This window comes from Lynx canadensis, chromosome E1 (genome assembly GCF_007474595.2).
Source record: "Lynx canadensis isolate LIC74 chromosome E1, mLynCan4.pri.v2, whole genome shotgun sequence".
NCBI lineage: Eukaryota > Metazoa > Chordata > Mammalia > Carnivora > Felidae > Lynx > Lynx canadensis.
Window position 1 is genome coordinate 58,322,233 of NC_044316.2, and position 121,896 is coordinate 58,444,128.

The 121,896-nt window shown below is 57.2% G+C and overlaps 2 protein-coding genes across 4 annotated transcripts; both read left to right on the plus strand.

Annotated features, from left to right (window-relative positions):
- Positions 1 to 867: 867 nt before the first annotated feature.
- Positions 868 to 106,055, plus strand: RNF213 (ring finger protein 213). The gene is given in 79 exon segments (XM_030297021.2): positions 868 to 906; positions 2,628 to 2,769; positions 8,320 to 8,372; positions 8,374 to 8,520; positions 12,254 to 12,341; positions 12,344 to 12,396; positions 16,452 to 16,458; positions 21,678 to 21,755; positions 21,758 to 21,811; positions 21,814 to 21,858; positions 21,861 to 21,959; positions 21,962 to 21,988; positions 21,991 to 22,142; positions 22,144 to 22,173; positions 22,401 to 22,523; positions 23,170 to 23,215; positions 23,218 to 23,344; positions 23,872 to 24,030; positions 24,365 to 24,567; positions 26,935 to 27,218; positions 28,125 to 28,381; positions 30,456 to 30,653; positions 32,788 to 33,010; positions 33,817 to 33,872; positions 34,617 to 34,770; positions 37,610 to 37,783; positions 40,185 to 40,274; positions 41,653 to 41,775; positions 44,196 to 44,376; positions 45,931 to 46,104; positions 46,709 to 46,858; positions 48,790 to 49,379; positions 50,268 to 50,433; positions 51,431 to 51,648; positions 53,513 to 53,653; positions 53,772 to 53,936; positions 54,573 to 55,728; positions 55,996 to 56,189; positions 56,367 to 56,522; positions 57,568 to 61,188; positions 62,839 to 62,975; positions 63,394 to 63,489; positions 64,630 to 64,748; positions 66,030 to 66,149; positions 66,590 to 66,729; positions 66,950 to 67,094; positions 67,298 to 67,436; positions 70,038 to 70,229; positions 71,286 to 71,431; positions 72,832 to 72,986; positions 74,978 to 75,196; positions 75,556 to 75,737; positions 76,292 to 76,412; positions 80,387 to 80,487; positions 80,579 to 80,761; positions 81,725 to 81,894; positions 82,000 to 82,099; positions 83,212 to 83,323; positions 84,384 to 84,594; positions 84,833 to 85,023; positions 85,721 to 85,843; positions 86,598 to 86,708; positions 87,251 to 87,493; positions 87,779 to 87,860; positions 89,183 to 89,217; positions 90,310 to 90,404; positions 92,213 to 92,372; positions 93,930 to 94,110; positions 94,769 to 94,860; positions 95,470 to 95,727; positions 96,767 to 96,899; positions 97,205 to 97,288; positions 97,618 to 97,798; positions 98,004 to 98,205; positions 99,227 to 99,304; positions 99,843 to 100,037; positions 100,755 to 100,844; positions 100,932 to 101,110; positions 104,085 to 106,055. Coding segments are annotated over 78 exon segments (15,714 nt in total). The 5' UTR covers positions 868 to 906; positions 2,628 to 2,672; the 3' UTR covers positions 104,239 to 106,055.
- A 3,139-nt stretch (positions 106,056 to 109,194) lies between these two features.
- Positions 109,195 to 121,577, plus strand: ENDOV (endonuclease V). Of its 3 annotated transcripts, none has more exons than XM_030297016.1 (9): positions 109,195 to 109,289; positions 109,598 to 109,769; positions 114,311 to 114,445; positions 114,682 to 114,721; positions 115,606 to 115,718; positions 116,831 to 116,899; positions 117,175 to 117,303; positions 119,849 to 119,922; positions 120,559 to 121,577. In XM_030297016.1, the coding sequence occupies exons 1-9, from the start codon at positions 109,234 to 109,236 to the stop codon at positions 120,710 to 120,712; spliced, it is 942 nt and encodes a 313-aa protein (XP_030152876.1). In that variant the 5' UTR covers positions 109,195 to 109,233; the 3' UTR covers positions 120,713 to 121,577. The 3 variants fall into 3 exon arrangements, with proteins under 3 accessions (XP_030152876.1, XP_030152877.1, XP_030152878.1); XM_030297017.1 differs by lacking the exon at positions 120,559 to 121,577 and adding an exon at positions 120,237 to 120,550; XM_030297018.1 differs by lacking the exon at positions 120,559 to 121,577 and adding an exon at positions 120,240 to 120,550.
- The last annotated feature ends 319 nt before the right edge of the window (positions 121,578 to 121,896 follow it).

Below are 121,896 nucleotides of genomic sequence, written 5' to 3' on the forward strand. Positions count from 1 at the left end.
TTCCAGCACACGTGAGACCGCCTTCGGCAACCTGTGCCCAGCACCCCCTGAGCACTGCCTGAGCTCGGACGGTGATGCTGGGATCCAGTGCAGAAGCCAGCCCTGCAAGGGGGAAGGGGGCGCATCGCAGGAGGGGGACCCCAAGACCTGAGCTTGTGGTCCCAGTCGAGAGGAAAGGACGGTGTGACTGGAGAGTGTGGAAAGGAGAGGGCTGGAGACCCGGGCAGGGCGGCAACCCAGGCCTTTTGAATTTGATAATCAGCCTAAGCGGAGATTGTAGCGGCACAGGTTCCGGGGAGGGGACAGTGAGGAATCAGTAATACTCCTGGAACGCCAGCGTTTACTGTATTATTACCGTCAATAAGGGATTCTCCAACAGTTCTAGGATGCCAGACTCCGAACTCACAGAGGAGGAAACGGGGTTGGAGGCGTTCGCGTGCAGACGCAGGTTGGGGGGCCCTCTCGGTTATCAAGTGACCATCGAAGGGCTGGGCGCCGGCTGCGATGTCTCTACTGCCATCTGTGGTCACTTAATCGGCCCAAGGCCCCGATGCCCCTTGCACCGAGTGACCCGCCTGGCGTCCTCTGTGCCCCCCCCGGGGACCGCCGCTGGCTCCACGGGGAGGTGGGCACTGTCCAGGGTGCTGTGCGCCGGGGCTGGAGGCTGCTGGGGGAGACCCGGGTGCGGACCCCTGCGGGGCTACACCCGGGGCTCGGCGAGCCCCGCCCCGCGTGCAGCGGCAGGCGGCGCCTTCCCCTTGGCCGGGCGCCGGGTCCACTGGGGGGCGCCATAGGAGGGGGCATTCGGGCCGCACCCTCTGGCGGGCGGACGCGGCGGGGGGGGGTGGGGCCCGGACGTCAGAACGGGACCCGGCGGCGGTGGCCTGGGCGCGGGGGGCGCTGTAGGTGCGAGCGGGCGCGGGGATGCGGGGCGCGGGGCCGACGAAAGTGCGGGGATGCGGGGCGCGGGGCCGTGGGTCTGGGTCGCGGCGCCTGCGTGCTGCGCGCCGTCGCCTCCGGGCTGCCTCTTCCTGCGGCGCCGGGTTTCGGTTTTCGCCTCCGGCTCCGGGGTGCGGACCCCGCCCCCGAGCCGCGCCTCCCCCGGAGCGGAATCCTTGGCTTTCTCCGGTGGCCGCCACGGAGCGGTGTTGTTACCAAAGGGTGTCCCTACGTGGTCTCCACAGTCACTTTTAGGAGAACGGCGTCCCCGTCCCCGTAACCGCCGCGGCCCAGAGCGCAGCGTCCTTCCGGGTTTCTAGGACTGCCGCCGCCAGGGTCCCCGGGCCAGGATGGGCACCTCGGCCGTGACGGCCTCCAGGGTCGCCAGGTGGCCGCGGGGAGGCCAGAGGAGGAGGGAGCGCAGAGATGGGAGGCCAGCCGCCCCTGCCCTGCTCCTGCCCTGCCCTGCCCCCACGACCCCACCCTACCCCCCTACCCCCGCCGCCCCTGCCCCCCAAACCCCGCCGCCAGGCTTTGTTTAGTGGCGGTTGCGGGGGATGGGCTTTGAGTTTGGCGCAGTTCTGAAGTTGGGGAAGAGGAAGGGGAAGGACGGAAGCTCTAGGAGAGTGGCGTCCGGGGCCTGGGTTCTCATTTCTGCCCTCAGGCCCTTGGTGCCGGCGGCAAACAATAGGACGCTTCAGGGTGGGTTTCAGTGCCCTACTGTGACATTCCTGGCCTGTGGGGAGGCAGAGCCTGGCCGAGGAGGACGACTCTGGGTAGAGGCCAGCGCCATGGGGAGTCACTGAAAGTCTTGGAGTGAGAGCCCAGACCAGGAGGGTGGTCGCTTCCGGGCCACGTAGGGGTCAGGGGCCAGGTGGGGGCAGGGCCCGGCTGTGGCAGGCTGGGCCCGGCTGTGAACCTGCCTCACATGGGTCCTAGCCCTGCCTTCCCCCGGAGAGCTCACTAGGGAGTGGAGAGCAGGCCAAGTCTGGGGGAGGCAGGGGCGGGCAGCAGGGTCAGGGCCCGGAGGACACAGCCTGCCCACCTGCCTGTTGTTAGGCATCCTGACGGCTACCCGGGTCAGCCCGGGGCTGCCCGTGCAGGCTGGTCGCTTGGTGGGTTCTGACTCAGCCGGTGTCGGCTGGCGTTTCTTCAGTGCCGTTTGCCTCACCTAACTCTCACGTCACCTGTGAGTCAGGTGCTTTTGTCCCCGAGCCCCTTGTCCCGAGCACACCGTGGGCATCCTCAGAGTCTTATTTCTGGGTTTTGCACGTGCTGTGTCCCTGCCTGGAACCATCCCCCCTCTGCCCACACCCAGTTCTCAGATGTCCCAGCCCCATCTCAGCCGGGGTCGGGGGTGGGGGGGGCGCACAGTTCTCGACTCACTGAGCGATGGAGAGCCCAGGAGGGGTGAGCCTGGCTGGGGCGGTAGAAAGGGAACGGAGTGCCGCGCCAATGGTGGGGGAGGGGGTGAGACCCTCGGGGCTGGAGGGTGTGGGGGGAGGGAGTGGGGAGGGCTTAGTGGGGAATCAGGCTAAGGATGGGTTTCGATTGAGCTCATTGAGCCGAGGAACTTCTGGGTGCTTTAATTTCCCTTTCCCTGAAAATGAAACCGAAGCAGGGCTGGTCACATGACGGGTGGCTCAATATATAGTCAGCTGCCTTGGGACCCTTCCTTTTCCTTCCAGACCTGCCTGAGCTTGCCGGCCTGGAGAAGACCCGTCCCGGGAGGAATGGAGTGTCTTTCGTGCGGGCATGTCTCCAAAGAGGATGCCCCCAAGTTCTGCAGCGAGTGTGGACACAGGCTGCTCCCTGCAGCCCCCGTGGCAGGTAAGGGCCAAGCAGGGGCGGTGGGCTGGCCCAGGCTCCGTCCCCCGTCCCCCGGCTGACGTGGAAACCGCGCCGGCAGGCAGCAGCTCAGGCGGGCAGCAGGGGGTCTTCTGTGGCCAAAGAACTCTTAGCGGAAGAAGCACAGTTGTGAAAAGAGCAGTTTCATCTGCTCCTTTGCTGGAAGCTTCTGTTGCTCTTAAAACTTTCAATTTCATTCTTGGAGAGGAGAACTCGAGGGTTCTCCGCCCCCTCGCGAATGGGAAGTGTCGGGGGCTGAGCTGAGGGGTCGTAGCGGATTTCAGGGGATGCTGTGGAAGCGGTGTCCCGGGTGCTGGGGTGGGGTGAGGGGTCCCCGCAGCCTGGGCAGGCAGTCTCCTTCCCGGGGAGGGGTGGCGGGTCGGTGCATGAAAGGGGACCCGTGTCTGGTGGCCCTCACTCACCCATGGTCAGGTTGGTCATTAACTGTCTTGGCGTCCGGGACTTCCGAATGACTCCCCTTCCCTTCTTAGGCATTCTGGGACCACAGGACTTTTGCACTCTCTGTTCCCTCCGCTTGGAACATACCTGTTCTCCGAGGACAGCACCATGACCCCCCTCACCTCCCTTCAGTCTTTGCTCCTCTGTCCCTCTGTCTCCTACCTGGAAGCCACTCTGGCCGCCCAGGGAAAAACGGCCCCTCCCCCTCCCCCACAGCCGAATTACCCTTTCTTCATCCGGCCTGCTTGCCCTCCTAGCATTTGGACCACGGCAGCCGGCGGCTCCGGAGGGGACCTTTGTTCTCTGTTAGCTGCTTTTCTCCAAGTCCCTTGCACACAGTAGGTGCTGAATTAATACTTCGGGGGCCAAAGAAAGTTCTCTAGAAGACCATGTGTGTTTTCTTTCTTTTTTTAAAAAAAGTTTTATTTATTTAAGTGATCTCTGCACCCAGCGTGGGGCTTGAACTCACAACCCCAAGATTAAGAGTCTGGGTGCTGTACCGACAGAAACCAGCCAGGCACACCAGCCTTGTGTGTTTTCTAAATACGAGGGTTGTGTGTGTGTGTGTGTGTGTGTGTGTGTGTCCGTAAATGCTATCAATACCAGCCTTCTTGCTCTCCGACCTTTGGTAACCTGCCAAAGTGCGCTGTGTGTAGGGGTGAGGCGATTTCTTCCCTGAAACAACAGCCTTGGTACAAAGTGCTCACGTCACAGATGCTTTTATTGGACCGTAAGAGGGTCAAAGATGGCTGCTGCCATTGCTGTCAATTTCTGTTTGATTTTCTGTGCTGCAGCCCTGGAGGGAGGAAGTCTGGCACCAGGGGTCTGTCTTTGCCTGTGGAACCCACGGGGCTTGACTCATGCATTCGGGCCTCAGTGTCCTCTCTCGTTATTGATCCCTGGCTGTCCGGGTGTGGAACGGCCAGCATAGCTGAGCTCCTGGTGTCTGGCTGGAATTCCCACCTGCCAGGGCTCCCCATCCCTGGCCATTAGTAACGCACCTGGATGGAGACCTTGTGTGTGTGTGTGTGGGGGGGGGGGTGTCTTTGGGACCCCAGAGATTTAAAAAACCCCAAAAACCAAAATCAGAGCTTTTGGTTAAATTCAGGGAGCCTGGCGCTGTGCCAAGTGTTGAGGGCGCAGCTATCATAAATTCCATCTTACAGACGCCAAGAGTGAAGCCGAGGGAGGTCAAGTATCTTGCCTACAGTCCCACGGCTAGCAACTAGCAGAGACGGGGTGGGATGGGGTCCCGGATTTGGATCCAGGCCGGGCGGCTCCGGAGCTCGTGCCCTGGAGGAGGAGGGCAGGTGGTGGGCGGGGGGGGGGGGGGGGGGGGCTGTGTCTCGCTCTGCTGTCATCCCAGCCAGGCTGGGCACATGTGCAGCCCGGGGCCCGGCTGGTGTTCGTTTCTCAACGCCCGGGGTTCCTTTTCTTTCCGCCTTAGAAGAGTGGAGAGGTGGACCCAAAATGCGCAGCTTATTAGGGTAAAACTAGTAGGAGAGCTCTCTTTATTGAGAGGGAACATTGGGAAGAGAACGCCCGCTAACCACGGGCCAGGAAGGGTCTTTGTGTTATAAGGTCCTGATCGCCCCGCTTCCCTTCCCCTGGGGTCCTTCTCAGGTTCTACCCCCCTTGGCGGATAGCTCCAGGGGGTGTCCCTTCCTGATTGGCTCCTTTCCGTTGTGTGAGGGGTGGCCTATGGTATCCGGTATCCGTTCTTGTAGGAAGTACATTTTATGGTCTACTTGAGGTCAAGTCTTTTGTCAAATTCCTAAGGGGACCCTGAGGGGGAGTAGGTGGGGGGGTTTGCTGTGGTCCCGATGCTCCCAGCATTCTTCTACAATATGTTGTTTTTCTCCACCCAGGGGCCTCGGGTCCTAACCTTTCCCTCTTTGCCTCTTTTCTTCTATCTTTTCCCATCGTACAGGCACTGGCCGTAATGGGGTCAGGGGTCAGGGGTCAGGGTGAGGCAGGGGTTGAGTGTGGGCCTCAGGCTTCAAATGAGTTACTGAACCGGTTAAGGCAGGGGAATTCCCTGACGGACAGGCAAAGAGAAGGAGTCACAGGTGCCTCCTGGTGACCCACCGCTTAGGGAAAACGCGCTTTGCGCCTCTCGGGGTCTCCATGGAAGCCAACTGTACCTCTGCCGCATCTCGTTTTGCGTGAGGGGCTTCAGAGTGCTGCCCAGGGCATCCGACGTGACTGCCAACAGAGCAGGGGAAACGGAAGTTCTGGGTGAGAACCTGGGTGTGCAGCCTTTTTACAGAATGCCGTGAAGTCCGCCTGTGGTCACCAGGCAGGGCCCTGCCATCCCGGCCGGCAGGGAGAGCAGTGCAAAGCCCCCAGCCTCCGAAATGCTGGCACTGCTGGCGGTTCCGCTGGCCGGTCTGTGAACCATGGTGCCGGTCACATGGGTGGCCCTCCCTGCTGCTGGCGGGGAGCGGGGCCGGGCCCTGGTCACTCAGGAGGGACACACAGGAGGATGGGACTCTGCCCACCGGGTCCCCAAGGGCCTGGGGTCTGAGGAGCAACACCCTCCCACCCGCCCCAAGCACATCGCTTCCTGCTTCCTGCTTCCCGGCCCTCTCTTGCTCCCTCACACACTGGCTGTGCCTCTCTATTTACAGGAAAACAAAACTGAAACCAAGATGCAGAGGGCTTGGCTGGAGCTCCGGAGGGACATCTTCTCCATTCAGCCGCTCATGGGCCCTCCAGCCTGCCCAGCCCTTGAGCTCGGGGCACTCCAGACCTGGGGCTTGGGGACCCCGGGGGGCTGCGACAGGGCCGGTCCCTCGGGAGCCCGATCGCAGCCTGGAGAGGTGGTGTGGCTGTTCAGAGGTGCTGAGTATAATTTGCTATGGGGTTCGAGAGCAAACCATCAAAGAAAGAATTCTCGAGACCTTTTTTGGTATGAAAAGGTGGTTTTATTGAGGGCACGGGACAGGACCCCCTGGGCAGAAAGAGCTGCATTGGGGTAGTGCAGAGCCATTGAGTATATACTTAACGCGGAGGAGTAGAGACAAAGGAAGTTCCCAAAGGGACTTTCATATGTTAAAGAGGTCTCTGGATCCTGGAGGCCTGGCTGTTGTCAAGCTAAGGCGGTTTTTTCCCTGTAGCAGAACTTTAACATTAAGACAGTTGGGAGTTCCTGGAGGAAGGTCAGACTTGGCTGGTCTCAAATATTTGTCAACGGGCCGCAGATTATAGGGAAATTTAATTTTGTCTACATTTCTTTTGCCTTTGTTCCCCACATCACTGCACACCTGGGTCCTGGGGGAGACGGGCCGGGGGCGGGGGTGGGGCGGGGCGGGGCGGGGGCACATGCAGAAGTATGGATGGGGAGAGAGTCCCAGCCCATCCTGGGCAGAGGGTGGCCACCTTTGCCAGGGGTAATGTTGGGCCAGTCCGAGGGTGGGGGGGGAGGGCCAAGTGTACCCAGGGGACCCAGGTGGGACTTCTTCCTGGCACCCACCCATCCTACTTTCCGTCTCTGCGAATGGGACCCCCCCCCCCGCCCCCGATTCCCCCCTCCCCGCCCCGAACCTCATGCCTTACTGCTTTAGCCTTCGGGGCAAGGAGACCGCTGCAGCCACTGTTTTCAGGCTGAGGCAGGGGCCGGGGTTGCTGGGGGTCCCGGGCCAGCGGCTGGCCAGCCCAGGGTTGCACGCGCTGCACCCCCAGACCTGTTTCTGGGGCACTCGCTAGGAGCCAGCGTGGGTGATTGATTCAGGTTGAGCTAATTTTGCAACATTTTGTTGGGGCAGTGACTGGGGGCTGCCCGCCCGCCAGGCCCCTGCTTTCTTCCCCCTGTTCATGTGCTAATCGGCCATTGACCTGCTGTGGGGATCTGAAGGGGAGTTCAGACCCACTTAGCTCTCTGGATCCTAGAAGGTTTTCTTACCGGCAGGCTTGCCTTTTGTAGGGGCGCCAGGGGCCCCGCGGGGTGGGCGGGAGGCCATGCTGCCCAGCACGCAAGCAGGCTGCAGGGGTGGGGGATGGGAATTTGGGCTCATTGAGCTAAAATGTCCTGCAGGCGAGGACCCTGGCCCCAGTGCCAGCCCCCGGGCCTGTCCCAGCTTCTGTGGGGTTCAAACCCTGCATTCCCATTTGCCACCTGCGGTGGGGGGGGGGGGGGGCCCAGCTCTGTGCTTCCATTTTTTGCATCCAGCTAGGAAAAGCACATGCCCGGCATGGTGGCTGTGAGCACATCACGGCTTGGCCCCACCAAGTGCCAGTTAAGGTGTCCCCTTACTGAATCCGGCTCCTTTTTATCGTGACGGTAGAGATAACAGGTGCCGGTGTGCAAGACCTTCGGAGTGAAGGAGGGGGTGACATCTTGAAGCCCCTTACCTTCCCCCAGTCTTTTTTTTTTTAATTTTTTTTTTAACATTTATTTATTTATTTTGAGACAGAGAGAGACAGAGCATGAACAGGGGAGGGGCATAGAGAGAGGGAGACACAGAATCTGAAACAGGCTCCGGGCTCTGAGCTGTCAGCACAGAGCCTGACGCGGGGCTCGAACTCACGGACCGTGAGATCATGACCTGAGCTGAAGTTGGACACTTAACCGACCGAGCCACCCAGGCGCCCCCCCCCCCAGTCTTTTTTTTAAAAAATTTTTTAATGTTTATTTCTGAGAGAGAGAGAGAGAGAGACAGACTGCGAGTGGGGGAGGGGCAGAAAGAGGGGGACACAGAACCGGAAGGGGAGGTGTTGGGAGACCCTGGGTCCGGCCGGGGAGCGGGGCTGGGAATGGGGCACTTGCCCCTGAGAAGGGGGGGGGGGGAGTGGCACATTCTGACTTAGAAACAGGAGGACCAGGCCACCCTGCCCGTGCTGACATCTGGAAAAGCTGGGCGCTCAGAATGCGTCGCTGCTTCCTTGGGGCTGGGGCTGGGGCCGGGGTCCTGGGTCCCTCGTGCCCACCGAGAGCAGAAAAGGTGCCCAGGGAAAGCGTACGATGGGGGAGAGGGATGATGTGTCCACAGTGTCCGGGGAAGATTCCGAGTTTCCCTCCGTGACTTCCCTTGCTTTCCCCGAGATTTGACCCGTGTGCGTGTCCCTTTGTAGATCCCAAGAACAGCAGCCTCCAGGCGACGCCGGCCCGAGAGGGAGAAATGGCCCCAGAGGGAGAAACCCCCAGAGGGAGAAACGGAGTACGGACAGGAGCTGAGGGAGGACGGCGGCCCTTTCTTGTCCCCGGGCTCAAATCACGTGCAGCAGGAAAATCTAGACGAGCCCCCTTCCGACGTCTCCGGGACCGTGCCAAGAGTGAGTGTGCCCCGTCCCCGGTTGGGTGGGCGTGGGAGGGCCGCTTCCCACCGCCTGGCCTGGAAGCCGCTCGCTGCTGTGGCTGCCTCGGTGGCCGAACGAGGGCCCCTGTCCTTACCCGTACTGCTGTGCGGCGGCCCCCACAGGGTCCTCCCCCGCCCGCCCGCTGGTGGCCGCCCTCCTCTGGGCCTTCTGCACGGTCTCTGGGTCCCCGTCCCTCCGGGGTCGCCACCTGCCTTCTCCTCCCGCCAGACCCGGCCGCCGTGTCTGCCAGCGGAGACGGGGTCTGGGCGCCTGAGCCCCTGCCCCGTGGCTGTCCGGCTCCTCCCGGGGCCTCTTCCCGGTGATGGTGCGGGTTTGGAGGTGTCTCAGAGCCACGGGGACAGGCGGGCACTCAGGAGGGACACTCCTCCCCACCCAGGTGGGGGCTGCTGCCGGGTGTCCTTCCGTCTCCCCTGCAGGGGTCAGGCCCCAAGAGTGTCTTGCGACAGGTTCAGGGAGAGTGACGGGAGAGAGCTCCCCGTGTTGGAGTCCACACCCCGCGGGCCCGGGGATTCCTGCCGGCCTCTGAGAGAGGGGGGCTGTCTTTCTGTGTCTGGGTCGGGGCTGGGCTCCTGCCTGTTCCTCGGTTATTCCTCGTAGTGGTCAGGCCAGGGCGGCAGTGTGTGTGTGTGTGTGTGTGTGTGTGTGTGTGTGGCTGGTGTGTATCATGTGATGTGTGTGTGTGACAGCGTGTGTCCTTCCCTTTGGCAAGCTGTGGTCCGGAGTAGGATGTGGGACGTTGGAGGTTCGGCACCGAGGAGCGCACGTGCAGCTCTGTGAGTGAAAACGGTGCCGAGTCCAGAAGGACTGTTTTGTTTTTCTTTTAATTTTTAAATTTATGTTTGAGAGAAAGTGTGAGCAGGGGAGGGGCAGAGAGAGAAAGACATAGCCTCTGAAGCAGGCTCCAGGCTCCGAGCCGTCAGCACAGAGCCCGACGTGGGGCTCGAACCCACGAACTGGGAGATCATGACCTGAGCCGAAGTCGGACGTTCAACCGACTGAGCCACCCGGGCGCCCCTGGGTTTTCTTTTTTAACAGAGTGAGCTTAAGGCTGTTTTGGGAACAAAAATGGGCGAGAATAACCAAGAATACTGTGAAAAAGAAAAGTCCTGAGTGGGACTTACTGTACTAAATCAAACTAAATCAAACAACTAAATCAAACTAAATTCAGCAAAACGGAATTCAGGGGGGTGATCTCTGTGACAGAAGAGGCAGCTCTGAGTCAGAACCTGGTACCGGTGAGAGCAGTTGGGGAAGAGATACATAAACAGTGATCTGATCTCTGAAGACGGAAAGGTTTTCCAGTAATTAAAGCAAGAGAAAAGTGTACAAACAAAAGATGGGTATCTTTGACTCCAGAAAGGTCTCCAAAGAACTAAAAACCTCATAGGAGTGGTAAGCACAAAGGGCAAACAACCTAGGAAAAAATAGAGATATTTGTATTTACATAAAATATTTTTAGCGAAGGATGAGTTGCCTCAATATGTCAAAAGCTCTCAGAAATGAAGAAGAAAACAGTAAACAACCCAATAGAAAGGAGTGGGCCAACAAGAGATTCTAGTCCAGAACTGAGAAGATCCTAAATACATAAACGTCCGACCTCTGAACTCCAACGCTGAGAATGAAAAGAACTGCAGGCTTTTATATGAAACTTATCCAAGTCAAGAATTGGTTTAAAGTGGGCGTTTGCAGAGATGGGACAGAGTTCTCCCTGCACCTGAGGTAACGGGGTGGGACCACCCAGCAACACAGGGTCCTTCGACCTCCTCTTCTTCTCTGACTTCATCATAAGAAAAGAACCCCAGAAAGCCACCTGAAGGGTCAGGATAGGGTTTGATCACAGCCCGAGTCTCGAATGGCCCAAATCCCGGAACCCGCCTGAATATCCCACCATGGGAGGCCATTTGTCTCGTCCTTACGGCGGAATGGACCGCGGCCTCCCAACTGCTACTTTCCCGAAGATTAAAGATGTGGGGAAACTCTCGCAATCACATTAGATAACTAACTAACCCAATAGAAAGATCGGTACCGGCAAGAATGGCAGAGAAGGGGACTCCCGTGGGCCTGTCCCTCCAGAGAAACACCAACAAAAATTGAGCAGAAGTGTAAGAATAAGCTTGATTGGACCTTTGGAAGGTCTCAGTAACGGTGGTGCCTTCGCCCCGGAGACAGCTTTGTTTGCGGGCTTGGAACTCAGCCTTGACCTCCCCGGTCCCCGCATAGGGTGCCTGATGGCATCCCCACGTGGGGTGTCCGATGGTGGGGGCCTGTGTCCTGACAGAGGGTGGGGGTTCCCGAGGAATCAGGTCTGTGTTGACCTCTGGGGTGCCCTGAAGGCACCTGGGATATGTAGGGCTGTTCCTGGACCACCTTCAGGTGAATGTGGGAGCTCCCTGCTGGGGGGTGGGGGGCCCTGCGGAGGGGAGGGGGGGAGGCACTGCTCGGAGAGCATGAGGTTCCTTTCGGGGGAGGTGAAAATGCCCAGGACGAGATAGTGGGGTGCTCGCACCTCGAGCACTAAAAGCCACCGGACGGTGCACCTGAAAATGATCCATTGCATGCTACGTGACCTTCACCTGAGCGTAAAGCTCTGTATGGTATTGTTGCAGGAGGGGATTAAAAAAGCCTAAATGCGCAAGTTCCCCCGCCGCGAAGGGAAGCCAGAGTGAAGCGAGCAGGCAGACGCTGGCGGGGTTGTCTGGCGATTCACTCACCGGGCTTCGTGCTCGTACCCGCCCTGTGGCGACCCTACGTAACCCCACGGTCGGGAAGCGGCGTGCGTGTGGTGGAGAACAGGCCTGTGTGTGCAGCCGGGTGTGCTCACGGGGGGGGGGGGGGGGAGACTCCGCCCGGGGACCAAGGGACAAGCCCCCAGCTAGACAGGAGCCCCCTGGCCGGCCTCAGCCCAGCCACCGAGGGAGTGAGTCCTTCACGCAGCCGCCACGGGGTGGGCGTGCGGGCTGGGGGGGTGTTGCGGTTAATGGGGACGGTGTGGGGCTCCCACCACACTGTCAGCTGGGGTGACCGTCTCAGCCTGGCCTTTCCTTTGGTGGCCCTTTGTTGCAGACTAACTGGGGGCTTTTGCTGGTTCTCCCTTCATTCCTAGAGGTTGTTGGATGGTTCTCTCCCTGGGGTAGCTTCCCCTGGCTAGGAGAGGAGGAGGAGGGAGAGGGAGGGGGGGCGGAGGGGGGAGGAGGAGGGGTTATCAGAGCCAGGCTGAGTTGGGTTGAAGGTGCCTCCCTCCCACAGCTTCCTGCTGTGAGGTGATGGAGGCCTCCTGGACTTTTGGAGCTGCCCGAAGTGGGCTTTGGTCCCCAGGGGCCATCTGCGTGCTCCGATCCGTCTCCCCTGTGGGTCCCGTTCCAGGTACCCCTTGCGGAAATAGCCCTGCTTTTCCACACGATCCCCTGCCTTCCCCAGCCCTTGGTCCAGAAGCTCTTGGCCCAGAAGCTCTTGGCCTTGTTCCCTCGTCCCTCCTCCTGCGTGTGGTGCCCGGCAGCCCCAGGCCCCCTGTGCCCTGGGCAGGGCTGAGGCCAGGCTGTCTTCCTGGGGAGAAGGAGGGGGCTGGGGGGAGGGGAGACGGGCGCTCTCTGGTCAGTGCCAGCTGGCTGGCCCTCACCAGAGGGCGGCCCCGCCTAGGCCCGAGCCTGTGGTCTTCCTGCCCTGTCTGAAGGGGGTCGTGTCTCAACAGGGAGTTGCCTCAGAGGTTTGTGTAGATGCGGCCGGCAGCACATCCGATGAGCGGGAGGCTGTTAATCACCCTCCCAGCAAAAGAAGAAAAAGGACGCCACCCTGCGTGGGGTCGCTGACACGTTCTCTGCAGACCCCGAGCAGGTACAGGCATGCTTCGTTTCTTACAAATGCCGGGTTTGTGGCGACCCTGTGCCGAGCAGGCCCGTCGGCGTCCTTGTTCCATAGCGTTTGTTCGCTCGGTGTCTCTGGGTCACGTTTTGGTGATTCTCGAACGGGTTCAGACCTTGCCGTTATTCTGATTGTTACAGTGACCTGTGGATCAGTGACTGTGACTCGCTGAGGCTCAGGTGATGGTTAGCATTCTTTAGCAATAGAGTATTTTAAACGAATGCACGCACGTTGACTTTTTGGACATGATGCCGTTGCACACTCAGAAGCCGGCGTAGCGTGCGTATAGATGTTTCAGGCACTGGGAAACCAGAAAAATCTGTCCGGCTCGCTTTATGGAGGTACTTGATTTATCCTGGGAGTCCGGAGCCAGACTCGGACTATCGTCGAGTCTATGCAGTAGGTCCACGCAATAGCGATGCCTTTCGGTTTTGGCTCTTGTGGCTGAGGACGTTTGGCGGACATTCAAGTTTTAGCTTCCTCGTGTGCCCCCCACCCCTCCAGTTCTTCCGTCCGCCGTCTTATTTCTTGTGAAACCAACCATCTGCTTGCACGTGGGGGACACTCACCTGGCGAAACCTCCGTAAGCCATACGAGATTCTTTTCATGGGAAAGAGCGGGAGGGCGGGAGGGCCCGGGCCCGGGCCCGGGGGTGGGGGTGGGGGGTGGTCTAGGCCCAGCTGCCGCCGACGCCTGAGGTTATAGGCTCACGCTCGGAACCCCAGGGGTCAAGTGGAGGCCCTGCTGAATTAGTTTCTGGATCCTGGGAGTTAAAATCCCGCCTTTGTTCATTTTCTACAGCATTTTGGGAGTCTTGCAGGATTGTCTAATGTGAAAAGGGAAACTAGCTGATGTATGCAACGAAAGCATTTTTGCTTACGAGGAAAAGCAGCGAGGATTCATACGCTGAAGAGTGACGTTTGTGGGGTTTATTTTAGGTATTACTTCTTTGCAGAGAGCGTTAACTCTTTTCCTGAGTGAGATGACCACTGTCGGGGAGGAAGAGTTTTCCTCTGCCCTTCTACGTTCCTTGGCTGGGCTGCGGATCAAATTGGCATGAGACGGGTTAAGGGGAGAAGGTCGGAGAGAATTTGCACAGCACAGATACCTCCTGCGTACACGGGAGAGACCTGGGAAAATGGGGTGACAACCCACAGTGGCCAAAGCCATCACCTCGAATGCCCCCCGCGGGAGATGTTGGGGTGGGAGGGTCAGTTGTGGGAGTTCATCAGGAAAAGCGCCGTGAATAAGTTGAGGGTGTTGTGCAGATTTAAAGCCAGCCTTCTCCACTGACGAGTTTCTAGGGAATTGAGTCACTCCCCTGTTCCTGGTGATGAGGGAGACACCCTTACTCGGGAACTTTCCTTTTACGTGGAAACAGCTCTCACAAAAGGGTCATTTCTCCTCGGTTTTCACGGCTTCTCCCAGCTTCGTAAAAATAACCAGCTTAAAGTATAATCAATATGCCAAAGAGGCATATTTGCAGGTGGCAAAATTCGCTCGCCTACGTCATTGATGAATTTAACAAAACTTTATTGCCCAGTAGATACTAGGTACCAGGTGTCGGTGGAAGGCTTGCAAAGCAGGCGTGGTCTTTGCCTGGAAGGTTTAGGTCTGTGAAGTCACTGCTGAAACACTTTCTAAAGACAGTGACTTCAAGGGGCGCCTGGCTGGCTCAGTCGGTAGAGTACCCAACTCTTGATCTTGGGGTTGTGAGTTCGAGCCCCACGTTGGGAGTAGCGGTTACTTAAAAATAAAATCTTGAGGGGAGGCTGGGTGGCTCAGTCGGTTAAGCATCTGACTCTTGATTTCGGCTCGAGATTGAGCCCCGAGTCGGATTCTGCACTGAGAACACAGAGCCTGTTTGGGAGTCTCTCTCTCTCTCTCTCTCTCTCTCAAAAATAAATAAACTTAAAAAAATATAAAATCTTTAAATACAGTGACATCGATACAGGGCCTGGAGAGTTGCCTAGACGGAAAATAACAGCAGAGGGAGAGCTCGCTTGTGATAGCCACAAAATCAGGAAAACCCGCAAAATAACATTTCCTTGAGAGGGAAAGCAATAGTTTTAAGATCATAAAGATGTCCTCAGATCTAGCCACTGCATTAACCAATTAACGTGCAAAACTAGTGTTTTTCAGTCCATCTGGAGTATAAATCGGTGAGAAGATCTATAAAGAATATAGAAAAAGAGAACAATAATGGGAGATTTGACCTAATGTCTCTCAAGCTATAAAACCTTCTAATGGAGTGACTGAGACCCGTCAGCGATGACGGACACACGTGTGTGTGTGTGTGTGTGTGTGTGTGTGTGTGTGTGTAACAGCTCAGCACGTGATCAGAGCACCATGATAAATGAGAGAGTTACAGTAGGTGTGTTTGAACCACGGGCTGTTTGGAAACCAGATCCCCCGGTCATATTACACATTAAAATATACCAGTCGGGGCGCCTGGGTGGCTCAGTCGGTTGAGCACTGATTGGACTCTTGATTTCGGCTCAGGTCATGATCTCACGGTTGTGAGATTGAGCCCCGACTCCAGCTGAGCACGGAGCCTGCCTGAGATTCTCTCTCTCCCTCCCTGTGCCCACCTCCCCTCCAGAAAACAATATATCAGAGCAACTCCGTGTTTTAATGGAAAACGACACCCTAAACGTTCTAGAAAATATAGGTTAACTACTAGTAAAATTATACAAATGTTTCTCAGCCTCGTTAAAAAAACCCACAGATGCTAATATGGCAGTAAAAATGTTCATAGATTCTGAGTCAGAGAAGACCATCCATCTATTAAATGTAAAAGCCATGGGGCGCCTGGGTGGCGCAGTCGGTTAAGTGTCCGACTTCAGCCAGGTCACGATCTCGCGGTCCGGGAGTTCGAGCCCCGCGTCGGGCTCTGGGCTGATGGCTCAGAGCCTGGAGCCTGTTTCCGATTCTGTGTCTCCCTCTCTCTCTGCCCCTCCCCCGTTCATGCTCTGTCTCTCTCTGTCCCAAAATAAATAAAAACGTTGAAAAAAAAAATTAAAAAAAAAATAAATGTAAAAGCCAACGGCCAGAAAGCTTTGTGGCCTCTGATGAAGGGTCGACCGCTGGGGCACCTGACCAACTTCCAGGAAATGAGAGGACAGCAGCGAACAACCGGCAGGTGAAGGACTTAAAAGGCAGTTTACGAGAGGCAGGCGATCTAAGCCCGGGAAGATGCTCAGCCTGAGGAGAGTACAGGGCGGGGGCTGCAACCCTGCCCGCCCTCGCCCCCCCACCCCCACCCCCACACAACTGTGCCCTCCAGGCCCTTCCGGCTCTGCAGGACCATCTGCCTTCGCTGTGGCCATGCTTCCTTATGAAATATGTTAAGCTTCAGGACTTCAGCTGCCTAAGTGTAAAGATCAAATGGGCTTTGTCCAGTGACTCATGAATCAGGCAGTTTCCCATCCAACAGGAAGGAGCTCCAAAGGGCCGTACAGAGAGGAAGGTTTTTAAAGGCAGGGACGGGTAGAAACGTGGAAGGTTTTCCAAAGGCAGGAACGGGGTGGAAAAGAAAATTATTAGTGAAGAGCGAGTTGTTTCGAGGCACAGCTGCCCTCCTACTGGGAACAGAAGGGTCCGCTGGGCAGATCACGTCGCTAGGGCTGACCAGGTGATTCCAGGTTGAGTGGTTGGTGAAAGGTTACCTTCCTGGAGGCTAAAACTGCGGTTAGCGGGCGCCTGGCTGGCCTCGTCGGTTCGAGCATGCGACTCAACCTCTGCATCTTGAGTTCGAGTTCCACGTCGGGCATACAGCCTACTTTTAAAAAAGCTGCAATCAGGTTGGGTTTGCTGATGGGGAACTTAGCACAAGGGACTCCATTTTAGGCTTGTGGTTTCTTTTCTAATACTTCCTTGCTGACAGCACCCCTCCTTCTAGAAGGCAGGCCTGATTCGGGTGCCCTGGGGACCCTTCCCATGGAAGGTCAGATGTCTCCTGCCACCTTCTATGATGCCCGGAGGGTTGGCCGCCTGCCACAGTGGGGTCCTCCTGTCCCGTGCCACAGCGCAGCAGTCTGGAGCCCTGAGGATTCTGTGGCCTGAGTGTTCGCAGGAGAGCCTGACCGCTTACGGGACAAAGGCTGCTAGAACATTGATTACCTGGACCGACTTTAGGCTTTTGTAAGACAGAAACAACCAAATTCAACGTTTGATTATTTTAACTATTAGAAGTCTTTTGGTTGCAGATAACTGGACACCCAGCTCGGGTGAATTACCACGATAAGAGGAATTTGTCACTAACACAACTGGGAAACCCTCAGGTCGGTCTGCAGGCAAGGCTTGATCCAGGCACCTTGGTGTTCCTCTCCAGGTCCAGGTGTCGCCTTCCTGATGTCAGTTTCCTCCTTAGCGTCTCAGCAGCTGCCGCTAGCCCTCTAGACCTTTCTACTGTGTCGTGGCTTCCACAGTCATCCACCTACGATACAGTGTGCAGGGGTGAGAGGACGCCTCCTTTAGTGGCCTCTACAGAAGCGGGAGGAAGTGTCCCCGTCCCAGGGGAGACTTTCATCAAACCTCACCGGCTCCGGTGGGGTTAGGCGCCCATCGCTGTGGCCAGGGTGATGGGTTGGCCCCGGGAGCTGGAGTCGAGGCGATTCCTATTTGCGCCCGATGGCTGAGAACGGGGAGATTCAGGGACTATTTCCCAGAGGAGGAGGAGGAGTGGGAGAAGGCAGCTGGCCACACACAGGGTTGCCACGGTGGCCCCAGCCTCTGCTGTGTGTGTGGAAAGAGCCACGGTCACTGCAGCACTGGGGGGGGACCTTGCACGTGCTGGCCACCTCTCTGCGATTCTTGACCTGCTTTGTCCCATCCGGGCCTCACAGTGACCCTGTGATGTAGGGGTGCCTGTCCCCTGCGTTTTACAGATGGGGAAACTGAGGCACACCATGGCTGAGTAACCCACACGGGGTCACCTGGCCAGCCCGGTGTGTGTGGTGAGCTGTGTGGGAACTGAGGCGGCCCCCACCCACCCACCGCATCCCCGTCGTGGCCCCCCAGGAGGCACCAGGCAGCTTGAGGGGGAGGGATGGTTCGATCGTGTCCCCGTGGGTTCAGAACAGATCCAGTCAGACTTCCTCAGCAAATCCAGGCGGCCCGTGGTTCCTGCGGGGAGAGGTCGTGCCACCCGTGCCCGTCGCCCGACACCTCTGTGTCCCCCTCGGTGGTCCCTGAGAAGGTCCCTTTGGCAGTCGGCCAGCTTGTAGTTGAGAGGCTGGTGCTTTGTCCCCACGGCACCATTGGCTGGGGGTGGGTTGGGCTTTGGTTCAGCCTGACCTTTCTGGTCCCCGTCCCAGACCCTGTCCTCCTCTTGTAGAGGCGCCCCCCTCCCTGCCCACCGGCACGTATGCCTCAGTTTAGAAGGTCTGTGTCCTCACCCTGCTGGAGCTGGCAGGAGACGGCGGGACGGGCTCCTGCAGAAAACAGCCCTGGCAGGGCCGGCTTCTGAGAAGGAAGTGTGAGGCCAGCGGGGAAAGGGGACGCTGTTGTCTGAATTCCTAATTCCTCCCCGAGTCAGCCCAGGCTGGGGCTGGACTCCAACATCTCAGCCTTCTATCCGATTAGTGGGGCTCATCCCGGGTCCCCACTGCACTGCCCCCACCTGTCGCCCCCACACCCCACCGTGGTGCCTCTCCAGGGTCCCCAGCAGCAACCCCCCACCCCGTGTAACCTTGATCCAGCATTTGGGTGAGTGGACAGGGGCCGGGGTCCCCGCAGACCCTGCCCCCCTCTGTGCTGTGTGTCTGGGAGGTTTGTGGTTTGTTTGTTGGAGAAATAAATGGGTGCGGGTTGTAACATCAGAGGTGCATTTTGATAAAAAGAAAAAAAAACCTCCAAGAATCAGCAAACTAATTTTTTTTCTAGTTAATTCTCTTTGGGCAGGAGTGGGAGTAGCCTTTGTGTGTGCGCTAAGGGCTGGCGTGGTATAGTTTTTGAATCGAGGTGCACCCGTGCAGCCTGGCGACGCCCTCCGCATCCAGAGACAGAACATTCCAGGCCCCGGAAGGCTTCTTAGCATCCCCTACTGGTCAGAAAACTTCAAAAAATGTTTTCATTAAATGTTAATCCCACAACAGAGGACATTTATGACGCAGACGCAGGGCTCACAAGGTGAACCCTCACCCCCACCATCCACTTAAGCATGGAAATCAGAACTATTGGGGTCTCCTCCCCGCTGCCCCCAGCCCACTCCCCACACCCAGAGGTCGTGACCCATGCCCTCGACTTCGGTCTGCTGTGTGTGTGTTCCCAGTCCGAGGAGTGTTAAGGTACATGTTCCTGACTGTTACGGTCTTTAGTTTTGCCTTGAGGCAAATATCCGTATCCACAACACGTAAAACCACAGGCCACGACAACTAGGAACACAGACGGATAAAACCTCGATTTCTGCCAAGGGAGCGGTTTAGATTTTAGCCTGAGCCGTGTTGTCTTTGGCGTGCTGGTCCCCCAACTGTGGAGCCGTGGACGGCTGCCTGGTACACACCCACCCCTCAGATGTCTGTTAAGAGAACCAGAAGTCACCTGTACAAAGTATACATCTTGTTCTAGAAGGATTTGAAGCAGTTCATAAAAAGCCCAATAAAATAAGAATACGAAAAGGAGCAAACAAGGTAAAGCGGGGGAAAGACACGTTGCAAATCAGAAAAGTCAAAACCCACTGTAGGATACGAGCGGACCCCGGCTTCGGGCTGAGGGGTGTGGGGTCCCGAGGGTCCCATGCGGGAGAGACACCGGTCGGCTGCAGAGAAACGCAGGAGGCTTCCCGAGGAATGTGTTTAATGAAACAGAAATGTTCCGGCACCTGCAGTGGGCCAGGAATTCTAGACACTGCAGGTGTGGCCGTGGGCAAACAGAGGCTTACATTCTGGAGTGGGAGAAAATGAATGGGCGTCTAGTGACCGGAGGCCACGGTCTGGGAGGGCTCGCTTTCCTACAGAGGGTGTCAGGGACGTGGGGCACGGCATTGGAAGAGGGAGGTATCTGCAGGAGGGCCCAGCAAGGAGGCGTCAGGACCAATCTGTGCTGGGATTTATTTAACTGATGGAGATGCTGAGTCACAAGAGGAGGGGCCTTGCGGGGCAGGGAAGCTCCTGGGTGGTCAGGAGGTGGAGTAATGATAGGGAAGGCACATTTGAGCAAGTCTAGGATTGGCTAGTCCGAATAGTCCTGGTGAACTCTGGGCTGTAGGGTGTCTCTAGTCCTTGGGAACCCGGCCCTGGGGTGATTTAGGGCCGAGGAGTAGTGGCTGAGGGAGGTGAGTCGGGGTGTGGGCTCTGGGTTGATTAGTTTGCCTACGGGAGGGAGTCTTCTGCCCCCTCTGGGAATGAGCTAGCCCTGGGAGGGGTGGTCGCCAGGACTGGCAAGGCCCCTAAACTGTCAAAGCATCATAAGCTACAGAGAAGAAAAAAACAGGATTCGTACCGGAGGCCAGAGCGGGACAAGCCCAGGATGAGGCGGGCAGGCAGTGAGCGGAGGTCCCCCGGCCACGCTTCGACTTTGATTCTGGGTGAGAGGTTTCTGGCCACTCGCAGACGGTACGGGCCTGGGGACTCTTTGTGGGACGGACGAAGCCATCTTGGTGGGCTTTGTGTCTCTCTGACTCGGCCCGCACCGTCTCCTCCAGGAAGCCTTCCGGGCTAGGGACCCCCTCTGAGATCCCGGGCCCTCGAGCGCCTCTGTCTTTGGCGTTTTCCACAGGCTCAAACGGTCAGTAGTCTGTCGCTCTTACTAACCCACTGGCTTCGCGGGGGAGGAATGCGTCCTGCTGTCTCGTTCCTTGTGCCTGGCACCGGGTTCTTTCCAGGTTCCTCGATCAGTCAGTGTGCAGCTCGGCTGAAGCAAGCCTCGAGCTGAGTCGGAGAAGATTCCGCAGAGGGCCGTGGGCCACGTGTCTGTGCAGGCTGCCTTCTGCCGAATCAGTGGGTCTCGGCCCGGCCGGGGTTCGAACCCTCGGGAGGCCTAGTGGTGATGCTGCGGCCAGGGCCCGGTCAGAGCAGAGCTGGTCTGCTGCTTCCAGCAGCCCCCCCGCCCTGCAGCGGCTCCTTGGAGATGCAGAGTCTTCCCAGGTCCCCCGCACCTGCCCGGTCACCGTCTGCACATTAGCAAGCATTCGAGTGCTCCGTGGGCCCTGGGACGCTGGAGAAGTCATCACCTTCAGTGACCTCTCTAAAGCCTCTTTCTCACCCCACGAGGTAGTTGGGTGTCTGTGGTCAGACAGGCCAGGAAATCTCGCTCCGGGGAGGCCCCATGTGTCCTGCTGGCTGTAGGCGCACCTGCAGGAGGTTAGGATTCGTGGAGAAAACACAGGCCCTGACCCAGGACGAGGCCGCCCCACCCCATGTGCAAACAAACCCCACCTTCCCTCACTGTCAACGGGGACTCTTCCAGGGCGTATGGGCGGGTGGGGAGTCCCGGGTCCACAGCGGGTTTCAGGGGATTTACGGGCCACTGGCACTTAGTGAACCGACCAGTATTCATTTGCTCCAGAGCTAACCCTAACCCTAACCCCGCGAGCCGTTTCTGATGGCGAGGTTAGGGTCTCCGGCCGCTGAGCAAGCATCTCCGGGCAGGACGTGGCTCTTGACGCTCCTGTTTTCTGTGCCGTCTTTTTCTCTCTCTCTCAGCGTCATGTATGAAACACATGCGACCTAGGAGTGCAATTCGTGGAGGCCCACGCTTTGTAACGTTCAAAGACCACCCTTTAGGGGCGCCTGGGGGGCTCAGTCCCTTAAACGTCCGACTCTTGGTTTCCGCTCAGGTCATGATCTCACAGTTCGTGAGTTCGAGCCCCAAGTCGGGCTCCTCGCTGACAGTGCGGAACCTGCTTGGGATTCCCCCTCCCCTCTGCCCCTCTCCCACTCCTGCTCTCTCTCCCTCAAAATAAACAAACCTAAAAAAACCCAAAAAACAAAAACAGACCACACTTCCAGGGATGATGTCCCATCGGAAGGAATTCTGTGTGAGCTTCTCAGCTGTGACTTGGCAGAATGACTTGTGTGGCCAGCACTGCCTGGCCTCCTGCCCTCAGCGCTGCCCACCACCCCCGTCCATATGCGTCTCTGTTTCAGTCTTTCCAAGATGAAGAAGGGGCAGATTTAACAGGTACAAGGGGAGTTTGGTCGGGCGAAGCTTTGAATGCTTGAGGACATTGAGAGAAAATGGGAGGAAAACGTTGGGAGAGCATAGTGACCCCAGGAACTAAAACCAGCGTCTTTTTCTGTTCAGAGAAAAAGGACAGAAAAGGAGTAAGAGAAAGAAACAGAACGGTTCCACTTCCATGGGGCTGGACTCCTTGGCGGAGGACTCCTCGTGCCTTGTAGTGTCAGCTCGCCGGCGAACCCCGGGTTCCAGGACACAGCCCCACCCCAAAGCAAGATCTGCAAGGTGGTGCGACCAGCCGGCCTCGCCAGCCCCCGGCGCCGACCCGACCCCCCTGGAGGGCGGCGGCCACCAAGCGCCCGTGGGGCACGCCGAGGCTGGCGGCAGCCCTCTGCACGTCCAGACTCCGGGAAGGGCCGTCCGAACGGGAAGGAGCACGACACCCCAAGCCTTCCAAGGCCAGCGGCCTCCCCCAGGAGGGGGCTGGCCCGACCGCCTCTGCCAGTAAAGACCACCCCGGGAAGGACAGTGCTGCTTGGGAGCGCCCGATGCCTGACTCGGAGCCGGGCTCGGAGCCCCAGAAAGAACCGCAGAGCGCCTGGGCAGCAGGCCGGGGCCCGGGCCCCCGGGGTGAGTCGTTGGGGATCCAGGAGCGAGCCTACCTGCCCTGACCGTTTGCTCTCCCAAGCAGTCCCACGTCGCCTCCCTGCCCAGGAGGGGCACTGGGGACTACGTCCCTGGGGACGGTGCCCCTCCGGAGCTGCCGGCCCCTCTCCTGGGCTGGTGGCGGCCAGTGCTGGCCCTCACGGCCATCGCGGCACCTGCGCCCTGACGTCCGGGGCCTTTGTCTCCTCCAGGAAGATGCTGCTGTAACCCGGCCCGCTGAGCCCGTGGAAGGGGCCAGGAAGGAAGGTAAAGCCAAGACTCAGAAAACGAAACAGCCGCCAGCAAGCACCCCTGCTTCCTCAGAATACCGCCAGGTAGAGCACCTCGTCCTTGGAAGCCTCCCCGTCCTGCTGTCTGTCCCACTGTCTGCGGCTTCCGGCCCCATTCCTTCCAAAGCTCATCCTTCATTCGGTCATTCGGTGACACTCTTTTGGGTGCTAGGGATACAGCCGTGAAGGACACGTGGCTCCTGCCTTCATGGCTCACGTTCTCTGTGGGGAAAGGTGGAAGCACAGTCAGGCGTGGGAGTGGCAAAGAGGATAGCAGGGTGAGGGGAGAGAGGGCCGGGGGTGCGTGCTGAGAGAGAGCATGGCCGGGCGAGGCCTCTCCAAGGGGGTGCAGGTGGAGCGGAGATCTGAAAGAGTGAGGGGCAAGCCATGTGGCTCTCTGGGGACATAGCCGAGGCCAAAATGGCAGGTGCAAAGGCCCTGTGGCAGAGTGGGGGAGGGGCTGTTTAGGGAAGAGTAAGGAAGCCCGTGCCCCCAGGATCGAGTGAGGGCAAGAGGGGCCATTGACAGGATTGGAGGATTCCTGGAGGCTGTGGCGGGTGGGCCCGAGGGCGTTGGAAGGTTCTGAGCAGGGAAAGGACGTGAGCAGCCTGGCTGTTGTGAGAAGCCGTCCCCGGGAGGGGGCAAATGTGGCAGCTGATCCTAAAGACTGGGGCTTGGTAACTTGTTCCAGGAAGCTGAGACCAAGGACAAGACGGCCGCTACTGGAGAGAAGACAGGTAGAATGAGAAGGCCAAGCCAGAGGATCCGAAGAAGCCCGAAGGGAGTAACAGCAGTTACGCGGCTGCTGTGAAAACCGGCAAAGAGCAGAGGAACTCCAAAGCCGCAGTGTGTGAAGTGAAGCAGAGGTAGGGTGTGAGCCCTGGCGCTCGGGAGCAAGGTCACAGCCTGCCCAGGGGGCACCAGTGCGGCCTCCCGCCACCCCCACAGTGGTGCAGGGCCGGAGGGTCCCAGGTGTCCTTCTCGGGGACTCTTCTGGGGGAGGCAGGTGGGGGGGGGGCAGGGTCACACGCCCCGGTTCCTCGTTTTCTTATGTGCTCTCTCCCACGGCCCCCTGGGGACCCGGAGGCCGCGTGGGCCACGTGGGCCGACTTCCGGGCAGAGGCTGGCACCACCCGGGATGCTCAGCAGCCCCCTCCCGCCACTGCCCCCAGCCCGTCACAGCTGGGCAGAGATAGCCCCCCACCCGTGCCCACCTCCGGAGAGGGGCCCGCACGGCGTGTGCTCTGCCTGCAGTGTGGACGCTCTCGCGCTTTGCTGGGGTGCGTGTTCGCGCACCGTCGAGAAGCAGGCACCCTGTCGCGCACGTGCGTGCGCGCAGGCGCGTAGGCACGTCTAGATCCGGTGGGCGTTTCCTTTCCCGGCTTTGCTGCAGCCCGCCGAGCCTGCAGGAAGGGGTCACGCTCTACTTCCACGCGATCGTCTCGAAGCATTTCGGGTTCGACCCCGCCCTCCACAAAGTGTTCATCAGGGGTGGAGAAGAGTTCGGGAAGCCCAAGTGGACTCGGAACGTCTGTGAGATGCACCACACCAAGTGAGTACGGCCAGCGCTCGCGGGGAGCCCCTCGGGGACGCGCACGGAGCGCGCCGTCTCTGATCCCGTTTTTCAAGGCGATCACCCGTTTACGCTTTTGGAAACTGACTTTTTGCAAACGCATACCCCCTGTCATGTACTCCTTCGTCACGTGTCACTCCGGCCCCACGGAACGTGGGTTCTGTCCGGAAACCGTGTCTCCTTCTAGAAGCCTCCTCTTGGGCAGGATCGAGCTATAGCTTTGGGTCTGCACTCCGTGCTGCGTTAGAGGAGAGCGCACGTTTTCAAAATGGGATTCTCTTCCGGGTAACGGGCCGGTGTCCTGTTTCTTCAGAGACCTGCGTGAGAACGGGTCCCTCGTGGAAGGCAGCGCCACCCTTTCCAGACAGCACCTGGATAAACCCATTCCTTACAAGTACGTCATCATGCGAGGCAAGGGCCAGGTGGAGTACGAGTTCATCTACAAACGTCAGCAGAAGGAGGGCGAGTTCGTCAACCGCTGTCTGCACGTGAGGTCTGAACTCCTGGGCTCGGGAGGTGAGTCCGTGGCCGGGCGCAGGGGTGCGGCCGTTCCTCTGCAGAGGGGGCCCGTGTGGGTCCTCGTCACATGCCCCCCACCCACCCCACCCCCCCCCCGGCCCCTGCTCCACATCGAAGAAGCCCGAGTTGGGAAGCACGGGTTTGATCAGCGTGACGGAACGCTGTCTTCCGATGGTAGTAGAAGGGAATTTCTCCTAAAGGGCAAGGGAGGAAGGTGAAGCCGGCTGGGTGTGAGGGGCCGCAGGGGGCTGGTGAGCAGGTGCAGGGCGGGAGGGCCCCCAGCCCTGGAGACTGAGAGTCAGACCTCCGCCCACAGCGCCTCTGCTGCTTGGTATCCTGGCCGCCCTCCTGTCTCTTCTCCTTTCTCTTCTTTCTGTCTCCTTGTTTCTGTATCTTTTCTTCCCTTGTTCTGTTTTCCGCTCATTGCATGCAGCGTGTGGCATGTGCGGACAGGGTGTGAGTGTGGTGTGTGTGTTCTGTGGATGATCTCGGTGGCCTGTACCTTCTCTGCGGCCCGGTGCCCGGTCTCACAGGTGTGCGCGCGCGTGCCGAGAGCGCACGGTGTGCGGGGGTCTTTGTGCGCGTGTTAGAGAAAGCCGATTTCATAGCGTAGTCCTTTTTAGCAAGGTTGGCGTGTCCACTCCCGAGAGGCCTCGGTCTGTGTCTGAGCGGCTCCCCTTGCAGCTCGACCGTCAGGGCGGCGGCCGGCTCACCGTCAGCACTTAAGGGGAACGGGCGCCCAAGCTGGGTACGTGGGACGGGGACGGAGCTGAGTGCCGGTGACCGATAGAAGGACTCACGGGAAGGCCTTCTCTGGCTTTCCGAGAGTCAGGAGGTCATGGCTGGAGCCCAGGTGCAGGGCCCCCCGCGGCCGACGGCATCACAGGTGATTTGGGAAGGGTGTCTGGAAGGTGCTGGGAACATGGTGACTGAGGGTCTGTGCTTTGCTCCATGCAGTGGGGTCATAGATTATCTACATTAATTTGAGTAAAGGCCGGTTTCCTGATTCCCCAGAGAGGGGGGACAGGTGGCTTCCCCCCTTCTCCCCTGCAAGCGTCCCCGCAGAGCGTGAACCACAGCGGCCAGGCCACCCGGGAGGAGGTTCCCGGCTGTAGGCCGCACCCCGAGAGACCCAGGTGGCGGGAGTGCGGGCCGGTGGCCTGGCATGGGGACCTGGTGTGCTGTCCCCTGATGTGGCCCCTTCTGTCCTGCCGGCTCACATGTCTGCTGGGCTTTCATTGCTGGGTTTTATTTCGCGGTTTTTCATTCCGTCTGTGAGTGACCGCAGTGGTTCCGTGAGCCCTCCAGCATCAGTCACCACTGCCGCGGGAAGGCTGACTTTTGCCACCTTCTCCCATCTTTTCTGTTCACCTTGTTTCCGTGTTGGTTTTGTTCCGTGTTTTTTCTGACTTTTGTATTTTCTTTCTCTTTTCTCTAGCGGGTTGGAACGTAAACATTTCTTCTGGTAGATTCTGAGAGACGGAGACCACTGATGTCCCTCCCTGCCCCACCGTCCCAGGGTCCAGGGTGCCCCTTGCTCTCCACGATGCGGGCCTGACCAGGCCTGCAGCTCTCCCCTCACCTTCTGTCTGGGGCGTTCTTGAACAACTGAGGGACCCACCGTGTCCCCAGCATGGGCCCACGTGGGCCTCTGGCTGGTGGGACGCAGAGAGCAGGCAAACCACTTATTCCAGGGAATAATTTCAAGTCCTCGCCAGGCTGGGATGGAGTGGGGCGGGGTGAGCGGGGACCCCCATGCAGACCGCGGGAGGCACAGAGGACCTGCTCTTCCAGAGACTTCTACATTCTGCATCTGGTCACACGAGGAGCAGCCATGCGCTCAGCCCTTGCCCTGCGTCGGGCCCTGCGTCCAGGGCGCCGTCTAGTCTGTCGTGGGGCCCGCACTGTCCTTCATGGGGTGGGCATCGTGGTTCCCAGTACAGAAGAAATAGCACTTACCTGGAGTGACTTAGCCAGATAGTGCTCAAGGGCCGGTGACTGTGGTTTCGGGATCAAGTTCTCAACCGCTGTGTGATCATTTTCTAAGGGGCTCACGTACGAAGCGTGCTGAGCCAGCTGGTTCAATAAAAGGTGTTTCAGCTAGATTCCGAACGGCTGCATCGTGTGCCCTCGGGCCCCCCTCTGATCACCTCGGGGCGACTAGGGTGTCCGTCCTAAACACAGCTGTCCCCCACCTGGGCCCAGCTCCCTGCTGGGTATCCGCGGGCAGGTGCACCCGTGCGCCACCCGGCTGCCTTCCCTTCCTTGGCCTCGTCCGTCGGGCGCCAGCCTCCCAGGGAGGGGCGTCTAGGTCGGCGTGTTCGGACGGTCTGCGCTACAGCGTCCTCCTTCTTTTGCTCTTAGAGTGGCACCAGTACGACGATATAGTTTGCATGAAGCCCCCGGGGCTGATTCAGAGGGTGGTGGACCATTTGACAGACGGCACAAGGAGGGAGCTGGTGAGGGGGAAGCAGATCGCCGCCACCATCATGCTGGACACGATCTTCAGCATCCTGCAGATCTGGGACGCCATCAACATAAACAGCTTTTTTACCCAGTTCCAGCAGTTTTATTCTGTCGTGAGAGTGCCCATGATCTACGAAGGCCGTGAGCAGCCCTGGAGTGCTCTGCAGTACGACGAGAACGAGGTACCAGGTGTCCGGGGTGTCCCCAGTGGCTGTCTTCCCCTTCTGGGCGGTCGGCTCCCCCCCTCCCCCACTTCTTATTGGCCACGAGCTGCCCTGAGGAGCGGGTGCAGGCACAAGGACCTACCTCAACTTCCCTACTCTCCAAGCAGCACTGCCTGGGGATTTTCTTCCTCCTTCACCCCATCCACTTCCCCGCCTGGCCCCACCCTTCCTCCACACCTGGCTCTGCCCCTCCTGGCCCCACCCCTCCTCCCCCTCTGGCTCCACCCCTCCTCCCCACCTGGCCCCATCCTCCTCCACACCTGGCCCCACCCTTCCTCCACACCTGGCTCTGCCCCTCCTGGCCCCAGCCCTCCTCCCCCTCTGGCCCCCACCCCTCCTCCCCACCTGGCCTCACCCCTTCTCCACACCTGGCCCCACCTCCTGTGCTGGCCCCACCCCTCCCCCACCGCTGGCCCCACCCCTCCTCCACACCTAGCACCACCTCCTCACCTGGTCCCACCTCCTCACCTGGCCTCTGGCAGAGTGGAAAGAAGGAGTGGGAACCCTTCTCCGTCACCCGTCCCCCCGCGTTGTGGGAGGGCCCTGGCAGTTTTGAGACAGACCTGCGGCCATGCCTGAGATGACAGTTGGGACCTTGTAAGCGTGGGGGGCCCCTCCCCCATGCAGGGTTCGGGACTGCACCCTTGGAGGTGGCTCCCATCAAAGGCCCGGGGAAGTGGGGGTGCTCAGGGTCTGGTGAGGAGGCAGGGCAGTGGGGTCACCCCTCCGTGGGGCTGTGTACGCCCTTCATAGGCCTTGGCCCCCCGCCCAGGTAGCATGGAACAGAGGGCGATGATGGGGCGGCTTTCACACCCCTGACACTCACAGCCCCACAGTTATGTCTTCCTTCCCTCCTGGGGTCAGGTGAAGAAAAACCTGTGGTGGTATTTGAAAAAGCGGTCCGAGCCATTTCTGGAAAGAAGCGGGGACCTTCGGCCTGAAGACCACCCAGTGAGGAGCAGACTGAGAATGGGACTGATCCTGCTGTTTTCGGTGGAAACCTTTGACTTACCCATGCTGGAGGGTGACCTGGCCTGGCTCTGTAACCTCCTTTATTTGGACGCCTGTTCGCCTGGCGACCTTCACCGCGACCTCAGCCACATTTTTGAAACGCGTCTGAGGTATTGTGTGTGTGCGTGCGTGCGTGCGTGTGTGGGTGTGTGTCCAGGAAAGAAGGACTGCCCGTGATTTTACACATCCGTCGCTTCAGTGTTTATCTGTCTAGACTTTTTCCTCACATATGTATTGTCTTCACTTTTATTACTTTTCTACTGGAATATCTTGCTTTTGTTTTTTTTAATTTTTTTTTTTTAACGTTTGTTTATTTTTGAGAGACAGAGAGAGACAGAGTGTGAGCGAGGGAGGGGCAGAGAGAGAGAAAGACAGAGAACCTGAAGAGGCTCCAGGTCCTGAGCCGTCAGCACAGAGCCCTACGCGGGGCTCGAACTCACAAGCGGCAAGATCATGACCTGAGCCGAAGTCGGACGCTCAACCGACCGAGCCACCCAGGCGCCCCTGGAATATCGTGCTTTTGAGAAGCTTTCTGGTGTATCACGCCTTACTGTCGACCCAAATGAAACTTTTTTTCAAATTAAGAGGAAACAGGGCGCCTGCCTGGTTCAGTCTGTGGAGCCTTGATCTCGGGTTTGTGAGTTCAAGCCCCACATTGGGTGCAGGGTTTCCTTAAAAATAGAATCTTAAAAAAACAAAAGAGGGTAAGCATTTTATTCGAGCCCATGTTCCGCCACGAGAGCACGTGTGCCCCCAGGAAGGAATGTGGTGTAGGGTTATGTGTGTTTTTTTACATGAAGAGTTACAGATCATCAAGACAGTCCAGAAAGTTACAGACTTTATGTGTTTAGTATGTGCAAGACTTACGGGAACCAGGAGGTTTTTTTTTTTTTCTTTTTTCTTATTTTTATGTTTGGAATGCTCTTTTCTGGTTATTTAAAAGCAAATTTTTTTTAATGTTTATTTATTTTCAAGAGACAGAGTGCTAGCGGGGGAGGGGCAGAGAGAGAGGGAGACACAGAATCCGAAGCAGGCTCCGGGCTCTGAGCTGTCAGCACAGAGCCCGAGGCGGGGCTCGAACCCACAAACTGTGAGATCATCACCTGAACCGAAGTCGGACGCCTAACTGACTGAGCCCTCCAGGCGCCCCTGGTTATTTATTTACTTACTTTAAAAGCCAACGAACATTGTGTGCTGGGGGCAGAAACAGGGCCAGGCTTTGAGTTTTGCCGAGTCATGTTGAATGTGGTAAATGCCACAGGGTAGCTTCCCAGGGAGCCCAGGAGCTGTGTCCACGAGCACGGAAACTTGAGAATTTCCTTTATCAGCCCTGCATGCATGTGTTTGAGAGGTTGGGGTTCGAAGATTGACTGCAGGGCTCGCCTCAAGGGCGTCTGCGGAAGCGACGGGGGTGTTCCCCCTGCAGCCTCTGTGGCCACATGTTCAGTTTCGGACACACAAGGGTCCGCTGTGCTGGGCCAAGGGTGCTCTCGGTGTGGAGGCTCCGGCCTGGCCCGAAGGAGCTTGCTTCTCCCTGGGTGGCGGGGGCCACCTCGGTGCCCTCGATTACAGAGCGCTCCTGCAAGGTCTTCTCCGCGGCTCTGCGCATGGAGCTTGCGGGGAACGGAAGGTGGGCTTCCTTGAACGATGCGTCTTATCAGGACATCTGCTTCTCGGTTTTACAAACTTGAGCTACCCAGCGCAGCTCTGCGTGTTTTAAGAGCCAGGCGTTGGTGACACACGTGCAAAGTTTGTGCAAGGGCAAAGCTCAAAGAGCTGCCCTACGGCCAGCATCAGTATCTTGCGACCGTAGGGAGTGTGCCCTGTATCGTTTGCACGTTTCTCCTTGCGCTTACAGAGCGGCTTTATATGGCTTTGTATCTGGATTTACTGTAGCCGGAGGGTCTGGGCTCACAGATCACGTAGCTTTCCCAAACCTCTGTTCCCTCCACTGTCAGGGAGGATGGTCGGTCGCTACGGGGCTTCAGCGAGAGCCTGATGCCGGGATGGGTGGGTGCCAAGGGTGAGCCCCTACGTCCCTGGCAACCATATTTCTCCCGGGGCTGGTCGCTCTTCTCGGCCACCCCTGTGTTCTCCTGCTTCTCGTGCGAGGGGTCATCAGACCCCCCAGGGCAAGCCACTGGCCATCCTCAGCTCGCTGTGGGCTCTCTGTTCCCTTCCCAGGTGGCGGGTATTCCTGGTCAACCTTTGCCGACAGTGCATAGAGAAGACGGTCGACCTCTGGGTGCTCACCCTGCCTGTCCTGCACCACTGCGTGGCACCAACCCCTCAAGGAAAGGACTCCAGGATACAGCCTGAAGACACCTGGGCGGCCCTGGAAGGAATCCCCTTCTCGGAGTTCCGGGAAAAAAAGGCAGATCGGTAAGTTGGAGAGCCACACTTGTATCTATAAGTTTTGGGATGACAGCTGTGCTTCTAGAACCTTCGATAGGCTCCCCCGTGCACACATTCCTGCTTCGGGCAACACTTCTTTTAAAATGACTTCTTCGGGGGCGCCTGCGTGGTTCAGTCGGGTAAGCGTCCAACTCTTGGCTCCTGCTTAGGTCGTGACCTCACGGTGCATGGGATCGAGACCCACGTCGGGCTCCCCACTGACAGCTCAGAGCCTGCTTAGGATTCTCTCTCTCTGTCTCTCTCCCCCTGGAGCATGCTTGCTGGTGTGCTCTCTTAAAATAAACGTGAAAAAGCTTTTTAAAAAAAGATTAATTGTATGTATTTTAAATACCCTTCAGTGGTGTATAAACTGTCTAGAAGAAATTCAGTTGTTAACAATGGAAAATGACAAACACCAGCCTTGGTCTTAAAGATCTTGTCTTTCAGGCAGACACGGCCTTTAGTGGGTCATGAACCTTTATCAGATGTTCTTTGTAGCCCTTCTGTGACTTCTGTGGCACCTGGCTTTATGTGCCTTCCAGCTGTCCCCTTCTGGGGTGTCTCCAGTACAGTGTCACCGTATAATGTCATGATTTAAGGACCCTCACTGGGTCCACTTGGACTGTTTGATGTGGAGCATTTACTTACTCGCTCATCAAGATGCTTCATCCGTAAGTCGCTGCAGCCCCTGTAGAAGACAGTATGGAGGTTCCTTAAAAAGTTCACGGTGGAGGGGGCGCCTGGGGGGCTCAGTAGTCGGCTGGGCGTCCGACTTCGGCTCAGGTCACGATGTCGCGGTTTGTGAGTTCGAGCCCCGCGTCGGGCTCTGTGCTGATGGCTCAGAGCCTGGAGCCTGCTTCGGATTCTGTGTCTCCCTCTCCCTTGGCCCTCCCCCACTCATGCTCTGTCTCTCTCTCTCTGTCTCTCAAAAATAAACATTAAAAAAAGAAATTAAAAAAAAAAAAGTTGACAGTGGAACCACCATATGATCCCACAGTCTCACTTGTGGGCGTCTGCCCCACGGAGACGACATCAGGATCTCAGAGACGCGCGTGTGCCCCCATGTCCACTCCAGCAATATTCACAATAGCCACGGCGTGGGGACAGCCTAGTGCCTACCGATGAGCGGATAAAAAAGTTGGGGGATACGCCCAGTCACACACACACACACACACACACACACACACAAATTTCCGGGTAGAAGATGAAGAAGTTTTGGGAGCCCGCTCTACGGCCTGGTGAGCGTAGTTGGTAGGAGCGTATTAGACACGTTTCCGAGTCGCTGAGAGAGTAGATCTTCACTGTTCTCAGCACAACAAAGAGATCGTAACTATGTGACTTGATGCAGGTGCTGGGTAGAGCGAAGGCGGTCAGTGTATAAATGTGTCAAATCAACACACTCCACACCTGGCACACAAGGGCTCTAAGCCACTTACAGCTGCATAAAGCTGGAAACAATGCTTAATTCTTAGTGCAATTTTTTGCCGTGGTAAAAAGAGACACGTCCTATAATTTGGCTTTTTAATCATTTTCAGCGTAGGTCAGCGGCCTCCCACATACTCACACGGTTGTGCCGCCCCGCCCAGAGCTTTCTCCTTGTTCCCACGTTGAAACTCTGTCCCTGTTAGGCAACGACTCTGTTTCCCCTGCCCGCACCTGGTAAGGCCCGTCCTGCTGTCTGTCTCCGTGCATTTGCACACGCCAGGGACCTCTCGTCAGTGGCATCAGCATGTTTGTCCTTTGGAGACGGGCTGGTTTCACTCAGCGTCGTATCTTCAACTTTCATCCGCTTTGGTGAATTCTTTTCTTTTTTTTAGTGTTTTTTTTTTTGAGAGGGAGAGAGCGAGCTTGAGCGAGGGAGGGGCGGAGAGAGAAGGAGACACAGAATCGGAAGCGGGCTCCAGGCTCCGAGCGGTCAGCACAGAGCCCGACGCGGGGCTCCAACTCGCGAACCGCGTGCTCGTGACCTGAGCCGAAGTCGGACGCTTCACTGACTGAGCCACCCAGGCGCCCCGATGTTTAAATTATTTTTGAAGTCTGGACGTTATAAGTCTCTTCTGACGTTACTTGACTCCGTCTGTGTTTGGCCGATCTCACTGCTGCTCCTTCTCTGTCCCCACAGGAGTCACTTAGTTCAGCTCATGGGAAAGGAAAGGCATTTGCTGAACGTAGATGAGTTTCTCTTCCGGTCCTGGTTCAGTGTGCTGCCCCTGCGCAACCTGGTTCACTATATGGAGAACTTCACGGACCATCTGAGCGTCTTCCCCACTTGCGTCCTGGACTGCCTTCTGGGGACGTGGTACCGGCTTCAAAGGCTTACAAAACTCTCCTTCGGCGACTTCGAGGTCTGTTGTCCAGAGCAGGCTCTTGAGACGCTTAGCAAAAGCAGATCAGAAGCGAGACGTTCGGAGCCTGTGATCCTTCTTTTCTGCGGTCCTGGCAGCACGAAACACTTAGAAGCCAGAGGCCCGGGTGGGGTGGCTCTTTGCCAGGGCTATGGGGCCGCTCTGATGGCAGCTTCCTCTGCTTCCGGAGAGTTCCCGAAAGCCACGGCCGGGAGGCGTTCAGGCTGTGCGGTATGGGCGGGCGGACGGGGTCGGGGCTCCCCCGCGTGCCGCTCCGTCACAGCTGCTCCCTCCTTTCCCGTTTTGGGGGGGGGCGCGGGAAATGGTCCAATTTTAAATCCTGAATTTCCCTTGTGAGACGATAGAAGATTGGTTCTCGAGTACCTTAAAACTCGTTGGTAGAGGGGCGCCTGGGTGGCGCAGTCGGCTAAGCGTCCGACTTCAGCCAGGTCACGATCTCGCGGTCCGTGAGTTCGAGCCCCGCGTCAGGCTCTGGGCTGATGGCTCGGAGCCTGGAGCCTGTTTCCGATTCTGTGTCTCCCTCTCTCTCTGCCCCTCCCCCGTTCATGCTCTGTCTCTCTCTGTCCCAAAAATAAATAAACGTTGAAAAAAAAAAAATTTAAAAAAAAAAAAAAAAAAAAAAAAAAAAAAACTCGTTGGTAGAAAGAAAGAAAGAAAGAAAGAAAGAAAGAGGAATCCATCGTTCTGCTCTATTCACGTCGGGTTTTCTGGGTTCTGTCTTCGCGAATGCGGCGGCGTCACTTTGACTGTCCTGTTTTTTGTTTTTTTTTTCTTGGCCACCCCAGAACACCGAGAACACGTTTCAAATGTTGCTCCACCTCCTGGACATTTATCAGGACAGGTAAGTAGAAAAAGCGAAATGCGGACTTTCCCCTGCACGAGGTCACCCCCCACTGACCGCGGGATCAGAAGGTCCTCACCCACCGCCTTTTTGAGCTGTCAGTGCTCTCTTCTCCCCCACATTGTCTTCCATCCGTATCCAAACGATCACCGCATTGCATACCCATGCTCGTGGTCCGCATTTCTTTAACATCTGGTCTCTGCGTGGTTTCTTGCAAGTCAGGCCAGCTGACTACACGGAAACACACACGTGGGGCGTCAGGTGCTTCCTGAATTCTCGGGACACTCGCGGTATCGCCTCCCCTGGATTCTCAGGGTGTTCGGGGTGGGGGCGTCAGATCGCCATTAACGTCAAGCCCCAGTGGCCCCAGGACCTCCCCCGAGCCAGTCACAGAAGCGCCCTCACAGTGCCTCTCTGATGCCACCTGCTGCACCTCGCCCCCATTGGCTCCGGCCACGTGCCAGCCAGGGACGACGGGGCCTGGTCCCCACAGGGCTGGAAGAGATTCCATCCACCGTACGTGTTCTAGCACTGTCTTCGCTCCCTCTCTCCCTGTACCGTTGTGATTTTTTTTTTTTCAAATTTACGTAGTACCTTAACCTGCGGTGACACACATCCCTAGCTTTTTCTTTTGCCTTACTCGTAGGGATTTGGAAGGGAAGGAACGCATCACGGTTAACGGGTACTGTTGTCTCATTTCTCCTAAATTACTTCAACGATTTCTCTTAACTCTTTGCGGGGTAGGATTCTTGAGGAGCCCTTGGTACAGTCCTACTTGACTGTGTGCCTGAAACTTCACGAAACTATCTGCAGAATCACAAAAGACCCAAAGTTTTATGAGCTGCCTGCCTTATCTGCCGAGATTGTTCGCAGAATTATTATACTTAAATCTCTAGTGGTAAGTGGAACCCACACACACAGTGTCGCACCCACGATAACTGGAATTTCGAGCGGCCCCAATTCCAGGAGGGAGATCGGCTGGCTCTAGGATTGCTAGAGGGCCACAGAATGGGTGACAGCGTCCTCAGAATGTGTGTTGGGCACCTGCCCCGTGCTGGGTTCTGTTCTGTGCACTGAGGATGTTTTGGTGAGCTGGCGTCTGCACCCTTACCCTCCGCGGGCTTCCACTGGAGGGAGGGAAGGAGGCAGGCAGTGCAGGGGTTAACTCCAGAGCAGTGCGGATGTGCGCCCAGAACGCACGTCCGGGCGTGGTCTTTCCCACTTGACCTCGTTTCCCGCACGCTAGTACCTAACTACAGCGGCCAAGTGCACGCACCCAACAGGCACACCTCCACGCCTCTGCACACAGGTGCGCGCCCTTGCGCCCCCTCCAGGATCGAGGTGTAGGGAGACCCCGGCGCCCTGTCCCCTCTCCCGCTGCACGCCTCCCAGAGGGAGCCCTCTTCTGTTTCCTGCCGCCCAAGATGAGCTTTGCCCATCTTCGCACGCTCTGCTTCATGTGCCTGCTTGAGTCACTCACCCCTGCATGTCTGGGACTCACGCCCCTCCCTGCTCGTGGCAGACCTTTCTTCCTTTCTCCGCGTTGTACTCTTAGTACGCGTGAGATCCTGGGCATCACCCTGCAGGTGGTATGAGACTGTATGTTCAGACTGACCGTTTGCTTGCTAACCAGAGTAGGAGCCAGAGCTGGGATGTTAGCGACGTGCAGGAATTCCACGTGTGTTTTAACTTTGTTCTTTCAATTTTTCTTCTTTCGACTACCAGAGACACATTTTAAAATAAACGTTGGTAAGATGATTCTGCTGAAACCGCTCTTGTTTAAACCTTAATCACGGGCAGGTGTCCACCTCCATAAACGCACGGGAAAATACGTATATACGTTTTCCCGCAGGAAAAGCTCTTACGTGGTGGTTGGAATCTCAGACCGATGTCATCTACAATATGGGGAAAATATTCCGCCCCAGCCGTAGAAACAAAAAGCCTGGCGAAACTGAACTCAAAAGTGTATGATCAGTTTTTAACAAGCTTTTGGGTGGGTCCTGACACAGGGGGTTAAGTGCATTGATGGGACACCAGATGCAGAAAGGCCAGGGGTGTGGGAATGCTTCAGACTAGTGCTCGGCCTTGGGCTGTCCACGTCCTGCCCGTCTCTGCCCGGCCCTGTGCCCGGTGTAGGTGATGGAAAAGAGAAAGGGGGCCTCGTGGCGGCCACCCAGGGAACGTGTAAGTGTGTGTGGCACAGGTGACAGGCGGTAGGCTGGAGTGTCCATAAGGTGTCGTGGGAACCGAGGGCAGGGCCGGGGTTCCTATGAGGAGTGAAGGGCCCCCACAGGGTCGGCGAGGAGGAACCTCGCTGTTCTCAAGGGCCCGCGGGGAGTGGAGTGTGGCTGGAGATGCAGCCAAGGTGTAGAGGAGGCCAGATCACAGGGCAGGCACACCATGCTTGAGCTTCTGGATTGTTCTAGAAGGTGCTGTGCCATTCGGGGATTTCAGGCAAGGGCGGGCGTGTCCCAATTTTCAGCTGAACCATGGCGCCCGCTTGGCATCCACTGATCCGGCGCTGGCCGGGTGGGCCTCCTCCCCCCACTTGTCTTTACGGACAGAGCCCCCTCCTGCCCTAGGCTGGATACAGCCCCCTTCATGTGCCCAGAGAACACTTGGCATTTTCCCCACTAGGCACCTACGTGCTTAGCGAGCAGATGCTTGCCTGTCTGTCTGTCTGTCTGTCTGTCTGTGAGCCGTTGCCAGCAGGAGCCCAATCTGCTTGGCCACCGGGCGGGGGGGGGGGGGGGCATGTGGTGGCTCTCAGGGAGCCCCCCGGAGGGCGGAGTGACAGCTGATCCAGGTGTGGGTCCTGTCACTTATACTGACCTTGCGGGGCACTGCCGAAGCACAGAGGCTAGCGCTGAGCTGGGAGGGCCTTCCTGGGGCTTCGGGGCATGGCCTCTGCTGAGGTGAGGCTCTGTGCCCATCTGCTTCATGTAGATGTCCAGGTGGGGGGGGGAGGCAGCACCAGAGCCCGGACCCCAGCGCCAGGGCCCGTGACCCCAGGGCCAGAGCCCGTGACCCCAGGGCCAGAGTCCAGACTCCAGGGCCAGGGCCCGTGACTCCAGGGCCAGGGCCCGGACCCCAGGGCCAGGGCCCGGACCCCAGGGCCAGGGCCCGGACCCCAGTGCCAGAGCCCGGACCCCGGGGCCAGAGCCTGTTACAAGGGCCAGATCCCAAGAGCTCAGGGCCAGGGCCCATGACCCCAGGGCCAGAGCCCGGACCCCAGGGAGAAAGGATTTTTCTGAGTAAGGGAAACCTCGTGGGAAAAATATGTGGACGGAAGCGGCCTTGGGTTTTCCTCTGTCCAAGGAGCAGGGGTCTGCATGGTGCACCAGTGGGGGCGTCTCTGGGCTGCTGGAGGCTCTGCCGCTGGGGCACGTCCTCTCCCAGCCAGTCTGGAGAAGGCGGCCTGGTGTGGCCTGCTCACTGGTAAGGCGGAGTCCCCCTGTGCTGTCGCTGCACTGGGGGGGTTCACAGGGACAGAAGGCTTATCCTTCCCAAGCCCCCTGGCTTTACCCGAGCCGCCCACTCGCAGAGCAAAGCCACAGAGTCCCGCGAAATCGAAGCGCCTTGAAACGTAGGCGAGGCTGAGGTCTTCGAACGCGCTCATGTGACTCCGATGTGGCTGGTTCTCGAGCACCTGCCACGGATCGGGAAGGGGGAGTGGCGTCTCCAGAATGTCCCGAGTCACGGTGCGGGGACCCTTACGCGCCCTCTCTCTCCCTCAGCAGCCGGATTCAGCTGAAGTCCCAGGAAAGGAGACCGGGAAGAAGAACTCCGTGAAAACGGTCTTCCAGGGGACGGTCGCCAAGACCAGAGCTTGGCTTCAGAGCATTTTTCAGGAGAGCATGTTCTTCAACTACTGGTCGCAGGTCACGTTCAGATACCGGGAGGAAATCAAGGTGAGCTGTGTGGGGCCAAGGCACTGACGCGGCACGCTGGCCCCGTGCTCTGTCCCCAGGATGCACAGCCAGGGCTGATCGTGCTGCCCACGGTCCACCTGGTGGGGTCCACCGTGGCCCCCCCCCCCCCCCCCCCCGCCACAGGCCCCGGGGGAAGGTGCTGAGACGCGGGTCCCGCGGGGAGAGGGCTCCCTTTCAGCAAGGACGCTGGCAGGCGGTTTGGCTGGAAAAGGCAGGAAAAGGCAAGAGTTACTTGAAGGGGAAACTGGGCAGAATAATCCCCCAAGCGTTAAGAATGAGTGAAGGGTGGCTTGTGGTCCATTGACACGAGAGGATTCTCAGTTAAATGCAGTAATTAATAACGGTAAGATAATACCGATTAAAATGTAGCCGAACATCTACTTTGAGGCAGGTGTGGCTGTTAGCCCCGTCTCACAGAGGAGGTGACGGGGTTGGGGGACATGACGAGAGAGTGGACCAAAGCGCGGGCAGCCCAGCCCCAGGGACTCCCCATCAGAGCCCCACAGCGGGCGAACCGGGCTGTGTTCTTGAAGACTGTAGCCAGCTGCCAGGACGCAGCTGTAGAGAAGGGATGAGCCACCCAACCGGATGGCCCCCTTCACCCCCTCGACCCAGATTTCAGCAGGTGCTTGCCTCCCAGGACACTTGAACGGGATAGTGGTAAAATCACACAGCTGACCCTGTGCGTGAACAGGGCTGGTGATGCTCGTACGTCTCAGACTTAACCCCTTCTCCACACGGAAGGGGGCATCAATCCAAATGCCTGGAGCACAGAAGTCCTATCACTCACCCTCAGAGGGACAGAGTCTGAGGTCAAAATGAAGAAAACGCACGTCAACCTTGAGCTTTATTTAGAAATTTCGTTGTTGGTAGTGGGACGGGCGGAGCGCCTCTGGAGTTGTCTGTGTGAGCACCGGGCACAGGGATTCGGAAGCCAGGCGTCTTTCTCACTGTGGAGAAGCAGACGTGGCAGAGGGCCAGGGGCCCGTGGTATTGCTGTGAGCTCGTGACCTGGAGGGCTGGAGGGGCTCCCAGCTGTCTCCACTGAAAGGCCTGGAAGTCATGCCGGCCAGGCCCCTGAGCGTCGCGAGCACCCCCAGGCCTGGCTTTACCATCCCCACTAAAAGAAACCTGGGCTTCAGACAGGACAGCTGGCCCCGCAGCCCGACACCCCTGTGGTAGACACAGGGCTCGTGGCGGGGCTCGTGGCAGGCCAGCGTCCCAGACCAGCTCCCGGGACAGTCGCTCGTTTAGCTCCTGGTACCCGGTGACACCGTTTCCGAGCTTTGGCAGCCGTACTGTGCCCGAGTAAGGCACGAACTCAAGGGGAACACGAGTTGGCCATACGTGGGCACTCCGTCGCCTCTTTGCGATATTTCTGTAAGTCTAGAGTCATTCCACGTTTCTAGAAAAAAGGAAACAGAAGGTCGTCCGAAGGGACTACTAGCCGAATCTGGGACAGTTTGGTCATCTGGACGAGTAATGCCGGGACTGGACAACAGACAGCTTATTAATCCTTGAAACGTGTTTACAGAAACAGAAAGCGTGGGGGGAGAGAAAGAGAAGTTCCTCGTTTTATTGGAGAACGCAGCCAACGGAGGTGGAGGAAACCGCCGTGGTCACAATCTTCATCTGTAACACGGCGGTGATCGTGGACTCCGTCAGGATTCATCCACGAGTGCCGAACTCAGTGGGTGTGAGCGTTAGGAAGCGGGGTGTCGGGGATCTGCTTGTCCTCATGGGAGAATTAGGAGTCAAGTCAGATCGAGAGACAGTCTACGGACAGAAGAATGGACGGCCTCCCCATCACCCCCGTCAGGGGACAGGGTCCCGCCAACACCAACCGCCCTGAGCGTGACGCTTGCACCGTGATCGTGCGGCAGAAGGGCCACGATGCCAGGAGATTCCTTCCCACGTGTTTAGAGGACCACGTGGCGCGGAGCCTGCACCTTCTCTCCCCGTGGTTCTGCAGAGAAAACGCTTCACGAAGGAGACCGAGAAAGCAGCTGTTAAATACCAGCAACTGGGGAATCCAGTTGAAGGAACAGGGGTCTCACCGGGCCGTCCCTGCAACTTTTGTTTTATGTTCGGAGTTCCTTGAGCTAGAATAGGAGACAGATAACGTTCAGCACAGAGACCAGCTACACGGTAGGAGGAGCGTCCCGGCTGCCTGGTCCTGTCGAAGCCCTTCCTTTCCAAAGACTGGGGCGAGAATGGCTGCCCTGCCTCGCCACTGACACGGCTCGCCGGTGACAGAGACGCGGTCAGAACCCAGGTGTCCCGCGCCCCTGGAGCTGCTATAACAGTCTTTCCTTTCTCGTAGAATTCATCGTGGCCCTTAGTTGTCCTGCGGCTGTCACTGACATGAGGGCTTTTGCAGGTCTGGAGGCGGCTGGTGGAAATAAACTTCCCCGTGGAGTATGGCTGGAAGGAGTCGTTGATGGGGGACCTGGAAGGAAGAATCAAACAGGTAGCAGAAGTCGGGGTGTTCTTTTCAGGAGCAAGTTGGTGAAGCCAGACCACTTGTAACACCCTGTAGATACGGAACGGTGCATTTCGTGGGTGGTCCTGGTGTGCAAGGGGCGTGGGGTAGACATGACCTTGCATTTAAAAAATTTTGTTAAATGTTTGTTTTTTATTTATTTTTTTTTTTTAAATTTTTTTTCAACGTTTTTTATTTATTTTTGGGACAGAGAGAGACAGAGCATGAACGGGGGAGGGGCAGAGAGAGAGGGAGACACAGAATCGGAAGCAGGCTCCAGGCTCCGAGCCATCAGCCCAGAGCCTGACGCGGGGCTCGAACTCACGGACCGCGAGATCGTGACCTGGCTGAAGTCGGACGCTTAACCGACTGCGCCACCCAGGCGCCCCTGTTAAATGTTTATTTATTTTAGAGAGAGAGAGAGAGAGAGAAAGAGGGCAGGGGAGGGGCAGAGAGAGAGGGAGGCACAGAATCTGAAACGGGCTCTGAGCTGTCAGCATGGAGCCCGATGAGGGGATTGAACCCACGAACCACGAGATCGTGACCTGAGTGAAGCCGGATGCTTAACCGACTGAGCCACCCAGGCACCCCTGACCTTGCATTTTTGATCCGGCCTTAATAGTTTGACCAAAGGAGATATTCCAGAGAAGAATGAGGGAAAGCGTCTTGCCTCCAGGGAAACCCTAGGTTTATGGAGCAAAGCCCTCCCATGTGCAGTAGCTTCTAATGGGACAGATTGCTTACTAACCCCGGTGACAAAAATGGGAAAACAAAAATGTTTTCATTTCTTTTTCTTTTTTATTTCAGAGACAGAATGCAAGCAGGGGAGAGGGAAGGAGGGAGAGGGAGGGAGAATCTCAAGCTTCATGCTTAGCTCTGCGCCCTGCGTGGAGCTCGATCCCACGACCCTGGGATCATGACCCGAGCCGAAATCAAGAGTCGGGCGCTCAACGAACTGAGCCACCCAGGCGCCCCCGTGTCTTTATTTTGAATTAAAGCCTGTGACCCTAGGAAAATCAGGACTCGTTTTTACATGATACGAGAGTTTTATACGCCACGGTCTCAGGGGTCTTTTTAGGAAACTGGAAGCAAGGGGGAATCGCTTATTTTTCAAAGTTTCCCTGCTTCTGCAAGCGGCTGGGCCAGGGGCTTTTTCTGCAAAGCGGGAAGAGAGACGCTGCATCGCAGCCTCGTTTGTCTAATGGCTCCAGTTGGCGGGGCCAGGGGACATGGTCGGGGTGGGGTGTGAAGTAAACTCCTGGGGACCCGATGCAGTGTGGGGAAGGTAGGACAATCGGGGCGCTTTTATTGCCCAGAGTATTAGAGCGCAGCCCCAAAGCTCTCACACCGTCGCCCTGTGTTGCAGGAGAGGCCTCTCGTCCAGATCTCTGCCTTCTGCAGCACCCAATGGGATGCCATGGGGTTAGAAGACAGCGTGTCAAGATGCTTCGAGAAGTGTGTCATTGAAGCAGTGAGCGCGGCCTGCCAGGTGAACAGCCTCTCACCGCGTGGGAAACGCGTTTGGGTTCACGGCGGTCCTCTGACATCATCAGCTCGGGGCCGTTCAGTGCCCGCTGGTTCTGAGCCCCGGCTGCCAGTGCAGACGTGGGCACCGGGCATCCCCCTTCTAGCCTAGAGGGAGGGTCCTCAAATTCAGTACCCTTGACCCCGAGAGGCCGCTCAGCCTCCTGCTACCGCAGCTGACGCACCGCTCACGGGCGACCCTGAATCAAGCAATCCGGTGCTGCGCCTGTATGTCCTTCTCATTGCTGCTGGATTGTCTTCTGTTTGTTTTGTTTGTTTTTAATTTTTTTTGTAAGTTTATTTATTTTGAGAAAGAGAGAGAGTGCGTGCGAGCAGGGGAGGGGCAGAGAGAAGAGCGAGAGAATCCCAAGCAGGCTCCATGCTGTCAGCACAAATCCTGATGTGGGGCTCGAGCCCACAAACCGTGAGATCACGACCTGAGCTGAGACCAAGAGCCGGACGCTTAACCGACTGAGCCAGCCAGGCGCCCCGGCTGCTGCTGGCTGGTCTTACCACCTGCTCACACTTGCTTAGCTCGTGTGCAGTAAGAGACCCCAAAGGCTGGCAGAACATTTATGGAAGAAGACGATGAGTTTGGAGAGATTCTGTCAACTCACGTAGGTTTTTTTCTGCAAAGTGGGAAGAGATGCTGCCCCACCTCGCCCCTTTGGAACAGCCTCTCCCACTCTGTGTGTGGGTGAGCTTAGGGCTTTCTGTACATAAAATCACATCGTATGCAGAGAGAAATGGTTTTACTTTTTCCTTTGCAATCCGGATGCCTTATATCTTGTTCTCCCTTCATTGGTGTGATTAGAGCCCCCAGTGCAGACGTGCCTACTTCTCATCTCAGCGGGGACGCCCTCAGTCTTGTGCCTCTGAGCGTGTCGTCGGCTGTGGACTTTTCAGAGACGCCTTCCGTCAGCTTGAGGGCATTCCTTCTAGTCGAGAGTTTTTATCGTGGAAAGGCAGTGGGTGTCTGAACGCTTTCTGTGTCTGCTGAGACAACTGTGCGATTTGTTTTCTCTGGATACGGTGTATCACATTAACAAATGTTCCGTGTTATGGGGCAACTGGGTGGCTCAGTTGGTTGAGCGTCCAACTTAAGCTCAGGTCATGGTCTCCCCATTCGTGAGTTTGAGCCTCGTATGGGGCTTTGCGCTGACGTCTCAGAGCCTCCTTGGGATTCTCTCTCTCTGCCTCTCTCTCTCTCTCTCTCTCTCTCTCTCTCTCTCATTGAAAATAAATAAATAAACTTACAAAAAAAGAACAGATCTTTGGGGCACCTGTGTGGCTCAGTCGATTAAGCCTCTGAATTTTGATTTCAGCCTCGGGTTATAATCTCATGGTTGGGGAGTTCGAGCCCCACATCTGGCTCTGTGCTGATATCCCAGAACCTGCTTGGGATTCTCTCTCTCTCTCTCTCTCTCTCTCTCTCTCTCTCTCTCCCTCCCTTTCTGCCCCTCCCCTGCTTGCTCTTGCTTTCTCGCCCTCAAAAATAAATAAAACTTAAAAAAAAAAAAAACGAAAACAGGGGCGCCTGAGTGGCTTAGTTATTTGAGCATCCGACTTCAGCTCAGGTCATGAACTCGTGGTTTGTGAGTTCTAGCCCCATGTCGGGCTCTGTGCTGACAGCTCGGAGCCTGGAGCCTGCTTTGGATTCTGTGTCACCCTCTCTCTCTGCCCCTCCCTCGCTCATGCTCTCTCTCTGTCTCTCAAAAATAAATAAACATTAAAAAAAAAACAAACCCACAAATGTTCTGTGTTAAACCAACCTTTCACCCCCGGGATAAACCCCACCTGGTCATGGTGTATAATCCTTTTTATATGTCGTTGGATACGGCTTTGCTTCATCCTTTTAAATATCAAAAAGTAGCTATTGTAAACGAATCCCTGCTTTTTTCCCAATTACCGAAACTTTTTATAAAAACTTTGAACCTGAAGAAGGAGGATGTTCCATCTGTCTGTGGGGAATCGGAAGGAGGATTACAAAGTATGTGCTGAACGCATTACGGTTGAGAATCATGGTTTAGGACAGGGTGTGCGTATTAACAGCTTTCTCGTACTACGTTTGGCATCCTTCCTGGGAAGTCTGGGAAACCCGCAGCAGGCCGCCGTGAGCCCGAGGAAACGGGTTGTGCCGTGCAGGTGCGTCTGTGTGTATTTTTTGCCTCTGTTTCTGCGTCTCTGATGTTTGTCAGGTGAGGACACGGCATGCAGGGAAACAGAAATGCCCTAAGAAAAGGGAAGTATTTTCTTGTCTTGCTTTTTGTGAGGCTTTGTAAACCACAGAGGATTTCTGGAATGCTACTGAACGAGCGGTGTATTTACATCCTTCGAAGGCAAACCCTCCCGAAAAACCTCCCGCATTTCCCTCTCTTTGTTCAGTCTCAGACCAGCATTCTTGAAAGAATCTCCCATCACGACCTGCGGAAATTTGGCAGTCTTGTGTCGGCCGTGATCACCAAGTCCTGGCCAAGGAGCAACGGGCAAGCCGTGGATGACATGGAGGGGGTGTTAACGCACCTGCTCACGTGGCCGGACGTCAAGCATCTCTTCAAGTTATACGGTATGTCCGTGGGGGTGCAGGTGTGTCTGTCCCGTGTGCTTGTGTCTTCCTGAGCCCCGGGGTGGGGGACAGAGTATCAGACCTGATACTCGGGCGGGTTGATGTTCGACCAGGGAAGCAGACGGGAGGGACGGGAGGGACGGGAGGGACGGACCCAGGAGGATCCAGGGTTCCCTGCTCTGTGGCCCCCATTCCCTGGGTGCCCGCCATGCCCCAGCTTCACTGCCAGCGTAGGGTCCTTGAAACAGTCCCGAAAGATCCCCGTTCTTCAGGCGAGGAAGCCGAGGCGGGGGGCTCGTGGTGTGACTCACCCGAGGTCTCAAACATAAATACCAAGAACTAACGTCCAAACCCAAGTGTGTCTGGCTCTAAAAACCACTCTCTGTTGTTCTGAGATCAGCGTCCACGTCGAAGCCGGTGCTGACGACCTTTCACAACAAAATAAATACCGTCTGTTCCTTTGCCCCCCCCACCCCCCCCCACGCCCCGGGTGTTCTGTGGCCAGAGAGGGGGAGATACGTATTGCCCAAAAAATGCCGTATTCAAGTTTATGTATAAGTCATTAGGTTCAGATGTAGGCCAAGGGCACTGGATTTGGGACAAAAAAATTCCAGTTGGAGGATTCGGAGTCTCTGTTACATCGGAGTCTTGCCTGTCAGTGCTGTTGTGCGCGTAAAACGAGGTCGTTGATGGGAGCGTGGGTGGTTTCATGAGCCTTGTTAAAAGCTACTCACTTGGAAAGATTTCATTTGTGTCTTTTAAAATTAACGGACGCTTTTAGGGGGCGCCTGGGTGGCTCAGTCGGTTAAGCATCTGACCTTGGCTCAGGTCGTGATCTCACGGTTTATGAGTTCGAGCCTCGCGTCGGGCTCTGTGCTGACAGCTCGGAGCCTGGAGTTGCTTTGGTTTCTGTGTCTCCCTCTCTCTCTGCCCCTCCCCTGCTTGTGCTGTGTCTCTCTCTCTCTCTCAAAAATAAAGATTAAAAAAATAATAATAATTAAAAAAACTAAAACTAAAATAAATAAATAAAAATTCTTTCCTCTCACTTGATCTTAAAATTCAAATCCCCATTTTTGCAAGAGAGCCAACCTGTGCAGAATATCAGACCCTCACATTGACGTGTCTCCGCAAAAACACCCCCTGCAAACCCTCCGGGTCACCGTCGCTGGGCACCCGCGCGTCCCTGGTGCAGGCCACTGTTCCGCTGCACGGATTCTCAAGACGCGGGGCTTAAAGGAGACAGTAGTTCCAGAACAACCCTCAGCATGCTGAAGGGGGCTCAGGTTTTAAAAGCCAGAGAAGTGCGGCTCTCCTCTCCTGCCATGGCGGGAGTCACGTTTATGAGCAAGGTCGTTTGGGAAGCCTTCCAGAAAGCAGAATCGGGCTAAGGGAGAGACGCTTCTGGAGACACAGGGTGACCTTTGCTGGTCTCGCGTGCAGGTGGGGGCAGAATAGCAAGGAGGCCGCGGGGCAGCGCCGTGTCGTGCAGGGGTGGGGGGCGGGGGGGGCAGGAGCAGGCGCCCGCTCCTTTAACTCTGTTCTCAACCTGCTCAGAAACCGATGAGAAGGTGCTAGCCAACATGACAGAGGACGGCAAGAAGCTGTTGGCCACCGCCGACTCCGTGTTCACGAAAGTCACCGAGGACCTCCTGGATGGCACTGTCCTGGTTGGACACTTGGAGCTCGTCATGAAGCACACCAATCAGTTTCTCGACATCTGTCAGTTAAGTGAGTGTCAGCGGGACCTGACTTGAGGTTCCTGGACGGGGACCGCGGGTGTCCGCGTATTTTGTAGAGGGGCGACCTACATCCTCCTACAGTGAGGGGCTCTTCCTGTCGGTCAGTTGAGAGGGGACGGTTTCTAATCCTCAGGAAAATGGTGGGGAAGTGATAAAAGAAAGGGCCGGTAAGATCGCCCTGTTGCCCTCCACGAGGCTGGGCTCGTGGGCGTGTGGGCAGCGTGGCTGTGCACGTAGCAGCCGCCGCGTCCCTCCCCGCGGCCGTGACCTCAGAGCATCCTCAAAGGGAGCTGGCAGAGGGGCGCCCGGGTGGCTCAGTCGATTGGGCGTCCGACTTCGGCTCGGGTCATGATCTCACTGCTCGTGGGTTCGAGCCCCGCGTGGGGCTCGGGCCGACAGCCCGGAGCCCGGAACCTGCTTCCGATTCTGTGCCTCCCTCTTTCTGCCCCTCCCCCCTTCATGCTCCGTCTCTCTCTCGTCTCAAAAATAAATAAACGTTAAAAACAAATCTAAAAGAGAAAGGGTTAGGGTCAGAGGGTTTCCGCGGAAAAGGATACGCTTGCTCCTCCTACTGGGCTCCTCTCCTTTTCCAGAGAGAAAGTGCCTTTCACCCCAAGAGAAGAAGCAGGGTGTAAAGGAAGTGTTGGAGTGGAGGAAGGAGGAGCTCAAGTTTCTGAAGAAAGAGAAGAAATGCGTCCACAGTCTTCTGAAGCTGTGCGGGGAGGTGAAGCACCTGGTGAAAGGTGACACTCCGGGGAGCCCACGTGGACCAGATGGGGGGTCCCCGGGGCAGGGGAGGGGGGGAGGGTCCGAGGGGACCATCCACACATGTCACGCAGCAGTGTCTACCTCGGAGGGGAGGCATTTCGTGACGTGTCCATCTTTAACCGCATCACACGGGCCACCTTGGTCGTTTTGCTGTTTATCGCTGTGCCTCCGCATGACCTGCCTGAACACCCACCCGCTGCCCTGGTCTCCCAGGCCCGAGCGTTAGCTGCTGCAGAATTACAGAGGGGAGATCCTGCCCGATCTCGGATGCGTTGGTCCACTGTCCCTGTGGCTGTGGACAAGCCCAAGTCAGATGTGACTCTGACCACTGGTGATTCTCTGTCCGGAAGCTCTGGCGATCTTTTCGGCCCCACTCTTCAGAGAGTTCATAGTGACGAGCCGAGGTCGGGGTTGCTTTTCCATCCGTCGTGTTGGGCATACGTAGGTCTTCCTAATCTAGAAATCCACGTCCTTGACTCCTGGGAAATTCGCGTGAGCTGTCTCACTGGTACTTTTCCTCTGGCCGGAACACGTCCCGTTGGGTCCCAGACCTCCCGCAGCAGCCGCGCCACTTCCGTGGATCTCTTCTTCAACTTTTGTCCCTTTGGTGTTTGCTCTGCTTTCTGAGAAATTTCGGCCCCTTGGCATCCAGCCTGTCCCTTAGCATTTTTCGTCTCAGTTGTCACACTGATTTACAAGAACTTTGATTTTTCTCTAAACGACCCCGTTTCGTGTTAATCTTGCTCCTGTTCACAATCGCGGTGTCTGGTCTTTCTGAGATTATTGTCATTTTCGGCTTAGAGGTTTCCCTTGCCTTTTGTCCCCAGAGTTTCTTGTTTCCTCCAAGTCCTTATGTGGATGTTTTTCTGTCTTTCACGTTAAAGACCCCCCCCCCCCCCCCCCCCCCGTGTGTCTGGGAATTCTTGCGTCTGTATGAAGAGGGGGGGCCTAGCGAACCGGCTGTAGCCCCTGAGGGTGGTGTAACTGGGCCTCAAGGGCACGTTAGGTCCTGTCCCAGGGGTGGTCAGACCAGCGTGGGGGGCACAGGCCCGGCGGCCGGGGTCCTGGGGGTGGAGAGACGGGAGGGGCTGGAGGACCGTCTGCATCTGGTGTGGGTGTTCTGGTCCTCTCTCAGGGTCCTGCTCCTGCCTCCCCTCCTCCGCTGCCCACGGCGTGTGTCCCTCTTTGTTACAACCCCTCCGTCGTCTTCTGAGGGAGGACATGCGTCCGGGCACGCCTGATTCTCCCGTTGCCAAACTCGCTCCGCGTCAGAGCTGTCGCTGACTGAGGTGGAGACGGGCGGGCGGCCTGCTGTCTAGAATGGGGTGTGCGTGAAAATCGGACCTCTTCTCCAGCCTTTCGATCCAGGCCTCCTTACTTTCTCCCTCCTCTCCAACGACCTGTGTGACCTGTGTGTATGCCGCCAGGGAATCCCAGCCTGCCCGCTGCGGGCTGGCGGCCCTCGCCTTGGGGCCCAACTCGGCCTTGGCCGTGGCTGCGGGTCTGCTTTTCAATTCCACGCCCCACCACCCTCCTGCTCTGGCTGTGATCTTTTCCGCTCCTCCCAGCCCGTCGTGGTTTGTGACTTTTCCAAGACCTTGTCTGTTGTGGCCCTGGAGCGGGTTTGGGGAGGGAGGGAGGCGGGCGATGTCCACACGGTCACATGCGCCCGGAGGTGCCTAGAAGGGACCGTGCTTGCTTTGTTGTGGAAAGTCATGAACAAGCTGGGGCGGGGGGTAGGGGGGGTTGTGGGGAGACCAGTGGGTCCTTACTGAGGAAGAATGACGGCGAGTGCGTTCACGCAAGTTGCGTTTCGAGCAGTGAGGACGGTAACTATGGGGAAAATAAAGTAGAACGGTACCGCGAGTAGAGGTTTGACTTCTGACGTTCCTTTGTGGTTTCCAAGTGGATCTGGAAGAGGTGATCAGAAAACATGCGGAGGACCTCAACGGTAAACGTCTGAGCGACGCCGTGACCGTGAGGTTGTCGCCCGCCTCCCCGGACGTAAAGAGGACGACACATTACAGCCTGAGCCCCCAGGTCCAGGAGATGGCCAGGAAGATGGACTGGTTGAAGGACAGCCACCTCTTCCAGGTGTTCTGGGCGGAAGCCGCGAGGGCGCTGAGCGAGCCCGGGGAGGAGCTGGAAGGGCAGATACTTCAGCCTGAAGAAGCGTATAAATATCTGTACTGCCCTTGTTTCGAGAAGTATCAGAATCTGTATGAGGATCTGAAGTCAGGAGAGATCACCTTTCAGGAGGTCAATGTCATGTTCAACGACTTTGTGAATAAATACAACAACCTCACTTTCGAGCTCCAGCTTATGTGTGCCCTGGACAGCAGCGACCAAAGAGACTGGATCGGTGACCGTGTTGGGCAGATCAGGGAGTACCATCACCTGCATCAGGCCGTCAGCTCAGCCAAGGTCATCCTGAAGGTCAAGGACAGTTTGGGCCTGACCGGTGACTTCCGTGTCCTGCACACGTTGTTAAACTTTGTAAGTTATTTGCCAGGGACCCCTGGGGTGGGGGGCTGGGAAGTTGGCGGGGGCGTCTCACGGGCTCTCTGGGTTCTCGAGGCTGGACGGGATGGTTCCGCAGCCTCCCCGCAACAGTTCTAGATTGCACCTCATTCGATGCCAGCTCATGCCCAGGGCCTTGTTTCCACCTTTGTTTATAAACAGTGTGAGTGCCGTTGGCACTCGCTGTTTTCCCGGGTCGGCGTGAGGTTCGAGAACTGGGGAACGGGCGATGACCCTCTTTCAGTAGCCGGGGATTCGGAGGGAGTGATCTGGTCTCATGGGGCTAGAGAGGGGGGCTGGAGGGGCAAAAGAGGGGTTGGTTTCGCCCGGCTCTGTGCGTCCCCTGGTGCCAGCAAGGAGCGGTCCACGGCAGGCTGTCTCTGCTACGGGCAAGAACCGGGTCGGTGCCATGCGGTGTGTTCCTTCAGGCGAGCATTTACAGGGTATCCCGTGACCTGCGGTATGGTATAGACGCTTGCGATGATGATTAAAGCTTAGCACAAAATTTGGAATTAAAGCACACGTAACCTTGAATCCCAGCAGCGTGCTCTCGAGTAAGTCACTGCTCCGGGGGTCCGCGTCCTTACCCGCGAAGTAGGAAAAGTAGCAGTTTTTACCTGGCTGCGTTCTGGCACACGTTGCTTGGCAGAACGCCAGGCACGGAGCAGGGGTGGTTCCTGTACCGATTCCGGGGACAGCAGGGGGGTTCTGGCGTCTCGGGGACAGGGGCTCCATGTGCCTGCCTCCGGCTCCCGCCAGTGCGGGAAGGGCGGGGACGGGGCCTCCGGGACGGTCGTCGCTACGGCTCCAACTCCAGGGCTCCAGGTAACCCCGTCCCGCGCACAGTAGAGCCTTGTCTTGCAGACGGACAACTTCAACCAGTTCCGCCACGAGAAGCTGGACCAGATCAGCAAGCAGCTCATCCAGGCCAAAAAGCTGCTACAGGACATCACTGAGCCCCGGTGCCAGTGTCTGAACGAGCTGTCCCTGAGGAAGGAGTTCATTAGCTGGGTCCGGGAGGCCCTCGGAGGTACGGCGGTCGGCGTCTGGAGGGAGTGTTCAGATGGCTCGTGGGGGGGGGGGGGGGGGGGGGGGGGGGGGGCAAGCCCTCCACTTGCTCACGTGCTGCCTGAAGAACAGAGATGCTGTCTGAGTCAGGTCGATGCACAGCATTTGCCGCAGCGATTGCCGGCACAGTTTATTTCAGGGCGGTGTTTCTTACGTTCTGGTATAGAAAGCATTTCCTCGGCTACTGTTTTCCCCCCACTCTGGATGCTTGCTCTGAACAGTGGAGGGTCATTTTCTTACAAATCCTGCTCCCTTTTGCTTTTTCCTGGGCTTGATTTTAGCTACAAAACAAGGTGAGCCCTCGTCCGCAGAGAGTTTGGATTACGTCACACTCGGTGGTGTTCTGTGTGTTCCTTTTTGGGCCAGGGGCTTGGCAGCCTTTTTCGTCTTGTGGCTTGGGCGCCTTTTGGCAGAGGGGGTGCGCAGAAGGGAGGAGGGGAGGTACGGAAGAGAGGTGGAGGAAGCAGGGGAGAGGGGAGGCGGCTCTGGTGTGCAGGGGGGAGGCTGTCTGTCCTCCAGAGCCCCCATGCTTGCCACCGTGGGCTCCCCGGCCCGCTTTGACGCACATCCTTTGATTCGTAAGTTGCCCGAAGAGAGGTCCTTCCATCCCTTGATGGTTAACTGTCGACACAGTGTTTACCAGCTGAGCCCGCGTCTTTTTCGTGTAAGACGGTGGCGTCGTGCAGATGAAATAAAGCGAGGTTCACGGCAGCCCCGTGGGGTGCCTGGATGTCGCTGTGGTTCCGTGAGGCCAGGTGCTGAGCAGTAGTGTCGGCGTCAGCTGCAAAAGAAAGATGGCCCCGGATCTGTGCTAAGAGCAGAAAGTCGATAAGCAAGACCCTAAAATTTCAGCAGTATCCGTTTATACCTCACCAAGGATCCTCGCTCGAGGTCAGAATGCCGGGCCGTCCTAGAGCCGCCCCGCACCCACCCCCTCACCTGTCCCCCTCCGCCCCAAGGCGTCCACGAGCTGAAGGTGTTTGTGGACCTGGCCTCCATCTCCGCGGGGGAGAACGACATCGACGTGGACCGGGTGGCCTGCTTCCACGATGCCGTGCAGGGCTACTCCCCGCTGCTGTACAAGCTGGACACGAGCGCGGGGTTCGACGAGTTCATGACCCATCTCGGGGAACTGTGGAGGGCCCTGAACAACGACGCATACCTGCCCCATAAGCTGGTAAGTCTTACTTCTGGCTTCAGGCGAGCAGACAAAGCCGCGTGGGCGATTGCAACACCGCCAGAGGCGTGACTGCGAACTATGCCACCAGAATGACAGGGGTGGACGCGGCATTTTAAAATGATGTTTCTCTTGGGCAGACGCCTGGGTGGCTCAGTCGCTTAAGCGTCCGACTTTGGCTCGGGTCACGAGCTCACAGTCCGTGGGTTCGAGCCCCGCGTCGGGCTCTGTGCTCACAGCTCAGAGCCTGGAGCCCGCTTCCCATTCTGTGTCTCCCTCTCTCCCTGCCCCTCCCCTGCTCGTGCTCTGTCTCCGTCTGTCTGTCTGTCTGTCTGTCTGTCTCAAAAATAAAACATTAAAAAAAAATTTTTAATGATTTTTCTTTATAGTTTAATTATTTTGAGAGAGAGTCCAGGCAAGAGTGCGGGAGGGGCAGTGAGAGAGGGAGAGAATCCCAAGCAGGCTCTGTACTGTCAGCACAGAGCCTGACGTGGGGCTTGAACTCACGAACCCTGAGATCGTGACCTGAGACGAAATCAGGAGTCGGACGCTCAACCGACTGAGCCCCCTGGGAGCCCCTAAAATGATGTTTAAAACCAGTTTTCCTTCATACATGGAAATGCCTTCTCTCCCTTATTACGTTAGAAAGTGTAATTCAGAATTGCATGTAAATTAACTACAAATCCCGTCATGCAAAACACTCATGGACAGAAGACTGACATGTGACCAGTGTTTTTTTTTTGAACGGTAGTAACTGTTACTTAATTCTGTATATCGCTTGGTATTTTCCATATTTTCCGTAAATGGTATAAATTAACGTTTTAAATTTATATGTTTGTAGAATATATATTAATTTGTATTTTGTAAATTATATTTTGTGTACATTTGTAAAACATATATTAATTTATATTTACTTAATTCATAAGTAAGCTCTACACCCAACACAGGGCTTGAACTCAGGACCCTGAGATCAAGGGTCACATGCTCTACCGGCTGAGCCAGCCAGGTGCCCCTAGAAATCCATTTTTTATCAGAAAGAAAATGAACGTGGGGCCCCTGGGTGGCTCAGTCAGTGAAGCATCCGACTTCAGCTCAAGTCCTGGTCTCTGTTTGTGGGTTCGAGCCCCACGTCGGGCTCTGCGCTGACAGCTCGGAGCCTGGAGCCTGCTTCGGATTCTGTGTCTCCCTCTCTGCCCCCACCCCATGCTCTGTCTCTCTCTGTCTCAAAAATAAATAAAACTTTGAAAAAAAAATCTTTAAAACGAACGTGGTAGTTTAAGTAAACCACGTGCACCAGGGTTCGAGCAGACCCACACCACATCATGTGGCTAGTCTGCAGAGGCCATGTCTGGCCAGCCGCAACTGGCCAGAGGGTGAGGGAGGAGGGTGAGGGAGGAAAGGGGAAACAGAAGGACAGGTCGAGGCATCTCCGTTTCTACTGCTGGAAGCTTACTTGCCCACAAAACATCTCCCTCATCGTTTCTCCTTAGTGCTTCCGGTTGGACTTGGGGTCCCCAGAAGCACACGGAGAACGTAAGGCCACGGTGCCCTTGCTCCATCCGGCCTCACCCCCGCCTGGGGGCCCGGGAGAACCAAGCCTTCCCCCGTCCCGTCCACGTGCCCCCGCGTGCTAGCCAGGGCACTGGCCACGGGTGGGGACACGGACAATCAGCCCGTTAGAAAAAGGGCAACACTGTGGGGCAGCGACCCGAGCGGGACAGGGGAGAGGACAGCGGGTGAGGAGAGCCTCACCCAGGGTGACTGCACTCCCAGCGGGACACAGGGAAGAGGGGCGTACACCGCGGGAGCGGAGGAGGGGGACCACGGGAAGAAGAGAAAGAAGGTGTCCCTCCTGTCCCAACAGTGCGACTCTGCCAGGAACTTAGAGTGGCTGAAAACGGTGAAGGAAAGTCACGGTTCAGTAGAGCTCACTTCCCTGTCTCTGGCCACGGCCATCAACGACAAAGGCTGCTATATCATCAGGGCCCCCGCAGATGGCCAAAAGGTGAGCCACCCCACGTCCCGGCACTGCTGTGATCTGTACGGGCTGCTGTCACTTGGGGGGGGGGGGTGGGGGGCTCTGCCTCCAGAAAACCAGCTTCTGCACTGGCACTTGCCTCCAGATCTCCCCAGACACGGTTCTACGGTTATCCCTTCCCGAGAGCCACGGAGGCCGCGAGGAGACGCGAGACTTCTCTTTGGAAGAGCTCAAGGAGCTTTTGAACAAGCTGATGCTGATGTCTGGCAAGAAAGATCACAGCAATGTTCAAGTAGAGATATTTTCCAAGGTGAGGACTCTCACTGCCCGCGGGCCGGACAGCTCAGGAGGGTCTGAGTTGGCATTAAGTGCTAGGAGGCACTCCGCTTTAAATCTGTCGGGGGGCGGGGGGGGGACAGCGGGCCTGCAGAATGCAGGAACCCGAATTCAAGACGCCAAGAGATGTCTAAGCCACGACGGGCCCATTCGGTCGGTGGTCCCGTCTTAAGGTGCGCAGGCTGAATTGTCTGTTAGTTCTCTGCGTCGCAGGGGAGACGGCCGGCGGAGGGGTCCCAGAAGGAGACTTCTGTTGCTTCGATCTCTGTGAATCAGCAAGAACCCCCCAATACCAGAAGATTTAGATCGTAGCTCTTGGTCAAAATTAAAAGCGAACGTACCGTTAAAGGAGTATCCGTTTACGGAACAGCCCCTGGCCTCTGTCGAGGGTTTTTTCTTTCAAGGCTATCTGTACCTCATGCCAGTAGCCTTTATCCTCAAGAGAGTCCCCTCGGGAGGCTGATTATGTAAAGAGGAGACAAGGCCTCCGCGGCGAGCCCCGCGCGTCCGAGGCCGCGCCGGGAAGCGCGCAAAGACCCGAACCCGAGGGGCGCTTCCCCCTCGGCTCCCGCGTCGCCCGTGACACGGCTCCCGCTTCCGTTCGCCACAGGTGTTCTGCAACGTGCAGAGGCTCGTGGAGTCCTTCATAAACCTGTACGCCGCCGGGAACATGCTGTTCAGAACCTGGACGGCCCAGGTGCACTGCTCCCCTCGACACGGCGTCTCCATCCAGATGGACTTCCGCCTGGAGCCTGCGGTCCAGCTCAAGGGCAGCGGCTCGGTAGCAGAGCTCTTGGAGGCCGTCAGCAGGCAGCTGGAGCACTTCCTGGACCGCTGGGAGGCCTTCGTGGCAGAGAAGCGGGCCAAGCACTTTTACCTCAACTACTACACCGCCGAGCAGCTGGCGTACCTGAGCACGGAGCTCAAGAAAGCGACGCCCAGCGACGCCGCCCTCACCATGCTGTCCTTCATCAAAGGCAACTGCACCCCGAAGGACGTCGCGAAGGCCCTCAAGGGGCCCCGCGGGGAGGCTGCCAGGCACGAGGAGAAGACGGTGATCCGAGGGCTGCCGGTGATGCTCCTGCGGGAGCTCAGCCTGGCGGGCAAGCTGAGGGCCGTCCTAGAGCAGTCGCTGGCGTGCATGAGCGCCTTCCTGCCCCACTGCCTGGACCTGGAGGCCCTCGGCCGATGCCTGGCCCTCCTGGGGTGGATGCGCGGGTGCCCCGTGGAGCGCCAGCTGCCCAAGGGCCTGCACGTCGGCCGGCCCAACCTCATCGTCTGCGGCCACTCCGAGGTCTTGCTGGCCGCGCTGGCCGTCTACATGCACACCCCGCAGCAGCCCCTGCCCACCTTCGACGAGGTGCTGCTCTGCACCCCGGCGACCACCTTGGAGGAGGTGGCTCTGCTCCTGCGTCGCTGCTTGACCCCGGGCTCCCGGGGGCAGGGCGTCTACAGCCTGCTGTACGCGGACCTGCTGAGCTACGAGGTGGCCAGCCAGGCGGAGGCACTCTTCCTGAGCCTGTGCTCACAGCCGCACCACGAGGACTTCCAGCTGGTGATGGTGTGCGACAGCGAGCGGGAGCACTGTCACCTGCCCTCCGCCTTCAGCCAGCACAAGGTCCCGGTCACCCCCCAGGCGCCCCTGCCGGACATCCAGGCCTACCTGGCGCGGCACTTCCAGGTCCCCGCGCACACGCCGTCGGCCGCCGACGTGTTCCGGGACCGGACGTGCGTGGGCATCGTGGCGTCCAAGCGCGCGGGCGTCGGTAATGACCGCTGCCGGGGTGGGCGGGCCCCTCGGGTCGCGGGGGCCATCCGACGGCCCTTCCCCCTGCAGCGGGGGGGGGGGCGGCTCGGATGGAGCCCTCTGTAGGCGGGGACACGGAGTCTCGGGGAGGTTTTGGCTCTCTGAGGTTGTGAATCGGGGCGATGGTTTGTTTCACCCGTTCCAAATTTTGCACAGAGAAGCGACTTGCAACAAGTCTTCCTGGTCCACGGTCCTGCCGCCTGATTTCCATACTCTAACGTTTCAGGGAAGTCTCTCTACGTGGAGAGATTGCACAGCAGACTGACGATGAAGCTGAGAGGAGAAAACGTGCCCCTTAAGGTCATCCGATTGATCGACCCTCAGGTGGATGAGAACCAAGTACTGAGTTCCCTCCTGCCTTTCCTGAAGGCCCGCTATCAGACCAGACCCATGATATTCCACTTTGACGTGACCTCTTCGGTAAGTGCCCCGGGGTCTTGGTCGCGCGGCCGCTTCGGGAAAGTCAGCGTCCTCTTCCCACGCGTATTGATACTCAGTATCACCGCGTCCAAGGACCGAGCACGACAGTCCCCAGGGCTGGGAGGACGGGCCGTCTTCTGTCTAAGCGCTCCTACACCTGCGTGATTCTGTCTTTAGGTGCAGACCGGACTGTGGGTGTTCATTTTCAAACTCCTCATCCTGCAGTACTTAATGGATATAAATGGGAAAATGTGGCTCCGGAACCCGTGCCATTTATACATCATCGAAATCCTGGAAAGGACCCCAGCAGTGCTCAAGACGCCTTCCAAACGGGTGTGTACCACAGGGCATTTTCACGTCTCTGCACCGGTACGCCCACTGCTCCCTTAGCAAAGCAGCTGAGCACGGTGTTAGTAAAGACAATTCAGTCTTTAAAATTATTTTTCTGATGATGTCTGGAATGAAAATACCGTCATCTGTCAGCAGTATCTTATGTTTGTTTTGTTCACTTCGGGATTCATGCTGTTGGCGTTAAATGCCAGCAGTGCTCGCAATGCAGTAAGTTCGTCTGCTGGACACGGTCCGTCTTTCTTAATGCCAGCCAAGATGGGAAGGAGGCTTTTGTCATGTACATTTCTTTTTTTGAGAGAGAGAGAGAGAGAGAGAGACAGCATGTGCAAACTGGGGAAGGGCAGGGAGAGAGGGAGAGCGAGAATCTCAAGCAGGCCCTATGCTCAGTGCAGAGCCCAACATGGGGCTCGATCCCACAACCCCGGGATCATGACCTGAGCTGGATGTTCAGCTGACCGAACCATCCAGGCGCCCCCTGTCGTGTACATTTCTAAACGAAAGGGTGGGCATCTTGCACACGCGTGCTTAATAGAGATTTTGTTTCAGGGGGCGCCTGGGTGGCTCAGTCAGTTGAGCGCCCAACTTCAGCTCAGGTCATGATCTCACCGTAGGTGGGTTCGAGCCCCGCGTCGGGCTCTGTGCTGATGGCTCAGAGCCTGGAGCCTGCTTCGGATTCTGTGTCTCCTTCTCTTTCTGTTCCTCCCCTGCTCATGCTCTGTTTCTCTCTCTCTCTCTCTCTCTCTCTCTCTCTCTCTCAAAAATAAATAAAGATTAAAGAAAAAATTTAGAGATTTTGTTTCAGGAAGTCGGGTAGAAAAGACTTAGCAGCTGAGAAGGTAAGTTCCCACGATGCCTCAGCATACAAAAGAAAGCAGTGTCGTGTACAAAGGAGGCTGCGGAAATCAGTTGACGCAAAGTAGTCGCTCATAAAGGCCCGTCCGGTGCAGACCGCGTGAAGGGTTAAGGTGCAGAACGATGGTTCGGAAAACGGAGCCATACGCGTTTTCTTTGTGTCTCCCCTTTCCAGAGTACACACGGCCCCCAGTTCAGTTTTCTCGACATCTTCCCAAGAGTCACCTGCCGGCCTCCCAAAGAAGTGATCGATATGGAGCTGAATCCCGAGGAGGACTCCAGAGATCCGGGGATGGACCAGGGAGTGTTCCAAAGCGAGACTTTCCAGAGGCCTTACCAGTATCTGAGACGGTTCCACCAGAAAGAAAACCTGGACTCGTTCCTGTACCAAGAAGGCTGTGTGGAAGGCACCCCTACGGAATGCCTGCAGTATTTCCTGATCTACTGTGGGGTGATAGATCCATCCTGGTCAGAGCTCCGGAACTTTGCCGGGTTCCTCAATTACCAGCTCCGAGATTGCGAGGGTTCCCTCTTCTGCAACCCAGACGTAACTGGAGACACGCTGGGGGGCTTCAAGAACTTTGTGGTCACCTTCATGATCTTCATGGCAAGAGATTTCGCCACACCAACCCTTCACACGTCCGACCAAAGCCCAGGGAGGTACGCGGTCCCCATGGATGGGGTCAGGGAAGAAGATCTCGCCCCTTTCACTCTCCGGAGGAGGTGGGAGTCCGAGCCTCACCCGTACGTGTTCTTCAACGGCGACCACACGTCCATGACATTCATAGGCTTCCACATCCAGCCCAACCAGAACGGCAGCCTTGACGCGGTGGATCTCTCCAGCAGGACGGTCATCAAGAAAGACGTCATGGCGATGGAACTGTACCGGGGGCTGTCACTCCAGAGGGTGCCCTTCAACGTTGACTTTGACCAGCTGCCCAGGCATGAGAAACTGGAAAGGCTGTGCCTGGCGTTAGGGATCCAGTGGCCCATGGACCCCGATGAAACCTATGAGCTCACCATGGACAACATGCTTAAGATCCTCGCCATCGAGATGCGGTTCCGGTGTGGGATCCCCGTTATCATCATGGGGGAGACCGGCTGCGGGAAAACCAGACTCATTAAGTTCCTCAGCGACCTGCGGCGTGGGAGCACCCAAGCTGAAACCATGAAGTTGGTCAAGGTCCACGGGGGAACGACGGCGGAGATGATCTACTCCAAAGTCCGGGAGGCCGAGGAACTCGCCGTCTTCAACAAGAAGCAGCATCAGCTGGGCACCATCTTGTTTTTCGATGAAGCCAACACAACGGAAGCCATAAGCTGCATCAAGGAAGTCCTGTGCGATCGTACCGTGAACGGCCAGCCCCTGGCCAAGGACTCGGGCCTGCACATCATAGCCGCCTGCAACCCTTACCGGAAGCACTCGCAGGAGATGATCCGCCGTTTGGAGGCGGCCGGTTTGGGGTACAGGGTCCGCTCGGAGGACACGGCGGAGAAGCTTGGCTCCACCCCTCTCCGGCAGCTGGTGTACCGGGTCCACGCTCTGCCGCCGAGCCTCATCCCCCTGGTGTGGGACTTCGGCCAGCTGAATGACACCGCCGAGAAGCTCTATATCCAGCAGATCGTGCAGAGGACGGTGGACTCCGTCGGCGTGGGCGAGGCCCACATCCGGGCCATCACGGAGGTGCTCTCCGCCTCGCAGAGCTTCATGAGGAAGAGAGGAAACGAGTGTGGCTTTGTCAGCCTCAGGGACGTGGAGCGCTGTGTCCGAGTCTTCACGTGGTTTCACGACCACAGCGTGATGCTCCTGTCCCGGCTGGACGCCTTCCTCTGCGGGGCTGACGTGGACCAGAGCGGCTTCGAGAGGGATCCCGTCCTCTGGTCCCTGGTGCTGGCCCTCGGGGTGTGCTATCACGCCTCCTTAGAACAGAAGGAGTCCTATTGGAAGACCATGTGCAGGCTCTTTCCGGAACCCTACAACGACAGCAAGGTCGTCCTGGAGGAGATAACTCGAACGCAGGATCTCTTCCTGGATGGCGTGTCTTTGCGGAAAACCATCGCCAGGAACTCGGCTTTGAAGGAGAACGTCTTCATGATGGTCATCTGCATCGAGCTGAAGATTCCTCTCTTCCTGGTGGGGAAGCCCGGCAGCTCTAAATCTCTTGCCAAGACCATCGTGGCGGATGCCATGCAAGGCCCGGCGGCCCACTCAGACCTCTTCCGCAACCTGAAGCAGGTCCACCTGGTGTCGTTCCAGTGCAGCCCCCACTCCACCCCGCAGGGCATCATAAGCACCTTCAAGCAGTGTGCCCGCTTCCAGCAGGGCAAGGACCTGCAGGAGTACGTGTCCGTGGTGGTGTTGGACGAGGTGGGGCTGGCCGAGGACTCGCCCAAGATGCCCCTGAAGGCGCTGCACCCGCTGCTGGAGTACGGCTGCATCGAAGACGATCCTGCCCCCCACCAAAAGGTTGGCTTCATAGGCATTTCCAACTGGGCCCTGGACCCCGCCAAGATGAACCGGGGCATTTTCGTGTCGCGCGGCAGTCCCAGCAAGAAGGAGCTCATGGAGAGCGCCAAGGGTATCTGCTCCTCGGAGCCCCTGGTTCAACAGAGAGTGCAGGGCTTCTTTGCGCCCTTTGCCAGAGCCTATGAAACGGTGTGCAGGAAGCAAGACAAGGAGTTCTTCGGGCTCCGCGACTACTACAGCCTCATCAAGATGGTCTTCGCCAGGGCGAAGGCTTCTGATAAAGAGCCTTCCCCGCAAGACATCGCGCAGGCCGTCCTCCGCAACTTCAGCGGCAAAGACGACATCCACGCGCTGGACATTTTTACGGCCGCCTTGCCCGAGGCGAAGTGCTCAGAGGCGGTCAGCACCATAGAGCTGATCGAGCAGAACATGTGCGGCCGCCTCCAGAAGGCGGCGGGCGGGGAGCCGGACGAGTCCGAGTCCCGCTACCTGCTCGTGCTGACCAGAAACTACGCGGCCCTCCAGGTCCTGCAGCAGATGTTCTTCAGGGACGACCAGCAGCCGGAGATCATTTTCGGCTCCAGCTTTCCCCGGGACCAAGAGTACGCCCAGATCTGCAGGAACATCAACCGGGTGAAGATCTGCATGGAGACCGGCAAGACGGTGGTGCTGCTCAACCTCCAGAGCCTCTACGAGAGCCTGTACGACGCGCTCAACCAGTACTACGTCTACCTGGGAGGCCAGAAGTACGTGGACCTCGGGCTGGGGACCCATCGGGTCAAGTGCCGGGTGCACCCCGACTTCCGGTTGATCGTCATCGAGGAGAAAGACGTCGTCTACAAACAGTTCCCCATCCCTCTCATCAACCGGCTGGAGAAGCACTACCTGGACATCAACACCGTCCTGGAGAAGTGGCAGAGAAGGGTCGTGGAGGAGCTCAAGGCCTGGGTGGAGAGGTTCGTGGACGTGAAAGCTCAGCACTTTGCAGGCGGACACAGATACAGCCCTTCCGAAGTCTTCGTCGGGTACCACTCGGACGCTTGTGCCTCTGTGGTGCTGCAGGTCACGGAGAGGCTAGGCCGCGGGGCCTTGACCGACGAACTTTACCAGAGGGTGTGCGAGGAGGCCAAGTCGATACTGCTGGGCTGTGCCACGCCGGACGCCGTGGTCCGCCTGGGCGCTTCCTCCCTGGGCCTGTTCACCGCCCAGGCGCTGTCTCGGGAGTACTATCACACGCAGCAGCACAGCTCCTTTGCGGACTTCCTCCGGGCCCAGCTGCGCACGGTGGACCCCGAGCGCCACCTGGAACGCCGCATCGTCTTCACGGAGGTGATTGTCTCGCTACGCTTGTACCCTGGTCCCCTTTCACCCCAGAGGCCTTGGGTGGATCCCTAGGGTCCAGAACTCAGGACTCCTTTCAAGGCAGTGCGTAGGAGGGGCGCCTGGGGGGCTCGGTCGGTTGGGCGTCCGACTTCGGCTCAGGTCACGATCTCGCGGTCCGTGAGTTCGAGCCCCGCGTCGGGCTCTGTGCCGACGGCTCGGAGCCTGGAGCCTGTTTCGGGTTCTGGGTCTCCCTCTCTCTCTCTGCCCCTCCCCCTCTCATGCTCTGTCTCCCTCCCTCTCTGTCAAAACTAAGTAAACGTTAAAAAAAAAAATTACAAAAAAAAAAAAAAAAAAAAGGCAGTGCCTAGGAATCATAGATGGCTACGTTGAGACTCCGCTTTCTCTCCATGGAGTGTGAGAGGCCCAAATCCTCAAAAAAGTTCAAGCCAAGCGAGTCTCGAGTGCCTGCTTCCGCGTAGTCCTCTGCGCAGAGGGTAACGCTGTGGGCAACGTTCGCTTCAGCAAATGAAGGGACACCTTCCAGTACCGGGCTGAGGGCACCGAGAATATAGACGTGCGTTGGCACGCTTCTCGGCCTCGGTCAGCATACAGCGTGAGACTTGCGAGCAGGTGCCATGGATATCGTAAGACAGTGCTATCCGTGGAGGCAGAAGGGGGCGACGCGGATCGGGGTATGAGGTCAGAGGACCCGCCACCCGATCGTGACGTGTGGCTGGGACAGTAGTACAGGCCACCTACTTGAGCCGAGCTGTCAAGGTGTGAAATCGCTCCAGGGACTGGTCGCTGTGCAGCGTGAGGTTCGAGGACGCAAGGACCGAGAGGTGGGGTTGAGATGCCGTTGGAGAGACTTCACGGCGGGTCTTACCAGCGGCGCCGATGAGGGGTCTGCCGTAGAGACGGGAGAGATGACGGAATGCTTGTCGAGATGGGTCCCATTGCCTGGGACAGGGAGGGAGAAGGCCTGAGAGAAGAGTGTCGCAGAAAAGATAGGCCAGTCAGGAGGCTGCTGGGCCGGTTTAGTCCGAGAGAGGAGCACGTGGGACAGAATGGAGAAATAGTCCAGATATCAGTTGGCAGAGCTAGGGGCTGGTTCTTTTGGGGGGGCCGTGGAAGACGGAGGGGTCTAGGGAAGGTTCCCCAGATCGTGCTTTGGATGCCTGGAGGTTTGGAGAGTCGCAGTCCAGGAATGAGCAACAAACAAGTATTGGTGGTAAGTTCCATCCAGGGCGCACCTGGCTGCCCCCTGTGACATCCGGGCGGCGATGTCTGTCTGGACGATTGCAGCAAGACTGAGGGAGAAATGGCGGGGGCGTTGAGCCCTGAGCAATCGTCAGAATTTCCGTTAGGGGCCACGCACCGGAGAGCTACTCCAAGGAGACTTGAAGGCACCTAGGGAACAGGATGAGTCTTCTCTCTAGAACGTTTCGATCCCATGGGTTCTGTGTGCCTCAACGCTGCCTCGTTTTTAAAATCTCCTCTGGGTTTGGGTTCTTTTCTGTGTACCAACTCCGCAACGCATGCTGGAGCCCACGGAAGGTATTTGTTCAACATCCTCACGTTTCTAGGACTTAACCCAGCAGACCTGTAAACCTTCCCTCGAATTCTAGCCAGTAACTTGCGTTTCTGACTTTGTAGATCACCACTTTCTCCAGACTGCTGACCAACCGTGACTGCGAAGTTTTGCAGTCAGAAGGAGCGGACGGAACTCTGAAGCCCATGATCCTGTCTCTGCAGCAGTTTGACACCCAGGGCTCATTCCTCAGAGAAGTCCAGTGAGGCTCCCGCCTTCCCTCCCTGTCCCCTCTGGCCCCAGCCCTGACTGCTCTGTCCTTCACTCACAGGGCTGCAGGGACCACCGGGCTGTCATCAGCCCTGGCTCGTGACCACCGAAGCCACACGACCGAAAAGGGTGCTTGTTGCATTCTTCCAGTCCCCCCTCGTCTCTGCTGCCTCTGCACAGGCATCCTTCTTGGGGTGGAGGGAAGCATCCTCTCGTCTCATTAGGGAAGCATCCTCTCGTCTCATTAGGGAAGCATTTCCCCGGGTTTACATGCTCTCCCCTGGCTTGTCCGCTCACACAGAGGAGATCCTCACCCGAGGCACTCGTTCTCGGTCGTCTTCTACTTCCCATCAGTCTGGGGGAGTTTCATCGCCCGTTTCTAAGGACGGATAATTTCCTTTTTCTTTCAGAAACTGCTTATCTGATGCAGCCAGGTGTAAAATCCTCATTATTCAAACCAATTTTGAAGACGGAGTCCACAGCGCTCAGCTCATTGCTTCAGCTAAGTATGTGTTTGTTATTTTTCTCAGAAACTACCCGGAAAGCCCAAATTTTATTCAGGAGTTCCTAAAGAATTTCTCCCCTGAAATTTAGCCTACAGAGAAGGCTAAAACCAGGCAACAGTGGTAAAATGCCAAGAAGCGTAAATGATAGAATATTAGTAGGATATAAAAGACTATCCTAGAGGGGCCCCTGCGTGGCTCAGCTGGTTAAGCGTCCGACTTCGGCTCAGGTCATGATCTCAGAGTTCGTGGGTTTGAGCCCCTTGTGGGGCTCTGTGCTGACAGCTCAGAGCCTGGGAGCCTGGAGCCTACTTCTGATTCTGTGTCTCCCTCTCTCTGCAGCTCCCTGCTCACGCTCTCTCTCTCTCTCTCTCTCTCTCTCTCTCAAAAATAAACATTAGGAAGGAAGGAAGGAAGGAAAGAAGGAAGGAAAGAGGGAGGGAGGGAGGAAGGGAGGAAGGAAGGAAAGAGGGAGAGAGGGAGGAAGGAAGGAAAGAGGGAGGGAGGGAGGGAGGGAGGAAGGAAGGAAGGAAGGAAGGAAAAAGAGGGAGGGAGGAAGGAAGGAAGGAAAGAGGGAGGGAGGGAGGAAGGAAGGAAAGAGGGAGGGAGGGAGGAAGGAAGGAAGGAAGGAAGGAAGGAAGGAAAGAGGGAGAGAGGGAGGAAGGAAGGAAAGAGGGAGGGAGGAAGGAAAGAGGGAGGGAGGGAGGGAGGGAGGAAGGAAGGAAGGAAAGAGGGAGGGAGGGAGGAAGGAAGGAAAGAGGGAGGAAGGAAGGAAAGAGGGAGGGAGGAAGGAAAGAGGGAGGGAGGAAGGAAAGAGGGAGGAAGGAAGGAAGGGAGGGAGGAAGGAAGGAAAGAGGGAGGGAGGGAGGAAGGAAGGAAAGAGGGAGGGAGGGAGGAAGGAAGGAAGGAAAGAGGGAGAGAGGGAGGAAGGAAGGAAAGAGGGAGGGAGGGAGGAAGGAAGGAAGGAAGGAAGGAAAGAGGGAGGGAGGGGGGTAGAGAGGGAAAGAAAGCAAGCTAAGAAGACATAAGATTGAACCTGACCGCTCACGGGAGCGGTCAGCCACTTCCACAACCTTGGCTTTGTCTGTTTGTTTGTTGGTTTTGTTTTGACTTGTTCGTCCTCGCTTGCTTGTTTTAAAACAGGTATTCTGCTATAAACGAAATCAACAAGATACAAGGGAATCAGGGCTGCATCTTGGTCTATTTCATCACAAAACTGTCCCGGATAGAGAGTGGAGCGTCCTACGTGGGATTCCACGGGGGTAGGCTGAAAATGGCAGCAAATACGCTTATTTAGATAACGTGCAGAGTTGCTCCTGATTTGCTCCCGTGGCGTACAAGCCTGGGATCCGAGCACCGGTGTTAATCTCAACGAGATTCGTTTCGGGTGCAATTAAATTTCTTAACCCCGGGTGATTGCAGGAAACACGCGTGTCTGGGCTGGCTGCTACAGTGCGCAGGACTCCCTTACTGACTGGTAGATAAGCACCAGTGTTTTCTTTTACAGTGTCTTTTAATAGTGTCTTTAATCGTGTCTTTTATTACATGCATAGCCTAGAGAAGGCACTCCCAACTGGCATTGTTCTGGAAGCACTGATACTTTATGCCTGGTTCTGGCGGGGGGCAGGGAATGCTATCTTAAGCCTCTCTTTTTTTTCTGAGGAATGGGTCACCAATTATTTCACGCATAAGAAAATTGGTATTCTAGAAACTGGCAAGTGACAGTTTACTTTAAGAATGCCGTAGGTAACGGGAGGTAAATCTTGCCAATTTCCCACACCCCTTTTCTAGCTGTGATGGGGCAAGGTTACTAAAAAATGTAAAAAGAATCAAAAACCAGGGCGCCTCGGTGGCTTAGTTGGTTAAACATCCAACTCTTGGTTTCGGCTCAGGTCGTGATCTCAGGGTTTGTGAGTTCAAGCCCCACATTGCGCTCTGCTCTGACAGCACAGAGCCTGCTTGGGATTCTCTCTCTCCTCCTCCCCTGCTCGTGCACTCTCTGTCTCTCTCAAAATAAATCAATAAACTTAAAAAAAAAAAAGAATTAAAAACCTTCAGATACCCTTTACAAAAAGGCAGATCTTTCCATTTTTATGAGTGATGTTTATGTTACGGTTGTTGAAATAGATAGCAGGGTCAGGTGGCTTCTGTGTGTGAACCAGAGTCACTAAAGGGTGACTAAGGGGACTAAAGGGTACAAACCATTCAGCAATAGGTGTATTTAAAAAAAATTTTTTTTAATCTTTATTTATTTTTGAGAGAGAGAGAGCACAAGCAAGAGAGAGGCATAGAGAGAGGGAGACACAGAATCCGAAGCAGGCTCCAGGCTCTGAGCTGTCAGCACAGAGCCCGACGCGGGGCTCGACCTCACGGACCGTGAGATCACGACCCGAGCCGCCGTCGGATGCTTAACCAACTGGGCCCCCCAACACCCCTGAGCAGCTGCGTATTTAAACATCAGGACCTGTGGTGTGTCCTTGCTTGTGGCCAAGAGGACACCAGGAAAAGCATGGGGACGTTCTCAGTGGCTTCATTCCTCACAGGGCTGTGGCAGTCTGTGCACATTGACGACCTGTGCAAGTCCACGGTCATGGTTTCGGACGTGACTAGATTGCAGGATGTGACCATCAGCCAGCTATTTAAACCAGAAGGGGACTCCGAGTGTAAGTCAGGAGGAAGCCTTTGGGGCCGTAGGTGGGACAGTACGAGTGGTGGCCGGGAGCACGGAGGAGCAAGGAGGTCCCCATTGAGTCCCCGCACCTGCCCTGACGGGGGGGGGGGGGGGGCAAGTCCCAGGACACCTTCCGCTGCTTCCAAGGCCAGGCACAGGTCAGCATGCCCAAATGGGAAAATGGGTCCTAGTGGACACATCGGGCTGTGAAATGAGGCCTGTGGTGCATGTCAGACTCTGGTCGCCAGCACCCCGTGTCAGCCGTGTGAGCCCATGACGGGAGGAAGGTCGGTGCTGGTGGAGCCCGTGACCCGGGCCTGCCGGAGCCCGGCCCGTGTGACCCACTGCGGGGGTGAGGGACCAGGGAGGCCTGCGGGCAAGAGCCCGAGTGCAGCTCCCTTTCTCCGCGGCTTGATCACACTTCTGTTGCAGTGGAGACGGGACACGGGGCCGGTGACAGCCTGGAGGAACCGATGGAAACCGAGTCTGTGGGGTCAGAGGAGGCGCCAGGGGTGGACCTGGGGACGGAAGGCTCGACGGCGATGGGCAACGCTGAGCAGGGCGGAAGCCACGTGAGTTCTGGCTCTTTCTAGTTCTGGGGCCTCCCGGGACGCGGGCCTACCCCACAGGCGGTCCCCTCCTGTCTCCCGGAGTCGAGGCCCTGGGCCAGGGCGGGATCTGACCGGGCTAAATCCCTGGCGGGGCCCGAGGCCCCTGACAGCGACTCTCGAGGGATTGGGGGGGGGGGCGGCGTGGGGCGGGGAGGCCTGACTGTCCCCGTGACACACACAGATCATGGACACCACCAGCCTGCTGAGGAGCTGCATACAGAGTGCCGTGGGCACGCTCCGCGACCAGGATGGCCGCCAGCGCAGCATGCGGAGAGTGGAGATCCTTCTCGGCCTCCTAGACGAGGACGACGACGACGAGGTCAAAGGTATGGGGCCCCACGGGCGGCACGGGGGAGCGCGACCGTTGCCCCCGTGGCCCCAGTGCTCGCAGGGGCCGCGGGTGCAGCAGGGACCTCGGTGCAGCTCCCAAATCTCGCCCGAGACCCTGGGGTCACTGGACGTCCATCAGAGCCCCCCGCTCGATGCCCGTGGGGGATGCCCAAGGCACATGCCCTCTGCTTTTCTGCAGCCGCGTTCTTGCGGGCATCCAAGGCGCGCCTCTACGTGCTCCTAAAGCAGCAGGAAGACCAGTCCCTGTTCAACATGAAGGAGTGGGTGACCCGGGAGGCCTCGAATCAGGACGCTCTCCAGGAGGCAGGCACATTCAGGTACTGGGCCGTGGGGGGGGTGGCTCGGTGTGGCAGTGGGACACGAGCGTCCCGGCCGTGGACGGCTCGCCCACGCGCCTCGTCTGCAAGCTCCGTGCGGTTCAGAGCGGTCCCTGTTTTCCCCAAAGGGGGCAGAATGGTCTGGGTGGAGGTCAGATGGGGTTTGCTAGACTCTGGTCTCCTTTTCTGTGTGTGCACGTTTTGTCGTAAGAACAACACCCAACTTAACAAAAGTAGAATGTGTGTCCCCGCAGGGTGTTAACCCCGACCAGCGTGGTCGTCCGTGGAAATGGCTGCTGTTTTAGGTTACGGGGAAGGGGACAGGCAGGGAAGGAAGGGGAATGATTTTCTCAGGCCTGCTGCTTAGTCGAAGTCATTTGATAATACAAACGTCGGGTCCGGGAGTATTCGTGTATCACCCGTGGTCCTTTTTCCGTAAAACCTGGACCCTTTTCTCAGGACTAAGTCAAGACACCTGGTGTTCTGGAGGGAGGCGGGACACGGTGAGTCCCACAGGGAAGGTCCAGCCGCCCCGAGTCGGCAGGGTCCTCTTAGGCTGGTCACACATCCTCGTGCCCTGGTTCCTCCCTTCTGAAGGAACCTTCGGCTCCTCTGGTCTCATACGGGTCCGGTCTTCCCCAGCCGTGATCGGCATGGCCTTGGGACCCTGCCTCTGTGTGATGGGCTGGCGGGAAATGTGGGAGCCCCCAGAGTTCCTGCTGCTGGTTTCGTTGCTGTGGGGGGCAGTTCCTGCTTCTGTGTTTTTCTTTACTTACCCTTAGTTTCTTTCCCACTCACGCTTTCTGAGTAAGGAATTTTATAAGATCAGATATTAATCTAGATCATTTTCCTTGGTTACGCCTTACAGATACTATATTTTTACTTTTTTAACGTTTCTTAATTTTCGACAGAGAGAGAGAGAGAGAGAGAGCGAGCGAGCAGGGAGAGGCAGAGAAAGAGGGAGACACAGAATGGGAAGCAGGCCCCAGGCTCCGAGCTGTCAGTGGACCCAGGGCTTGAACTCATAAGCGGTGAGATCGTGACCTGAGCCAAAGTCGGACTGAGGCACCCAGGCTCCCCACCCCCCTTACAGATATTATTAAATATTTAACTTCATATCAGTAATCCTTAAAATCTGTACTTTTGGTTTCCCCTTCACACCGCCCCTCCAGCGGCCAGACTCCCCACACTCGGCAGGTGTCCAGAGCGGTGTGTGGGGCCCCTCCTTGTCACTGCTCTGCTGTTGGCTGTATTGAGACTGGCCCACCCCTCAGCAGTTGCCGGGGGTGTCTGAACACCCCTGCATGGGGTGGTCAGACCACAGCTGTAACTCACCTGTGTTGGGTGTCAGGTGGGCTTTGGAGCCTACTAGTTCACTCTCACAAGCCTCTGGGGGCCACTCTGTTTACCGTCCATGTACTGGGGACCTAAGTCACTTCCCTTCTTGCGATTAAAGTCCAAATCTTTGGGGCGCCTGGGTGACTCAGTCGGTTGAACATCCGACTTCGGCTCGGGTCATGATCTCTCAGTCCGTGAGTTCGAGCCCCGCATCAGGCTCTGTGCTGACAACTCGGAGCCCGGAGCCTGCTTGGGATTCTGTGTCTCCCTCTCTTTCTGACCCTCGCCCACTTTCCCTCCCCCCACCACCCCCCCCCCGCAAATAAATAAACATTAAAAAATGAATCCAAGTCATTTTAGTCTTGGTTTTCCCCGATGCCCGAAGCCTGCATACCTGTCCAGGTACACCTTCCCCTCTTCCCCCACTGCCGGCTTCTACATTTCATCCTGTGGTTTCCTACGCTTTTTCTGCTCAGGCATTTTTTTCTGTAAATCAAGTGCTCTCTTGACTGTTAGCGTGCTTCCTTTCCTCCCTAGACGCTTGTGAAATCTCCACAGGTCCCTGCACACTGCGTACTCTTAAAAGGAAAGTATTTCTCTCTCTTCTTTTTACAATGGAACCTGACTTTTTCTCCCCAACATTAACTACTTGGTAGTAGGTTCCTTGCAGGGTATTATAGAGTTTATGATCACGCATAAACATCGTTAATAACAGCGAAGTACAACAGCGTTAACAGAAGCAGGGAAATGTGTGTACGTATGTAAACCCTTTTGGATCCAATGTCCACAGACATGAGTAAAACCATGTTTTAGAGAAGCGTGTACTTTCCTGTTTAACTTGACCCCCAACACACTTATTTTGGCCTGTGCTTTATCGTTTTCTCCCTGCAACTGTTGTTTGTTTTTTCTTAAAGTAACTTTTTTTCCCCCAAATGAATGTGGTCCCTATTTTCTGTAGAGAGCCTTTACTTGCTTTGGGGAAATAGCTATATAACAAAACACAACCGATGCTGTTTGGAAACTGATTCGATGTAGAATTAAGGTCCATTCCCGTCCCGTCTCCAATCCATTTCTACCTGTGAACTTTTCTTCGGGTACCTAAAAACGATGCCAGTTTCCGTGTGTTGCCAGAGCTGTGGTGTTGCATCGATAGACCAGGTGTCTCGTGACCAACGAACCGAATGTCAACAGAATGGAGCCCCCCCCGCCCCGCGCTCCGTGCTTGCCGAGCTGGCACGCGGTCTCCTCTCTCCCCCACTGCAGGCAGACCCTCTGGAAACGGGTCCAGGGTGTGGTGACCCCCCTCCTGGCGAGCATGGTGTCCGTCCTCGACATAGACAGCAACCTTGAGCTACTGATCAGGCCAGACTCTCCATCCTGGACAAGAGATCTTTGGATGTTTATTTTCCGTGACATCAAGCTTCTGAACATTCCTCTTGTGACAAATGACATGAGGTGAATAAGAGAATTGTGTGTGTGTGTGTGTGTGTGTGTGTGTGAGTGAGTGAAGGGAAAAAACCGTAAGGCAGGTGCGGTCTTAACATGCTCATCCAAGTAGTTGATGAAGTGTGTGTATCGACGTTGGAATCACATTTATTTTAGATGCTGGATCTGGGGCGCCTGGGTGGCTCAGTCATTTGAGTGTCCCACTGTTGATTGCGGCTCAGGTCATGATCTCGCGGTTCGTGGGATCGAGCCCCAAGTCGGGCTGTGAGCACTGAGCACGGAGCCTGCTTAAGATTCTCTCTCCTTCCGCCGCTGCCCCACTCACACGTGCACGCACTCACTCTAAAATTAAAAATTAAGAAATTAAATGCCGGGTCTGTTTGCAGCCTAAGGGCGATGGCATCGCTGTAACAAACGGGGGTTCTTGAAAGTTCTGAGAATTCCTTGTTTCACTCCCCTTCCTCATGGCCCTGCTTTCAGAGCACCACCCCAGGTACAACTGCCAGCTTGGGCCTCATCCGGACTGGCGAGGCTGTGCTTCGGAGAGCCCTTGGATCAGTCAGCTCTCCCTGCCCCTCATTCCGTGGCGGGACCCGCATACCCCGCCCCGGGCCTGCCCTTGCACAGCTCACTCTCAGCCGGCCTCCCAGCAGTTTCCTCTTTGGCTATCAGGGGCTTCGCTTTTGGAGTGTGGGTGAACAAAGAATATTCGAGTACGTGGGATCCTGGATCTCGAGTGGAAACACTTATTTAGACGACAGGGCACTGTCGACCCTGAGGGAAAGGGTCGCCTCTGACACGCCGGGTTCTGTGTCGAAGGTGGATGGCGAGGGGAGGTCCAGGCACCGCACAGCCCGGTTCTGCCCCAGCCTTTGGGCAGCCTGCTTGACTTCCCAGCCTTGTTTCGTTGTTGTCTGTGAAACAGATGACATAGGGACGCGCTTGAGTGCGTTTATAACGGAAGCCCTGAGCTGTGATCTGGGCCAGGCTTTTAGGCACCTGTGCTGTTGAGCGTGGCATCAGAGGTGGGTCTTGTGTCATGAGCAACCCCTTGTCTGGCTGCAGATCTAAGAGTGAGGTGCCCTACATCATGGTGCAGAACTACATGACCCTTCCGGAGGACATCTCCAACGACATCCCGTTTGGCTGGAGAATCAAAGGGTATCTGGAGGAGCTGTGGGTCCAGGCTCAGTACATCACTGGAGCTGAAGGTGAGCCCCCGAGGATGCCGGGAAACGGGACCGTGTGCTGGCTCCCTGTCGTAAGTGGGCCATTCCCATTCGGAACCTTCTAGGCAGTTCGGGCATCAGGACTCGGGAGACGGCCCGAGCTGAGCCTTTCCCAACAGTGTCAGCGACGTAAGCGAAGTTCTGTCCACACCGCGCGGTCAGTGTCCTCGGAGTCATGTGGCTCCTTGCTCTGCCGTCACAGGTCAAGCAGGCCTGGCCATAGGCATATCCCGGGATAACCAGGAGTCACGCATCCTTGGGAAAAGTCATCTTTCCATCTTTCATGCACGAAGTAGACTTTTCAAAGTTTACTCATAGTATTGCCTTTAAAGAAGCCAGGTCAGGGGCGCCTGGGTGGTTCAGTCAGTTAAGCGTCCGACTTCGGCTCAGGTCACGATCTCACGGCTCGTGAGTTCGAGCCCCGCGTCGGGCTCTGTGCTGACAGCTCGGAGCCTGGAGCCTGTTTCAGATTCTGTGTCTCCCTCTCTCTCTCTGACCCTCCCCCGTTCATCCTCTGTCTCTCTCTGTCTCAAAAGTAAATAAACGTTAAAAAAAATTAAAAATAAAAAACAATGTATTAAAGAAGCCAGGTCAAGGGCGCCTGGGTGGCTCAGTCGGTTAGGTGTCCAATTTCAGCTCCAGGTCATGATCTCGCCATCCATGAGTTCGAGCCCCGCATCGGGCTCTGGGCTGACAGCTCAGGGCCTGGAGCCTGCTTCGGATTCTGTGTCTCCCTCTTTCTCTGCCCCTCCCCTGCTCGCGCTCTGTCTCTCTCTCTAAAATACATAAACATGAAAAAAAAAGTAGGTCCAGATACTTGAAGACGAACTTACTTCTCTAGGTAAGCATTCTGCAACGTTTTCAGAACAAATTGAAGCCGTCTCTGTCCTGGGGAAGGAGTATTTCCTTTTTCGAGGCTGTACCCGTACTGCCCCTGCTTTCCTGTGATAGCGTGTGGCCTGCGGGGCTGGCACTCGTCCCCTAGAGGCAGATCTTCCTGGTGTGAGCAGCGTGTGACCCCCAGCCCCCGAAGAGCAGCCCCCTCATTGGTGACCCACTCAGACCCTGGGATTCCCAAAGCATGACATGATTTGCTAGATATAAAACCTGTTCTGTCTGCGGTCGTCTTATCCCTTTGGGGCCAACTGGGCCGGTGGTGACTGAAACTGAGTATGTATTCTGCCTTCGTTTCCGTTATCCCGCCGGAAAGGCATCCGAAGTGTCTAGAAAAGGCCGTTAAATCATGCGGCTTACTCCCGTTTGCCGGGAGCTGCCCTTCCGCAGAGCCTTATCCTTGCCCGGGGGACACTGGGGTTCTGACCGCAGGCCAGGAGACTCGCCTCAGGCTCTCCCTCTGCACCCTTCTTTGCTCTGCTCTGCAGGACTGTTGAAGAAGTTAGTGGAAATCTTTCAGCAGACCTCTCTGGGCAGGTTTCTCGCTCAGCTCAGCGCAGAACAGCAGGAAGAACTCTTTCTGTGCTACATAAAGGACTTCCTCCTCTTGACGATGAGAGTGTCCACGTGGGAAGAACTGAGGGTAAGTGCTCACTCTGGGGCAGGGGAGGGGCCGCTGGTGTCCGTGTGGCTGGGCCGCACTGTCCCTCCACCCTCAGCCCCCTGTCCGGGGCCCCCTGCATCACGGGCTTTCCATTCACGCGAGGAAGACCTCCAGTGTCCCTGTAACACCTTTTTGTTTTTTATTTACTTTATTTTATTATTTTTTTAACACCTTCTTTTCGGGGCGCCTGTGGGGCTCAGTCAGTTAAGCGTCCAACTTCGGCTCAGGTCACGATCTCGCGGTCCGTGAGTTCGAGCCCCGCGTCGGGCTCTGTGCTGACAGCTCGGAGCCTGGAGCCCGCTTCGGATCTTGTGTCTCCCTCTCTCTCTGCCCCTCCCCCACTCATGCTCTGTCTATCTCTCTCTCAAAAATAATAAACATTAAAAAAAATAAAGAACACCTTCTTTTCAAATGTGGAGTCTCTCTTGAAGAAAATTAGGTAAATATTTAACTGGCCGCTACAGGTAATAACTAACTGAAATTTCAGTGGAAATTAGGACACTTCTGATTACCTACTGGGTTCACACTTGAGAGTATGTAAAAAAGGAAAGTGACCCATTTAAGGACAACATACTTATCACCAGCGTGATTAAGGGCTAACAAAATATGCTTAGGAACCCCGGAGGGGCCTGGCGGGCTCTGTCGGGGGAGCATATGACTCTTGATCTCAGGGTCGTGAGTTCAAACCCCATGTTGGGTGTAGAGATTACTTAAAAAAAATAAATAAAATATTCTTAGGAATCAATAAGAAAGTTTCCTAATTTTAAAAACTAGATGAAAGTTATAAACCAAGTATTAACAAAATAATTATGCAGAGATCCACAAAACAGAAAAACTGGCCAGCCTCACTGATAAGTCAACAATACCCGATCGGTTTTTAGGTTTTAGGTTCTTGCCCATGTGGCGAGACTGTTTTTTTTTTTTTTTTTTTTTAATGTTTATTTATTTTTGAGAGAGAGACAGACAGACAGAGCGTGAGCAGGGGAGGGGCAGAGAGAGATGGAGACAGAATCCGAAGCAGACTCCAGGCTCCGAGCCGTCAGCACAGAGCCCGACGCGGGGCTCGAACCCACAAATCATGAGATCATGACCTGAGCCAAAGTCGGATACTTAACTGACTGAGCCACCCAGGTGCCTCTGAAGACATGTTTTCTTTTTTTTTTATTTTTTTAACATTTATTTATCTATCTCTGAGAGACAGAGCATGAATAGGAGAGGGGCAGAGAGAGAGGGAGACACAGAATCTGAAGCAGGCTCCAGACTCTCAGCTGTCAGCACAGAGCCCAATGCGGGGCTCGAACTCACGAGCCTAGAGATTATGACCTGAGCCGCAGTCGGATGCTTAACTGAGCCACCCAGGCGCCCCGAGACTGGTTTTTAACTGGACCCAGAAGCACCCCCGTTACAGATGGTGTTGTGAACCAGCATGTGCTTCTGGAAAAGTCCGAGGGGTTGTATTGAGAGCCTTAGAAAATCTGAAGTGGTGTCTCTGTCCTGGGCGTGTTACCAGATGCGGAGAAACATTTTATCCACAAGAATGTTCTTTCCAGCTTTGTTTCTTAAAATGGCAAAAAAAAAAAAAAGGAAACAATTTAATTGTCCATAATTAAAGGCCAGACAAATTAAGTGACAGCTGTTTGATTGGTGACTGGTTGTTTTAATGGGCACACACGTTCGCAGTGAGGGTCTCCCAACGTAATTAACGACGGAGAAATGTTCACAGTGTGATGTTAAGTGGGGAAAAGAATCAGACATACACCATGGTCATGATCTGGGGACAAAACGGGGACAGGGTACAGATAAGAAAATGCCTAGACAGGGTGACACCAAGACGTACCCAGGGACCGTCACAGTGTGTGTGGTTTTTAAGTTTCCCTTGTGTCATTTTTGAGCGGTCGGGATTTTCCACCGTCAAAACACAGCTTTTGTTTGCTTTCCAGTTTACGCTAAAAGCTCGCTTCTCGTCCCAGATTTTGCAGGTGGCGCTGTGGTCCTGCATCTGTCAGCTGCAAGCACAGAGGCCACAGGAAAGGGTCTCCTTACCGTGGGTGCACGTGGCTTATCAGCATTTCCGGAGCCGGCTGCAGAACTTTTCCCGAATCGTGACCACCTACCCCCAAGTCCTGCAGATGTTACTCTACAACGTCATGGGAACCGTAAGGAACGACAGACTGGACGGACCCGAGCTGGTATGGCCTCTCCCGGGTTCGTTTGTGTTCACGGTCTGGGCTTGGCCTTCCTGGGGCAGGTGGGGGGCAGGTGGGGGGTGCTTCCGTGGCCGCCCGGGACGGGAAGCCCCAGGAGCCGTGTTCTGCCTGGGAGACCCCTTCCCGGGGCCGTATGCCCGGTTAACACACAAATGTTAGGGACACATCTGACCAATGCTTCCTATATCCCGGGACAAGAGGGGAGTAGGCGACGAGCCTGGAACAGAAGAACACGGGCTCACAACCTGGACCCCTGGGCTTAGGATATTAGAGCAGCCACAGGGGGCGCTGCTTAGTCAGGGGTTTGTTCTCTGTCCACCCGCCACCCCACCTTCCGCCAGACTCTGGATGCATTTGCAGCGATGGCCTGCACGGAGATGCTGACAAGAGACATCCTGAAGCCCAGCCCCCAGGCTTGGCTGCAGACGGTGAAGAGCCTGTCCATGCCGCTAGAGCTCCTGTGCTCGGACGGGTACCTGCAGACCTGCGGGGAGATGGCCAGAGATGTCATCAGGGAGGTCAGGTGAGGCCAGGAGCCCGGCCCCCACCAGCCCCTTCCCCACGGGCTCATGGGGTCGTCTTGCCACAGAAGAGGGTCCTCTCTTGATGTCCGCTGAGTCTCCTCCACCGCCAGGCATCGTGCCGACACTGGAGATGAAACAGACAACAGGGCATTCAGGGAGCCCCGAGGGGGGCGGGGGGCGTGGAAAGGGGGGCAGCAGAGCCTACGGTCCCCGCAGTCCCCGCAGGAGAAGTGCTGGCAGAGGGGAGCAGCAGGAAGGGGCCCTGGGCGGGCGGCAGGGCCGCGGGGAGGGGACAAGCAGTCAGGGTAGGTGTCCCGCGGGGGCACATCCCGTGCCGGCCTTCCTGGGTGAGGCGGGACTCCTGACCCCGAGTCTGCGGGAGGGCGTGGGGGACACGAAGGTGACTGGGGGCGGGAGCACGCCGCAAAGGGCTCCTCCTGGAATCTTCCGTCCGCCTTCACCGCATCCCTGTCTCGGATCCCTCCCTGCACCTTTGTCCTGGGGTCTCAGGCACTATTGTCCCAGCCCAGTGACCGACCACCTGCTCTTACAGAACCCAGTGGAACCGCATTTTCCCCGTGGCCCTGTTCGTGGAGCACGTGCTCCTGGGGATCGAGAGCCAGATCCCCGAGCTGTGCGAGCTGGTGACCGAGTACGTCTTCCTACTGAACAAGGTGAGCTCGGGCTCGGCAGGCGCACTTGCCGGGGACGCGGGAGCTCCCGGCCTAACCTGCCGTCACCCGCGGGGTGAGCGTCCTTCCCGCTCTCTGCCCATCTTACCTGGGAGCGCAGCGGGGCGCACTTCCTCCGCGGCGGCCGTCAAGCCTGTGTGTTTGCCATCTCCGTGGCCACGCGCTTAGCGGAAGGTGATCTCTGCCTCCGTTACCCCGGGAGCTTTGCGCGAACGCACCTGATGGTGTCAGCTGTCGGGCTTTGACGTGCAGGCCGCACGCTCCGAGGAGGGCGGGTATCGGTGGTGGAAACGAAACGCGAGCTGACGTGCCTCTCGTAGGACAGCGGGAGCCTCGGCAGTCGGGGCCGCGGGCCGCTCCCCGGGTCGGGTGTCCCTGCTCCTGCGTGCTGTCCCTCTGTCGTCCTCACTATACAACCTCCACCGTGTGCTCTGAGAAGGCTGTTCCCGCTGTCGCCACGGGCCGTTTTAAGAGCACAGCCCAGAATGTGTCCACCCGCTTGAGGTCGCGGCTCGCCGTCCTGAGCGTAGTCACAGCCCCACCTGGCCGCCAAGGAGGCGGAGAAGCCCCTAGTCCGGACTCCCACAGCCCGGTAGAACCTGGAGGCCGTTTTCAGGGAGGGAAGAGTGGAGAAAGAACTCTAGAAAACGCTGGCCTCTGCCACCCTGGCGGCGGGACAGGCACGCATGACTCCCTTCTTCCCGCACAGAGGCCAGTCCCGCGGGGCCCCTAATGGCCAGGTGACCGGCTGGCTAACAGATGAGTCATCCGGCCCCTGCACACCGGTGTGCACGCACTCAGGCATCGTCAGGCCCGGCCTGTGGGGTGATGTTCCCCAGAAACGTAGTGGGCTTCTTCTGGCTGGCTTTCCAGTGAGATCCACGTGTGAGGGACCCCGGCTAGAGGTCTTCGCTCATTCATTTTCACACCTGAAGGCTCTTGGGTCTATGGCCTCAGGCGACGCTCGTCCCCTCCAAGGACAGCCTTGAGCCCACTCGCGTTGCCTGGAAGGCTGGCTCCTGTGGTCTGCCCGGAAGAAAGTCTTAACCGGAAAGACAAGGGGCCTCCACCCTTCTCTTCTTGTGAGGCCGCCCTAGAGTTGGCCTGTGCCAAGAGTCAGCAGAGCCTCCCACAGGACTCTGGTAAAAGCTGCAGGAGGGTGGATATTCTGAGTTTTCTCAGTTCTGATAGAAAGGATGGGTGGGTGGGTGGATAGGTGTAGGTACATAGGTAGCTAGATATAGATACATACATACTAGATGAATAAAAGATAGATGATAGGTAGATCGATACTACGTAGATAATAGATGATTGATAGATAGATAGATAATAGATACAGGGAGGGAGGGAGTTCTCTTGCCCTGTGATCCGCCTTCCACGGTGTCACGGATGACAGTCTCACCGGATGTTTTGCTGACTTTCCAGTCTGTAACACTATCCTTAACCATCCACCGTCCAACCACTAGACTGCTGCCATTTTTTTTTTTTTTTTTTTTACTGTGGGAAGATACACATCACATAAAATTTGCCACTGTAACCATCTGTAGGCCTACAGTCAAGTGGCGCTGATTGATTCACACTGTTGCACAACCATTCCCCACTCTCTGCCTCCAGAACTCTTCTGTCTCGCAAGACGGAAACTCTGCCCCCATTGAACACCAACTCCCGGTTCCCCCCCACCCCGGGCCCTGTCGCCCACCATCCTCCTTTCTGTCTATGGTTCTGAGAACTCTCGGGACCTCACAGAAGGCGAACCCTATGGCATCTGTCCTTTGGGGACGGGCCGATGTCACTCTGCATGTCCTCAGGGCCCACCATGTTGTAGCAGGTGTCAGGACCGTCCTTTATAAGCTGATAATATCCCATTGCGTGGATGGACATAGTTTGTTAATCCAGTCATCCCCTGATGGACCCTTGGGCTGCCCCCACCTTCTGAAAATAGGTAGGAACACTGCCGTGAACACAGGTCTGCAAGTGTCTGAGTCGTGCTTTCAGCTCTTCCGGAGACGAACCTTGAGTGGAGCTGCTGGGTCATATGGAGACTTTGTGCGTAACTTTTTGAGAAGCCGCCGAACCGTTTTCCACAGCGGCCTCACCATGCCTCTCCTGCCAGCAACCCACTGAGGTTCCGATTTCTCCGTATCCTTGCCGACACTTGTTACGTTTTGTTTTGTTTATCATAGCCGTCCTGATGGGTGTATCCCTTTGTGGGTTTGCTCTGCCGTTTCCCTAATGACTGATGACAGCCAGCATCTTCCTAGGTGCTTACGGCCCAATTGTACGTCTTCTTGGGAGAAATGTCTCTCCAAGTCCTTTGCTCCCTTTCGAATTAGCCTGTTGATTAACAAATCAAATTTAGCAGGGTGTTAAAAACCTATCCCATTTCTTTTTTTTTTTTTTTTTTAATTTTTTTTTAATGTTTATTTATTTTTGAGACAGAGACAGAGTGTGAACAGGTGAGGGGCAGAGAGAGAGGGAGACACAGAATCTGAAACAGGCTCCAGGCTCTGAGCTGTCAGCACAGGGCCCGATGCAGGGCTCGAACCCACAAACCGTGAGATCATGACCTGAGCTGAAGTCAGACGCTTAACTGACTGAGCCACCCAGGTGCCCCAAAAACCTATCCCATTTCTTTTTTTTTTTTTTTTAATTTTTTTTTTCTACGTTTATTTATTTTTGGGACAGAGAGAGACAGAGCATGAACGGGGGAGGGGCAGAGAGAGAGGGAGACACAGAACCGGAAACAGGCTCCAGGCTCCGAGCCATCAGCCCAGAGCCTGACGCGGGGCTCGAACTCACGGACCGCGAGATCGTGACCTGGCTGAAGTCGGACGCTTAACCGACTGCGCCACCCAGGCGCCCCAAACCTATCTCATTTCAAAGTAAGATTAATCCTGGGAATTCAAAGGTAGCTCAGAATCATAAAATCTATAAATGGTATCAGTTACGTGTCGAATTAGAAGGTAAACTCTAAATGATCATTTCAGAAGGGACAGGAAAAGCATTTGGTAAAATTTATGAAGTGGAAAAAAGATACTCGTGGCAAACTGAGGATACAAGGAGTTACTTGTTATGCTGTTAACGCCCAAGGGTATACGTAACATAAAGATATCTATTGCAAGCCTCATGCCTAAGCCCAAAATTCCAGAAGCACACCCACCAGACTCTTAGCTTGTATCGTTGAAGATGCACATTTCCTAAAAACTAGCATCTCCACTTCTGAATACAAACCCTAGACACTTCCCGCTGGTACTCAGACACGTGGAAGGATGTTGGGTGCAACACAGTGGGGGCATTCCACATGCCCAGGTAACCAGAAAACAAGGAGCTGGCGTGTCTGCCGGGCGGTGCCATACAGCAGGTAACATGAACGATCAGGACTTAAAAACACTGAAAACAATAATGTGGTCCTTATGCAGGCGTGCAAATGTCCTGCACACGGGAATTTCAGGGGGCCTCTGTGCGAGGGGAAGGAGAGCAACGCTATCAGAAGGGCACCCAGGGACTTACAGCTGTGTCTGCTGCGTTTGGTTTCTTGAAAAAATCACCTAAAGCAAATATTCCAAAAATGCTAAGAGTTCTTAAAGCGTGGGGGTGGATCCTCGTGTGGTCATTACGTCATCATTTCAAGTTTGGAATCTCTCGTCGTGGGAGAAGCGTAAGCCTTAGAAAGGACAAGAGAGGAAGGGGGGGGATCACAAGTTGCACATCTCGTCCTCCCCCCCGGCCCCAAAGCAGCATGATAACAAAGGACATTCAAAGCTAGAGAAACTGCTAGAAACAGAAAGGCCTTACCCTGCAGGCAAACACCACAGCCCCAGCCCCCAACTCCAGCCCAGTGGCCGGAGGTGCCCGACGTGCGCCCCGTGTCGCCCCGGGAGTGTCGTGTTGGCTGGCTGAGCTCTGCCCCTCTTCGCTGCTCATTAGCATCCTTGTCACTGCCCCCCGTCCCTCAGTGTCTGCAGGAGAACTCTGACATCAAGACGTACCGGCCCTTCGTTGCCGTGATGGTCACTCTTCGTAAGTGTAAGGACCAGGTCTGCAAGACCCTCGCCAGGTGAGACCTTTGGTTCGAGATCCCTGCGGGAGACAGCCCTGCACGTGTGGCCCCGGTAGCTTCAGAACCGGTCACCCTTCTTGGATCCTAGGGTTGAGATTCAGCCGTGCCCCGTCTGCCTGGGAGACGCACAGGACCCGGTGTGCCTGCCCTGTGACCACGTGTTCTGCTTGGCCTGCGTCAAGGTCTGGGTCATCATAGGCCAGATGAGATGTCCTTTGTGTTTAACAGACTTGCCGGAAAGCTTCTCTCCAGCGGTGTCCCAAGAGCACAGGTAAATCGCCCTTTCTTTCTTCTCTGTCTCATTTGGCGAGTACAGTATTCAGAAATATAAACCGTATTAACCTTAGAAAACCTGACTTCAGAGGTGCCTGGGTGGCTCAGTCGGTCGAGCGTCCGACTTCGGCTCAGGGCGTGATCTCCCGGTTCGTGGGTTCGAGCCCCGCGTCGGGCTCTGGGCTGACAGCTGGGAGCCCGGAGCCTGCTTCAGATTCTGTGTCTCCCCCTCTCTCCGCCCCTCCCTGCTCTCACCCTCCCTCCCTCTCTGTCTCTCTTTCTCTCAGAAATAAATAAACATTTTTTAAAAATAACTTAAAAAAAAAAGAAAAGCCGACTTCTCCTAAGAGAGACGGCCACTTGTGTAGCTTCATAAGCACCTAGTGTCCCAAAATGATTCTCTCCCCGAGACACACGCGAGCATAGATTTGGGAGATGACCCGACTAGCGGAAATAAATCAGAAAGTCATAAATTAGATACAGCCGTCACGAGACACCCGAGGAGCTTAGATGGAAGAAGTAAGTCTGCCTCCCCCCGACCCGAGGCGCCAGCTGTGCCTGGCCACATGTCCTGCGGGGCAGCGGTTGGCATCGGCGAACGCTCGGCGGGCTCAGAGCCTCCAGCTCTGCCATCGGTGACTCGGCAGCCTTCCCTTCCCGCCCCCCTTCCGATGAGCGCCCGAAGGCGGGGCACACGGCCAGTCCAGCGGGCGGGGTCTTTGCAGACATTAGCAGAAAAGGGTGTCACTGGCTGGTGCAAACGATCGAGGGGCCCCTAGAGAGGAGTTTGCACCCCGTCCGGCCGTTTGCACCCAGCTCTAAGTTTGCACCCAGCTCTACGCGCCCGTAGCAAGGAGATACTTGTATCTCTTTACTGAAGAACACGAGGTGTCCAGCCTGGGCAGGGATCTGGGGCACGCCCTCCAAGCACTGACTGTGCCTCCCCACCGTGTTCCCCCAGGAATGCCATCAGGAAGCACGCCTGTATCCGGCAGATGTGTAACAGTTTCTTCATAGACCTGGTCTCCACCATATGCTTCAAGGATAATTCCCCACCAGAGAAGGAGGTGATCGATATTCTGCTAAATTTACTCTTCGCGCAAAAGGAGCTCTTAAGAGGTACCTTCCAAAGTAAGTTGCTTTCTGCCCGTAGACCGAAATCAATCCTGGCTTCCTCCTCTGACTTTTTTGTGTCCGACGTGAATAATGAGCTACCCCCTCTCTCTCTGGTTGAAGGGCACCGTGAACACACAAAATCTCTCTCCCCCTTCGATGACGTTGTGGATAAGACCCCTGTCATCCGTTCGGTGGTGCTGAAACTGCTTTTGAAGTACAGGTAAGCACAGCCAGCCTGGAGTGAGCTTCTAGAAGCTGCTTTGGGGGAGCTTTTTCAGTGGGGCACCCCCTGGTTGTGTGTGTGACGTCTGCGGCTGTAGGCAAATGAGTTCAGCGTAGCTACGAGGCACCTTGTTGGGGGGGGGAAGAAGACGTGTTTTGGGCAGGGGAGCGTGTTTCACGTGCGAGAACGCGTGAGCCCTGCGGTTCTGAGCCTCCTCGCACAGCTATCTCGTTTGGGGATTTGGGGGGACGGACGGTAACTTAGAGCGGCCCCCCGCCCTCGTCGTCCTAGGCGTCACCTACGTTTTGTGTCAGCAGTTACATCTGTCTGCTTCTGTGAAGGGACAGAGACGCCCACTCAGTGCCAAAGGCCAGCGGTCGTGTCAAATTATGGTATTTCAGAAAATGCCGAGAAGGCTGACCTGTGTCCCAAGGCTTCTTTCAGAGGACACTTAGTGCCCCCGGCCTGTGCCCTGGCTTGACAAAGCATACTTCGAGGCGACGGCAAAGTCAAGATGCTACAAGAAAAGTTCCAACAGACAGGGTGCCCTGGGTGGCTCAGTCGGTAAAGCGTCCGACGTCAGCTCAGGCCGTGATCTCACGGTTCGTGGGTTCGAGGCTCACGTCGGGCCCTGTGCTGACAGCTCAGAGCCTGGAGCCCGCTTGACCCACCGAGCCGCCCGGACTCCCCTAAACGTTATTAATTTTTAACACATGTGGGGTGTATGTTTTAAACTAGTTGATAAGTATTTTCAATTTTAATTTGGACCGTCATCAACATCGATAGATAGGACCCACATCCACAAAGCCTTTGGGGTTCTGTGTAATTGTTAAGACCGTTAAAGAGTTCTGAAGCCAAGAAGGCTGAGAACAGCTGGTCTAAAGTACAGAATTGTATTCCTCCAATATCGTGCTAAAATATTTTCAGTACAACCATGTTATAAAGTGTACGTACACACGGCTGTATTTATACAGGAGGAGAGAGATGGATAAGTAGGTAGGTAGACAGATAGATACTTTCTCTCTCTCCCTCTCTCTTTTTTTTTTTTTTTTTTTTTTTTTGCAACACGAGACCTGAGATCACCAGGTACCATATGTCTCTTTCCGCAGCTTCCAAGAAGTGAAAGATTACATCCAGACTTACTTGTCCCTTTTGGAGAAGAAAGCGTTCTTGACTGAAGATAAAACTGAGCTGTACATCCTCTTTAGCACCTGCCTGGAGGTAAGCGAGCCGTCAGTACCCTGAGCTCCTTCTGCAAACTAGCTGGACCACGCAGTCTGTTCAGTGGAAAAGTGTCTCTGAAAATTTACAGAATATCATTTTAGTGGGTGAAATTACCAGATGCTCCGCTCTACACACAGAAACACTGCTTCTGCCCCCAGCAGTCGTGTGTTCTGATGTGTCCGAGCCTGGGCGAGAGGAAAACACCACTCCTCCCAGCTTAACCGTGCTCATCTCTGTGGGTTGGAGAGGCTGTGGCTGTGATTGCTTGTCGTATTTCTTCTCTCTGTACTTTTGCTACTTGCAAAAATGTTACGATGCACATGAGAAAATCAGATTATACGACGTTGTTTTTTCTTCTCAAAGGTTTTCTCTTCTCCTCCTTCTTGCCCCTAAAATAAAAAGGGTTGTTTGTTTTCCATGATTCAAAACAGTTACCTTCAACCTTACGATATTTTTTTTCATGTTTATTTATTTATTTATTTTGAGCGAGAGAGAGAGAGAGAGAGAGAGAGAGAGAGAGAGGGAGACAGAGAGAAAGTGTGTGTGTGTGTGTGTGTGTGTGTGTACGTGTGTACGTGTGTACGAGTTGGGGAGGGGCAGAGAGAGAATCCCAAGCAGGCTCCACGCTGCCAGCACAGAGCCCGACTCAGAGGGCTCAAACTCACAAACTGTGAGATCGTGATCTGAGCCGATATCAAGAGTCAGATGTTCAACTGACCAAGCCACCCAGGCTCCCCCAAACTTACAATATTTCTGTCTTGTTCTCCGTGGTCACACTGTGGGAATTGTGGAAGGTTGGGGATGTGCATATTAAAAAAGAACAACATCCTGGGACACCTGGGTGGCTCAGTCGGTTAAGCGTCCGACTTCGGCTCGGGTCATGATCTCGCGGTTTGTGAGTTCGAGTCCCGCGTCAGGCTGTGTGCTGACAGCTCGGAGCCTGGAGCCCGCTTGGGATTCTGTGTCTCCCTCTGTCTCTCTGCCTCTCTCTCTCTCTCTCAAAAATAAACATAAAAAGAAAGAACATCCTTTTATTTTCCGGTTCTCCGTTCCCCAGGATTCCATGTACGAGAAGGTTAGCGCCCTCTCTACCAGCGAGGACCAGAAATGCCTGAGAGAGGACGGGGTGTTCCTGGAGACCTACTCGGCACGGCGCGGCCCCGAGCCTGCCAGCGAGGCCTCGGTAGACCACCTACAGGAGCTGGCCAGGATCCGCCTCTGTCTCAGCAGGGCCTCTGACTTCCTCTCCGGGCTCCAGGAGGGCTCAGGCAGGTCTTCGTCCGCACCCCTCTCCGCCCCGGGCCTAGAGACCTCGTTCTGTGGAAATTCGGGAAGCAGAGCGATCCCGGTCTGTCCTGTGTCCCCTTCCTTCTGGGTCGGTCGTCACACTGTGAGTTCCGGACGCCGGGGCCCGTGCTGTTCGCGCCTGGCTCCGGGTCCCGGACGGGTGAGCAGTGAGGACAGCGGGCCGCCGGGCCCTCACGCCTGTCTCGTTGTGCTCTGCAGAGGTGGCCGAGGACAAGCAGCGCTACCTTCAGCAGGTGGAACGCTTCTGCAGGCAGGTCAAGAACGACTGGTACCGGGTGTACCTGGTGCGGAAACTCGCCAGCGAGCGGGGGATCGAGTTCGTGCAGCGCCTCTCCAGGCCGGGCCACCCGGCGCGGTGGGTGTTTCCCCAGGCGGTCTTAGCGCAGCAGGTGAGTGGCGCGGCCTCCCGTCCTGGCCTCGTCCCCCCACCCCCGCCGGTCCAGCCTGGTCCCCGGTGCCTCCCTGCAGCCAACCTGCCCAGGCTCGTGGTGGCGTTTAGGCGGCCTGCCCTGGGGGACAGGTGGGCGCGTGCGCTTCTGGTTTGTCACCTCCCTGCACAAAAAGCTTGTTTGGGCCTCGCCTTTGATCCGGCGTGACGTGGGCAACGCAAAAGAACGAACGTGTGGCTTTTGCTCTTGCAAATGAATAGTGGTCAGCTAGCAGAAGAAGGCCTTTCTCTCCCGCGCGGGCAGGGACGGGAGGCAGGAGAAAGAGGGTAAAAAAGCTGTAGCGGTTTTGGCTCCGGGGCCCGTTCCCGGGGTGACAGAAGTGGCACTCGGCATGCTGGCTTTCCGTGTTACCTCCGCTGGGAGCCTGGCACGGGCGTCCTTACGGCACTGTCGTCTGTGCTCCCGGCGGGGACAGAACACAGCGACACGGTCAGAGCTGCCTCTTGCTCCCCGGGCCTGCACCCACTCCCCCCTCCACCGCGTGAGGAGGCGGCCTGTCCCAGCACAGCAGGGGACCGTCCTGCCTGGGGCCGGACCTCTAACCATCGCCTGGGTCCTCTACCTGTCAGGGCGGTTCTTTGCTGACCGTGTCCCCCCACGTCCCCACCGTGATGAACCCGTGTCCCTGGCCTTGCAGGAGGATCACTCAAGCCAGATGGACCGGTACCTGGTGCACGGTGACAAATACAAGTCCCTTCGTGACGCGGTGGGCAAAGCCGTCCTCGAGTGCAAGCCCCTGGCTATTGCGGCTGCTGTGAAGGTAGGACGGCCCCTCCCCCCCGCTTCCCTCGGTACCAAACGGCGCCCCAGAGCCGAGTCGTGTGTCCACAGCCTCCGCGCGCCCGGCCGAAACAGGAGGATGTTAGTAACCGAGTTAGGGGACAGATTTGCTTGACCTCGCTGACCTGCCCGGTCGGGGCCATCATTAGCCCCTATGTGACGGCGCACATCTGTTACTTCCTGTGAGACCCTGCTTGAACATCACTTCCTCTGAGGTCACCCTCTGATGGGAGGTGCGCGGGCAGAACTGGGGACGACGCTCCTACCTGTGCACGGTCGTGACTCCCGTCGGTGCTGACGTGGGCGCTCATTTCCTTAACGAGGCAGGGAGTTCCTAGAGTCACCTTCGAGCGGTTCTGTTCTTGCTTCCTCTTGGAGGCCCCGTGTACCCTGGGACTGTGCCGGGAAGCGAGGAAGTAAACACACAGCCTCGCTCGGCTCGGTGGTGGGGGTTTCCAGGAACGGCGGGGTGCTCAGAAGAACAGCGGTGCTCTCTCTTACGTGGGTGCCAAGCGGTCTGATAAACGCACTGAGCTGCATGGCGGAATGTCTCTGAGCCGGGCGGCCTCAGAGTCCTTGGCCAGGGGCCGCCCTCGAGGTGCGGGGGGTGGCGGGCGTCCAGGTCTCGGGAAAGGCTGTCCCGCCTTCCCCCGGTTTAAGGCCAGAGTCAGCAGGACTCTGGCCCTCAGTCGGACGTGTGTAACCGAGCCTCACCGGCGTCCTCGCCTCTTCAGGTCTCCAGGAACCCCGGCCCTCAGCAGGCGGCCCACTTACTGTTAGCGCTTTTCAGAGAGGTCGCCACTTTGTACAGACTCCCTGATGCAAACCTCCATCCTAAGCCAGAGGTGAGTGTCCACTCTCGGGACGGTGCTCACAGTCTCAAAGCCCAGAGGGACTTTCTGGAATAGAAGTAAAAACCACAAGGGCGCCCGGGTGGCTCAGTTTGTTGAGCGTCCGACTTCGGCTCACGTCCCGATCTCACAGCTCGCGAGTTCGAGCCCCGCGTCGGGCTCTGTGCCGCCAGCTCGGAGCCTGGAGCTGCTTCAGATTCTGTGTCTCCCTCTCTCTCTGCCCCTCCCCTGCTCACGCTCTGTCTCTGTCTCTCAAAAATAAATAAATACTTTAAAAAAAAAAAAAAAGAAAAGTCAAGAATATAAGATAGCGTTTACAAAGCAGAACGTCAGAGTTAGCCCTGGGACGTGTGGTGCTGTGTCTGAAGATGAAAATTCTCTCATCTGGATAATCTCCCCTCAAACGGTGACAATCAACCGTAGTTTCCTTCCTACTCGATACGTGTCTGGATCGAAGTATGTGGCTAGCTTAAGGAGCCAACGTTAGCCTTCACGTCATCGTCTTTGATATATTTTTCAACATGTTTTCTCGCCAGCAACGTGAGGCTCTCAACAGCTTCATCGAGGAGAGCGAGGTCCTTTCTCATCGGGATATCAAACTTTTCGCAACCTCCCTCGTGGCCGACACTCTGCCCTTGCTGAGCACGGGTGTCCGGGACAGCAGCCTCGAAGGCACGGTGGCAGAATTGGCCGTCCACGTGGCCACCCTCCTCCTGTGCGGACACAGCGAAGTCTTGGAACCCCTGAGGAATCTGGCCTTCTCCCCGGCCACTATGGCGGTAAGCCCGGGGACTGGTTGTCACCACAGAGACCGAGGCCGTCCCTGGGCACCCATAGAAGCCGTGGTCGTCCTGCGGTCTCCTCTCTGCCTCTGTCTCACTTGACGCCTGAGCCCCCAGCGATGGCGAAGACCTTGCCCTGTGTCATCGCGCAGGGAGCCCTGTTCTGTTTTCCCCGGTGGAGAGCGTTGAAGCGGGCTGCAGAGCCCACTTCCCAGCCCCAGGGGGTGGCAGCCGGCCGCGCGCCCACGTTCCTGAAGCTTCTCTGCTCTTTTGGCTTTTCAGAGCGCTTTTCTTCCAACGATGCCGGAAGACTTGCTGGCTCAGGCTCAGAACTGGAAGGGTCTGGAAGGCGTGCACTGGTACAGTAAGTGTCAGTCCCTGCGATGTGACCCGGGGCCACGCGCTTTGTGCCCGAAGGTCCCAGACACCTGGCCGGTTCCGCCATCGGTGCTTTCGCGGAGCGCGGCGCCTGCTGGCCGCGGACGGGGCGCGTCAGCCCCTTCCTGAGCCCCCGGGGGAGGGCGCGCTGGGCACACTCTTCTCTCCCTGGGATGTGAGCCACACCAGAGGCCCGGGCAAGGGTCAGCTCACGCCACGCCCCAGGTTCCGACCCAAAGAGAGTTCTTTTTTAAATACAGAAGCGGGAGCCCTAACGATGGCACCTGTACTTCGTGTAAACTTTGCTGTTGCCTGAGTAAATCATCCTTTTGTTTAATTAATTAATTAATTAATTAATTAATTTATGTTTGAGAGAGAGAGTGAGCTGGGGAGGAGTAGAGAGAGAGGGAGAGAGAATCTTTTTAAATTTTTTTTTAACATTTATTTATTATTGAGAGACACAGAGGCACAGAGTGTGAGTAGGGGAGGGGTAGAGAGAGGGGGAGACACAGAATCCAAAGCAGGCTCCAGGCTCTGAGCTGTGAGCGCAGAGCCCGACGCGGGGCTCGAACCCACAAACCGCGAGATCATGACCTGAACCAACACCAAGAGTATGTCAAGAGTCGGACGCTTAACTGACTGAGCCACCCAGGCGCCCTGAGAGAGAGAGAGAGAGAGAGAGAGAGAGAGAGAGAGAGAGAGAATCTTAAGCAGGCCCCATGCTTAGCACGGAGCCCAGCGTGGGGCTCAATCCCACAACCCTGGGATCCTGACCTGAGCTAAAATCAACAGTCGGACACTCAACCCCTACCGAGCCACCCAGCCGCCCCTATTTATTATTCTAAACAGACACAGCCAGGACTTGCCCAGCACCCCCCTTTTTTTTTCAGTTTATCTATTTTTTTATTTTTTAGTAATCTCCCAACATGGGGCTCGAACCCACGATCCTGAGATCAAGAGCCCCATACTCTTCCAACTGAACCAGCCAGGCATCCCCTGAGCAAAGAATCCTTTTAAACTGGGTTTAAAAAGTTGTTACGAAACACACTCCTCAGAAACAAAAAAGTTGAAAGAGAAAGGAAGGGTGGCTCCCAGGGTAGCCCGTGGCACGAGCCCGTGAAGGGAGCTTCTCTGCGTGTCCGATCAGGCCCACGCGTGTTTTCGCTGACGTGCTCAGCGCGTGTTTTCACTGACGTGCTCTGCGTCCTGCTGTGGCTGCGCCAGAGAGGAGAGCGTTGGCCTTCTCTCTTAACCTCGGGTCATGGGGTGGAAACTCAGCCGCCAACGTGTGTCCTGTTCTTTCAACAGTGTGTCCCAACGGCCACCCCTGCTCTGTGGGAGAGGTGAGTCGTGGTGTGCGGGGAGGGGGGCGGGGCCCAAAACGTCTGTTCCTGCAGATCTGAGGCTGGAGCGGCGGGCGTGGAGGAAAAGGCTGATGAGGGTCTTGACCTCTAGGGGAGCGCAGAGCCTTTTGAAGGCTGTTGAAGGCGACCAAAGGGCGCTGCGGGTCTCTACACGTAACCCTCTACTGAGGGGCTGTGCTGGGCCCTGTGGGGTGTGCTCGGGTGTGGAGCAGTGTTCCTGGCTTCCAGTCACCAGATGCCAGTAGCACCCGTGTCCCCAGCGTGACAACCAAAAGTGTCTCCAGACGTTGCCAAAGTCCCCGTGGGAGGCAAGACTGCTGCTGGCCGTCCTTCCCGGCCACTGCCACACGGGATGTGTGACACGTGTCCTTCTGTAACGGCAAGGTGTTGGCTGGTCCGTAGTCTGGATTACTAGCCCAGGGAGGAGATGCGGTGTAGACACCGAGGGACAGGAAGAAGACCCCCGGGATTACAAGCCCCGGGGGAGAGGGCTGCGTGCGCCCCATCTCTGCGTCCCGCAGCACCCGGCCGGGGCTCTGCTTGCTCAGCAGCAGGCTGTTGAGTTGAACAAAGTAAACGAGAGACCTAGAGGAGAAAACCCGTCCTTCCCGGGACCGCTCTCGGCTCCGACGTTCCGCGCTCTGGGGCTTGAGGCTGGTCCGGCTGCGATTCGCTGTATCCAGGAGCACACGGTCTGGTTTGGGAAAAAATGAGGTTGTGGAAGGAGCGAACCATATGTGTTTTGTTTTTTAAATAAAAAAGTCCCCACAGAGTTGGGAACTGGGTTTGGAGGCCGCGGCGGTGTTCCCGGCGCGAGATGACAGGGCCCGGGCGTGGGCAGTCGGGGCAGCAGGGAGGAGCCGTGAGCGCGTATCAGCCTGTCCTGCTCAAAGCCCCCGTGTCCTGGCACACACCACGTCTGCACGGAGCACGCGCCCCGGGCCCCACGGCGCCGGCAGCCCCCCGCACGTGCCTGCCGTCCAGCGCGGTCCTCGGCCTCCCGCGTGGGCGTGTGCGCCTGCAGCGACAGTCGTCCACAACTGAGCGTGGCCCCGTCTGTGTGTGTCCTAGTGTGGCCGGCCGATGGAACAGAGCCACTGTGTGGACTGCGGGGCTGTAATTGGCGGGATTAACCACAGACCTGAGGACGGGTTTCTTGCTGTCACGTAAGTAAGACGGGCATTTCGTTTCAAAGCGATCCAACTACGGGTTCTGGAGCCTGGTTCTATTCCAGCGGGTAACTTGATACTGAATACGGTATTAATAACTTGTGCATTTGGGCCTGTCGGATCTCAATGCCAAGGTCCCTGTGGTCATGGAACAGTGCGGTGTCTGCTCTGTCACTGGCTGACTGGCCTTTTTTTTTTTTTTTTTTTTTTTTTTTTTTAATGTTTATTCTTAGAGAGCAAGGGAGGGGCAGAGAGAGGGAGACACAGAATCCAAAACAGGCTCCAGGCTCCGAGCGGTCAGCACAGAACCTGACATGGGGTTCAAAGCCACAAACCGCGAGATCATGACCTGAGCCGAAGTCGGACGCTCAACCGACTGAGCCCCTCAGGCGCCCCTTAAGTTTCTGGGTTTTTTTGCAGAAATTTTGGTTTTCCGAAGATTTTATTTATTTTATCTTTTGAAAAGTGTATTTCTTTATTTTGAGGGAGACAGAGACAGCATGAGAGGGGGAGGAGCAGAGAGAGAATCCCAAGCAGGCTCTGAGCTGCCAGCACAGAGTCCAACGTGGGGCTTGGACATACGAACCGCGAGATCGTGACCTGAGCCCAAGTCGGACGCTCAACCGACTGAGCCCCCCAGGCGCCCCTGACTGGCCTCCTCTCTGTAAATAAGGCCACACATGGATACATACTTGCAAGAACACCTGTTATTCAGATGTCTTCTGTTCGGGCCTGGGGCGTGGCCCCTGTAGAGATATGCTTGCCATACGCAAGTGACCTGGTTCAGAGCGACAGTTAAATCTGCGAAGCCACAAAGTGGGCATTTTTCTATCTGAGCCCACGCCGTCTCACTTGGAGACTCTCAGCTGCCACCACTATTTGTGGGACGTGAAGGAGACAGAGTCCGTCTTATCAAACAGTCCTAGGCTGGCGTCCTGATCCCAGCCTTCTCTCGAGAGGAGTGTGGCTCTCCGTGCTCCCCCAGAGGGCAGCTGGGGCCCCTCCGTGGCCATCACCTTTTCGCTAGTCTGCTGCCATTAGAGTTTAAAATATCCTAGCCTGGGGGCGCCTGGGTGGCGCAGTCGGTTAAGCGTCCGACTTCAGCCAGGTCACGATCTCGCGGTCCGTGAGTTCGAGCCCCGCGTCGGGCTCTGGGCTGATGGCTCGGAGCCTGGAGCCTGTTTCGGATTCTGTGTCTCCCTCTCTCTCTGCCCCTCCCCTGTTCATGCTCTGTCTCTCTCTGTCCCAAAAATAAATAAACGTTGAAAAAAAAATAAAATAAAATAAAATAAAATAAAATATCCTAGCCTGTTATCGCCACAAACCGTCGGAACGCCCCAGAATCTCCAGTATTTTTGCAGCTGTCTGTCCTGCTGTGCCTCCCACCTGGGTGCGACACGAAATTCTTTGCCGGGCCTTCCATCCCATTTCTGATTTGGGGAAAATGAGATCGGGGTGCACACGCCCCCGAGGTCGACGTCACCTGTCCCTAGCCTGCCTACCCCCCCTTCAGTGGAAGGAGCAGGTGCAGACCCCTGTCTGGACGCGCGGCTCGGGGGCAGCACAGGTGGCCGCTCGGGTCAGCCGCCTCACGCTGAGAATGCCGCGGGCTGCCGGTCAGATGGGAAGGTGAGGCTGGAAGGGGGACGCCCCGAGGCGAGTGGTCCCGGCGACGAGTACCATGGCACCATTCTCTTCCCAATGCGAACCTCGTCTGCACGGCCCGAGACTCCGAGGTGTGCCCCTGGGGCCGAGGAGAGATGACTGTCTTCAGTCTCTACCCTGTCTTCTCTCGTCCTCTCCAGAAACCACGCAGACAGAACGCAGACTGGCCACGTGCTGGGAGTCGCGCTGGGCAGACGTGAGACGGTGGTGTCCGACCGACAGCTGGCCCCCGCGGTCTTCCTGCTCCTACGACTGCTCACCCACCTGGCCATGCTCCTGGGGGCGGCCCAGAGTCCTGAGGTACGGCCCGCAAGCCTCGCGTTCGGTCGCGAATTTGTAACGACCCGCGAGTCGTTTTGTCCAAAAAGTGCTGGCCACCTCCTGCGGGTCAGGAGTACGTATTTGTTGCCAAATCCACAAAGTAGCGTAAGGTTCACACCCCCCTCGTTTCCCCGCTGGCGGGGGGCCCTACCCATCAGGTTCCGTAAAATCCATTTTCTTTGTTTTTAATTTTTTGAGTGTTTGTTTATTTTTGAGAGAGAGACAGAGCATGAGCGGGGGAGGGGCAGAGACAGAGGGAGACACAGAATCCGAAGCAGGCTCCAGGCTCCGAGCTGTCAGCCCAGAGCCCGTCGCGGGGCCCAAACCCACGAACCGCGAGATCACAACCTGAGCCGAAGTCGGACGCTCAACCGACTGAACCACCCAGGCGCCCCAATGTTTATTTGCTTTTGAGAGACAGAGAGAGAGAGCGAGCAGGGGAGGGGCAGAGAGAGAGGAGACACAGAATCCGAAGCAGGCTCCAGGCTCCGAGCCATTAGCACAGAGCCCGACACGGGGCTCGAACCCACGAACCGCGAGATCACAACCTGAGCCGAAGTCGGACGCTCAACCGACTGAACCACCCAGGCGCCCCAATGTTTATTTGCTTTTGAGAGAGAGAGAGAGAGAGCAAGCAGGGGAGGGGCAGAGAGAGAGGAGACACGGAATCCAAAGCAGGCTCCAGGCTCCGAGCCATTAGCACAGAGCCCGACGCGGGGCTCGAACCCACGAACCACGAGATCACGACCTGAGCCGAAGTCGGACGCTCAACCCGCTGAGCCCCCCAGGCGCCCTGGCAAAATAAGTCTTATTATCAAAGTTTAAACAAACACTCCGCGTCTCGGTGCACACTGGGAGCGGGGAGGCTACTCGACCTCGACGTTACCCGTGTCTTCGCTGGAGCTCGGGGGAAGAAAGCGCAGCGCGTCCCCTTGAAGTTAATGAACCATGACGGCCGACCATTGGACCCGAACGTTATTTGTTTTGGGTTTGCGTGCAGTGTAGCTTTTAAATTTTTTTTTTTTAACGTTTTATTTATTTTTGAGACAGGGAGAGACAGAGCATGAACGGAGGAGGGTCAGAGAGAGAGGGAGACACAGAATCCGAAACAGGCTCCGGGCTCCGAGCCGTCAGCACAGAGCCCGACGCGGGGCTCGAACTCACGGACCGCGAGACCATGACCTGAGCCGAAGTCGGACGCTTAACCGACTGAGCCACCCAGGCGCCCCAACGTGCAGTGTAGCTTTAACCAGCTAGGGATGAGGCTGTTCCCACGTGCTTGCACACGTGACCGTACGAACGTGTGCCCTAACGCGTGAGGGACACAGCGTGTTTTCAACGAGCTGAGAGCAGGGCCGCGTGGGCCCGAGGTCACGCCGACGATGTCACAGGGTCACTTTTGCCGCCCCGCCGCCTCTGTGCGCGCGATGCTTCTGCCCCTCCCCAGCGCCCTCTGACTCGGCACCGGCCGTCCTTCCTGGGGGCGTGTGCCAGGCCCGCCGGCTCCCCGCAGACAAGATCTCGTGTCCCTCGCAGGCTGTGATAAACATCATCAAGCCTCCGGTGAGGGACCCCAGAGGGTTTCTGCAGCAGCACATCCGGCAGGACCTGGAGCAGTTGACGAGGACGCTGGGCAGGAGCGCCGACGAGGCCATCAACGCCGTGCACCTCGTTCTGCGCAGCCTCCTGGGAAGGCAGCGCCACCCCTCCGGCCAGAGTGAGCTCGAGGGGCGAGGGGGTGGCTGGTCACTCCTCACGACGCCGGGGACGGATAAGGGAAGCGGGGAGGGGTGTGGGGACGAGCGGAGGGAAGGGTGGCTCTTGTCTTTGTGCTTCCCCCCCCGGGTCAGCACGTGAGCACAGAGGCGTCACGTGTGTGCGTGCGTGTGGGGAGGCCGTGTGTCATCCGGGGCGGGCAGGGCATCTGAGTCCCCACCGTCCAGAGACCAGTGTCTGCTCCTCTGTTGGGACTTGTCCTCTTTGGACCCCTGGCCTGTGTGGCCCCTTCTGCTTTTGCTATAAGGACACGCAGTCCGGGGTTACCTGCCCGTGGTCACTGAGCCAATGTTCCCACTTTAAAGACTGAAACCCGTGGAAAGGGAAGGTCTTCAAGGTGACGTAGCAGAATGGCTATTTCTGAGGGGCGGCGTTGAGAGTCACTTTATTTTCTTTCTGTTTCTATCTTCGCCACGATCCTGGGCTTGCTGGGAGCAGCAGGGACCGTTTTGAAACACTCAGGTTAATTTAGCAACAAGTGCCCCGCATCCCCCCTCGTCCCCCTGCTGGAAGGGAGCGTGACTTTGGTCTCGCCTTTAGTCAGTGTTTACGTAGCTGCTGTGGTTTCTTTTCCTTGGGTAACGTGTGTTTCCTTGTAGGAATGTTCAATTTCGATGCGAGGCTGTCGTCCAGAGAGTTCCGAAACAGCTGGGAGAAGGCCATGCAGACGCTCATTCTCCCTGAGCTGGAGGTACGCGGCCCCTGGCGGCCAGCTGGGAGCCCACGGGTGGGTGTCCTGGGAGCGTCCTGGGCACTTGGGCTGTGCGTCGTCCCTCGCGCAAGGGCTGTGGGGCCGCTGGCGGAACCCCAGGCACGGGTGTGGACCACCGGCCACTCGACCATTCTGCTGTCCCCGTGCCCTCCGTCCCGGAGGCCGGGCTGGCCGGTTGAGGAATTACTGTGAGTCCAGGAGGGGTAGGTGGCTTTCTGTGCGCTACTTTTAATAGTGAGAACAGCAGGTAGGGAGACAGACTCGCGTGTAGATGCCCAGCAAAAATGCACGGGTAGTCATGGATTCACTGCTCCTCTCAGATAAGAACGGTACTGGGAGTAAATACACCCAGAGGGAGATAAAAGCCACCAAGTAAAAGGATGGGGATACAGTTCAGGTCTCTGGGTCTCTCATCTGGGGAGACATGAGCCCACAGGCAAGGAACCTGAAAATCGTCGTGAAAGAGAACTTGGTCGCTTGCTAAACCGGGGAGGGCGGACGCCCTACCTTGCCCACTGGTGGAGCCCCCGTGCCGCGGTCTGCGTGAGCGGCCTCACCTCCAGAACCCTGTGTTGCTCTCGCACCCAGCATCAGCATCTGGAGAAAGCACTGCTGACCGTCACCGCCCAGATCAGCCAGGACGAGCGGATCAGCTCCAACCCCGTGGCCAGAATCGTGTACGGTGACCCCGGGGCCTTCCTGCCTCACCTGCCCCAGAAGAGTGCGGTCCACTGCTCTAAGATGTGGGCCTGCAGGAGGAGGGTCACGGTTGAGTATCTGCAGCACATCGTGGAGCAGAATTCTGGCAAAGACACGGTGCCCGTCCTCCGGAAGTTCCTGCAGAAGGTCAGGCTGCCCCTGAGTGACCCCCTGCCCATGTCCCTGGTGCCCCAGGGCTCTGCTTTCTTGCTGGACCACCTGTGGCAGGGGAGGGTAGGTTCCTCATGCACGTCAGGCCGTGAGGCAGTTTGAAGCATAAAGTCACAGAGGACATACACCGGTCGGAGTTGGCAGGAATCAGGAATCCGTAAAGAACGTGACAGCCGGGACGGTATCTCCCGGGTCACTCAGCAAGAAGGAGCAGAACTCAGGTCATCCCGGGGGGTGCCCGTCCACCATCCTGGCCCCGGTGCCGGGAGCGCTTGGCCATCAGTGAGGGTCCGTGGAAAGAAAAGGCTTTTCTCGTGGGGAACACGTAACCAGAATGAAACCGACAGACAAAAGAGTCTGCCCTGTCCCAGACTCGGCCTCAGAAGGAAGAAAGGTGTTGGGGGTGGGGGGAAGGGAGCAGTGAAGGGTCTCGTCGGGCCGAGACCGGAAACAGACCCATTTGAGCCTCGTGCCCCCTGAAACTTCGCCTTCTGTGGCAGCGTCTGTCCCCCCCTCCCCGCCGTGTACCAGTGTTGGCTTTCGGGACAAGTGCGACGACTGTCGGTCAGCGGGAGGGCGAGAGCCCGAGCAGGGAGGGTCTCCTGGGGCTCCGACGACACACGGGAGCGACGCCGGGTGCCGGCGCCTGAATCCCCAGCCTCTGCTCTTGGCAGATTCCTGCACCGCCAGCCCGTCGCCGGGGCCCAGGAGGCCGGTTTCTTTGCCGAGTGTTCGGCAGACACGTGTGACGTGTCAGCCCCGTGACGGCAGGGACCGCGTCCCGCTGGCGTCTCCGTCCCTAGCGTGCAGGGTGTCCTGCTGGCAGGCGGCGGGCCCTTGTGAAAGACGGAAACGGCCTTTTCCTGTTCCCGAGGAGCCCGGGGGGGCGTCACGTAAAATGGCGCCTCGACCGGCTCCGATGCAAACCCGGGTCCTGAGCCAGCCCCGGAGCCCGTGTCCCCAGGAACGTGGGACAGGTGAACTCACGTGCGGCCTGGCGGTCTTCCCTCGGCAGGAGGCAGAGCTGAGGCTGGTGAAATCGCTGCCTGAGATCTTGGCCCTGCAGAGGGATCTAGTGAAGCAGTTCCAGAACGTTTCGGAAGCTGACTACCAGTCCATCCGAGCTTTTATCAGCAGTCACCACGAAGGTACGTCTCCGCTCCAGGAGGAGGTCAGCGCCAGCTGTGTTTGGGGGTTCGCAGAGACCGCTGCAGCCAGCCCGGGGCTCGGGGCCCCTGTCCGCTCAGCCTTCAGTGCGAAGTAACGGGTGCCGTGAATCCCAAAAGGCCAAAAGAGGCTTGGCTGCGGCTGAAACTCGGCGTCCGCACTCACACACGCTGGTGAGGCCGGAGACGCAAAGCCGGGCCCTTCCCAAAGAGCGCGCGACGGTGTTGGCCGGACCCGACTGGGTAGGGGTTTTCACGGGGCCCTTAGAAGGTGTTTTGTCGGACAGATGGGTTGAAGCAGTTACTCCGCAAGAGGATCCGTATCTTTCTGTCGACGTGGAACAAGCTGAGGATGTCACTGCAGACCAGTGGTAGGTGCCACGCTCCCTGTCTCCCGCCCGACCCTGGTCCGTGAGTCTCTGGGCACAGGTGTCGGGGGCAAGCGAACTAACACAGCACGAAAGAAGTAACCCGTGGGTCATCTCGGATCTGTGGATGTGGACTCAGGAAGGAGCTGAGATCGTTTGAAACCGGTGGGCGCGTGAGGGCGGTGGGGACAGAGCGCGCAGAGCGTCCCCGGCTCCAGCGCGTCCCCACTTGGGAAGCGCCCGCGGGCTTGGGCGCCGGCCTGGAGGTGGCGGGAGCGGCGGCGCGGAGGTGAGCGGAGGCCTCTCTGCTGAGGGCTCCCCGTCCTCCCAAGGTGAAATCAAGCTGCCCGAAGAATACTGCGACGCCGACCTGGACGAGGACACCGACTTCGAGGTCGTTCTGCCGCGTCGCCGGGGCCGGGGCCTCTGCTCGACCGCCTTAGTCAGCTATTTGATCAGGCTGCACAACGAAATGGTCTACGCGGTGGGAGAGTTCTCCGGAGAAAACAACGGGTGAGCGCACGGCCGGCCGCGGGAGCCGTGTCTGAGATGGGGGTCGCGGGGTCGCGGGGTCGCGGGGGCCGCGGGGGCGGGCACACTTCCCTGCCTCGGCTGGGTGCACGGGCCCGGGCAGCGCGTTCGCCTGCCAGGACGGAGGGCGGGAGCCGGGAGCCCGCTCCGGGTGGGTCCCCGAGCGCCACGTCTGTGTGTCCCTCAGCTACACGGTCGATGCCTCCGAGGTCACGGACCTGCACGTCATCAGTTACGAAGTCGAGCGGGACCTCGTGCCCCTGATCCTCTCCAACTGCCAGTACCGGGTGGAGCAGGGCCAGGAGACCCTGCAGGAGTTCGACCTGGAGAAGATCCAGCGCCAGGTCACCAGCCGCTTCCTCCAGGGCAAACCCAGGCTCACGCTCAAGGTGCGGCTTCCCCCCCCCCCCCCCCCCCCCCCCCCCCCGCCTCCGCCGCGGGACTTGTCGGGCCGGCACGTCTGTTTTGTGAAAGTTAGCCTTGCATCCCAGCTGTTTCTGAGCGAGACGGGCACAGGGATGACCGTCCAGCCGTGCGGTCCCCCCAGAGGCCAGAACCTGGGTCCCCTCCGTACCTCTGGGCCTCTTCAGGTCCCCGTGGACTTGCTGGATTTCTCTGTGTCGTTAACGGCATCGCCTCCGCCCCTGACAGCCCCTGGCGGCCACCCGCTCCTTCACGCTCCACACACAGCCTGTCACCCGACACCACGGCACCTGTGTAACTGCCACAGGCCCACTGCTGCCTGCCTTCCGAGTCTTAAGGCCACATTCCCGAACCACATCTGGCCCACGTCGCTCCCTGGTGACGGCCCTGAGGCCGACTGGTGTCCCGGTGCGCGTGGCGTAACGCCCACACTGCTTGTCGCAGCCCTTCTCCAGCCGGTTGATTCACACACCGAGCCGCCCTCCCTCCCTGAACACACCGTGCACCTACACATCTCTGTTCTTTCACCTGGGCTGTTCTTGTCCCTGCCGGGTCCAGCCGGGGACACTGGTTCCGTGTGTGTGCTCCCTCACTGCCGGCGGTGAAGCCCTGACCTGTTGCACCCAGGGCTGTCTTAACTCGCTCTGCTGTCCTGTTGTCTGTGCCCCGTAGTGGTTGGGGGAGTACAGGAACGGGAGGTCCCCGTGTACCTGCTCCCCCCAGTGGCCGGCAAGCCTCTAGCATTCTGCGTGTCGGCACCTGCTTGGCCGTTGAGGCGAGGCCGGGTCCTTTGCCGTGTCACTGTTTCTGTAGACCGTGGGTCAAACACAGACCTCACACGGCCGCCAAGAGCGGCACACTCTGTCCGGCGACATGCTGAGGAGCACGGGCCTGCCGTTGCGTCACTGCTCAGGAATAGAGTTGTCGTCGGACAGAAACCTCCGCGGTGGATTCCATCTCCAAAGGCTGTTTTCTTTGTCAATTCAGGGAATCCCCACTCTGGTGCACAGACGTGACTGGAACTATGAGCATCTCTTTGCGGACATCAAGAGCAAAATGCCGCAGGTGATCACAGCACACCGCCCCGCTCGCACGGTGCTTTTACCCGGTGGTGGTGGCTTCCTCTTGGGGAGGACCGCTCAGCCTTGCTGGGAGCCCCGCCAGGTTCCAGCGGCCTCCCTGCATTCCCTGAGCCCACTGTTCTTTCCAGAAGGCCAGCAGGGCAGCAAATCAGCAAGAGTTCTCTTGTTGAAACCTGGTGGTAGTTTCTTAGTCAGGATGTCAGACCACACGTGCTGATGCAAAAGGTCCAGAGAACTTATCTATTCCCGCTCTTTGGACTTGTGTGTGGGTGTGTGGGTGTGTGAGCACGCGCGCGGCCGTGCGAATATCCTCACAAGGTTGCTTGGAGGACTGTGAGTTCACGTCAATTTCTGTAAAGTGTCTGGGGCACTGCTGCCCCAGAATCACCGAGCATTAACTGTCATTATTGGTAGGTCTCTCACCTTAAGGCCTTGGCCGTGAAGTAGGTAAGCCCGCTTGCCGGGTATGAGGCACAAGAAACCCCCAGCCACGGACCCCTGTCCCGCCTTTGATTTCCTAGAAACCCCTCCACAACGCGGCCATCAGCGCCATCTGCGGACAGCTGCAGTCCTACAGCGATGCCTGTGAGGCCCTGTCGCTCATAGAAGTCACTTTGGGGTTCCTGAGCACGGCTGGCGGCAACCCCAACATGTCTTTGAACGTGTACGTCCAGGACGTGCTGCGCATGGGCGAGCAGACAGCACTGGTTCTGAAGGTGGGTCTTGCTTGGGGCTCCACTGTAGCCTCATCCACGCTGCCCTCCCCACTGCCTGCCGGGATTTGCGCCTCGAAGGGAGTCCCCACCTGGGCGACCTCTGGAAAGGGCAGGAGGTGAGAGTGGCATGTCAAGGCGAGGCCCAGCGCGACAGCCACCCTCTCGCCATGCGAAGGGGCTCTGAGATATGGCGGGGAAGGGGTGGCGCTTTGGAGGTGAGGCCAGCGGCTGGTGTACAGTTATGGGAAGAGAGGAGCCCGGGGCAGAAGTGCCGCCACGCTCGCCTGTTCCCTCCCGGCCCCGCCTCCAGCTTGGGGAGCCTGTCCCCGCCCAGCCCCGCCTCCTGCCCTGGAGCCTGTCCCCGCCCAGCCCCGCCTCCTGCCCTGGAGCCAGTTCCCGCCCAGCCCCGCCTCCTGCCCTGGAGCCTGTCCCCACCCGGCCCCGCCTCCTGCTCTGGACCCTGTCTCCGCCCAGCCCCCACTCCTGCCCTGGAGCCTGTTTCCGCCCAGCCCCGCCTCCTGCCCTGGAGCCAGTTCCCGCCTAGCCCCGCCTCCTGCTCTGGAGCCTGTCCCCACCCAGCCCCGCCTCCTGCTCTGGAGCCTGTCTCCGCCCAGCCCCCACTCCTGCCCTGGAGCCTGTCCCCGCCCAGCCCCGCCTCCTGCCCTGGAGCCTGGCCCTCCCGGCCCCGCCTCCCGCTCAGGAGCCTGTCGCTTTCAGGCCTTACACCGATGCCAGCTGAAGCACACGATCGCACTGTGGCAGCTCCTGTCAGCCCACCGATCGGAACAGCTGCTCCGTCTGCACAAGGTGGGTGCAGCCCCACCCCGCTGGGCTGGGGGCCGCCCTCTGTCCTCCCAGCCAGCCTCTTGCTGCCTCCCTTCTTCTCTATTCTAGGAGCCCTTCAGGGAAATCAGCGCCAGGTACAAAGTTGGTCTCAGCCCAGACAATGCCAAGTGCCTTCGCACTTTCCTGAACCAGACTGACCTCGACTCCTTCCTCCTGGAGCTTCATGAAATGATGATCCTGAAACTGAAGAGCCCCCAGGCCGAGGGCAACTTCAACCCAGAGTGGAGGTACGGGTTCGCTCGCGGGTGGGACCTGCACACACGGGGTGCCCTGTGGTCTTTCCCGTGACCTTCTGCAGACGCGGAAAGAGCTCCCGTCTGACCTCTGAAGCCCGTGCCCTGCTGTTTTAACCTTTCCAGGCCCCCAGCAGATTGGCCCTTTGGCTTTGATCTCTGCTGGGTTTTTATTTCTTTTAATGTTTAATTATTTCTGAGAGAGGAGAGAGAGCAGAGGAGAGAGAGAGAAAGGGATGGAGGATCCAGAGCGGGCTCTGCACTTACAGCAGAGAACCTACCGACCACAAGATCACAACCTGAGCCAAAGTCAGATGCTTAACCGACTGAGCCACACAGGCACCCCTGCTGGGCTTTTAAAAATAATCACTGACGGGGCGCCTGGGTGGCGCAGTCGGTTAAGCGTCCGACTTCAGCCAGGTCACGATCTCGCGGTCCGTGAGTTCGAGCCCCGCGTCGGGCTCTGGGCTGATGGCTCAGAGCCTGGAGCCTGTTTCCGATTCTGTGTCTCCCTCTCTCTCTGCCCCTCCCCTGTTCATGCTTTGTCTCTCTCTGTCCCCCCAAAAAAATAAATAAACGTTGAAAGAAAAAATTAAAAAAAAAAAAATAATAATCACTGAAGTCATATATTCTGGTTGTGACAAGTGTACTTAGTCAGATGTCCATTGTATTTTTAATTTTTTTTTTTTTGATGAAATACAATATACGGTGTTAGATTTGTTTCTGGTTTGCAATATAGTCATTGAACAATTTTATACATTACTCAATGCTCATCATGGGAAGTGGACCCAATCTCCTTCACCTATTTCACCCATTCCCCACCCACCTGCCCCCTGGTAATGGTCAGTTAGTTCTCTATAGTTAAGAGTCTGTTTCTTGGTTTGCCTTTTTTTCCTTCCCTTTGCTCATTTGTTTTGTTTCTTAGATTCTACATTTGAGTGAAATCATGGTATTTTCTTTCTCTGACTTATTTCACTTATAATTATACTATCTAGCTCCATCCATGTCATTGCAAATGGCTAGATCTCAATCTTTTCTGTGGCTAATATTCCAGTGTGTGTATACGTGTGGGTGTATATACCACATCTTCTTTATCCATTCAGCAGTTGATGGACATTTGGGCTCTTTCCATAGCTTGGTTGTTGTTGATAATGCTGCTATAAACACTGGGGTTCATGTATCCCTCTGAATCTATATTTTTGTAGCCTTTGGATAAATAATAGTACTAAATAGTAATAAATAGTTGCTGGATCGTAGGGTAGTCCCATTTTTAATTTTTTTGAGAAAACTCCGTGCTGTTTTCCACAATGACTGCACTATTTTTCATTCCCACCAACAATGCGTGATGGTTCCTTTTTCTCCAAAAACCATAAAATTCCTAGGAGAAAACACTGGCAGTAGTTTCTCAATGTCAGCTGTAGAAATATTTTTCTAGCAACGTCTGCTCAGGCAAAGGGAACAAAACCAAAAATAAATTATTCGGACCACACCAAAATAAGAAGCTTTTGCACAGTGAAGGAAATCATCAACGAAACCAAAAAGCAACCCTACCAAATGGGAGAGGATGTTTGCAAGTGACATACCTTATAAAGGATTAGTACCCAAAATATATAAAGAACTTCTACAATTCCACACCAAAGAGGGAGGAGAGGGAGAGAGATGTGCATTTTAAATTTGATATAAAAAGTCACACCGATGTATAGTGTATGAGAATACCCAACGTCGGATATTACCCATCTTTTACATTTTTGCCAACCTAATGGCCAAAAATAGGTGTCTTGTTTTCACTCGTATTTTCCTATTTAATAGTGAAGCTGCAGATTTCCTACTCATCTGCCATTTTTGTGTCTTTCTCTAGATTATCTCTTGGTATCCTTTAGGTTTCTTTTGGGCTATTTATCTTTTTCATAATCTTAAAAGATTTAAGATTAGGGGCACCTGGGTGGCTCAGTCCGTTGAGCGTCCGGCTTCAGCTCAGGTCATGATCTCACGGTTTGTGGGTTCGAGCCCCACGTTGGGTTCTGTGCTGACAGCTTGGAGCCTGGAGCCTGCTCTGGATTCTGTGTCTCCCTCTCTCTGCCCCTCTCCCATTTGTGCACGCGCACTCCCTCTCACCCTCTCTCTCTCAAAAATAAACGTTAAATTTAAAAATATATATTTAAGGTTAATCTTTGTTACAGAACCTCTGCCTCAGTCTTCAATTTCAGAAAGCCAAATCTGACAGATCTTTTTCTATAAAGACTAGAAAAACACACCAGAAGGGTCTTCCTTATCCCAAGGTTACAAAGCCCTCTGCCACATTCTCTTCTTGTGCTTTTATAGTCTTAGGTTGTCCATCTGCTTTGTTAACCAGTTTATGTTTTACGTATGATGTGAGGTAGGGATTTGCCAGTCCTGTTTTCCTAAATAGATACTCCATTCCCACTTTTCCTCACCAGCACACGTCATCGGTGCTGTTTTCTTCCACGGCGCCGTCTGGCATATGCCTGCATACGTTTATATTCCTTGAACACATTCAACAAGTCTTTCCTACCTGGGAATTTTAGTACAGAGAACAAAAGATCCCTTTCCTGGAGAATTTACCATCCTTGTTAATATAAAACATGAAATGGAATATAATCTCTTTTTGAATGGCAAGGCTTTGTGTTTATGGAGCAGATCACATTACCAGAGTGCTTAAGGGGACGTGACCTGGCCATTAATTACCAAGGTCAGGTCTGTTCTGTGGTGTTTGTATACTTTAGTGTGGGAGGGTGGGAGGTGGCAGGCATGTCCTGGAGCCCTTGAACCCCGGGTTCTAGTCCCCGTTCTGTAACTCGACCCCCCCCCCCCCCCCCCCCCCCAGCATTTCTGGTCTCCACAAGCACTTTGGTTCTATTGACTTGGAAATAGCAACGGCCACTGATGGCATCTTTGCGTTAAATGGGAGAGTGCTTAACCTTCCATCTCTTGTCCCTTGGTTTTTCAGCCTGAGAGACACTCTAGTAAGTTACTTGGAAACTAAAGAGGGTGAAATTCCTCCTGAACTGGAATTTCAGTTCCCAGAGGAGATACTGCTGTGCAGCTGTGTCCCCGTGTGGAGGATGGCCGCTGAACTGAAGCGAGGTCGGCAGGTGAGGTAGAGTGCTCTGCTCCCGACAGGGGACAGCGGGCTCTTCCCTCATCTGTCACCAGCCGCCGCCTGGGCCAGGGCGTACGAGGGCGGCTGCTGGCGTGGCTCGGAACTCAAGATCCCTGGGTGCCGTGCCGCAGACAGCTGCGAGAGCCACACTGTCCCAGGAACACGTGCACATTCCACGTTGTTCCCATCGGATTATGGAAACTTCCCGGTGGGAGGTGAGAACTGGAGACCCCGGGAAGCTGGGACAGATCACCTTTCGGTTGCCCGGGGTGCCAGGCAGGTGCTCCTCGGCTTCCTGAAACAGGAGCCATCTGTGCCTTCGGCTCGCCGGCTGGAGTACAGCACACGCCCACCCCGGCCCTTCTCACTGCTGGATGAGAAGGAGGGGAGACGGGGTTACTGACTTTGCTGTTTTCTAAATTGCTCTGCACTCACAGAGGAGAATGCAGCCTGATCCTTTCTTCTGTTCCCTCTGAGTCTGAGTATTGTGCAAAGATGTGTAGGTTTCCAGAAAGGTCTGCAAAAGTGCCAGACCCTTGTTTGTGTCCTCCCAAACACAAGTCAGGGCATTCAGTGCCTTGAGGCCACACCTCCGAGACCTCACCCGCTCAGCTTCAAGGGTCAGAGCCAAAAAGCTTTCACTGTGGAGGGCGCGGGGCCAAGTCGGGGGTACTTTTCGGGTGTTCCTTCCTCTTTTACACGATGAAGAGACTGGAGCGATGGCCACATTTGCTTCTATTTCTCGAGGTTTTAAATTCCAGATGAAACTTGGTCAATACAAACTTGGATCAAAGGCATGGCTGCGGCACCTTTGTGGGAACTTTTAAACTGTCCGGGATCGTGCTAAATAAACGCGTCCTCCCTCTGAATCTATCTGGTCCTTCCTCCGAATCTCCACCAAGGCATAAAAAACAGACTCAGAGAGAATGTAGAACCAGCTAAGTTTCTGCAAAAGGAAAAAAAGGAGAAGAGTCAACTCGATCTGATCTTCCACGTTTCTTACTGTGAGGCAAGTGTCTCTTTTGCACAGTCTCCTTGGATACTGGTGGCCTCTGGACTGACGCCTGCTTCCAGGTGGCTGGGCACCCATCGGCACTGAGATGACCACCGTTTACAAGTCAGAGGTGACTGCTGTTTACAAGTCAGAGGCGAGTGTCTTCAGTATACATTCTGAGTGAGTTAACGACGTGGGCAGCTTGAGATTGCGGAAACAAAACGCTGCCGGGACCACCGAACACGCGGCGGCCACAGCGGAGGGAGCTGCAGAGGGAACCAACCGTCCTCCGTGCTCCTCAGAGTGTCTGATGAAGGGGAGCACGGTGGCCCGGGCCCCCTCAGTAATTAATCTGAAACAACACCCCCTTGAACTTAGTAACCCGTGATTGTTGTATCATTCTAGACTATGCAAAGGTACCCCCCCAGCCCCCCCGAACGGGTTGAGGTGCAGCAGGGAGGGCGCCTGTTCAGCTCGTCGACTTGCACTGGGAATCCCTTTGATTCCTCCAAGCTGGGACGGAGCTGGTGTGGCCCGCCAGGTGCTGCTCTGGTCCCTCACTGTGCCACACCTTAGCAGTGGGAGTTAGGGGTCAATATCTTGCTGTGAATCTTTTTTTGGGGCTGGGAATTTTTCCCCCCACTTTTAATGAAGGGTTTTTTAACTAAGATATTTTGTTTCGTATGCTATACCTTCAAAGCCTTAATGGTCATATCTAGACTATCTTGTTTATACAGAAATACACTGGCCTAGCACAAGCAAATGTCAATTTTATTATACTTGTCATACCTGTTTTAATAAACTTGAGTTTTGCTGCTAAAGAATCCTTCTCTCTGAGGGTAGAGCTTCAGTTTATGGCAAGTAGACATCAGCTCAGCCATGGGGAATGGTTTTGGGGTGTGTGTGTGTGTGTGTGTGGAAATGTAGATGCATCCATGTAGTGGAAGGTTCTGGACAGAAGACGTACACCCCAGTGTAGAAAGTGAGAGGTAAACCTTTCCTCGGGACAAAATGATAGCCAAGCGGGGGACCCACAGCTGGCCATCCCTGCCCGGTCTCCAGACTCCAAGCCAGAAGCTTCCACCTCGGCCTCAGAGGGCGAGCCCCCCATTCCCCGCCTGAAACGCCTTCGCCGGAAGACAGCAGCGCTGCAGCTAACCTTGTCGGAGAGCCCCCTCTGTTCACAGAGCGGGGTTGCGAGACGGGCAAACCTTTCCTCTGCAGAAGGAAAGACGGGGTAACAAGGGATAAACTGTGAGCTTCCAGCGGCCCACTTACATTCGAGCGGGAAAATCCCACTTTAGGGGGAAACTGCGTTTTCTCTTCCAAATGGAGAGGCTCCTCCAGGAGAGAAACTGGGGGCTTCTAGAGGAGGCCTCGCCCCTGCCGTCAGACTCCTCTTCCGGCAGCTTCTGTTCCGGGCCCCTGGCCGATCCTCCCCCTCCTCCTCCCGGTTCCCATCTCCGTTCACATCCGTTCCTTTGCACGTTTCCCAAATGCACCCCTCCTGCCTCCCGCCCAGGCAGAAACGGCACTTTGTCTCCTCTTTGTTTCTTTTTAATGTTTATTTTTGAGAGAGAGAGCACGTGTGCCACACGAGTGCACAGGGGAGGGGCAGAGAGAGGGAGACGGAATCCCAAGCAGGCTCCATGCCGACAGCAGAGGCTGTCAACAGCGAACGCAGGGCTTGAACTCACAAACTGTGAGATCGTGACCTGATCCGAAATCGGACGCTCGACCGACTGAGCCACCCAGGCGCCCTGCTGTCTCCTCTTTAAGACCTTACCGTGTGTGTAAATTAGCCACTTTTTGTCACGGGCTGCGGGATTCCATCACTTGTTCACGGAGGCAGCCGTGAGCTATGTCGGTTGTTCCCAGAGCCAGGCGATGCTAACCGAGACACGAACTTCCAGCGATAAGCATTCACCGTGAAGACGGTGCCGGCAAAGGCAATGCTAGGGTTGGTAGCGCTGCCCAAGTCTGGGCACGCACGCGGGCCCTGGCACATCTCTGACTTAACAGTCACGCGCTGAGAAGTTGCTGTATCGGCGGGGCCAGGAGAGCTACTGGATGGGGCTGAGGGAGAAAACCTGAGGCCCCGAGCTGGGTGACCATCCATCCAAGCCATGGCTAGCATTCACATCGCTTCCTGCCTTTCTTCCAGTCCCTTCTTAGTCACTAATTAAACTTATGCACAAGCATTCATGGCTCCCATTTCCAACTGGAAAACCAGCACCAGGAACGCACAGATGCTGAGCATTTCACACATCATCAGGGTACTGGGGACAGCAGGGCCCTGCTTCCTTCTGAGGAGGAAGGATCTGGGGGGACCACTGAGGCAAGAGCAGAGAAATGGAGGAAGGGCCCTGGCCAGAGCCCATGCAAGCTGCCCCGGGACCTTGCACATCCTATACAGGCCTGCCTTCAACCTCGCCCCTTCCTCCACACCCATCCTGATTAGGAGGGTGCCCCAGGCCCTAGCATCCCCCTGGTGGCCACTGCCCGCACCCCCAAGCACAGCAGAGCCTCAGCCCAGAGCAACTTTGGCCCCAGCTCCACAGGCCCACGAGTGGCCCCCAGTTACCCAAGCCAAGGGCCTCCTCATCCTCACCACCCTGTACGATGACAAGGCCGACACAATACATCCCAGATGGCCCCCAGTGTAGGCCTTGGCCCTCCCATTTGCCAGTTCCAGGGCCTTGCACAAGCCCCTTCCTCACCTTCTCTCTTTATTAAAGCAGCCCCCTCCCACGGCCTCCTGGCAGACAGCCTCTCCTCTACTGTCCTGCCCTGCCTGCTTCTCCCCTGCGGCGTATTCAGTAACCTTCCGTCTCCTCTGTTCTGCCTCAGGTGAATTCTTTCACATCCTGTGCCACCGACTCCCACCAATCACTGTCCCACATCTGGGGGCTCCCATCCCATCCAAAGACACCCCATTTAAGCACCACACCTGTGGGTTGTCAAATGCTACATAAAGCCTTTCCTGAACTTCAAACTTCCATATTTCCTCTTGAAATCTATATTCAGACTACAGTTCTTATCCACACACTTCCCCGATTTCCCCTGGGAGAATATAAACCACGGGTCAAATCGCTACCCATCAGTCTCACTGGCTGCCTTCAGTGCCTCAACTACACCAACCTCTTTTCAACCCCAGGACCCTTACATGTGCTGTGCCCTTTGTGGAATGCTGTCTCCCACTCACCCCCCAGGGCTCCTCTTAACTTTCCCACCGCCAGGGTAAAGTAGGCATCCCTGCCATTCTCACGGCACCGCGCACGAGGCCGGGCACGAAGAGCTCGTTACATTGAGGAGCCTGGGGTGAGCGTCAACGTGCCAAAGGTGGTCCGTGTTTGGTCTGCTGGGCGGGGCTGTGGGCCCACTGGGACCCACCCGAATTCGCGAGTGTGGTCCACTAAGGATTGCGCCGTGCTCTCAAAGCTTTTACGGAAGTCACCGGGCCCAAACCCACGAGCCGCGGAGAGGGCAGGTGATCGGTGATGGGGTCCGGGCGGCTCGGCACGTCCGGTGCCAGAAGCTGAGGGAGCGTGCGAGGTGCCCGACGTGGAAGGTCACCCTGCCTCGCCCACCCTGCACTGCACACCGCGCGCGGGACGCGGGCGGCCGGCCTCCCCCGCCTCCCACACCCACCCCCGGGCACCGGGCGCCGACCAGGCTGCGAGCAAACCCGGCCGTCGCCAGTTACCGCCCGCAGCCCGCGCCGTCTCGAAGCTGCTCTGGTCGCCGCTCGAGCCTTCGTCCCGGTTGAAGGCGCCCGCGCGCGGCCGGGACCGCTCAGACCCGGGCGGGGCAGGTGGGCGGGCGGCCAGGAGCGGGCAGGGCTCCCCGCCGGCCTCCCGCCACCAGGCGGCGGCGTCCGGACCCGGGTTCACCAACCAGAAACGCCAAGGCCACGAAAGCAGCAGGGCGCCTGCGCGCGAGTAGCCGGAAGTGACGCCACCAGGAAGGGACGCCACCGGAAGGGGCGTTTGGGGCCGAGCCATGGCTAGGGAGGCGGCGGAGCTGCCTCCGAAGGAGACCCTGTCGCTCTGGATAAGGTAATGGGGTCGGGTGACAGCCAATTTGCGGGGGCTGGAGCGACTCTGGGGCCGCGGAGGGCTGGGGGGAGGCCCGGCACGCAGGCGAAAGGGCCTTCGGGAGTTGTAGTCAGCGGGGTTGGCGGCGCTCGCTTCCGGCGCCGCGTCTCGGTGCAGGGGGCCGGAAGGTGAGACCGTGGAGGGGGCGTCCCCGAGGCCGGGCTCCCGGGGAAGTGGGGGGGGGGGGGTGGTGAGACCGGGAGTGCCCCGGGGAAGAGCCTCAAGCCTCGCGGGGCCGGGAGGCCCGCTGGACGTGTGTCTGCCCTCAGGGAGCAAGCCCAGCTGAAGGCCCTCGTGGTGGACCGGGACACGGAGGCGTGGCAGCGGGACCCCGGCTTCTCGGGGCTGCAGAGGGTCGGGGGCGTGGACGTGTCCTTTGTGAAGGGAGACAGTGTCAGCGCCTGTGCCTCGCTGGTGGTGCTCAGCTACCCTGAGCTCGAGGTAACCCCGCGGGGGCCGCCCCGCTCGGGCTTCGGGCTGCGTTAGTGAGAGAGGCGGGACAGGGAACGGGGCCAGCGTAGAACCACGCTTCTCCTTTTGTAGGATTTCGTTAGTCGGTGGGGAAGCCTCTGAAGGAAAGAGAAGGGAGGTAAAAGCCGAAGGAGATTCTGTGTGCTTCCTAACAAGTGTAAAGGCCCTTGGGGAATCTGACCCAGCTTAATATGACGCTGTAGGTTAGATTGTCACCAACCCCCTTTCCCCACTCGGGAGTTCTTTAGATTCCTCACACATGCCATGCTCTGTCTGCCTGCCTGAACTTACATTGGTGTTTCCTGTCCTGGAATATTCTTCTGGCTACCCCCTAGTTGTGTCTCAGGTGCTCCGGTAAGCACCCCTCTCACCCTGCAAGCAGGAGTTACTCTCAGTACCCTGTCTTTTCTCTTCATTGCCCTGGGATGGGATTGGCGGATCTGCCTCTCCTACCAGAATGTAAACTCCACGACGATAGAAATCAGGTTGTCATGCCCACCAGTTGTAGCCTTAGGCACCTAGCTCGATGCCTGTCATAGAGAAGACACCCAGCAGTATGCCCGTGATTGATTTGGAGTCAACAGTTCAGGAAGACTGGACAGGGAACGCTTTGCTCTTAGCACACAGCCTCGCCCTCCCTGCTCATCTGCCTGCTCCCCACGACCGCATGTTCCAGCCTCCGTGTCTTTGTGCTTTACTCGGAAGACCCCTTGAGTCAAAATTCAGCAAAAACGTACTGGGCACCTGCCGTTGCTAGGAGCCGGGTATAGCGGGGTAATGGAACCAGAGTCCCTGCCCTCCCAGGTCGCCTGGTCACTTGGTAGGATGGCCTTGGGAGTAAGGCATAGACACGGGAGCCAGACTGCCTAAGTTTTTACCTCCACTCTGCCGCTCCCACTTCAACCCCCTGGGCCTCCATTTCCTCCTTTCTAAATCAAGGATGAAAATACTATTGATAGCTAGCTGTGGTGAGGGATAAATGAGATCGTGCACGGAAAGCAACTGGTTGGCACGTGGTAAGCCCTCAAAAAATAAATATAGCATTATTAGGACAGCTATGTCCTAGCATAGGACAGCTTAGGACAGCTTCTCACTTTTCAAGGCCCGGTTCACATAGTCCCGTCGGTCTGTCCTTGTCCCTAGCTGCAGAGTTAATCACCTCTCATCCCTGTCCTTGGTCTCATTCTTACGCAGCGCTTCTACGTTGTACTCAAAAGTTACCGCACTAAGCGTAGGTTCTCGAGGGTAGGGTGATGCTGTGTTGTCGTGGAGCCCCAGCACGGAGCAGAGTGCCTGCTGCTTGGATGGAGTCGGCACCCGTCATCCTGTGCTCCGGAAGCTTGCACTGGGAAAGGGTTCTGGCAGAGCCTGGCGCAGCGGCTCCCAAACGCCTAATCGCACAGATCTGCCCCGTCAGTCTCCGGAAGCGTGTTTAGAAATACAAATTCCATAGGCAAATCCAGAGACAGAAAGTAAATTCCTGGGTGCCGAGGGCTAAGGAGTAGGATAGATGCAGTGTGAGTGTTAACAGAGGTGAGGTTTACTTGGGGGCGGTCGTGAAAGTATTCTAGAATTACACGGTTGTACAAGTCTATAAATAACGAGAACGTTGAATTATACACTTCAAACAAGTGAACTTTATGGTAGTAAATTTATCTCAATAAAGTTTTTGAAAAATGTATTGACCCCAGAGCCCCAACTCATTTCCTGAAGAAAAAAAAGGTCTCCCAGTGGACGGCCTGGAAACCCGCTTCTTTAAACAGCGTCCCTGTGATTACAGAGCGCAGCCGGGGTGGGGAGCACTGAACCACCCTCCAGGCAGCCAGGAGTCCTTTCCTTGGTCGCCCTGGCGGATGGTGGTCTCACCACGCAGCCCGTTCGTAGTTGGACACCCGGTTAGTGCGTCCTTTTCCACGGGAAGCTGAATTGTCTGTGACGTCGGTGCATCGACTGTGCCTCAGGCAGCAGAGTGCAGGACAGACCTTCCCGCCATCCTCCTCAAATGTAGTTCCTCCCCAGTGCGGCGGACCTACGTGCAGCCTGAGACGGAGTTTGTAGGGGCACCACTTCATCGACCCAGGTCGAAACCTGCAGACCTTCACAGAGATTCTGACCGTCCACGTGGTGCTCACACAATTGAGTTTTTTTCCTTTTTCCAGATCTTTAAGCTGAAAATGTGTGAACATTGAAAGAATAATACGTTGGACACCTGAATACTCTCTACTTAGATCCGCCTGTTGCCGACTGATTTCTGTGTGTGTGTGTGTGTGTGTGTGTGTGTGTGTGTGTGTGTGTGTGTACTGAGGGATTTGAAAGTGTTTCCCGGAGGTGACAGCTCACCTCCGAGCACCTCAGCAGGTCTGTCCCGAGAATGGCCTTCTACGCATGACAGCAGTGTCGTTACCGGACCTCAGAGCGGTCACTATAATCCTATAGCATCACCTGAATCCCTTTCCACGGCTCGTTTCCCCAGTTTCCTCTTAAGTATTGTTTTGTTTTCTGAGCTTATAAAGGTTTAACATTTTTTTAAAGATTTTTTTCGTGTTTTTTATTTATTTTGAGAAAGAGTGGGAGGGAGGGAGGGAGAAAGAGAGAATCCCAAGCAGGCTCCGCAGTGTCAACAGAGCCCAACGTGGGGGCTCAGTCCCATGAACCGTGAGATCGTGACCTGAGCCAAGATCGAGAGGTGGACGATCAACCTACTGAGGCCCCTGGTCGCCCCTTAAGGTGTATTTTAAATCCACTCTTGCTGTTACACCGTGTGGGGAGTGACGGGTTGTCCAGTATGTTGTCTGTGTTTCCTTTACTCTTTTTTTTTTTTTTTTCTTTTTTTTTTTCACAAGTTACTTCTTGATCTGGCTGTTCTGGGTCCGTTTCTCCAAGTTCACACTTGGCTTTCTGAACATGCGGGGTCAGATTTCCTTTTATTTTTGGAACATTTTTTGCGTTGTGGTTTTAAGTGCTCTATTTACTAGTTCGGCTCTCTTGCCTTGTTTTTCTTCTGTAGTCGTGAGCTCTGGTCTTTCTGTCTTTCTTGTGTTTTTGTGTATTTACATTCCAAGTTTTTAATTTTTGCCTTGTGTTCTCCACGTGCCATTTAAGAATAGTTAATTTTCGTCTGCCGCACAGCTGGCTAGGGGCAGCATTTGTTTCATCACTGATGGGCTTGGATTATTTCTGTCCGGGTTTGTACGGCCTTTCACTGCTCATCCAGAGTCGAATTTAACCGGGTCTGGAGGGCTGGGGTCTGGGTGGCTGGCCGGGCTTCTTAGCTCATGAGGGACAGTGAGGTGTGGTCGCTCCAGTGAATGGTGTCCTTTCCTGAGGTGAAGATAGCCAGCACGCCTTCTGATTCTTGGCACTCTTGTTTCTGAAGAGCCTCACGCTTCTGACCTCGTTTTCTTCACCACAACCCTGCAGGGCTCTCCTGCTTCTCCCCTCCCCGAGAAGGCCGCTGCTGGCCCTGTGGCCTTCCAGGCCTCTTCCTCCAGGTCCCGGCTGGCCGGGCTGCCTACGGGTCTCGTCCCGTAGGTGCCCCCGGCCTTGCCCAGTGCACGTCTAGAGCGGGCTCTGCCGTCCCGGGCTGTTTACTTCCGCACAGAGGCGCACACCGATGGTCACAATAGGCTCATCCCTCGGTTACGCTGTGAGATGGTGTCGGGGAGTGTTTGCCCTCTCCTTGTAGATCTCTGGTTTCTGGAACTTGTGCGGACAGATTCAGAGATAAGCGGCCATCATCCTGTGAGAACTCAGGCCACGCTTGAACTTCACGCGTGTTCCTGTGAAGTCACCCTGTCATGTGGGGCTCAGCACTCCGGTCTGCTGGGTTCCCTGTGAGTCCGGTGCCACGGTCGTCGTCACGGGAGACCCTGCCCGCTTTGGGTCACTGGCAGTTGGAGAAGGTTCCCGGGAGTCATTGACAGAGATGCTGGGGCACGTGCCCCCTCCCTCATGGGGGCACAGGTGGGGAGAGCCCAGCTTTGGGGGAGGGCTGAAGTTGTGGTTTCGAAAGGGCCCTGGGGCTCTTTGCACTGTCCTGTCCCCGGGAACCCCTCTTCTCTTCCAGATTGCCCAGCTCTGAGGCCCTGCCTGTCCTTTTCTGAGTCTCTGAACTCTTTCCACGAAGCTGGGGTTGCCTGTCTTGTGGCTGCTTTCTCTGTGAAGACCCGGCCTCTCCTTCCCCAAGTCCCCTGCTAGTGGGGAACAGTAACATCCTCACTCTGGTGCCGCTTCACACACGTGCTTCTTGTGCTCTGTCTTCTCTGAGCCTCCCCGAAGCCCAGCGGGGGCGGCGTGGGCGGCGGAGGGGCTCGAGGGGTCCCGGTGCTCGCCTGGCCACCTCACACCTGCCCCCCCCAGAGAGGGAGGCCGAGAGGAGGAGTTGGGGGGGGGGCGGGAGAAGGGGAGGGAGCCGGCGGCAGCGAACCAAGGGCTGCAGGGTGACAGGCTGAAGGCCGGCAGGGGCAGGAGCGGGGGGCCGTACCTGCCGGTGACCGGGTGCCTGGCGACAGGTGGTGTATGAGGACTGCCGCATGGTTAGCCTGACGGCTCCCTACGTGTCGGGCTTCCTGGCCTTCCGAGAGGTGCCCTTTCTGGTGGCTGCGGTGCGGCGGCTGCGGGAGAAGGAGCCCGGCCTCGTGCCCCAGGCAGGTACCTCGACTCCAAGGAGGGAGACCCCCTCTTTCCACCCAGGAGGGAAGGCCACGTCACCCACTGCAGGCCGAGGTCTCTGACCTCCCTGGAGAGGGTGCGCTTTTGCCGGATCTCCCAAAAAGCCTCCCACCCCCAGAAGTGGTGAGCCCACCCCACCTGCTCCAGGCTGCCCCGGCCTGACGGGGGAGGGGCAGTCCGGCTGGCTGACTGTCACGTGTGGTTCTTCCAGGTACTCCTTGTGGATGGAAATGGGCTTCTCCACCACCGAGGTAACCCTGCCCCCGAAAGACAGGGCCCAGAAGGGGACGGTTCTGACGGTCCCCTCACAGAGGGCCCGCCCCCTGCCCAGGACCCTCTGCTGCCGGCCTGGCCCTGGCCGCTCGCCCCCTGGGCTGGCTGTCCTGGTCAGGACCCCACCCAGTAGAGAACCTGCTTCGTGTCACCCCCGCCTGTTCCCCGCCTGCCCCCTGAGGCCTCCCCTAGCGCTCCGTGCTGGCCCGTCTCAGGTGCCCTCGGCCACTCTGCTGCTCAGCTGGCCTGTCCCGCCGCTACCCACCCGGAGCTCTGACAGGCCCACTGAAGCCGGACAGGAGTGCCCGCTCCTCACTGGCACTGGGGAACTTGCCCCCACCTGGGTGCCGGGGTGCTGACCCCGGAGAGCATGACTGAGGGAGAAGTCACGAGCCCGGGGGTGGGGCCGCACAGGGATGTGGGAAGGGCTGGCATCGGACGTTTTGGCCACTGCCTCGAGAACCCTGGGTGCCAGCGTGTGACTACGCACCGCCTGGCCGGAGCCCCAAGAGTGTGTTGGGAGGGTGACGCAGAGGCCTGGTGGCAGCTGCAAAAGAGAAAGGATGGAAGGTGCCAGAAAGCGGAAGGAGAAACGGGATGAAGTATCGTGAGCTAATCAGGCTCCTAATGTCGCCGAAGGGAAGGGGGCGTCCTCCGCCTGGTGACCGTGAAGCGGGGCGAGGGCCACATTCCGGGTCAGGTTGGCCGTCCGCGTCCTGGCTCCCCAGGGCTCATTCTGCCAATAGGCTTCTGTTTACCTGGGGAGCTGCGGCGGGTTCTGGTTTGTCCCCAGTCTCCACGCTGTCCCTGGTCGCCTTGGCTCGCTGCCCCATGAGCCCAGCCTCACCCTCTGCCCCTGTAGGCTTTGGGGTGGCCTGTCACCTCGGCGTCCTCACGGACCTGCCCTGCATTGGGGTGGCCAAGAAACTCCTGCAGGTCGATGGCCTGGAGAACAACACCCAGCACAAGGAGAAGGTGAGGGATGGGGCGATGCCCTGCCCCAGGGGAGGGCAAGGAGAGGGCCTGTGGGGGCGCACAGGCTGGGCACGTGCCTGTGCCAGCCCCAGAGCCCTCCCCGTACGAGCCTCTGTTCCCGCCCTTGCCTGCTGGCACCATCCTCCCTGTCCTGGCTCCCTAACCCGGAGTAAGAAGGACCCACTTTTCTCTCTGCGTGGCCTGTGTGTCCCTCACGGCTCGGGGGTCACGGCAGCAGACTCCCAGGCCGGACAAGTGCCCTCCGAGCTCTCCCAGCCTCCTGGGCACAGGCTTGCCTTTCCCATCCCTGCTACGTTTGCGCTGCTGTGGTGCCCCGTGTAGGGGAAGGGCCTCCGGTTACTGCGCGCAGGACATTTGGGAGCCCATGTGGCCCTCTGTACTCGTCCCCACCTTCTCCCAGCATCTCCCTCCTTCGGCCCCCTCAAGGCTGGCTTTGGGAATGTGACAGCCACTCCGGAGGGAGCCGGAGACGTGCCCAGCCCCACCGCTAGATGGCTGATGCTGAGAACAGTGATCACGTCCGTCCCACTCCTGCAGGCAGTCCCGTGTCTGTGCAGAATAGTTTTGTTGAGTTGACGGGGACCCCAGAGCAAACTGACGTGACTCCTGAGACACTCGGTGGACCAGTCCCCACCCCTAACAAAAGCCTTGCTGGGGTGAATCCAACATGCCTAAGTCCCTCGCGGGAGAAAGAGTGGCAGGCGGTGGTTCTGGCCCAGGTGGTGTCCGTGTACCTACCGGCCAGGCCGGGCTGGTGGACGCCAGCCTTCGTCCCAGCCTGGCAGCTCCCCCCGTCAGCACCGCGGCCTGGGTGGGCTGCCCCTTCCTGGGCCCCGGGCACCTCGTGCACGGAACAAGGAGGGAACTGAGGTCCGACAGCCTCGTCGGGGTTGGACGCTGCCGGGGAAGGCCTCCCGGACGCCGAGCCCGCCGATGGCATGGGGGTGGGCACGGCCTGGGCTGCAGCCCACGCACAGACTCGCCCGCCCTCCCCTTGCCTGGCGGCTGCGCGGCCTCAGACATGGACAGGCCTGCCCTCCGCCCTTCCCCGAGAAAAGACTTCTGTGTGTGTGTGTTTTCCTGTTTTCCAGATAGGACTCCTGCGGGCTGGAGGAGACTCGTTTCCTCTGACGGGGGGCTCTGGGACCGTGCTGGGCATGGTGAGCGGCCAGGGGCCTGCGCGCCACTGAGATGACACCCACAGAGGGGCAGGCGCCTGTCCGTGTGCACCAGACCCCGTCCACCTCCCCCTGCCACCCTGACTGGTCCCGGGGCGGGGGGCGGGTCTGCGCCTTTCACCCCTGCCCGGCACCCTCGGCTGTGCCGAGGGGAGCTCTGGGCTGCGCGTGCCCCACCCGGCCCCCGGATGCGTGGTCGGCCCGAAGCCCCCAGGGCTTGTCTCTACCATGCCCTGACTTCGCCTGCCTTGTCCCAGGCCCTGAGGAGCCACGACCACAGCACCAAGCCGCTCTATGTCTCTGTGGGCCACAAGATCAGCCTGGAGGCGGCCGTGCGCCTGACCCGAGGCTGCTGCAGGTTTCGGATCCCGGAGCCCGTGCGCCAGGTGGGTGGGCCGGCGTGCGCCTCCTGGACTTTCCTCCACGCAGGCGCCTGTGGAAGGGCCTGATGGGGCCACGCTGGGCCCTGGAGGGAGGGGAGGGGACCAGAGTTCATCCTGGGGCCCTGCTCCGCCCAGGCCCCGGGTCTGCCGTGCTCCACTTCTCCTCGGCCTCCTACACACCCTACTAGGGTCACTGGGAGAATCTGCTCAGGCGGCACAGTGTCCTGCCAACTCCCAGCCATCCCCTCGGGGGCCCGCCCCGCCCCGCCGGCCTGGGGGGGGGGGGGTGGGGAACAGCCGTCCTCTGCTGGGGAGGCTCCGGCTGTACCAGAGTCCTCGGTCAGGAGATTGCAGGATGTGGCTGTGCCGGGCACCTAGCACCTAAAGTGGGGTGGGGGGAGGGTGGGCAGAACTTGGGGGAACAAGGTGGCTCGGCTGGGAAAAAGCTCAGCCTGTAGGAGACGAGAGCTGAGCTCAAGATGGCCTGTGGGCCCGCGTTGGTGAGCTCAGTCGTGACAGGGAGTCTCGTCATAGGTAGGTGTGTGTCCCAGAGAGGCCCATGGAATGCGGACTCGTGAGAAGCTCTCCTCAGGAAGAGACCAGCCAGAGGAGGGGGAAAGGTGGTCCAGGCCCAAGGACCCCCATCCGCAAAGGCCCTGGGGTGGGAAGGAATTTGATGCCAGGAAGGTGTCGCTGGAGCTGGGACCAGGGAGGCGCGGGCCCGTGATCGAGGCTGCCCGGATGCTGGAGACTTGCCCACAGGGACCTGGCTGTGAGTCCCGGCCTGCGGCTCTGTGGGCGGCTCCGAGGAGCTGGGGGAGCCCGTCTAGAGAACAGGTGCTGGCCTGTGCAGGTTCCCGGTTTAGTGCGGCCACAGGACGGGAGGGCAGGGTGCCTGGAGGTCTCCCTGGAGCCTTCTGCTTCCGCCCTCTCCCCATGGCCTGTGCCGGCTCAGCTCTAGGCGGCTGGGCAGAGGAGCCCCGGCCAGACTGCCGAGAGCCAGTCCACACGGCCCAGCGCCCTGGTGACACCTGGCTCTGCCCCGGCCCTGCTGCCCTCACCTCCCGCCGCCTCCTGGGGGCCTGGGACCTTCCCCAGCTGCTGGTGTGCAGGGCGGCCTGCAGGGGGCAGCAGTAGCCCACGTGCGGCTGTGGCTCCCAGCCCCTGCTGCCCCGACACCGAGCTCCCACCAGCCTCAGCCTCCCTGTCCCTGTCCCTGTCCCTGTCCAGGGCTCCGCTGGGTTCCTAGGTCGTGGGTCTTCAAGCTGTGACATTCACGCCCGCCCTCCCCTTCCCTTCCCTGGAGGCCTTAACTCTTCCCTTGACCCTGTCTCTGGGAGAAATCTAGCAACTCTCCCGAGACCTCTAGAGCCAAGAACTCTGTGGTGCTGGCACAGTCCTTCCACGCCTCTCTCTGCCCCCCGTGTGGACAGTGACCCCATCCTTGCAGGTGGAGAATGGCCTGTAAAGTACCTCGGACACTTCCAAGGCAGGCAAGGACTGTGCGTTTGCCCTAGAGAGGAGCCCGCCGGGTTCCTGGGCCTGCCCTCCCAAGGGGGAGAAGCAGCCGCCTGTGCCAGCACCCCGCAGTCCCCGTCCCCGCTCTGGCCGTGGGGGGAGGGCCCTGTCCCGCAGCCGCGATCGTCTCTTGACCCGTATTCATCCTGGGCCACTGGCCTGTCAGCACATTGTTCTCTTTGTTACTTCTGGAAGCCCCCAGGAGAGGCTGAGAGAGGGGATTGCGTGCCTGCTTCTTCTCTCCATGGAGTCTGTGGGTCCCCCCGCCCCAGGCCATCAAGGCAGCCCTCTGGTGCCAGGCGTGGGCTGTCTGGTCCGGTCGGTCCTGGCTGCTGCAGGGAAAGACAGGAGGGTGGGGGGCTTCCCACCAGAGTATCCCACTGCCCTCCCCCCTCCTGCCTGCTTGTTCACTCTGGAACAGCACTTGGAGGGATTAACTGCTGTGGCCTGTAGTCTTGGGGCCTGAAGGGGGCTAAGCCCATCTGAGCCGGGATCAGGGGCCTTCCCGAGGCCAGTGCGATCACCCTGCGGAGGGGCCGGTGTGTGGGAGAGGGTTCCATTCCGGCCTGAGCTTCTGTCCCTCAAGTCTGCCTCGGTCCCGTCCGTCCCAGTGACTTTGCAGGACTTTCTGTAGACACCTCCCAGGGAGGGGGTCGTAACAGACACGAGCTGGGGAGACAGACTGGCTGGGCTGAGGAGACTCCTCGGAGGAGGGGGTTCAAGCAGAAGCGAAACCTACGGAAAGCCCAAGCCACAAACCGAGCACGAGCCGAGCGGCCCCCGGAAACGTGGGGGACGAGCCAGAGCCTCCACCCCAGCCGTGCACTCGGGCCCTGCGGGGACTTGGCCATCACAGGGCCTTGACCGGGGGGCCTGGCAGTGTGCCGCCCACGGGGCTGCAGCCTTTGTCCCTGTGGCGGCCTGGAGTGCCCTCTGTGGGCTCTCGGGGAAGCGAGAGCGCCTCCGCCAGGCCGTGAGGTGGAGGCTTGTCCCGAGGCCACCACCTCTCACTGAGCCGCCCTCTCCTCAGGCTGACATCCGTTCTCGAGACTACATCCGCAGGACCCTGGGAGCCCCCACGCCCCCCGCACCAGGGCAGGACAGGTGAGTGCTGGGGGCACCCGCGGGGGACGATGTGGGGCCGTCCTGGCGGGATGGCTTCCCCGCGGTGCCGGGCGAAGGACAGAGTCCCTGCTGGGGTGGGACACTGAGGCGGCAGGATGTGGGGGCCTGGGCACCCCATCAGATGGACCGGTCCTCGTCCCGGCTCTGCACCACCAGCTCTGGTGATCACGCTCCCGGGCCTCAGTTTCCCTGTCTGCACGCCAGGCACGGTGATTCCTATGCCGGCAGCTTCTTGTGGGGGAGCCTGGCACGGATGTCACAGCCGGCAGGGGCGGGTTATCTGGCCCTGACAGCAGCACGAGGCGGACACTGTGACCCCACTTTACACGTGAGGAGACTGAGGCGTGGCCTTGATGAGCAGCAGAGAGGCTCCAGTCGGCGTTTCCTCAAGCTCCTTTTTCCCGAAGCCCAGGGCTGTCCGAGGCCCAGCTGGGCTGTTTTGAGAACGGAGGGACCCCCGAGCTCCCCCAGGGACGGGGGCTGGCCAGCTGGAGTGCACACGGCACGGTCTGCTCCTTCTCGAGTCAGCAGCAGCTGCGGGGACCACGTGGGGAGCACGGGGAACTCTGGGCTGGCTCTGCCTTTGATGCTGCCCTTTCTCGATGTCATCACCAGGAGCCAGAAGGTACAGAGGCCAAAGGGAGGCTCGGAAGAGCTCGAAGATGAGGGCAGGCCCCCCGAGGCCCACGGCCAAGGTCCCGAGACAGCAGAAAGCCCCAGACACACGCGCCCAGCGGCGGCGAGCGTGGAGCCGAGCTGCGCGCAGTGAAACCCTCCAGCCGCCCGGCTTCCCGCTCCTCCTGGACCGTCACAGGGCCGTGGTGCCCACGGCAGCTGGTGGGGCGCTCAGGCTGCAGGACACACTGGCCGCACCGCCCACAGGGACGGCCACGGGCCCGGCCACCGCCTGCCCCGTGGTCTGGGTCTCGAGGCTGCAGGAGCTCGGCCGAAGACAGATGTCACGCGGCAGAGCGCCGGACCCGGAAGGAGCGTGACGTTGCTTTCCCAGGGGCACGGGAAGGACGTTCAGGGTTCGTGGGGTTCGGGGTGTCTTTGTTTTTTCTCTAAAAGCACCCCAGGGGGCTTAAGACTGCCCGACTGCACGTGCATTCGTGGCCTCTCGTCCAGCTGCTCCTTCAAGTGCACGCGCCGTTGCTTTTTTGCCTTCGCGATTTTATTTTCCGGCGTTGGTTTTCACACCAGCGCTTCCCTCGTCTCTCAGGCGGCCGCTGAGTCGCCTCTGCCCTGACCCGAGAGGGTGCGAGCTAGGGCGGCCGGGCCCTCTGCTCGCGGCTGCCCCGCCCATCTGCCAGCCGGCCTGCTGCAGACACACGAGGGGACCAGGGGGCACGCGGGGTGGTCAGGTACCCGATGGGACGGGTGCCGCTGCCCTGGCTGGGGCTGTGAGGGCAGGCGGCCCCGTCTGGGAAGCCGGTTGAGCACGGCACACCCCGACTGCAGGGCTGTTAGTCTGCCCTCACTGCTACCCGCCTGGGACCCTCCCCTGCGCTCCTCCTGACCCCAGGCCCGACCTCCGGGGGTCCTTGAGAGTGCCTCTGGCCCCCTGCTGGCCCCTCATCTCCATGTGGGCGGCGTGGCCGCACCCACAGCCCCCTGTGCCCCACGGGCCAGCTCGCCCCAGGCTCCCTGCACACTCTGGCATTCGCTGAGAAGTACGACTCGAAGAGGTTTTTCTTGCCATTCATATGTTTTCTTAAGCTTGTTTATTTATTTTGAGAGAGAGAGCGAGTGTACACGAGGAGGGGAGGAGAGAGAGAGCGAATCCCAGACAGGCTCTGCGCTGTCAGCACAGAGCTGACAAGGGGCTCAAACCCATGAACCCTGAGGTCATGACCTGAGCCGAAACCCTGAGTCAGACGCTCAACTGGACTGAGCCCCCCGGGTGCCCATTCCTAGTGTTGCTCAAGGAGCCTCTCGTCATGGTTTAGACGA

Bases quoted from the DNA above. Each gene is read 5' to 3' on its own strand.
- ENDOV (XM_030297016.1), top strand. From the start codon at position 109,234: ATGGCTAGGGAGGCGGCGGAGCTGCCTCCGAAGGAGACCCTGTCGCTC. The intron at 109,290-109,597 runs GTAATGGGGTCG...GTCTGCCCTCAG, and splicing joins ACCCTGTCGCTCTGGATAAG to GGAGCAAGCCCAGCTGAAGG. The intron at 116,900-117,174 runs GTGAGCGGCCAG...GCCTTGTCCCAG, and splicing joins CTGGGACCGTGCTGGGCATG to GCCCTGAGGAGCCACGACCA.